Source organism: Castor canadensis, chromosome 17 (assembly GCF_047511655.1).
Source record: "Castor canadensis chromosome 17, mCasCan1.hap1v2, whole genome shotgun sequence".
Lineage (NCBI taxonomy): Eukaryota > Metazoa > Chordata > Mammalia > Rodentia > Castoridae > Castor > Castor canadensis.
Genome location: NC_133402.1, coordinates 14,343,252 through 14,477,745, shown reverse-complemented (window position 1 = coordinate 14,477,745; position 134,494 = coordinate 14,343,252). Strand labels below are relative to the sequence as shown.

Genomic DNA, 134,494 nt, shown 5'->3' with positions numbered 1-134,494 from the left:
ATGGATTTTGCACGGCCTGGGTGCCAAGGAAGGTGTCCCTAAAACCTGGAAAGCAGCACTCAGGAGGTCTGTTTCATGTGCCACCTTGGAGAGTTCTTACTGCCAGATACACCCCTTTCTTCTTGTTGTAACCATCTCAGAAGGCAGTACACTGGTGACTCACGCCTATAATCCTAGCTACTCAGGAGGTGTTGATCAGGAGGATCTTGGTTCAAAGCCAACCTGGGCAAGTAGTATTCCAGATCCTATCTTGAAAATACCCTACACAAAAACAGGACTGGTGGAGTGGCTCAAATGGTAGAGCATCTGCCTAGCAAGTGTGAGGCCCTGAGTTCAAATCCCAGGGCCAAAGGAGGCAGTACGAAGATCAGCCCGATTTTGACAGAGGAAGAAGCAGAGGCTCAGGGGATGAGGTCATGGGGCCTGAGGAAGAGAAAACAGGAATCTGAACTACATGTGCTCACTCTGAGGGAACACACAGGGCTCACTGCATTCCTAGCCTTTAAACGCTGCCAGGGAGGTTAGTCAGGCAGGAAGTGGCCCCTGAGAAGTCCCAGAAGGAAGGTCAGAATGAAAGTGGCAGGCTTGTTTGGGGTTTACAAGTTGCCTGGGAAAGTCACCCACCCTGGGGATGCAACACACCCGCTCCTCCCTACCCCCAGCCCTGCTGGCCTTAAAAGCGCCAAGTTCCCATTTCACTCTGACAGCATCCGCTCCCCACCCCCACCCCAGAGGGTGACTTCATGCCCTCCAGCAGAGGGGAAGGCACAGCAGCCCAGTCACCAGCCATGGCTTCCCTCCAAACTTAACCAGCTGCCAATGATGGGCGCACACCAGCTCCTTCTCCCGGAGCTGAGACGTCCCTTTCTCCCCGGAATAGAAGCAGGAAGTCTGGGATCATTGTGTTCAAATGTCGCCTGAATAAACTTGTGGCTTTGTCTTTAAAGAGGACCCAGCAGATCCCCACATGAACACATCAGCGGGCTTTCAGCCATGCTCACGTGGACACACATGTGTGCACATTGCACGTACTCACACACACTCGTGAGCTCATGGTATTCTAGTCTGCCTCTCATTTGGATAAAAGGAGTTTATTAGAATTCAGCCCCACTCATTCCTTTTTTTTTTTTTTGCAGTACTGGGGTTTGAACTCAGGGCCTACACCTTGAGCCACTCCACCAGCCCTTTTTTGTGATGGGTTTTTTTTGAGATAGGGCTTCAAACTGCGCTCTCCCTGGTTTCTGCCTCCTCAGTAGTCAGGATTACAGGCATGAGCCACTGGCGCCTGACTCAGCTCATTCCTTTATATGTTATCTGTGGCTAAGTAGTGTGACAGAGAAAAGCCTAAAATGTGGGCAGGGTGGTTGGTGCATGCCTGTAATTTCAGCTACATGGGAGGCAGAGGTAGGAGGATCAAGGTCCAAGACTAGCCCTGGGCAAGAGAACAAGACCCTAGCTGAAAAATAACTAAAGCAAAAGGGACTGGTGGAGGGGCTCGAACGATAGAGCACCTGCCTAGCAAGTGCAAGGCCCTGAGTTCAAACCCCAGTAATATACAAACAAACCTAAAATGTTTACTATTTGGCTCTTTCCAGGAAAAGCTACCCTGCCCTTGCTGACCCCTGTTCTAAGTGCCTTAACACCCCCGAGAGGTATTGTCACCACCAGCAGGATTTGTACTGTTCTGTGTGTCAACCAAGCTCGGCCAGGCAGTTCTGTGCCTCATGACAGTGAATTGAGATCCGGATCTTCCAGGTCCACTTGTTTATTGATGCTAGATGTGGAGGGAATCACCCTTGTGGTGGAGGTGCCACTGACCTCCCTGAATTCAGGGGCAGGCACTTGGGAGCTCGTGGTGCCCAGTAAACAGATGCATTGAAAGTGACCATTCATTATTATTATCTTACTGTGAGGGGGACAGTACTGGGGTTTGAACTCTGGTCCTCGCACTTGCTAAGCAAGCGCCCTACCACTTGCACCACACCCCCAGCTCTTTTGTTTCTAGTTTGTTTTTCAGATAGAGTCTCACTAATTTTACACAGCTACCCTTAAACCAAGATCCTCCTACCTCTGCCTCCCCAGTAGCTGGGACTACGGGCATGCACCACCACGTCCGGCTTCAATGTTAACTTTTATTAGTGGTTGTGGAAAGCAGGTAAAATAGAACTCTTCTCCAAAGCTCACAAGTCAATGCTTGGGATGTTAGGGAGGAGGCATCATGTTTTTTCTTTTATCTCCGGATCACCGATTGCAGCTGTTTTTAGCTCCAGCCGACATTACAATAGTGACCTGCTGTTACGGTTTGAATGTGTCTTCCAAAAGTTCATGTGCTGAAAACAGAATTCCCCAAAGTCATAGGTCAATGGTCTCTGAAGGTGGGGGTGTTGGAAGGTAACAAGCATTAAATAAAGTCATGAAGCTGGGGCCCATGAAGGCACTGGTGGCTTTATTAGAAAAAGAAGAGACAGAGCTGGTGTCTCATCACAGGATGCCTCCACCATGAAATGATGCAGCAAGAAGCCTCACGGATGCCGGAGTCACGCTCCTGGACTTCCAGCCTCCAGACCTGGGAACTGAGTAACCCCACACTCTTGATAAATTACCTGTCTTGGGTCATTTTGTTATAGCAGCAGAACACAGATTAAGACACTCAAAAGATTTCTTTCTTTCTTTAATTCATTCATTCACTTGCAGTGCTGAGGCTCGAACCTGGGGCCTGGCACATGTTAGGCAAGCTCTCTGCCACTGAACTACACCCTCGGCCCTAGGAAGATTTGTTTAAAACACTGATTCCTGGTCCCTGGAGCCAGAGACCAGGACCCAGTGGGTCTGGGCTAGACCTGAGCACCAGGACTTGTGGGTGTCTGGGTTTGAGACCTGCTGGTCTCAAACAGGCAGATGACTTCTGCAGCTGCAGAGTAGGAGGTGAAGGTCAGAGGTGGCTAGATGGCACGGCCCTCTTGTTTTATTTCAGCAGAATCAGAAGTCCCCTGGGCAAGACAGGCTCCAAGCACCCTCTTCTGTGAGCATCCCCTGGCAGCTCCACACGTCTAGTCACTGGCCCGGCACCTGCCCGAGGATGTCTGGTTTTGCTTCCAATGGCTTTGGTCAAGGTGCCCTACACGTCTCAGTCCACCAGGATGTCCCAAGTTTTAGCAGAGAGTCCCATATCCTCAGAAGTCCCTTAGCCCCAGGCAAGCTAGACACCTGACCACCTTACTTTCATTCTTCTTGTTGGAAAGTTAAGAGAGACACCTGTCCTCTGTCTTGACATTGACATCACCCTGGGGAGCATACATAAGTGCTGTTATTGAGCCCTGCCCCCATGTCTCTTGCACCCCCCCCACGGCCTCTGATGTGATCCACTGGGGGGGGGCACCTGGGACAAATGTGACACCTGGCGAAGAGCCCCCAACACAGGAAGAGAGCATGAGATAAAGGGGAGAGGGACAGGCAGGAGAAGCTGGTGACAGTAGACAGAATTCTGACTTGTGGAAATCAAAGTCAGAACGCTATGTGGTTTGACTTTGGAACCTCAGGGAAGTCCCTTTCCCTCTCTAAGCCTCGGTTTCCTCATCTGTAAAATGGGAACATCCCACTTGGGTCATTGTGTGGATGAAATAAAGGAAAGCCTGCAAGGTATCTGGCCGAGAACACAATTAACAATCATTAAGATTAACGAGCGGGTTATTCAAGCGTGTCTCCTTACCTGCTGGACCCTGTGCTAAGTACTTCCCATCTGTGACTGGTCTGGCCTAGGAAGGGCTGGGGTTATGAACTATTTCCTTCTTGGAGTCAGACAGTCTGCAGATAAAGGAACCACAGGGGGCTCTTAGTTCTGTTTGACAGTTTGCAGAGGTCAGGGGACCAGAGATGTGGCTCACAGTAGAGTGCCTGCTGTACCAGTACGAAGCCCTGAGTTCAAACCCCAGTCCCACTAAGAAATGGACCCGGGGATCTAGCAGGATATGAGTTAGCTCTGGAGAGGTTTTTCTCAATGGAAATAGCTTTCTTGTTTGCCTGTGATCACGGAAGTAAATGTGCTGGCTGTGACAAGCTCACGATATGCAGAAGTGTGTGGGACCCTCCCCACAACACCTCGGATCAGAGCTCCTGCATCGAGTGGGCAGGAGTCAGGGAGAAGGGGTGGGAGACAAGGGGTGCCCCATGAGGATCCTCCCTGCCACCCTCATCCACCCACTCCTGCAGGACAAAAACACTCTGTGACATCATGTCCCCACCTTGGGACGGTGGTGTGGGGACAATGGCTAGATGTGGCTTCCAGTTTAGGGATGTGACATCAGCGTTGTTGGAAGGACTTGGCATAGAGCTGGGATTGGTCCAGATTAGGACGTCAAGGGGGCGCCTCTCCGTTTGTCCAAAGGCGTCCTGAGTGACGAGTAACCAGACAGTAGCTGTGTGACTGAGTGACTCCAGCCACGTAGCTCTCAAAAGGTGAGGTGCCAGCACCCCTGTGATCGCTCTAGCACTCAGGCACCCAGGTAGTTTGAATCTGGAATGTCCCCCAAGGCCCATGTGTGAAAGGCCTGCTCCCCAGAGATGCACAATGGTGGGTGGTAGAACCTTTAGGAGGTGGGGCCTGTGGGAGGGGGCTGTGAAGGAAATCTTAGGATCCCAGCACCTTCCTTCACCTCTCTTTTCTGTTTCCTACCATGAATGGTTTTGCTCCAATTCACATCCCCACCATGGTGCCCTGCCTCTCCACAGGCTCAAAGAAAGCAATGGGGCCAACCGACCGTGGACAGAACCCCCTAAAATTGTGAGGCAAAAGAAACGTTTCCTATTAATAAGTTGATTGTCTCAGGTACTTGTTAGAGGAGTGGAAAATTGACCAACACAGGTATCATTCTTCTCTTCTTAGCAAGCTCAGAGTGGTCAAGTAACCTGCCCAAGTTCACACAGCAGCAGAACCAGGGTTGGAGCCTAAGTGGTTTGGGGCCACAGCTGATGAGAATTCACCATAGGGGTTGGTGAATCCAGGAGCCTAGGAAATGGGCTGTCAAGCAGTTAATGAGACTAAGAACTGGCAGAGAGGGAGCCTGGGGTGCCTGATTGCACGAGAGCATTGAGGATGGAGGCTCGTGACTAAGAGATGGTCTGCATGGACTGAGGACTCCTAGTGAACTTGACATTGGTGACATGATGTGTGGATGGAACAGTCTTTAGGATGCCACCTGCACTTGCTGGCCACGTTTTCCTGGCTGTCCCACCCCTCCTAGCCACCACACAGCAGGGGCCAGAGGTAGCAGGCCTCCAGCCCGGTAGGGAGCTGAGGCTATGGGTTTCAGCTTACTTGGGTCACATCCTGGCTTTCCTATTTGCAAGCTGTGTGATCATCAGCAAGTTGCTTAAGCCCTCTGAGTCTCAGCCTGGCAGTCCAACAACCAACGCACCCTGCGTGAGCCTGCCTGTGTGCAGCGCGCTGGGCAGTCGCTTCCTTGGGCGCATCTCTGGGGGCTGGATGAGCTGAAGTGTAGGATCTGCAGGGCCTCGGTATCATTCATGAGAGCCGAGGGCACTTCTGTGCTCCCGTGTGCCCTTCCAGACACAGACAGAATGGCTGTCACGTGCATTTCCACTTGCTTTCTGCCACTTACCATAGCTGCTGAAGATTTTCCATACGGCCCAGCCGTATCGTAACATGACTATAGAAAACTGCACGGAGTGAAAGTCACTTGAATCATCAGTACTCAACTCCAGGAACAGAGGACTGATGGGTGTGGCTCAAGTGGTAGAGTGCCTGGCAAGCGAGGGTGAGGCCCTGAGTTCAAATCCCAGTACTGCCAAAAAAGTTCAGGAACAGAACAAGATGTTCTTCCCAGAAGCTCTCTGCCTGTCCCTCTCTCCCTCAACCAAGATGACTTTTTAAATAATAAATGTGCTTGTGTCTGGCTTCTTTGGTTAAACACTATATCTGAGAGATTTACTCATATATATGTATATATATTTACTCATATATATGTATATATATATGAGAAAATATACATATTTTTTTCTTTTTTTATTTGCAGTACTGAGGTTTGAATGCAGGGCCTACATCTTGAGCCACTCCACCAGCCCTGTTTTTGTGATGGATTTTTTTTTTTGAGGTAGGGTCTCTAGAACTATTTGCCCAGGCTGGCTTTGAACCGCAATCCTCCTGATTGATCTCTGCCTCCCTCCCGAGTAGCTAGGATTACAGGCATGAGCCACTGGTGCCCGGCAGATTTACTCATATTGTTGCATGTAGTGACATTGCGGAATGGGAGCCTCTGTTGCCATCTAGTGAGCGGAAGCCAGGGTGACACGTGGCACCCTGAAATGCTTAGGACGGCCCCCAAAACAGAGGGCAGAGGCTGAGAAAGCTGCAGACCAGGTGAAGGAGTCTGGGCTGTATTTGAAGAGAGAGGAAAAACTCCAGCTGTGCACTGTGGTTCAACATGGTGGTCACAGCCAAAGTGGCCAAGTCCTCCCTCTGTTAACGCTGCATCCTTCCCCATCACGCGGATGTGTTCTGTACCAGTCCCCTTTGGGTCAAATATTTTCAATCGAAAGAGGCCAGGGACACCTTGGAATGGCTTATCAAATCAGAATCCTATCTGGACATAAACACACGCACACACTCCCACCTAGACCACAGGGTACGATGGAAATTTAATTTAAATGTAAATTTCCTTTGCTCCCCGCACATTTAGCCTGGAACTGGCTCACAGACCCTCTTCTTGTCATCTTTCTTCTGCCCCTACCCACAGCTTGTGCTTGTGGACACACGAGCTGGAAAGATAAACAGGAAATGCCTCCCGGCATGGGAAAATGGGGCTGGCCTCTGTCCCTTCCCTCAGAGAAGCCCAGTGTGGGGCTGGGAGGGGACAGAGCCGCCAGCTCTGGGGAGGAGTTGCAAAGGTTCCTTTTCCCTTAAAGGCTCCATGCGTGCTAATTCCACTGTCAGATGAATCCTGGGCGTGTCAGCTCCTCTTGAACTCAAGAGTTCAAGTTCAGCTAATGACTTGACCCCAAAGTACTACTTTAAATGGTAACTACAGGACACAACTTGATCAATTTCAAGCTGCCGGACTAAGAGTTTCTTTCAAGTTCACTCTGCATGTTGACGGAATAATAAACTCAATAGAACAGACGTTGCAAAATCCATAGACCATCAAGGAAGACGAAACCCAGATTCGGTGACTAGTCAGAGAATTAGATTTAGCTCTGAGCTGTGTGGCAAAGCAGGAAGGGGACACCATGCCTCTGCGATGTCTTGTTTTCTCAGGAAGGAAAACCGGGCATCTTTAACTGCGATGTCATTTCCTCAGTCCTGAGACGAACAGGACTGTGAGTCTCTCAACGGTTTCTTCTGGCCCGTTTCTCTCTCCACTCTCTTGGCTTGTACTGAACGGAGCGCAGGTGACACGTGGCTCTCGTAAAACAAGAGCAGCCTGGCTGACCACTTACGATGCACCAGGTACTAAGGTGTGTGCTAGATATGGACGGATACCATCACCATTCTACAGATGGGGGAACTGAGGCTCAGAGAGGCTTAAGTCATGACCCTCGGCTCACACTTGGCTGGGAGAGGGGTTGACAGGCTCACAGAGCAGCGTTACCGTTCTCTGAGAGGGAAAATAAGTTATCCACATTCACACAGCAGGGAGTGCAGAGCTGAGATAAAAGCTGGATGATGTAGAGACCCTAACTTGTTGGCAGAGTGGCTCAAGTGGTACAGCATCTGCCTAGCAAGCATGAGGCCCTGAGTTCAAACCCCAGTACCACCAAAAAAAAGAAAGAAAAGAATAAATGAATTTGAGACCCTAACTTCTTTGTACCTCAGTGTGTCAGGCATACTTTAGGACATTTTAGGGTCTGGGAGATGTAGTCAAGCTTAAGAGACTAGCTGGCAGGTTTGGGCTCCATTCTTTTTTTTTTTTTTTTTGGTGGTACTGGGGTTTGAACTCAGGGCCTCACACTTGCTAGGCAAGCGCTCTACCACAGGAGCCACTCCCCCAGCCCTTTTTGTTTATTTTTCAGATAGGGTCTCATACTTTTGCCCAGGTTGACTTCTTATACTGATCCTCCTTCCTCCACCTTTCATGTAGCTGGGATTATAGATATGAACCACTGTGCCTGGATTGTTCTTTGACACAGAATTTCACTAACATTTTTCCTGGCTGGCCTCAAACCTCAACCCTCCTGTTTCTGATTCCCAAGTAGTTGGGATTACAGGTGTGAACCCCATGCCTGGTCATCAGGCCCGATAATAGCCACTTGACCCCAGACAATTATTTAACTCCTATGAGCCTCAGTTTCTTCACCCCCCCAAAATGGGTACATAACAGCCCCAACTTCAGAAAGTGCTGTGGAAATTCAGTGAGTTGACGTCTAGAGAGGGTACATATCGATGTCAGTGTCAACTGCCCATCAGTGTAATTCCTGAGATATGAGCTCTGTGCCTTATGTAGGCTCTGTCTCCATCTCTGTATCCAAGCCTTTTTTTCTTCCAGCTCCTCAATCTCTCTTGGCCTAAAGAGGATCCCCAGAGCAGGGGTTAGAATTTCCTAAATAAGCTCCTTTTGTAGCCAGGCACCAGTGCTCACGCCTGTAATCCTAGCTCCTAGGGAGGCCAAGATCAGGAGGATCAAAGTTCAGGGCCAGCCCAGGCAAATAGTTCACCAGACCGTATCTTGAAAAAACCCAACAAAAAAAGAGCTCGGGGAGTGGCTCAAGTGGTAGAGCACTCACCTAGCAAGGGTGAGGCCCTGAGTTCAAACTCCAATGTCACAAAATAAATAAATAAATAAAAATAAGCTTCTTTTGTCACGGCCAGAAAGTCCCAGCCACTGCTCTCTGTGGTGGTTTTCACAGTGAGCTTCACCGTCTATCTTTATTTATTTTATATTAAGTCCTTCATCTGTCTGTCAATTTCCTCTCGGAGGTTCTCTGGCAGTGCTGTGAGGGGCAGAGATCCTCCCCACCCTTCATAGACAAAGACAACGACAGCTGCGGAGGTGGTGTCCCCATTGTCACCCGGGAGAGCAGACCCCAGGGCTTCTGGCTCCAAGTTCAGTGTTTTCTCTACTACATCCTGCTGCAGGCCCACAGTTAATAAAACCATTTCCGGAAGTAGTTAAGAGCCAGAGCTGGGGAAAACAGTTTGAATTGGCCAAAAGGGAATTGAAACTCTGCACATGTCAAATTCCTGGCTTTTCTCCTGGTGTGGCTGTTCCGTCCCCTGCTCCTCCAAGGCCTGTGTTTCTCTGACCCGCTCACTCTGTGGCCCAGAAGGAAGCAGCAGACTGATGGCGCATCCATCCATCCACCCACTCATCCACTCACCCACCCACCCACCCACTCATTCACTCACCCACTCACTCACTCACTCATTCACTCACCCACTCACTCACTCACTCACTCATTCACTCATTCACTCACTCACTCACTCACCCACTCACCCACTCATCCACTCACCCACCCACCCACCCACTCATTCACTCACCCACTCACTCACTCACTCATTCACTCACCCACTCACTCACTCACTCACTCATTCACTCATTCACTCACTCACTCATTCACCCACTCACTCACTCACTCATTCACTCATTCACTCATTCACTCACTCACTCACTCACTCATTCACTCATTCACTCACTCACTCACTCACTCATTCACCCACTCACTCACTCACTCATTCACTCATTCACTCACTCACTCACCCACTCACCCACCCACTCATTCACTCACTCACTCATTCACTCACTCACTCATTCACTCACTCACTCACTCACTCATTCACTCATTCACTCACTCACTCACTCACTCATTCACTCACTCACTCACCCACTCACTCACTCATTCACTCACTCACTCACTCACCCACTCACTCACTCATTCACTCACTCACTCACTCATTCACTCATTCACTCATTCACTCACTCACTCACTCACTGACTCATTCACTCACTCACTCATTCACTGACTCACTCATTCACTCACTCACTCATGCATCATTCATTCAGTCAGTCAGTCACTCACTCAGTCACTCACTCATTCAGTCAGTCACTCACTCACTGTTACTAAATAAATGATCCCCTTCCCCAAATTCATAGGTTGTGGCCCTAACCCCAGCATCTCAGATGTGACTGAATTTGGAAATAAGGCTTTGAAGAATTAATTACAGTAAAATGAGGTCACAGGGGTGGGCCCTGACCCAGTGTGACTGGTGTTTTCAAGAAGAGATTAAGACACAGAGCACACAGGAGGGCGGGGTGACCAAGCAGAGACATGGAAGGAAGAGAGTCATCTGCAAGTCCACAGAGAGGCCTCAGGGGGAATCAAAGCTGCAGAAACTCAGTCTTGGATTCCAGCTTCCAGAGCTCCCTCCCAAAAATGAACTCCTGCTGCCTGGTGTGGGCCATTTTGTTACTGCAGCTGGAGCAAACGTATACTCACTCATTCCCTCTTCACACGGTTGTATGCGGTCTTTGTTCAATGTCACCCACGAAGGCTTCTCTTTACAATTGCAACTCTCTGCCCCCTTGGCCGTACCGAGTCCCCTTCTCTGCTCCGTTGCTCTCTGTAGGCTGATCACATGGAGTGTGGGCTTATTTCTCTGTGGTGGCCGGCCCAGCACTCACACTGGCAGGGACATATGACCAGGGCAGGATTCAAGGTCTATTTTGTCCCTTGCTGCCTCTGCAGAGCCCCAAGCAGGGTCTGGCTCTCAGCAGGTGTTCACATGTGTCCAGGTGTCCATCAGCAAACAGACACCTAGCTGTGCCTTGGGCCAGGCCCTGTGATGTCCCTGGACAGAGGCTCAAGGGTTCTCTCTCATCCTGAACTGAACAGACCTGGATGCAGGGACCACAAGTATGCACACCTGTGGCCTCTGTGTCCATCCCAGGCTTGATCTGGAGGGGATGTCAGCCTGGCATGTGTTGGGAGATGGGACCTGAGACAGACTGACACTCTGGACACCTGGCTCCATGGCCTCACTGTGGGGTCATGGTGTGGAGGGTAATTGTCACTCTTGTCACTCATAACTGACCAAATAGCAAAGTCTTGCAATGTAAAGGGAGAGGAAGTTCTTTTGCCACATTTAAAAGATTTCTTTTAGCCAGGCACTGTGGCTTACATCTGTAATCCCAGCTACTCAGGAGGCAGAGATCAGGAGGATCAGGGTTCGAAGCCAGCTCCTGCAAACAGTTTGTAAAACCCTATCTCGAAAAAACCCATCACAAAAAGAAGGTGGGAGACTGGTGGAGTGGCTCAAAATGTAGGCCCTGAGTTCAAGCCCCAGTACCACCAAAAAAAAAATTTTTAACTGATATGTAAAAGGGTTAAGATTTATAAGGTAACATGCTGTTTGAACATATGAACCCACTCTGCAATGTTCAAGTTAGGATACAGAATTCTATCTCCTCCAACATCCTCCCTCCCTTCCTGCCTCCCTCCCTCCCTCCCTTCCTTCCGACGCATATACTCATTTACTCAGAGTATTTATTTCTGTATCAACCCACTTCTTCCTTCTTTGTGTCCCTCCTCCCTTCTTTTCTTCCTTTCACTATTTATTTCACGAACTCTGTGCACTGCTCCTTCACACACGCGGTGCCTCGTCGTCACTAGACAAACAAAATAAGCGTTAACATTTCCCGTCAATCGCACGTGTTTAGCTCTACAAATCTGTATGGGATCCTTTAAAATAGCAATGCTATATTTTCATTTATTTATTTGTCAATACTGTATCTGAATAGGACTGCCAGATATAACAAATTCAACACCAAACACCTAGGTACATTGGAATTCCAGATGAGCGATGAGGTGTTTCAGTAAAAGTAGATCCCGTGCAATATTTGGGGGTGTATCTACACTGAAAATTCGTTTTCATTGCCTGTCCACTCAGCACTCAGGAGGCTGACGCAGGAGGATTGTGAGTTCCAGGGCAGCCTGGGCTACAAAACAAAGTCCTATTTCCAAAAAGCAATTGTTTTTGTGACTTTCAGATTGAAGGAGGCTTCCTTCAGTTGTTCAGTTGTTTTTTTCTGGCAACTGTGCACAAGCTCGCCTTATTATGTCATGTGGAGTAGACACCAGCCAGCCATCAGCACTGGTTTTTTTCTTAGTTTTGTAGCACTGGGGATGGAAGCCAGGACTTGCACAATCTAAGCAAGCACACTACCGCTGATTTCTGAACAAATTTTTTTTTTGGCAGCACTGAGGTTTGAACTCAGGGCCTCATGCTTGCTAGGCAGGCATTCTTACCTCTTGAGCCCTTTTTTGTGATGGGTTTCTTTGAGATAGGGTCTCGCGGAACTATTTGCCTGGGCTGGCTTCGAACCTCCATCCTCCTGATCTCTGCTCTTGAGTAGTTAGGATTACAGGCGTGCACAACTTTTTGTTTGAAGATCTTTTTAGATTTATAGGGAAGGTGCAAACTAAGACAGAGTTCCCTGAACAACCCCTGCACCATGACGCATTTGTCACAACTAAGAAACTCGCGTTGCTACAATGCTAGTCATTCAACTCCAGGGCATTAAGAATTTTAATTTTTAAAATGTTTCAGTATTTTGGAAAATGAGTTTCTATATGTCTATAAATCTTTCCTTATAAAAAGACAACTGTTGGCTGGGCACTGGAGGTTCATGTCTGCAATCCTAGCTACTCAGGAGGCAGAGATCAGGAGGGTCACGGTTCAAAGCCAGCCCCAGAAAAAGTAGGTCTCAAGATCCTATCTTGGAAAAAACCAATCCCCAAAAAAGGGCTGGTGCAGTGGCTCAATAAGAGCACCTGCCTAGCAAGTGTGGGGACCTGAGTTCAAACCCCAGTGCTGCCAAAAAAATAAAGGCGCTGTGACTTATTTTATTTTACTTTTTTGGTGGTACTGGGGTTTGAATTCAGGCCCTCAGGCTTGCTAGGCAGGTGCTCTGCCACTTGAGCCACTCTCACAGCCCTTTTTGCTTTAGTTTGTTTTTCAGATGGGGTCTTATACTTTTGTCCAGGTGGGCCTTGGACCACGATCCTCCTTCCTCCACCTTCTGAGTAGCTGGAATTACAGACATCACACACCACGCCTGGCCCTAAACAACTGTTTTAAGTTTTCACATGCTGGCAAAATTTTGAAAGAAAGCCACAACAGAACATAGTCCAAGTCATTAGTTACTTCTAAGTTCTGGTTTTGTGACAGTCTGGGTGGGCTGACGGGAGCGTGTTGCAGTTACACTGTGATTAGAATAGCGTTCCTTATTGAGCAATTTCTGTGTGCAGGCTCTGTGTTGTTATTGCTACGAGGTCATGAACTCCACTTAGGACAGAGACGACACTCATTTCTGTGACCCCAGCACAGTGTCTGGTGTCCAGCGTGCGCTCTGCAAACACTTGCGAAATAAGCGAAGTACGTAATTGTTCTCCCAAATTCTGCCACTATCTGCTTTCCTGGTTTGAAGGCTAGGGTTTTAAAATCAGATGATGTTAAATTATGGCATGGTAATGCCATAATCCCTGAATCTCCGGTTTAAGAAAACAAGGTGTATTTCTGTTTTCTTTGGGGCTCACTGAGGGCAGTCAGGGTGAGGCAGAAGGGCTCTGCTCCACACAGTCGCTCAGAGACTCAGGCTGACAGTGGTTCACACACTTCAGCCTCTGCATTCCTGATGCCCAAAGTGGAGTAAGAGAGAGATAAAAGGTGAGCATGTGCATACCTGTAATCCCAGCACTCGAGAGGCAGGGCAGGAAGGTCAGAGTTCCAGGCCAGCCTGCACAATGAGACCCTATCTCAGAGAGAGACCGACAGAGACAGAGAGACAGAGACAGGGAGACAGGGACAGAGAGAGAAAGAGAGAGAGAGAGATGGCTATATTCTGGTTCTTAACTACACTGCTACATCCTTGCTGTTGGGGCTCCTTATGTGTCTTCACTGAGCTGCAGTGAGGTGTGAAACCTGGTCTTGCTTTGACCCCCCCCAAAGAGGCAAATGGAAGGGTCATTGGTGGCCTTAGTGCTGTGTGTCACATGTTTAGCGAGGCTCCTGTACGTGAACCCTACCTGCGACACGTGCTGACCTTCATCTCTCCCCACTTGCTTCACTCCCAGCACATGCTGGCACAAAAGGACACACTGCCAGGCCGTGGATGGAGCAGAGGGAGTCACAAATCAGCAAGCGATCCTCCTTTCGCCTGGCTTCGGGCCGCGCTCACCCTGAGTCATAGTCAATTCCCTCACTCCCAGGCTGAACCCTTGAAAAGATCCTAACTAGATTCCTAGAAGAAATAACATTTATGAGATGAGCAAATGACAGGGGTTGCCTGCGGAGCTGAACTCCAGGCCTGGGAAAAGCAATAAGAGGGCCTCTCCCTCCAGGGACAGACAGACATGGGGAAAAGGTCAGGCTGACTCAGAGCGGCCACAGTGCCCATAAACAGTGCCTTTTAAGAATCGCAGCCCTACCTGCCAAGAAGGGGATACTTTTGCACCACTAACCAGACCTACTTAGTTCTGGATGACATCAAGCTGACTGTTCCCTGAATTACAGGGAACATTTCACAACTGTTTCTAACTTACGCTCTGAAAGGCAACAGCAAGATGCCCTGGGAGGGCTCTTGGTTAATTCTTACTCTCCCGGGTGAAGAACGATGGTCCGTCAAGGATTCCACAGGAACACACAAGGGACTCAGAACAATTCTGGAACAAACAACTTAACTTTTCCATGAGGAAATCCAGGGGCATGAAGGTAAACTCTGTGCAAATTAGTTTGTGTGACCAAGCTCCAAGAGGCACTATTGCCACAGGTGACTATATAAATGCCTCTTGGGATTATACAACTGGCTGTCCTATATGCTTTAAGAAAGAATGGTCTCGCACTGTTACATAAAAGATTACCTCTTGTTACTTGAAATGAAAAATGTGTATAAATTTAGAGTGTCATCCATCTGAGATCATTTTGAGAACAATAAGAAGCTTTGCAGTTTCATTTTCAAATCCTTTTTTTTCTTTGAATGGTGTTGGGGATTGAACCCAGGGCCTTGCCCATGCTAGGCAAGAGCTCTACCTTTGAGCTACATCCCAGCCTCTCAAGTTCTCACAGCTCCATATTTTGGTTTTCTCTCTGAAAGCTGGCATTGCATTGCAGCTAAAAGCGCATGCCGGGATTAGGCAGAAATGTAATTTGTTGATTACTGTGACCACTGCTCTCTACTAGCAGACCATTTGTTAGTCACTTGAACATATTATCAGTGGGCTCCAAATTACCCATCCCCCTCACTTCTGTTTTTTTGCTCCAAATTTGTTCCAGGTAAGAGTGCGTTCACCTTTGCCTAAAGATCAAAGTTGATCACTCAGCCAATCAGTAGCATGGTTCTGGTCTGTACTTTCCCAGACTCCTTTGCAGCTAGGGGTGTCCACGTGCTCCTGTTTGCCCAATGAGGGTGTGGCTTTCATCCCCAGGTGATTCCATTACGCTTAGGTTAATTTCATTGTTTGGCAGCGTTGGCTATATCTTGAAGACTAGATCCAAGTGGTAAGAGAATCCCATCCACTAAGCTCCAAATCAGAAATCAGAAGCCTGGTTCTCACTCTAGCCGTGCCAGTGGTCCTCTTGTATGGTCCTGGGCTGGCCACTTACCTGTTGGGGAGCTTAGTTTGTCTTCTATAAACAGAGGAGAGGATGGGGCTGGGCATGATTGTTCACACCTATAATCCCAGCTATGTGAGAGGCAGAGGCAGGAGGCTTAAGGTCCAAGGACAGCTCTAGTTATTTTGGAGATGGGGTCTGAAGAACTATTTGCCTGGGTTAGTCTCAAACCACAGTTGTCCCCATCTCAGCCTCCCAAGTAGCTAGGATTACAGGTGTGAGCTATTGGTGCCTGGCTAAGAACGCTTTTCTTAATAGCAAACATGAGACTGGTCTAGTCCTGGTCTGGCTCCCAGCAGTTCTGGGGAGTTAGATCTGCAATTGGCACCATTCACCTTGGGGCATGGGGGACCCTGGGAGTTAGTGGAACACTTAGAAAATGGAGGACACAGGCCATATGCAATGCATGCGCCTTCTTTTCCCCAGGAAGGATTGAAAGGGAAAAGGAAGTGGCAAGTCCTCAGACAACCTTCCACAGTGGATGGGTGGATTGAAAAGGACCTGGAAACATGATCGACCCTGGCTTGTGACCGTGCCACACTCTGTAGCAGGTGGGCAGGAAGCAGAGAGGTGACACGTGCAGATCTTGCCCTGGAGGATTGGTGGCCTAGGAGTAAGTTGAACACATAGGCAAGTAACTAACCCCCAGGCTGGCCTCGGCCACCACCTCTCCTAACCCAATGTCCCCATGTGCCATCTGAGCTCTTGTTAAAATGCCAGCTGTGACTCAGCAGTCTTGGCACAGAGCTGAGGTTCTGCAGCTCACAAGTGTGCAGGTGATGTTGGTGCTGCTCGTCCGAGGTCTCTTGTGATTAAGAGTGGCCAGGCTTTAAAAGAGTGGGCCAGCCTGGTGAGATGGCACACATTTGGGTTGCAGAGGCAGGAGGATCGGGAGTTCAAGGCCAGCCTGGGCTACCTAGCAAGACCTTGTCTCAAACAAGAATAACAAAAGGAAGCATGGGTCCTGGAACCTGACAATCCTGGGTTCAAATTCTGACTCCTGTCTTTACTAGCTGAGCAAGCTTAGAGGAAACCTCTTCCCTCTCTGAGCCTCGGTTTACTCCTCTGCATAGTGAGGGCACTAATTAATTCCTCCTGCATGGTCTTCTTCACGAGGCACCAAGTGGTGTAATTCAGGCTAAGCCCTCAGCCCAGAGCCTGGCACAGAGGAAGTGCTCCACAAATGGTAGCTGTCTTGGGTTATAGGCTGTTAAGACTGTAGTAGAATTCTGGAGTTAATGCTAAGGTGTTCAAAGAAGGCTTCCAGGAGGTGGCAACATCTGAGCTGAGCCAGGCAGAATGGGAAGACGGCAGAACACAAGGACAGAGGGAGCAGATGTCTTACAACTGCAGCGTGCTGGGTATAATTGTTCTTGGGTCAAGCCTCGATGTCACATGGTGTTGACAGAAGCCCTGATCTTCCAGCTCCTTCTGTTTCTTACTCACACTGTGTGTCACCGTCATTCTGGAAGGGATGCGTGTGGGGATCTGTGTGGGGCTGCTCTGCCCAGTATGGTAGCCACAGGCAGCTTGTCAACCCTGGCAACCTACCAAGTGCCACATGTAGAAACGATATTTTGTATAGACTGGATTAACACACATATGTAATACAACAGAATATGCAATAAGATACAGTATTACAATTACTTTCACTGTTTCTTTCTACCCTGTCCAAAAATCAGCTACAGGAAAAATTTAGATGGAGCTGGTGGCTAACATTGTTTCCTTTGGCCAGGACTGGTTTGGCGCTCTTGTGCTCCTGCCTGATTCTCTTGCTGGAGGTGGCAGCAGGACCAGTGGGAAGGTCCCACCTGGGGCCAGGGTATTCTCCCAGCAGCTGGAACAGCCAGGAGAGCAGCTGTGGAACAGAACTGAAGGCCGAGTTTGAGGAAAGTAAGGATATTAATCATTGTGCCACTGAAGGTCATACAGATGGTATGTACCAGTTAGCTACTGCTGTGTAACAAATGACCCCATGGCTTAGTTGCCGTTTGTTATTGCTTACAGGGCAGCTGGACAGTTCTGGTGATTAGACCTGGTTGGGCTGGATTTGACAGGCTTCATGGGCCTCTTATTTCATTGGTTTGTGAGGGGGCTTAGAATTCAGGATTTTTTTTAAGTTCTGCAGGATAGAGAGTCATTGTTCAGACCCTACAGTGGTGATTCTCAAACTTGGGCGTGCAGCAGATCCCCTGCAGGGCTTATTAAAACACAGAGTGCTGGGCTCCACCAGCAGAGTTGTGATTCAGGCTGGGATCTTAGAATCTACCTTTTTTTAAATTTCTTGGGCAGCTGCCTGGGGACCACACTTTGAGAACCACTGCACAGGGGACTGGAGGTGTGGCTCAAGTGGTAGAGTGCCTGCTTTGCAAATGCAAAGCCCTGAGTTCAAACCCCAGTCCCACCGAAGAGGGGAAAAAGGCAGAGAACCACTGCACAGGGAGAAACTTACAGGAAGTTACAAGGCAGTGAAGACAGGGGATTAAACATATAAGGCAGAGTATGTGTTGGGCAGGGGGAGCACCTCCATCCAGACTGAGACAAAGGAAGATAGCAAACTACACTCAAGATACCTCCCTCCCAGACTCAAGAGCCCTCACTCTACTTCTTGGAGGAAGAGGCAAGGACAGGGGAGTTGCAGAAATCTCAGAGAGGGCTCCAGGGTCTCCACCAATTGGAGGTGGTGTCCAGGTTCCAGGACACAGCCTGGGGAGACCTGGGGAGGTCTCAGAGAAACCTGCCTTGGCATGGGAATGGTCAATCAATGAAGGCTGAGGAGACCCTGGGGGGAGGTGAACTTGAAGACATCTTTCCTAGGTCCTGGCTGGTACAAACAGAACAAGAAGCCACCAAGGTTTACAACACCCTCTGCCTGGGCACGAGGTTTCCTGTGGACACTTAGGCACCCGGGGCTGGGGAGAAACAACCATAGGGAGTTGAGGATGGAGACGGCAGCAAGAATGACTGTTGTTGGTAATGGATTCCCACACGAGATCCAGGAACCAAGCCAGTATAGACTAACACAGCCTTGCAACAGCTTGGTAGAAAGAATTCAGTAAGAACAACACCACCCGCAAACAAGGAGGGGTGCAGAGGTACCTCGGATGCAAAACTTAAGTCAGCCCTCATCCTTGTTCCAGTCCCAGTGCAAAGACAGGCAGAATGAGAAAACTAGGTCCCACCAGACTCTTTGATTTTCCCAGAATGCTGTTGGATTTCTGAAGTGTAACGCCACATCCATCTTGGGACAGGGACATCCTCTAAGCTGAAGAAAAGAGTTCTGTCAGGGTTGGGAATGGTGGTACCCTTCTATAATCCCAGCTACTCAGGAGGCAGTGGTAGGATGATTCAGTCCAAGGCTGGCCCAGATAAATGCTTGAGACCTTATTTAAAGTAAAAAGGAGTTGGGGGCGTTGCCCAAGTATAGAGTACCTGCACAAGTCAAATTAACTAACTAACTGTCAGCTTTGCTCCTGGAAGCAGACAGGTGTAAGCTAGAGGTGATTGAGAAATTGCTAATGGTCAAGTTTCCTGAGCCAGGAAGGGACCTTCAGACCTAGATGAGGAAAACCGTGGAACAAAGAACCTTGCCCGATTAGAAATGGAGTGGTCAGACCTGTGTCCGGCGCAGGAAGAAGAACACGCTGCTTGCTGTGAGACCCGGATTCAGGTCCTAGCTCTCTGCCTCTTGCTAGCTGTCTGAGTTTGGATGATTTAGTAAACATCCCTGCCCCAGATTTTCCTTGAAAATGGGAATTCTGAGTTGTTGTGAGGGTGGGAAGTCATCCACGTATAAAATGTTCAGGACAAACAGTAAGGGTCAGTAAATGGAAATAGTTACTGAAGTTTGAGCGGCAATGGTCCTGGTGATTGGCCCACACAAAGAATCAAGCCCACAAAGAATCTATAACAAGTTCTGCTTTTGCTAAAAAGCATGACTCCTCACCCTGACCCACAAGGTAACTAAAAGCAGGAGAAAAGCTTGGCCTCCCTTCCTCCATTTTGTCTCTGTTTCCTTTACTCTGAGCCTCTCTCTCCTGCAGTCACCTTGGCTTCCAGAGTGACAGGACTGACTGATAAACATCTTTATGACAAGGGATCCCAAACTGTCCTAAGCAACAGCAGAGCCTTGCAGGATGGACTACCCCAAATGAAGACAATTACCTGCGGTGATTAGGTTGTACCCTGGAGCAGGAGCGATCATCTTATAGGGACCAGATTGTTCCCTCCAGTGAGGACAGTGATGACAACTTCTCTGGAACCCCTTGCAGAACCAAGACTGAGAAAAATGACCAACCAGGCCACACAGTTCCCAGGGCTGCCCCATTCTGCACACCTCTCTCCCTCTGTTCCAGTTTTTCCTCTACTTAAGTCTAAGTCATCACTCCAAAGATGGTTGACATGCTTTCTTTGCCTTGTTCTATACAGAGTTAAATTAAGCTCCTTTCTCTGCCCCTCTCCAGTACTTATCTCTTTACGTGACGTATTATGGTGACTGACCTGACCTGACATGTGGAACCCCGAAGTTGGGCCTTTGGCCTAGGGACTCTGGATTCAGCTTCTGGAGCTGTCTCCAGGTAATGGTGACACTACCCACTCTCCAATGTGACACACCCTTGAGGATCAAACTCCTGTGTGAACTCCGTTCTCCTTGCACAGGGCTCCAGCTACAGACGTGTTTAGATTCGAACTTGCAGAGGAAGGTGGAGTGTTTGTTTTGTATTTTAATTGACAGTGCAGTAATGGAGGAGAGGGGGAGGAGGTACGGGGTTCCATGCTCTGAAGGACCTTGGGCTTGATGAATGCTCTGCTAGTATTATCTTAAATATTCCTATAATAGTGAATAAAGTGCCTATGTTTTTATTTTGCACTGAACCGTGCAAATTTCAGGTAGCTAGTCCTGCCTGAGCATAGGATGCCTGGATAATCCAGTGAACCTCACCTTTGGACCATCCCATCCCCGAACCCTCAGCTCTTGCAAATCCCTTTGGGTACAGAGAGGACCTAGATGTGTATAGACTGGCTTTAAGAAGGAATCTGAATAGGATGAGGGGGTGTTTTGTCATCAGAACCTGTCACACTGACGGTTGTGACACAAGCTACCCTGAGCCACAGGCCATCTGGACTCATGATTTTTCTGCACGTGGTAATAATATAAGCCACCTGGTGTTTCTATCTTCTTGTCATCTCATTTCCTGTGGGAACTGTCCTTGTCTTCTTCCATATGTTTCTAGTGGGGCTGCAAATCACGGCATACACTGCCCCCACCCCCAGCACAGGCATGAGCCAATCATCCAGCTCTGCTCCCCTCCACCCCTGCACCTGCAGTTGATCCAGGTGGCACTTTAGGGGCTACCAGAATTGATTGTCCTTCTTTGATTGCATTGAAGTGGAAATTGCAGGTCACCAAGAGGCAGGCTCATCAGAGTATTTCAGTCTTCCTCACTCCCCTGTAGTCACAGTGCAAGATTTCACTGGCTGTTCCTGCTCCTCTGTGAGTGTGGCATTTGTCAATTGCTGTGACAGGCAGTGATTCCCCGAGCTGGTGCAGTTTACTCCAGGACAAGGTCAGACAACAAAGGTTCTGTGAACACGACCAGAAAACCATCTCAAAAGGTCAGAACGTTCTGACCCTCGGCTGCCTTATTCGGGGCAAGAAGCAGGCGATTTCATGTATTAATTTATTTAGTATAAACTTATTTTTATTACTTGGGATACTGCTGGGTGATTTTCATTGACCTTTCACAGAAACGTATCTAAAGAGAGAGGAAGATGATTCTCAAACTGATTTTTGACAGGAAAGTCTCAGACATAGGACCAAAATATTTTTAGCCAAGGTCTTTTATTTTCATTTTTTGAAAACAGCTTCACTGACAGATAATTTACCTACTATGAAACGAACCCATCTGAAGTGTACCATCAGTGATTTCAAGTAACCCACAGTCATGACATTTTCACCACAACACGGTTTGAGGACAACATTTCCCATTATCCCCCCAAATCTTCTGTGTCTACCTGCATTTGCTTTCCAATCTTATTCCAGTCCAGGAAGCCACTCATCTACTTCCCATCTCTATAGTTTCTCAATTTCTGGATACTTCATTGAAACGGAGTCATTTATATGTGGTCTGTTGTCTGGTTTCTCTCACTTAGCATAACGTTTTTGAGATGACCTATGTTGGAGCATGGATCGACAGTTCCTTTCTTGGTTATACTGGAGAAAAGCATCCCATTGTATGGTCAGGTCACATTTTGCTTATCCTGCATACACTGATGGACATTGGATCTTTCCCACTTTTTGGGACCGATGATGACAAATACTCTGTCAACACTTGCAGACAAGTCTTCCTGGGGAGAGACGGCCTTTTAGAAAATGTGGAATTCTTCCTCAGCCAGGGAAGCCAGACCTTTTGTGGAACAGTACAAGGGCTTTGGTGAGTCTTGCTTGAAAACAATGGAGTTCTTTTACCAGGCTCCGCCAACATGGGCCATGTTTACCAAAACCATGAAGAAGGTAGCCCAGGCCACCATTGAGAAGTGCATTGCCTGGGCAATGACTTCCACACCAACAAGTGTGTGTGAGCAGATCGTCATCATCTCTAGCAAGAAGCTCTGCAACAAGATCACCAGCTATGTCACGCATCTCATGAAGCAGATCCGGAGAGGCCCCAAGAGACCTATCTCCATCAAGCTGCAGGAGGAGGAGAAAAGAGAGATATTTACGTTCCCCAGGTCTCAGCCCTGGATCAGGAGATCATTGAAGCTGACCCTGACACTAAGGAAATGTTGAAGTGTTTGGACTTTGGCAATCTCTCCAACCTGCAAGTCACTCAGCCCACAGTTGGGATGAATTTCAAAACACCACATGGAACCATTTAAATCTTTCTGCTGAGATGTAATATTTTCAATAAACCCAGGAACACCAAAAACAAAACCAAAAACACAACGGATAGCGTGTTGACGCTTGCCTTTTTGCCCTGAGAAGGCAAAGTTAGCACAGGGGGTGTCAGCTGGTCTCAGGCGCTGTACAGATTTCCTTCACAGAAACCCAAGTGGGGCCTATGGATCTGTCCTTGGATTGAACTATATGGATATCTAGAAACAGCTCTGGATAACTGTGCTGAAGAAATGTAAAGTTGCAGCCACTAGTGTCACTTGGCCACACAGGAGACTGTCAGAATTCATTCGTTCATTTAACAGTATTACTTTGTGCCTTCTACATTTGGAGCACTGAGATGCAGCTGAGAAAAAGACCAAACACTCCTATGTTCCTAGTTTGTTATTTTCAGGAGAAAGCACCAGAAGTGTTTCAAATTTCCTATGTTTTTCGATTTGGGAATATTTGCATGTACATAACAAGGTATCCTGGGGATGGGACAGAAGGGTAAACAGGAGGTTCATTTATGTTTTGCATGTGCTTATGCACGCAGCCCAAGGGTAATTGTACGTGATATTTTTAGTGCACTTGTGTTTTGCCTGGGACCTGTGGCAAGAGGTCAGGTGTGGAAGTTTCCAGTTGTAGGGTCATGGCAGCACTCGACAAGTTTGGGTTTTCAGAGCATTCCACATTTTGTAGTTTTTTGGATTTATGATGCAACGCTGTCTAACAAATCATTTATTCTTGGCTGCTTGAGACGCATGGCTTTATTCTCTCTCAGTTTCTGTGGGTCGGGGTCTGGGTGTGGCTCTTTCCTTGAGGATCTGTCCCGGGTCTTTAATCAAGATGTCAGCTGGGGTGAGGTCTTATTTGAAGGCTCCACAGGGTAAGGCTCTACTTCCTCACTCATGTCTGTTGGCAGAATCCCAGGTGCCCTAGGGCTATTGAAGTGGGGCTTCCAGCTCCCAGCAAGGCACCTCCATACCGTTGGTCTCTCCAACATGGCAGCCAAAGCCAGCAAGAAGAGTCTGCCAAGACAGAAATGACTGCCCATGGAGCATGATCTCAGCAGTGACACCCATCACCTGTGAGACTCACTGTGGGACTACATGAGGGTGTCAACACCAGGAGAGGAGGTGGTAATAGAGGAGTGAGGGGCAAGCCATGGGGGTTTTAGGGGGAGAGTTAGTCCACTATTGTGTCAGTCTACCAGAATGCCTGATGGTTGTTACTGGACTTATTTTTATTTGTTACAATTTGGGAGCCTGAAAGTCCAGGAACAGGCAGCCTGTCTGATTAGCACAGACATCAATGTACAGCATATATTTGATAATCAAAATAAATGAGTTATGGTTCATATAGTCACTATACTAGACATGATTTTAGAGTATATTCCTTCTATTTATAAAACAATTACTATAGGGGCTGGAGGTGTGGCTCAAGAGGTAGAATTCAGGACTCACAAGCGTGAAGCCCTCAGTTCACACCCCAGTAATGCCCCCAAAGAAGCTGACAATAAAATGATACAGCAGGTTACACTTGCTGTAGGTCCAACTCACATGTATCCTGGGTCTTGTTTGCATCAGGAGGCCATGGAGTGGATGGTCATGGTAGTCCATGCCTGTAATCCCAACACTTGGGAGGCTGAGACAGGAGGATCTTGAGTTCAAGGCCAGTCTGGGCTACATAGCAAGACTCTGTCAAGGAAAGGGTAGGGAAGGAAAAAGGAAAGGAAGAAGAAAGAAAAGGAAAGGAAAAGAAAAGAGAACCAAAGAGCCATGTGGCGATATTGACCTTTATGCCATACAGTGTGTGTGAGTTCATGCTAGGATAGTCACAAGACATAAACATCGCCTAATGACTCCTTCCTCAGATTTCTGTAGATGGACGGAAGAAAGGAGAAGCAGGAGAAGGGAGGCCGGCAGAATGTTTTTAGCCCCAGAATTCAGCTCTTTTGATGCTCAGGTGCATAAATCAATCATGGACATGCTAGCTGTTACAGCCATGGCAGCTGCACCTCAGTTTCCATAGAAAAGAGGTGGTTTGTGTGGGTCTGGGAGGGTCCCCTGCCTTTTATGCTACACAGGAAGCTCAGAAGCTGGTCACAGCGGAGGGAGGGAAGGAGGACGTCCTGCAGCCTGGGCATGCTTGATGAATGTCTGCAATCAATAAGGATCAAGCGCCTTCTTAGTGAAAGGCAGAACCTCCACATGGTGAGTGTGGATCACGTGCCTGACACTGCATCAGGAGCCCCCATCTTTCTTCTGCTCCCCTAACCTGGCACTCACATGCCAAGTTCCTGATGAAGAAGCTGAGACACAAAAACAGGCAGTGGAGAATGAGTTCCCAGGCTTCTGTGACTCCTTCTACTGTGCCCCTCTCCTTAGGTCAGGGCCTGCTGGTCCTTTCCATGCTTCCTACAGAAGTGGGCTATGGATGGAGGAGGACATCCATCCGTTCTAGATCCTCATTATTCAAACTGTGGTCTGCATTAGACGCTTTTTCATCACTGTAACAAAAGCCTTGAGGCAATTACTTATAAAGAGAAAAGGTTTATTTCATCTTTCAGTTTTATGGATTTTATTTTTTTATCTTTATTTTATTTTTTGGTGCTGTTGGGGATTGAACTCAGGGTCTCCCATTTGCAAGGTGAGTGCTTTACTAATTCAGCCACACCGCTCAGTTCTTTTCTTTTTTTAAAGTTTGTTTTTTCAGATAAGGTCTTCAACTTTTGCCCTCACCAGTTTCAAATCAAAATCGCCCTATCTCTGCCTCCTAAGATAGGTGTGCACTACCACACGGGTCCTAGTTTCAGAGGTCTTAGTCTGTAAGTCTATAACTGGTTTGGTCTTGGCGCTTTGGGCCTGTGGCATTTCCCCTTGGTGGGAGTATGTGGCAGGGAGGAAAATACTCACCTTGTGGTCAGGGAACAAGAAAGAGGAAGAGGAAGGGGTCCCGGTTCCACAATCCCTTCCAGAGCACACCCCCAGTGGCCTAAGGACCTCCCTCCAGGCTCCACCTCTCCCAGGTTCTGCCGCCCCCAATAGTGCCACGGTGAGAAACAAACCTTTTCCACGTGGGTCTTTGAGATACATTTAACAGGCAAACTATAACAGCATCACTTAGAGCTCGTTAGAAAGGAAGTCTCCATCCTGCTCCCAACCTGCTAAATCTGAAACTCACATTGAACAAGATCCCCAGGTGAGGAAGCCACGGATGAAGGAGGAGGGGGCATCAGGGGTTCCCACCCTTCAGCAGGCATCACAATCATCTGCGGGTTTGTTGAACGCAGTGTGCTGGTCCCTATTCCCCAGACCCTCTGATTCAGCCCACGTGGAGCCCAGGTAGGCCGGTGGTGGGCGTCCTCCTAGGTAGGAAGTGTTCGAACATAACAGAGACCATGCCTCAACCTACCAAGGTCAAGGTCAAAACCTGGGTGAGGCTCTGCATTTCCAGCCAGGTGTCGGGATGCTGCAGCAGGGACTGTGCTCCCAGAACTGCTGGCTGGCCATCACCGAATGCCAGGGAGCGGGACGGAGTAAGAGGAAAACCCTGCCTCAAAGTCACTCCCAGCTTCAAGTCCTCCCCATCTCTGGGGAAAACAATACATCCAAACAAAGCTTTTTTTCTTGTCATAAATCTGAGGAAAGCAGATTTTCTATGCTGCTCCTTGAAACCACCTTGGAGTTGTCATGTTTAAGCCTACCCTGGCGTGCTCTTCTACTTCTGCAGTTTAATCCCACCTCTGTCCCTGCTAGCCACAGCAAAGAGAGGGAACAGGTGGTCACCAAATAACTCTTCACACGTTTGCAGCCTGTTATTAAATCGGCCTCAGATTTTCCTTCTTGAAGAGTGAATAACTAGCTACCCTTTTCTGAATCACGGGGTGGAGAGGGCTTGGTTGACTCTAGCTACCAGCCTCACACCAGGGCACATGGATTGGGAATTCTTGAACCATGTGGGGGCTAGAGGGAGCACAGGAATGCGGGTTGCAGGGGGATTCAAAGGATAGACCGTCAGACTCCTTCATCTGAGCAAGATCCTAGGAGGGATGCGAGCAGACAAAATGGAGAGATGTCTGCTAGGAGGCAGGGACCAGCTGGACATCTGGCTGCACAGGTGAGTCAAATATCTTCATGGCTTGTAGGTGCCTTTATACCCTTCCCCTACCCTGCCCACCCCCAGTTGGATGGCCCATCACTCGTAGGACAGCATGGCTAGTGGTGAGCACCCTCCTACCCTCCTAGAAAGGAACTGTCTGAACATCACAGAGATCATGTCCCAGCCTGCCAAGGTCAAGGTCAAACTTTGGACCTCCTGCATGGGCATCTCCTGGGAAGCTTGTTAGCAACTGCAGACCGCCCCCCAGACTATGCCTTTGTGCTGCTGTAGAGAGAATCCCAGGGGAGGAGCTTGAGAATAGCGAGTTTAACAGGTCACCCCAACTTTTATACACAATCCAGTTTAAGAACCACTGTCCTGGGTCAACCTTGGCCATCAACAAAGGAAAAACACTGTGCAGGTAAATAAATCACACAGTGCACTTACACATATTAATAATAGGGGCTCATCTGTGTGATATGTGTCTATTTTGAAAATTGAAACTAATAATAACAGTAGCGATCAGCTTTTAGTGCCTCCTCAGTGAAAGCTATGGCATAAATACAGATTGCTTTTACAGTAAGCCTGCCTTACTCCAGGATGTATTGCATGTGGTTTTGACCAAGTGCTGTCAGAAACTAATTAAATAAAAATCAAAAGAAATTTCAAAAACAAAAACAAATTTAAGTTCTTGCACATGCATTCAGCAGTCAGTCCCACGCAGCTGTCAGTTGTGTTGAAATCCTTGTGAGATCTGCTGTTTCCCTGCCCTTCATTTTGTGACAGTCTGCCCCGCCCACCAAAAGCAAATGGTGCCCTTCCAAGCAAGGTAAAAGAGAATGTGCTTAATAAAAGTGACAAGGCGACAATTTGAGATTTGTTGAAAGGCAGCTTGTCTTTAGCAGAGGTTGGGCAGTGTCATGGGGAAAATGAGTCCAATGTCCACAGCACAGCACTGAATTCTGTGCACCCTGAGCAAGCACGGACTTTTTGGAGCCACAGACCTGTGGACACCAAGGGTCACTGTGTACATTTATTGGGTTGAATCCTGACTTCCACAAAACGGCCATCACCACCATCTCCTTCACTATGGTTGAAGCTGAGGGTCCTGGAGAAACACGTCCATGGTTTCACAGCTTGTGGGTGACAGGCAGCACCACTCAGACCCAGTTCAGGATTTCAGCCCCTTCCTTCCTTCCAACTATAAAATAAGAGACACCATGATCGCAGACTAAATGTATACTTTTGGGGAAAGAAACAGAGAACCACTCCTGGTGTGAACTATGTAACAGCCTTTCAAATTCATTTTTCCCAGCTGGAGCCCCCCACATCAGCCCTGTAGGGTGGCACAGTTTGCTTGAGGTAGGCAATGCTGGACCAGAAGTTGGATCTCTTGTCATCAAACCACACTGCCCCTGGTGAGGCTGGAGATGAAAGGGCGTGACTCCCCCCAAGTGGGGTAGCTTGGTCTCTGGGAATCACATTTAACAAGTGGCTACTATTCCTATTCTAAGTTAGCTATTTAATTAGCTCCTGGCTTTCTGACTTCCCCAACATGCAGAAACATAGCCCAGGGTTAGAGGGACAAACTAAAACAAGACCCAAATAGCACAATTAGGACACTGTATAATTAAAAGTGACCTAAGAGACAGGTCCCATCAGTTGGAATGGCAGAAATAGACAGTCACCTAACCAGAGTCTGTGTTGCCTGTATGGGTGCCAGCAAATGTTTTGGCTATTCTGGCACTTTTTAGTTATAATTGGTATTCTGAGGTTTAATTATACTTGGTATTCTGAGTTCCCTTGTCCACCTCAGAGTTCTGATGACATTATGTCTGCCACCTAGGATTGGGCTTTTGAGGGGAAAAGGGGAGATAGCCAGTTCCTTTTAAAAGCCAGAAGTGCCCACAGAGGAGATTGCAGCCTCATTCCCTGGTCATCCGCTCCCAGTGTGGTTCTGTGTTAGGAGGGACCCAATTCCAGAACCATCTATTCTGCCCACTGGACATCTCTGCCTGGGTGTCACACAGTCACCTCCTGTGGGCATGACGCTTTTGTCCTCAGCATCTTTTTCCTTCCCTTTCTGTGTGGACATGGTGGACAAGACCCACACGTCTGGTCACCTGTCCCAGGTTCACTCAAGCAGGGTCCTCTGGATAAAGGCAGGACCAGAGCTCTCTGTGACACTTCATATAAAGTCTATCTTTGGAGCACAGATTATGAATATATAAATGGAAGGCATTTTTCTATCAGGGGAAGCTACTCCAGGAGAAAAAAATTCAAATGTTCAGAGAACAGCTGTGAAGAGGGGAGATGGAGGTGGAGATCAGCTGTGCCCAGGTAACGAGCCCAGAAATTCTTTTACTTAAACTGGATTGCGGTTGGTTTCTTTCGGGAACCAGACTGGATGTGTTCAAACACAAACCCTTCCCCCTCCTCAACAAACCTGCCTTCTCTACCCTCCCTGCCTTCCCCACGCTCCTGTCACTTGCTCCATACTGCCCTTGGTCCACGGCCATTATCTGAGTTCACACCTGTATCAATTCTCACCTGGGTTGGTGCTGCAGCCTCCCAGCTGGCCTCCCTGCCTCCAGGCTTGTCTACTCCATGCAAAAAGACAGTGATCAACAGACAGACAGACAGATACACACGCATACACATACTCCTGCCAAAATCTTCTGATCTCTCTGTGCTTCCATGGGGAAGCAGGAGGCTGCCTGACATCTGGCGCCTCCTACCTGTTGACCTTCATCTGGCAACAATCCTGGCCTGAGAGCCACATGCAGGTCCTTCTGTCCCCACTAATCTGACACATGTGCTGCTTTTGGGGCTCCTTAGTCCTTTCTGTGCCATGGGACCCTAGGTAAGTTTGTTAAACCAGTAGACTGCATCTCACAAAATTGTTTTGAAAACTATAGATAGAACACATCAGATGATAATGAAATTAGAGTTACTCAGATATATAGTTATCAAAATATTTAAACAAATTTAAGTATGGTAATGTACATGCTTTTTGTCTTATTCTTTTTTATTATCATATAACAGTTGTGTAGGGGGATTCATTGGGGCATTTGCATATGTGCTTACACTTTGTCCCAATTAGATTCACATCCCCCCCATTCTCCTTCACTCCCGTTCCCCCTTTTTTTTGTGGGACTGGGTCTTGAACTCAGGACTTCATGCTTGGAAAGCAGCCACTCCTGCAGTCCCCTCTCCCCTTCTTAGAACAATATAAACAGGTCTCATTGTTCTGTTTTCACACATGAATACAAAAATTCATCCACCATGTTTGTCCTCCTTCACCCTCTCTGTTTACCCTTCCCCTCCCTTTAAAAAAATTTTTTTGGAGACAGGGTGTTGCCATGGAGTCAAGCCTGGCCCTGAATTCGAGATCCTCCTGCCTCAGACTCCTGAGTGCTGGGATTATAGGCGTGTGTCACCTTGCTTGGCTTATATGTGTGTCTTTATTAATACTTACATAGAAAGACCTAGCAATGGGCCTCATAACTATTGTAATTTTCAAACCACAAAGAGTATAAATGAAATTTCAAGTTATTTGCAACAGTAACGTGATAGTATATGTTATTTCTGTTGGAAGTGCTAATATTATTTTGGTTTGTTGCCTGCACTCCTAATGGAAGGAAATATTAGATTTCAGGTAGAGATTAGTGATGATGGAGATACAAATTTGTCTTTTCTAGGTTCACGGACTCCCAGTCATCTATCCAGGGAGCCTCCCCCCAACACACACACAGTAAGCACACTAGGCTCTAGAATATTGTCCCATCTTTGGTTCTTTGGGACTCAGCTTAATGACAGCCCCTGAAAGAAGACTTCTCTGGCTCTCATCACAGTAGTTCAGAGCCCCTCCTCCTCTGTTCAGTACCCCCAGATCCTCTTTATTACACCATAGGTCACATATAGTTCCATGAATTTGTCAGCCACTTGGACAAGGGGGCATCAGCAAGATCTACAAAGGTGCTTTGACCTTGTACAAACAGACATAGCTTTGCTGAGTCCAGGTGACCTCAAAGCCAGACTGCAGGTCCTTGTGAAGGGCAGGGGGTGCTCAAGAGCCACTGTACCCAGGAACCCAGGCTCAGAGCGACCTCTGTCAAGCCTGTGGTAAGGGGCCTAAGCTGATTTCTCCTTTCCCTCATCTGAGGATGGTGCGCCATGCGGAGCTGAGTCTTTATTGCTAAACATGGCTGCATTGTTCCCCGTTACCTGTTCACTGTGAGCAGCTCACTCTGCCTCCCAGTTAGACCATCAGCTTCCTCACCTGTACAGCAGGGAGGCCAACAGGACCCACCTTGCAGCGCTCCAGCAGAGATGAAAGGCCGGTGTGAAGCGCTCAGCACTCAAGCACAACAGCCACTTGACTCTGAGTTGGAACCAGCCACCTTAGCAGTCATTGGTGTTCATTTACTCATTCAACAAGCATTTATTAAGTATCCATTGCTCCAGGCACTTTGTGTACAGAGAAGGCATGTGATCACAGCAGGAGTGGGTTCTCTTATCCCCATGTTAAATAACCTCTTCCTTTAGAAGAGGAATGTTTAATATTCTCAGACAATTTCAGGCCTTAAGAGATTGAGAGGGAGCAAACAAACCTGAGTTCATCTCCCCACCCTGCCACATACCCCTGTCCTGGAGTCTGTATCCACCGTGAGCAATTTACTTCACTTCCTTATACCTCAGTTTTTCAAACCTAAAGAATGGGATAGCAATTGGGCTGAGCTCATGACCATTGGAGAATTAAGCTTGCCTTTGTGTAAAGAGCTGAAAACCGTGTCTGGCACACAGATCTCGAAGGTTAGCTGTTCTTCATGGAAGCACCTAGAAAATTCCTCCCTCTCCCTCAGGGCCTTACCAGGAACACCCATCACAGAAGGCACAATTCCTCTACCAAGGAAGCCCACTCCCCACCAAGAATGCTTTCCATCAGTGCTGGGGAAATACTTGGGATGAATAGGGTAAATGGTTGGGGATGCTGAGTCCAGAGGGAAAGGCCAGGGCCCTGGGAGCGTTGCTTTACCTTTGCACCTGTCTCCTCATGTATAAATTGGGGACAATCACAGCACACACACCCCTTAAGTGAAAAGTCCCCAGCAATGACAAAAACCTGTGCTGAGTGCCTACCCTTCTCAGGCTCCATGCTAGAGGTACAGGAGTGACACAGGTTCATGAGGACGAAATTGAACAACGCTTGAGAAATGTTCACTCATGCCTGTCCCAGGATCAGCGCTCAAAATGTCACATGCTGCGCTTCAAACTGAACCTACCATGCTCAAAAATGTACACGTCTGCTCCATACTTACACAAAAGAAATACACGTGTGTATATTACAATGCTTTATAACTTCCAAGGTCATGTTCTCATCCTCCCCCCACCCTGCACTGGCAGATAGGCAGGGCAAGATTTTGATCTCATTTTTTTTACGGATGAAAAGACAGAGGGAGGCGCTGGGAGGTGAAAAATCATAAGGGTGACAAGCTGGTGATCAGGAAAGGGGTGGGCACCTAGAGCCGAGAACCAGCGGAGGGCAATGTTCCCCCTTAAGTATCTCAGTGAAAAGTAACACCAAGCTCTGTGGCCTTGGGCTTGGGACATGGGGTGGTGGCGTTCGCGTGCAGGGCGTCCCAGCCACGCGGGCAGGCTGAGGACTCGCGGTGGACACGCCCCAGGGCGCACGCTGGCAGGCTAACTGCCGGCGGGCACAGGCGCGCACAGGGCCTGGCATGCCGCTGGGTGGCGCTGCCGCCCCGCCCCGCACTAGACCTGTTGCGCCTAGGGCGCAGGTCTGGCAGGTGCAGGGTAAAGGGACACTGGGGGGTGCGCGCCCCTGCAGCCCCTCGCAGTGATACCTCCCTCGGGACGCCCTAGACTCACCTTAACTTGGAGCCCCGACTCAATCAGCCTTGGCATACTTGGCCGCCACCGTTCTAGGCGCGCCGAGTGGCGCGGGAATAAAGTTTTTCCTGGGCGGCTTGGGGAGAGGGCAGTATGGCGAGGACACGCCCAGCTTTGGCCACCAAAGCGGGCTGGCCTGGGCCACCTCGGCTGCACGGGCGCCCCAGGGGCTCTGCTGTCGGTCGGTGTCAGTCTCTGTGCCTGCCAGCTGGGCTGACCTGTGCGCCGCCTCCGCCCACCCCTTCCTGGGTCCCCGTCCCCTCCCCCGCCTCCCGCGTGCTCTGGCCCCAGCGTCGCCGGCCCCGCCTGCGCCGGGGTCGCCGCAGTCCCCGCGGCTGCCCCGGGCTCTCTGCCCAGGCGCCCCGGCCTTATTGCAGCTTGGGGAACGTCCCTGGAGTGGGGGTGGAGCACAGTTTCGCTAGGGACACCGAGGCGGGGGACCCAGGGCGCCCAAGCCCTGCGATCCGGGGAGGTGGCCCCGACTCCCGGTGCCAGCGCGCAGGGAGAGGAAGGACGGGGCGGCCGGTGGAGGGGCGAGCGCAGCTCATCAGCCACGCCAGTCACGTCTGGGGCCACCCGGCGGTCTTTTGCTTCCTTTCCCCCATTGCTGTCTGCCCCCTCCTCGGTCGGCGAGGGCAAAGTGGCCGTGGCGGCGCCATGCCCGGGCCGGAGTGAGTGCGCGGGCGAAGATGGCGTACATCCAGGTAAGGGCTGGGGCTGGGGGCGAGGTCCCGGGGGAGGCGGGGGGGACGCGCCCCCTCCCGCCAAGAGCGCGCAAGGGAAGAGGGCGTCCGGCCCGGCTTCCACAAACTTGCCTGGAGGAAAAGGGTGCCAAGCGCAGGCACTGTGCAGCCGCGGCCGTGCGCCCCGGGAGGACAAGGCAGGGGGACCCCCAAACCCAGGCTGGAGGGCCGGAGTGGGCTCTGCACGCGTGCCCTCTCCTCCCGGGGAGGGGATGGGGGTGGGGCGGACTTTTGTCCCCCCTGCCCCCTCCTCTGTGCACCCCACCCGAAGGGAGGGGCCGCGGGAAAGGGAGGGCGGCTGGGGTGCGCCAGGCGCCCGGCCCGCCAGCTGCCGTTGCCGTGGTGACGGCTCCGGCTAATTGGCCGGTGGAGCGAGCTGGAGGCAGCTGTTCCGGCCAGGACGGACAAGGACGTCGTTTCTCCCGGGCACAGGGTGCGGAGGGGTGGGGGATACCCACAGGCCAAGAGCGCACTGAGTGGCAGAGCCGGTTACTTTAGTCCGTTGCGTTGGGGTCTGTGAGTTGGGGACACGCCACCCCCATCGCTCCCTCCAGCTCCCCCAAGAATCTGGGCTGAATTAATTTATAAGCACCTTTCTTTGGGGAGGGGGGTGGGGAGGCGGGGATGGGCTGGGCTGCTTAGCGAAGAGACCTTTTTCCTCTGCAAGGAGGGAAGTGGCGACAGGTCAGCGCCAAGGTCACAGTCAGCCCCGCAGTCAGACCCATGCGCTTGCTTCTGGAGATGTCTGCTTTGAGCCGGGCAGCGAAGCCAACAGGTTCCATGTCTAGGGACTCACAGCTTGTCCCCTCATCCTCAGCTGGGGGCTGCTGGTCCCCTAGCTCCCCTCTGGATCACACATCTCTTCATCTCCTCTTCCGACTTCCAGCAGTCAGGACCTGGCAGAGTGCCCCCTTCCCCCCCTTCTGGCTTAGATTCCCTGCTTGATTTTCTTTTCATGGAATCCCTAGGTCTTCATTTAAGGTTCAACGAAGGTCACATTCTCTGTGCATATACTGTGTTGAATGTTGTTGGAGGACTCTCAATAGTTGTTCAACAGACACCTGGGTGGCCACTAACTATGTGACATTATGGGGGATACAAAGGTGCAATCTCTACCCCTCTGAATGTGCAATCTGCGAGCACGGAACACTAAAACAAGCTTCTATTCTTCTCAGTGACCGCTTTCAGCACAGAGAAGTTAAGTAACTTGTCCAAGGCCACACAGTTGCTGAGATGTCAAGCGGATCTAAAATTCAGGGTAGGGGGAAATGTTTGGGGCATACAGTGTCTCATATATAGATAGCTCCATGATGCTGGCTTTCCTTCTAGAACAAGTTGTTGAACTTTTTCTGAAAAGTGCCAGGTAATAAATATATTTTTTTCTCCATATTTTTTTTCTCCAAAGTCCATGTGGTCCCTGTCACAACTCTGCAGGGCTAAAACACCTAGAGACCATTATAAATGAGTGGGCATGGCTGTGTGCCAATAAAACTTTATTTGTTGTGGACACTGAAATTGAATTTTATGCACTTTGCTGTAGGTTGCGTTTGGAGACATACTGCCCAGCCCTCACGACATTGTCAAGCTGTACTAATCTTTCGAGTTCATTTCAGCCGTCTCTCTTAGCTGGAGGGCTGTGCAGAAAGAGGCCCTGGGGCTGGGTTTGGTGTTCGAGCACTGTGTTCCTCCTCTTGCTTTTCAGCTGGAATCTGTGCTCTGGGGTGTCCAGCTTCCCCAGGTGTGAGGAAGGAGTTAGCGACCCCGGGGCCTCAGGGCATGTCCCCGTCCCCTTTGCTTGCTCCCAGACATGATTCTTGTACTTGGGCTTCTGGTGACCTCGTTTCTGGAGATGGCTGCTCTGAGCTGGCCTTTGTAAGTGGTGTTCTCTTTTTGCTACCCCATGTCCAGGGAGCGCTTCCCTGAAGGGGCCTGTATTATTGTGGAAAGCACCCTTTATATATTACAAAAAGGGTTTTGGTGGTAGTGGGATTTGAACTCAGGGCCTCACACTTGCTAGGCAAGCACTCTACCATTTGAGCCATGCCTACAGTCCTTTTGAGTTTAGTTTATTTTTTAGCTATGTTCTCTCACTTTTGCTGAGGTTCTTGGATGCAGATTTTCCTACCCCCGCCCTCTGAGTAGCTGGGACTACAGGTGTGTACCACTGTGCCCAGTGTATAGGAAATGCTTTAGATCACTTTTTCCTGCAAGCCCCAAGAGGACCCAGCTTTGTGCTAAGAACGTAGTAGGTTCCAGTGCATCTTGACAACCTTGGAGCACCCTCAGATCTTATTCTGTGTGTGCTCTGAGTTCTGATTTTGGAGGAATTTATGATTAGTGCCTTTGGCTATTTCCCAAGTTGCAATTACTCCCTTACCATTTTGAGGATTTTGCATCTTAGTTAATAATGGTATCAACTTGCACTATTATTAACTGATTGTTTTTCTATACATGGACTCATTAAAAAAACAACTTTAAAAAGTCCTATGAAAAAAGATGCTTTGTGGCTGGGGGCGTGGCTCAAGTGATAGAGTGCTTGCCTTAAAAGAAAAAAAGCATACTTCATGTCAGCACCGAAATAGGCAGCCAGGTTCACATGACAGGGCAGAAGGCAGCCAGGAAGAGAAACACAAGGGGGGTGATGCTGTGTCATTAAGTCCTGGCTGTATGGGGCAGGTGCTGGGCTGGGCTCTGCTTGCTTTGTTTAAAAGAAATGGTGAGAATGGACAGGGTCTGAAAGAGTGGACATGCCACGGGGCCACTCCTCTTTGCAAGAGAACTGAAAATGGCAATAACTTCTCCCTCTTGACTGCAAAATTCTGAGTTTGAACCCCACCTCGTCCATCTCTGGGACACACCCTCGGGTGGGATACAGGACTCCTAACCTGCCTACTTGAACAGCCATTTGTCTGTAAGAGAAGGAGGGAGAAAAAGATGGGGTAGGGGTGGGGCTAAAAAAGAGGAGGGAGGTCCCCCCCCCTCTGGAAGACCAGCTCATGGCTTCCTTTCCAGTCCCCCGTTAGTGGGTGGCCACATGAAACTCCCCCCATCACCATCAGTGCTGGATTGGAAGCAGGTCCTCCAGGAGGGCGGGGAGCTTGCCTGTGCACTAGCTAATTGTCTCCTTTTGGGTTGGCTTCATGGCTATTTCTGTATAGGAAGGTTTGCGATTCCCCCAAAGGCTGGCTGCGTTGGCTAGCATGACTATCCACCGGCTCTGATTCATAACAGCACACGGTGCAAATCAAATCGAAATGCTCCAGTTTCCCGTTCACTCCGTGTTAGTTAACCAAGAGGCGCCCCGCAGTCCTGAGACTAGCAATACCTGGTTAGCAAGTCAGCCTCCTGCCCAGGATGGTGAGTGCAAAGAGGCTTGGGGCTTTTGCTTGGTTTTGCAATTCAAGTTGCTGGGATATTGCTTAACTGCTCTCTCTCTCTCTCTCTCTCTTTTCCTTTCTCTCTCTCTCACCTCGTCACCCCCTTCCACCCCATGGCTTCACCGTGGCTATCTAAAAGCACAGTTGGAACCATTAAACGAGGTGGGTTAATTGGATGATGTGTTTTATTATCTAGTCTTTAATCAAAAACTGCTTGCCTTTCATTTGGGAGGCTGGGATTGATTCTGAATATTAAACCATAACCAGATGTTGTTAGACTGTTTTTCTCCTTTCTTCTGAGAGGAGGTCTTGATTAAAGGAACACTAAATGATTCCCCAGTTGTCCCTCCTCACCCTGACCCGTTCCATGTCACCATCCCTTTGCTTTCATGGCATTGGGATGATTGTTCTTGAAACATCTTTCTCTGCTTGCAAGAAGTCATATGTATGCACTGTGACTGGAGAACATATTGTCTAGCCTGTACCATGTTGTAGAAACTGGCCACCTGTCAAGGAAGGCATTCACGTAAACTCCACAAGGAATACCTGCAAATGTTTTGCTGGCTCTCACTGGCTCCAGCAGGGTGATCGCTGGCATCCCTGTACCTGTAGTGGGCGAACAGAGATGGCAAACATTTTGTCCTAAATGCCCAGCAGTGGACACAGAACTCAGAATGTCTGTTTGTCTTCAGGGATCAGCTGCTTGTAATTTTGGGTGTTGTTTCTCCTCTTCCTCTCCCCTCCTCCTCACCACCTCCCCCTGCCCCTTCCCCTTGCCCACCTCCCCCAATGGCCTCAGGGTTTTCTTTCTAGAGTCTCTGATCTGCTGCTGTGCGGGTGGTCCTGGCGGCACTGCTGTCACAAGTGCTATGAGTCCAGCTGTTGTCAGTCCAGTGAGGATGAAGTTGAAATTCTGGGGCCTTTCCCGGCCCAGACGCCTCCTTGGCTGTGAGTACTGGCTTTGACACCAACCTCTAAACCCTTCTTAGCTCTCTTTTCAGAATTGGGGATCCAGGCCACTATGGGAGGGAGGACTGGGGGAGGGAGAGAGGGGAGGCTGAGTTTCCAGAGCGTCTTGGCTATGGATAGGAATGTGTCTGGGCTCCTCGTTTTGTTTGGCAAGCTGGTGAGACCAGCTGGCTGTGAATAGTTCTGAGAATTTCCCACTAGACTTCTGAGATGTGAGTTGTGTGATACCTGTAGTCACCAGTGTCATTCCAAATGGCAAAAGAGACCCGTGGGTACCTATCTCCTCCCAAGGATGACCAAGGGTTTACCAGTTGTCCTAACACCCAGCCCTGGCCCTGTTGCATGGATGGGTGGATGGCACAGATGGACAGTGCCTTTCTGCCGGTTCGAGCAAGAGCTGCAGACAGAAAGAAGCAAGGAAGAATCCCCAGGCTCCATCCATCCATCCATCCGTCCATCCATCCATCCTCCAGCACTGCTTATAGTCTCGTTGGCATCTTGTCTTTGATTCCTAAGTCGCTCCCCTCCCGCGCCTGCACGCAAAGTCTCCATCTGCTAGTCCCTCGGATATTTTGGGAACACAGTTTTCAAGCTTCTTAACCACGTGTCCTGTCCCCCTCTCTGTGGCTGGGAGAGGGACGTGGTCAGATAGCAGGGAGAGGCAGAGAGGCCAGGGCCTCATTTTCAAGTGAAGTCAACAGAGGAGGCCCAGAGAGGAGATAGTGCAGGGCGCATGGCAACGCCCCAGGCTGGTGCCCGGGCTGTCTCAGCTAAATCCTTGGGGTGAGGGTACCGAAACCTCTGGCACCCATCTTTCCCACTCCGTCTTGGGTTCAGGCCACAGAACTCTCATTTTGGCTTCCAGGAAGCAAGAACCAATTCTTTGAGGGTCAAGAGGCTGTCCATCAGGCTATGAATTCAAGTCCTAGTTCTATTACAGTTGTCTACTTCTGTGAACCTGGGCAAGTTGGTGGATCTCTTTGTGCCTTGATTTCTTATCTGTACAATGGGATGATAAAAATAGGCTTTATCTCAGGGTCGCTGCAGGAATTAATTAAGCTTGTAGGTGGAAAGGATTTAAGAATGCTTGAGACCTGTGATCATACACATAAATTAGTCTTTCTACTCTATTTTAGTCTCAGTTTTCTCATGTGGAGACAGGAATAGCAAAAGAGCTTATAGGGCCATAGTTAACAATAACTGATGAACACTGGGTATGGCAGCACACGTCTGTAATCCCATCCCTCAGGAGGCAGAGGCAGGAGGATCATGAGTTTGAGGCCAACCTAGGCTGCATATTGAGACCCTGTCTCAAAAACTAAGATAAAACAAAATAAATGAAATATGCACGTAAGGCACTTGTCACAATAATTGCAAGAGCTCTGTAAGTCATTTCTGTCACAATTTGGTCTTCACCAGGAGCCCTTTTTTTTGCATTATTCACAAGTTGTAACCTGAATCCTGACAGGTGTGCATAAAGCTGAGACATTTGGGAACACCAACTCACTAATCAAGAGGTGGTTCCTACTTGAATTCTGAAAGTGCTACTTGTCCTGTTGAAAGGTTCATCTTGATTTCTTCCATAATTGTTGCTTGAAGACACACTGTGTGCCAGGCACAGTAGTCTGCACAAGGCTAGATGTGGTCTGTTACCATGCTCAGGGGCTCTTACATTTCGTACAGAACATAAGACAGGGATGGAAGTCTAGTTGTCTCCCACCTCCCCAGGATTCACACCCTGCACGCCATGTGTGACAAACCAGCATAGGGTCTTGTTACAGAAAAATAATGGCTCTTCCAGCATGGCTGATCCAGGGGCCAATGTTCATAGTCTCTCTCTGTCTCTCTCTCTCTCTCTCTCTCTCTCTCTCTCTCTCTCTCTCTCTCTATCTATCTATCTCCCCCCTGTTTTTTTCTGATTTGGCCTCATTCTTAAGCTTGCTCTTTCTAGATTTGTATTTGATAATCTTTGCAGAAAAACAACAACCAGGAAAGACTGTCATTGGCCTGGTTCCCATTCTGTGCTGGTCACTTGTCCCAACCACTTTCCCTGGGGAAATGGGGCAAGTGTCACTGTCATGCCGGGCTGCCCCTTCCCACCTGAACCACGGGGACTCAGCTTGCAGCCCGAGCACTGGCCAGCTTCTTTTGCACAGGGCCCAAGAGTAAATGCTTTAACCTCCTGGGCAGCCTGTCCTTGGTGACAGCTACTCACCCTGTTGCAGTGGTGTGACAGCAGCCATAGACAGAGGGAAATGAAGAGGCGTGGCTGAGTTCCAGGGACGAGCCATTTACAGAGCCAAAGCCGGGCAGTGGACATGGCTGTGTGATCTGCAGGCCCCAAAGCAGAAGACCAGACAGGAGGGAGGGAACCCCCATGGGGAGAGGTCAGGCGTGGGTACTACATTGGGGAAGATTGGGATTCGTAGGAAGTGAGCCTCAAGCTCACACCATGCAGGATCTTGAATGTCAGTGATGGAAGTTGGATTCTGACCCTGTGGAGAACCCCCCCAAGTTATAATCAGGTACCCATTTGCCCCAGAGCCCTGAAGTCGAGTGTCACAGACTCACAGCCTCTGTCTAACACTGAGCTGAGGACAGTCCTGTCTTGTCTTGACTGCTGACCCTTTGTGAAAATAGGGGATTCTTTTTGGGGAGGGGGGATGGGATTTGGCAGTCTGGAGAGATACTTCTTTTGGTTTTGCCACAAGCAGAGAAATGGATGACAACTTCCTACCTGGACCACCACAATACCCGTCTCCAAGTGGTACCATTCGCGCAGTGGTCACTATGAATGGCAGTAACAGAGTTGTGTATCTTTAACGTGAACAGCTGTGTGCATCTGGCCCCGCTGCCTCCCCGAGCCAGGTTTTATCCTGAGTGCTGAGCAGCGCGTAATTCATTTTTGGCACTCGACATAAGGCAGGAGAAGTCTGAAAAGGGAAGGCGGTTAAGCCATTCAAAAAGGCAAATTTGCAGCTCGTGTTTGCCGCAGACTCATTTCCCCGGGCGAATGCATGTTCTCTAACAGGCTGGGTTGGTGAGGGTGAATGTCAAGTGTGCGACTTCATGACCTGTTTCCACTGCGACTTCTGAACCAAGAACCACGGGGCACAGCGCTGTGGAGTGGCAGGTGCCCCAGTCCTTTGTGTGCAATCACAGGGGGCCACAGCACGTCACCCGTGCTGGCTTTCTAGGGACACCTGAGCTTCCCTTGGCTGGCTGGGGCAAGGGCAAGGGGTGTAGGGGGGTATTGAGTGACAGGGAAATTGTGCGATCTGATTGGCTGTCTTTGGGTGCTGCCAGTAGCACCTACTGTGCACACAGTTCTTAGGGCATGCCAGCTGGTGATGGCGCACCACTGGTCTCTATCCCTCCTCTGGTTCCCATCTGGGAGGGAGGGGAGCTCTTAGCCACCAACCCCTGGGTTTCTTGGAAGGTGAAGTGAGGTCGTGCACATGGGGCACAGTGCCTGGCTTATCGTGGGTGCTCAGTGCCTGGTACCTCAGATCACAGTAAACGCCACCACTCAGAAGTGTGTCCTGTCGTGAGGGCTCACAAGACGTGCACGCAGATAACTGTGACACGGAATGAATCCTATAAGCCCCACAAGAAGGACGCCTTCTTCCCTGCCTCCCTCCCTCCCTCCCTAAATTCCTTCATTCACTGGGGTCACAGGTGCCCCTCCACCATGCTGGGCAGGGACTGTCCCTGGTGCACTGAGTGAGACCCAGTGTCACATGCAGAAGGCCAGCCAGTGGGCCACAACTGAGGGTGAGCGTGTGCCTATTGAGGAGGGAGAGAAAGGCACAGGGACAGGAGGCTGGGCAGAGTGACCAGGACAGGACAGGCGTCTGAATGTGAGGAGCCAGATGGGAGCAGGGAGGGGCTGGAAGAGCATTATGGTGGAGGGAACAGAGTGGTGTGGCAGCCTGGGGCAGGGCACAGAGGCCTGGGGGCTGCAGATGTGGGATGGCCCTGGGCAGACACAGCGATTGTGTCTGAGAGGCTCTAGACAGAGATGGCATTGAGACTGTCCCTTGAAGGCTGGGGGGAGGGACCTCATGAGAGGAGGTGATTACACCTTTTCAGACTAGCAGCAGCAAGAGAGCAAATACTTCACTTCTGCCTTATGACAGCCGAGTCTGCCCTGCCTGTGACCCTTTGATCGCCTTGGAATCCCATCAGCTGTGACTCATTCCATGCATAAAATGAATCTGAAGACCTTATAGGATCAAAGCTTGCATTTTTCAAGCCGCATTACCCTGCAGGCTGAAATGTCAAGACGAGTGGATGCAGGCTAGGAAGGCAGAAATACGCAGCCATTATGGCAGAGGTGCACTTGCCTTCCCTCCTTCCCCGCCCACCTGATGAGTATCGGGGTTTTCTTGTCTTGTCTTTTTTTTTTTTTCCAGTTTTTTTTTTTTTGAGACAGGCCTCACTGTGTAGCCCAGGCTGCCCTCAAACTCAGGATCCTCCTGCCTCAGCTTCCCGAGTGCTGGGATTACAGAGTGTGCTGCCACGCTCGGCTTGTTGTTATAATATCAGCTAAAATATACTAAGCACCTACCTGCTTTGTGCCAAGTACGGTTCTGTGAGTTAACTCAGTCTGTGTGTACAGCAGCCACACAGGTGCACTGTGATTATCCCCACTTTACACAGAGAGGGTAAGGGACCCGCCCAAGGTCACCCAGCCAGGGTTCCAACCCAGAGATCGTGCTTTTAATTGCTGCCTTGTATCATCTTTGCCCTCCCAGTCTCTTAGCATTCCTCATCCTTTTTTTTTTTTTAATTATTATTTTGGTGGGACCAGGGTTTGAACTCAGGGCTTTGTGCTCACAAAGCGGACACTCTACTGCTCCAGTTCATTTTGCTCTGGTTATTTTGAAGATGGGGTCATGCAAACTATTTGACCTCAAACCACAATCCTCCCTATCTCCGCCTCCCAAGTAGCTAGGATTATAGGCGTGAGCCACAGGCACCAGCCACATCTTGTCTTCCCTGGGGGCTTCTGTTCTCAAAATCATTAAATTTTAGAGCAATTTTGTAGCTGTGGCCCTGTCACTCAGAAGCCCCCTGGAGTGACATTCTTACAGAATATATATATTTATAAAGGTGCTAAGTTACAGACACAGTGACTGTTGAAATAGCTGGACATTTGTCCCCCAAAGCCACCTGCAGGACTTTGGATGCATCTACACAAGGTGGCTCAGACTGAAGATCAACAGGGTTGTCTTCAGTTAGCCACAGCGGCGCCCCCATGTGGCAGTAGCCTGAATCTACACACCCCAACTCCAGCTTTGAAATAACAGCAATTCTTTTTTCTCTCCCTTGGCAGTACTGGCATTTGAACTTGGCCTCGCGCTTGCTAGGCAGACACTGTACCACTTGAGCCACGACCCAGCCTTCTCTGTTTCAGTTGTTTTCCAAGTAGGGTTGTGTGCTTTTGCCTGAGGTCAGCCTCATACCACAGTCCTCTAACTCTGCCTCCTGTGTAGCTGGGCTAACAGGCGTGTACCACCACACCTGGCTTGTCCTTTAAGATGGAGTCTTGTTAACATTTTGCCTGGGCTGGCTTTGAACTGTGATCCTCCTGATCTCTGCCTCCTGAGTAGCTAGGATTACAGGCGTGAGCCACCAGTGCCTGGCTCCTGGCTTGTTCTTTAAGAAAGGATCTTGCTAACTCTTTGCCTGAGTGGGCCTCAAATCTTGATTCTCCTATCTCTGCCTCCTGTGTAACTGGGATTACAGGTGTGGGACATCACAGCCAGCCTGAGGTTGTGTCAATTCTTGACAGAGAGTGTTCTAAGTTGGAGAACACCCTTTCTTAACATTGCATGTTTCGTGAGCAAAGCAAGGCATTGTGGAATTTCAGGACACCACGCCATCTCAAGTTCGCTTTATTCTACATTACATAAAAAGCACCTGACAGCGATGTCTTCGTGGGTCCCACGCCCCGAGGTCAGTCTCCATAGTCAGCCTGAGTCCTTGCTGGTCTCCTGACCTGGCCTTGAGAGGTGTAGCTTGCAGATAGCTGTGGGGATGTGGGGACACAAATGTGTCCCAGGTGGGGATTCCTTGACAGCCCTTGAGACCTCTTCCCCTCCTGTAGGGTGGCCAGCCGGAGCAGTGACAAGGATGGTGACTCTGTCCACACAGCCAGTGACATCCCGCTGACCCCACGGACCAACTCCCCGGATGGGAGGCGCTTGTCCTCAGACACATCCAAGTCCACGTACAGCCTGACTCGGAGGATTTCCAGTGAGTCATTCTGCTGGGGCCCTGCTGGTTGTCCCAGACACCAAGAAGCGTCCCCACCCAAAGACATGAAAGGCAGAGCAGTTGCTGGGGAGGAGGTGGAGTGGGGTGACAGTCTAGGGGACAGGGTGACCCAGGTGTAATGACAGCATGACAGAGGAGTGTGTCACACCTACCCGGATTTCTGCTGAGTTCGGCCAAAAGTGATCACTTTAATTTTTTGCTTTTGTTGATCACAAGTGGGATTGAATTGGCCGACTTGATTGACATGGTCGTGCTTATTGGTTCAGATCCTGAAGGGAGACTGTGACCTCAGTGTACAGCAGGCCTTGCTAATCAAGTGACCACAGGGTCCCTGGGGCTGTCACTGACTGGATAGAGCGAAAGGTCGTCCTCTTGCAGTGCAGAATTGCAGCTCTGTGTGCAGATACTAGGGCAGAGTGGGGTCTGGGGCCAACTGGAACCCCAATGTCCTGAAAGTTGTGGGATCAGGGCCCAGTGTGGCCTGAGCTTTCTAAACAGAAACTGAAACTGACAATCTTAGATTGCATACGATGAAACTCCCTCCCTTTTTTTTTTTTTGTTTTGTTTTGTTTTGTGGTACTGGGTATTTTGAACTCAGGCCCTTGCACTTGCTAAGGCAGGCACTGTACCACTAGAGCTATGCCCCCAGCCCTTTTTGCTTTAGTTATTCTTAGTTATTTTTGCAGGGACTGATCTGTTGTGATCCTCCTATATTCACCTCCTGAGTAGCTGGGATTACAGGTGTACACCACCACACCTGGTGGTGTATAAATAAAAAAGTAAAATGTATATATGGGTCAATTTGGCCACCCACTGTGTTGTGTGGCACATGTGATTGACCAAATGTCACAATATGGGTGAGCAGGAGAAAGCCCCAAGACTTCACTCTAATCACCCCATAAAAGTGTCACTGCTGTCTCATCCAGTTGACAGCTGAGATTCTCTTAATATAGAAAAAAGCTGAAAGTTCAGGAGGCAAGTCCACTCAGGTGGATGTCATTGGTGTCTGAGTTTCTGGGAGTAGACGAGGAAGAAAAGTTCACGGGCTTGAGCTAGGGAGGCCAAGGGGAGGGAGGCCTCAGTCTTTGCATCTGTGAAATGGACAGCTGCAGGCCTGTGCTGTCCAGTACAATGGTCACCAGCTTTGAGGACAGCATGAAAACAATGGGGTTTAAAGGGTCATATGAAATGTTTTATATTGTTTCACGTGGAAATGACAACAGTCTGATCCTCCCTTATCAAAGTGAGTGTTGGGGACAGAAGTGTTTCAGACTTGGGATTTTGGAATATTTGCCTCCACATTTTGGTTGTGGAATATTTGAATGCCTTGGAGATCGGACCCCAATCTTGAAAGGAAATTCATGTGTATTTCAGATGCATCTTGCACACGTAACCTGAAGGTCATTTTATACAAGACTTTCCGTGCAGCTGTGCTTTAACTGTGGCCGTCATGTGAGTGCAGGTGTGGGATTTCCTTCTTGTGGAATCTTGCCTGTGCCCAAACAATTTCAAAGAGTGGGGCATTTCAGGTTTTCGGATTAGGGGTCCTCAGCTGGTAGATCAAATAAAATAAATGACTCAAGTTCATGTCACCTGTTTCTTTGCACATTTGAAGAGTTGTGGCTGCCAGGACACTGTCACTTACCGATGTGGCTTGCATTGCTGGCTCGGGTGGGGCTGATCTCCATGCTTCTTAAGTTCTGTGTGCAGCTCAGAACACACATTTAGCACACAGTTTCCCGAGTACAGAAGTTTGGGTAATGAACGAGAATGCCCTGTGCTCATTGCTAGACTAGAGAGAGAAGCAGATATGAGCGAAGAGCCTGGGAGCCATGACCTTGCCTTTGATGGGAGAGGGGACGACACAGCCCCCGAGCGGTGAAGCTTGGATGTGACCATTGCTGGGGAGTGACGCCCACTGTCAGCTGAGTGCTTACTCTGTGCACATTTGGCTCAGTGACTCTTCACCCCCATCGTTGGGTGGGTGCCCTTACAGTCTCCATTTGACAGATGGGGAAACTGAGTCCCAAGAGTCTAAATCATGAACCCAGAATCACAGGGCTCACAGACAATTCGCTGAGTTGGATTTGACCCAGGATTGCGGGTCTCAGGTCCTCCCTGGTGAAGTGGAGGCTGCTCTGGGTAGGGTTGGAGCCAGGGATGGGTTCCATTTGCCAGTGGGTGACCATTGGAAGTTCCTTGCAGTTTGTTAGCTCATCTGTAAAGTGGGGACATATAATTATCTAATAATTGAGAGGGTTGTGACGATCATGTGACTTGGGACATGCAATCCATTAGAACAGCGTCTGACACTTAGCTATGAGGATGATGGTGACAGTGACTTGGATGCTTTGCCTCTCTCAGAATAAGTAAGAACACAGTCACCTCTGTGTCTGAGGGTCAACCAACCACAGATCAAAAATATTGGGGGAAAAATGCATCTGTACTGATCAAGTATAGACACTTTATTCCCTACACAATATGGTTTGACAACCATTTCCATAGCTTTGAGGATTGTAAGTAATCTTGGCTGGTTAAAGCCCAGGAAGGATGGTCCCAGGTTCTCTGCAAACACTATACAAGGGACATCCCTTATACACGACTTGGGTATCCGTGGGAAACTCTGGAGTGGTCCCCATGGATCAGGGGATGACTGTATTTCCAAGTCTAAGAGAAGAGCATTTTGGTGTGGATTACAACATGAGATTGCAATGAGACTGCGAACTGTGACAGAGGCCACCAGGTGGCCCAGGTGGCAGTCAGTACTCATGGTTATTTCTGGCCCCTGTTTAGGTCTCGATTCAAGACGCCCCAGTTCCCCCCTCATCGACATCAAACCCATTGAGTTTGGCATTCTGAGCGCCAGGAAGGAGCCCATCCAGCCCTCGGTGCCCCGACGGACCTATGTCCCCGACGATTACTTCAGAAAGTTTGAACCCCGCCTCTACTCCCTGGACTCCAGCAGCGACGATGTGGACTCCCTGACGGACGAGGAGATCTTGTCCAGGTACCAGCTGGGCATGCTGCATTTCAGCACGCAGTATGACCTGCTGCACAATCACCTCACCGTGAGGGTGATCGAGGCCCGGGACCTGCCGCCCCCCATCTCCCACGATGGCTCCCGCCAGGACCTGGCCCACTCCAATCCCTATGTCAAGATCTGCCTCCTGCCGGACCAGAAAAACTCCAAGCAGACCGGGGTCAAACGCAAGACCCAGAAACCCGTGTTCGAGGAGCGCTACACCTTTGACATCCCCTTCCTGGAAGCCCAGAGGAGGACACTGCTTCTGACCGTGGTGGACTTTGATAAGTTCTCACGCCACTGTGTCATTGGAAAGGTTTCCATGCCCTTGTGTGACGTGGACCTGGTGAAGGGCGGTCACTGGTGGAAAGCTCTGATTCCCAGTACTCAGGTAAGGACAGGTTTGCCATGTCACCTCCTGGGGTCTTCTCAAAATGGTTGTTTTCTTTCTTGGGGCTGTGGTGTAAGAGGTAGAGCACCTGCCTAGCCAGTGTGAAGCCCTGAGTTCAAAACCCAGTATTGAAAGGAATATTCTGAAGCAACCTTTTTATTTTGAAATACTTTTTGGACTCAGGAGAAGTTGCAAAATTTGCAGAGTTCCTGTTGTCTTCATCCCAAAGTGTGACATGTTACGCCCCAGAGAATGTGTGCCACATCAGACATTGGTCACTAGATTGTGGTTTTTCGCACGTGTGTGTATGTGTGTTGTGCAGTTTTGTGACCTCTTATCACACCTAACCACCACATTCTGGGAGGTTTTTTTTGCTGCTTGTGCCGAGAGTTACTTAATCAGGAGGACAATTGTCCAGGGTAGAAAGCCATCAGTCATTTTGACTTTCAGAAATTGATTTGGACAAAAAAAAAAAAAAAAAGGGCAAGAGAAGTGGATGATGCTTGGATGTTTCTTGGGCAAACTGTTCAATTGGATTCCTTCTACTGGCCAGCCTGAGGGACGCAACTGCCTACTGAAGAAGCCACTCCTGGGCCAGCTGGGGCCTCCAGTAGGCTTTTGGGGACCCTTGTCTGAGTGGGGGACCTCTGTGTGGAGGGAACTGCCAGCCAGTAGGAGGCCCTGTGGCCCTTTATACTGGCGACAGCAACCCACCGTGATGCAGACAGAATTATTTTACACAAACACCCCAGGTGCGCCCAAAGCGGTGCTCTCCTGGTGGAGGAGTTCATGGTCCACTGCGTATTTGGGGGTTTTTTGTTTGGTTTTGAGTGCTGGGGATGGAACCGAGGCCCTCATGCATACTGAGGACACTGTCTGCCCCTGAGCTACACACCCATCCTCAGGGTGCAGGTTTGAAACATGAGACCAGAGCAAATATTCCTCCGTCAGTGTGTGTGTTTAGATTTCGCAGATGTCACTTATTAGTGACACCCTGGCGGAAACCCGTGGAAGGGGCTGGAAGTTCACAAAGGATCATATTGACGCTAGCCACGGTGGTAGATGACTGGTCCTTACATCTGCGGGGGAAACTGGGAGCTCGTGCAAGTCACAGGCAGAGGTGAGGAGAGGCCAGGCCATTTGTTTACACACCACCTCTTGACAGCCCAGTGACGACCGACGGGAGTCGTGAGTGTAATTCCCTGGCACTTGAAGTTGTGGCTCTGATAGCCACAAGTGCACAATAGTACAGGAGGCGGCAACTGGCTGGCAGGCTCAAGCGTGCTGAGGTGGCCAGGATGAGGCTTAAGGGTGGGTCAGGTGCTGGCACCGTTTGCCGTAATCCCAGCCTCACACCATAGGCTTGTCCTATGGGTGGTTTTCCCTCAGGCCGTGCCATCAGCGTCTGCTGAGGCCTTTCTGTGTGTCTTCTGCAATGACTGATAGCACTGGGTTTTCAAAGAGTTATCAATTATGTCTCAGGCAGCTAGAAACTTACAGTTGAGAGTGGGAGATGGATTGGACAAGCTAAAGTCCATCTTGTCACCCTCCTTTGAAGACCCAGGTGACACAGGAACTCTGATGTCACACGATCACTTCCTTTAGGGCTTTGCTCAAATGCTGCCTTTTCAGTCACTTGCCCTCCCCTTTCTCTCTCTCTCTCTCTCTCTTCCTCATTCCCTCTCTTCCTTCCCTCCCTGTCCTTTGGGAGGGCCTGGTGCACACAGGGATGGGACACAGAGAACCGCAGAGGAAAGGAACTTGCCCACTATTGGGCTGGTCAGAATCGCCTTCCCGTGGGGAGCCATTGTGGTGATGAAGGAAGAGTTGCCTTGGGCCCAGCTCCCCTCCCCGCTCTTCCTAGCTGTGCTTTCTCACAGGTGAAGTGAAGGTAGTAAATGCCACCCTCCAGGTGTGAGGTCAGGCATTAGTGTGGTCACCTTGTTAGAGGGTCTGGTGGGTGGGAAATCCCCAGTAAGTGGCAACCCCAATTCTTAGGTGAGGATGTCATCTATCCGAGCCTGCATTTCGTCATTTCCCAGTGTTCAGTGCTTTCTGTCTCTGTGAATTTGACTGCTCTAAGGGACCTCACTCAAGTGGAGTCATCCAGCTTTTGTCCTGAGATTGGTTTAAGATACATTCACACTGTAGTGTCTATCAACACGTTCTTCCTTTTTAAAGACTGAATAATATTCCATTGTGTGTTTGCATTTTTGTCACATTGCTTACCCATTCATCTCTCCATCAATAGACATTTGACTTACCCCCACCTGTTGGCTACAGTGAATAATGCTGCTATGAACTTGGGTGTGGACGTATCTCTTTGATCAGCTCCCCCCCCCACCCTTTTTGTGAGCCATAAAAATATCCTGGATGTAGTCAGGTCATTGAGGTGATCACATGGCTTTGGAAGGAAGGATAAGGGTGGTGGCGAGCTTAGAGGTCCATGGTCCTGACGGAATCTCAGGGAGCATTAAGAAAGACACGTGTGCATTTGTCAGTGCTCAGCAAGTGACCTTAGGGTCTGTTCACTTCACTGTTTATAAATGTAATCTAAAAAAAAACACCACAAGCAGACACTCTGGCTAATGATTTGCATATTGAATGTTTAGGGGTGCTGTGGTCTTTGAATGCCCCCCACCCCCACTGCCCAGCAAATTAATATGTTGAAATCCCTCCCAAGCTGCTGGCATTGAGACTCAGGACCTCCTGCCGAGTGATAAGGTCGTGAGTCGGACCCATCCCTAGCGGAATCAGTGACCTTTTAAGAAGCCCCGAGAGCTGCCTGTGCCTTCCTCAGGTGCAGCAGAAGTAAGGAGGTGTCATCTGTGAGAGACAGGCTCGCACTGGGCACCAAATCTGCCAGCACCTTCACCTTTGGGCATCACAGCCTTCAGACTGTTGTTTATAAGTGCTTTAGTATATAGGATTTTTGTTAGCAGCCCAAATGGACCAAGACAAAGGGGTGTGTGCTAAAGTGTACAATTTACTTTGAAATGCATTCAAAAAAGTTACAGATGGATAGATAGGCAACCTAGCAAGCACAGCATATCTTAAAACTAATTATGGAATTCTTAATATCAGTAACTGTTCATGTAGAAGGCGAGTGAAGTGTCTAAGGTGTTGGCTGTACAATTCTTTCAGCTTTTTTGTATTTGAAAATGTTCGTTAAGAAAATGGGATCAAAAGACAAAGGGAGGGATGGCACCTGTTAGAGCATTGCTGTGTCTTTGGGCAGAGGTGGTGACGATTTGGGAGTGCTGTAAGGTAGAGGTGACAGTGGTCAGCTTTGAGGTACAGTGAAAGGCTGAGTCTTTGAGGCCCAGGAGCAGCCCATGGGCACTGAAGTCCAGCTTCAGGAAGAGGAGGGGAAGGACTGTAAACTGGCTGCCAAACAGAGTGGCATCTCTATTGCCACAGAGTTCCCTCTCTCAAGGGCCAGCTCACTGGGACCTGTGGCTGTGAGGTTCTCAGACCTCAGCCTGTCTGATTCTTATTTCCCAAGCCTCAGGCCAGAGAGGCCTGGGGATCTGCCTGTTAGCCAGTGTGCTAGGAGAGTCCAGCGCAGGTGAGCCCTGCCTTCCATTCTGAGGACGCGAGGGTGGTGGGGGGCTGAACAGACTCGGGTCTCACACTTGGCTCTGCCACTTACTGGTTGGATTGGCGATGGTTTCACAAGGACGCATGGCTGGTGCCACGCCCAGGTCACTTGAGGGCCTGGCGTGCTGGCTTTGTCCAATGCATGACCAACGATGTGTCATGGGGCCACGGACCCAAGTTTATGGGGGTCATTGTGAATCTTGTCTGGGTATTTTATCTTGGGTGACAATGCCAGCCTGCCTGCTGAGGAGGAGTATTTGATTTGGTGGAGGAAGAGAAAAATGCGTTTAGTCAGAAGTGACATTTGCACAGGGGAGTGCTGGATGTGTTTACGTTTCTGAAAACTGCTTCCAACTGAGACGGGCTGTCTCCAAAGGAAAACCTTTCAGACCTTTGGTGCTGGAACTCTGAGCCCTGCGCCTTGGGAAGTGGAGTCCAAGTGTGTCATCTCTGTCCCAGCCAGTCAGTGGCCACGGAAATGTCACCTGTTATCCCAGCTTGGGCTTCCCCAGAAACAGATGTTATGACAAAGATTGAGGGCATGTGTTTCATTGGGAAGGGAAGGAGGGCAATGGGACCATGTGAAGGGTGCATTGTCCAGCAGGTGACCACTGTGGGTGACAGAAGCTAAATCCTACTGGAAGGTCAGCGTAGCCTACAGAGGGAGAGGGAGCTCAGACAGGTGTTCACCAGTTCCCACCAGGTGTGGGTTCAGATGCTCCCAGGAGCTGGAATGTCCTGGGCACCCCGGCTTGCCCTGTGGACATGAGTGGAGAGGAACCTGGTGGCCATAGATCCGTGGGCAGAGATATGCTGAGTGGACGTTGGTGTGTCAGACAGAGGCAAAGCAGGCACCTTTGGCCTCATGTCCATGTGCCACCTGGAGGGCTCAGAATGCAGAGTCCCCACGTTCCTTCTCTCTGCATGCCACCTCTGCATTTCTTCTCTGATTGGAAAACTAGAAAGCAGACGCACAAGTCCCCTGGCTAAGCCAATGTCAGAAAGAAAATGGTGCCAGTCTCCCTTTCAGGGGAGGTGCCCATCTTTGCGAGTGAGGCGAGGGGAAGCCACCCTTGTCAGCTTTCGAGCTGGGGAACAGAGGGACAGGGAGGGCAGGAAAAGCCCACAGCTCCCCCCACCCCGGCAGTGCCTCCCCTTCCCCACTGTTTACTTTTGGAGCCTGGAACAGGGAGGGCATGAATACCGTACAGCCAGGTCTGTCTCTTATGACTCCCAGGACAGGCCTTGGGGCCCACTTGTGGCTGGCTTCATGGTAGCCCTCCCTAGTGCTCAGATCGGCCCTGCTCCCCAGTTCTAGGGTCGACAGAAGAGGTTCCCTTTCACCCACTCAACACCTTGTCATTGCACATGCACCTCTCACTGTGTTGTCATTTAGTCTCAGGATCTTTGTTTCATTTTTTGATGGTACCAGGGTTTTGAACTCAGGGCTAGGCAGGCGCTCTTACTGCTTGAGCCACTCTGCTAGCTCTGTTCTTGGGATCTTTAGCACTTTGGAGAGACTCAGTAAATGCTTTTAGAATTGGATAAATATCGTTGTGTATAGAACCTTTTTTTTTTTTGTGGAGCCAGGAATCGAACCCAGGACCTTGCACATACTAGGCAAGCTTGGATACCACTGAGCCACACTCCAGCCCTTAGGCATGAGCTTTGGAGCTGGACTGACCTGCTTAAAGTTGCAGCAGTTGGGGAAGGCTGGTGAAGATGGCGCTCACGACGTGTGCCAGGCGCTGTGCTGAGGGCTTGCATGATAAGTCGTGCATGTTCCCTATATGCTTTATAGGGCTGGGGGTGCGTAGCTTGGGGTAGAGCACTTTCCCAGCTCACGTGCGACGCTGGCTTCCCTCCTCAGCTCTGCCAAACAGCAGCGGTGACAAATCTCTTCCATCTACACCATCTACACAGAGCCCGACGATGCTTTCTACAACAGTTGTAGTGCTGTGGGTTTGAGTGCAATGCATCGTGAGGCCAGGTGTGGAATTTCTCATTTGTAGTGTCATGTCTGCACTCAAAAAGCTTGGATTTTGGGGTGTGGGGATGTAGTCAGTGGTACAGTGTTGCTAGCATGTGCACGACTCTGATTTCCAACACCACAGGAAAAGAAAAAACAAACAACAAAGACAAGTGAAAAAAACCCTTGCTGGGCATGGTAGTGAATGCTTGTAAGTCCAGCACTAAGGAGGCTGAGGCCGGAAGCTCAGGAGTTCAAGGCCAGCCTGGGTTATGTAGTGAGACCCTGTGTCAAACACAAAACCAACAACAATTTTTGGCTCTTATATTTTCAGATGGACAGTCACCATCATTCCATTCTGTAGATGAGGGAACTGAGGCCTGACTAAATAAATGCCTAAGACTGCTGTGTCGGGGCTTGAACCCAGATGGTCCAGCTGCAGAGGTGGCTTTCGGCCCCTCCACTTCCTGTGTCACCTCTCGAAAGGTGACACAGCAGGTGGGCAGAGCCCCTGGCTCACCCCGTACACTGAATAAACCGCAGGTGATCGGAGACCAGCACAGGGAGGCTGCAGAGGGTGGAGGCCAAGAAAAGCAGAGGACGGTGGGGAGAAGTGAAGTCAAGGCCAGGAGCGGCTGACCTCAGAACCCAAGGTGGAGCTCAGTCAGTGCAGCCATCTCCGTCACACCCCAGGCAGGCGGTTGATAGGATTTATTTTTAAAGACTGGATTATTTTTAAGGCTCACAGAAGAACCAACAGGAGGGGCTCAGAGATTTCCCAAACACCCCCTGTCTCCATGCACACAGACCCCGCTTGTCAGTGTCCGTGGCCAGAGCCACACGCTGGTAAACTGGCCAGCCCAGGCTGTCACATCAGTATTGTCCAACAGCCACCATTTGCATTGGGGTGCACTGCGAGTGGCATATGCTCTGTAGGTCTGGGCAAATGTTTGGTGACATGTGTCCACAGCAAAACTGTCACATGTGGTAGTTTCACCAGGCCTTGTTTTAAAAGCAGAAATGACTGGAGAGGGCCAGCGAGCTGATTGCTGATTGGCCCAGCTACCTGGAGATCGCCTGGAGGGACAGACGCCCCCGCCCTGCCTTCTCCCTGCTAAAAACAGCCTGGTAAACAGGGACTCCTAACTGTGTTTTGTATTTCGAGATCGCTCACCAACTGTCACTGTCATGGCCAGGCCCTCAGCAAGGCACATTGCAGTTTCTAATGAATATTCCTCTGTAACTTGCCTGGAGCTGCTGTCACCCCCACTCTCTCTGCAGAACCTAGGCCTCTGTTTGTGTCCAAACTATTTCCTGCCCAGGTTCTGATGGGTGGAAGTGTTTTTAAGGACACATAAGCAGCCTTGCGGCCAGGCCACAGCCTTACAAAGCAGCCATGAGCTAGAAGTTTCTTGTCACAAGGTCCTTCTTGTTCCCCTCTTTCACTGTAACGTGAACTAGAAGGGGAATCAGCAAAAACTTGGATCAACTTCCCTATTGTATAGACGAGAAAAGGGCAGCACAGAGAGGTTGAGTGACTTATCCAGAGTCACACAGCTTTCAGTACCAGAATCAGCACTAGGGTAAGGTTGCCCAACTTCCAGGCAGGTCTTGCCACCGTGCCACAGCTTTACCCCACAAAAGACATGGTCTAACGGGGGCTGAGAGCATCGGTCCTAGAGTCCTACAGACTTGGGTTCAAGTCCTGGCTCTGCCATCCATGAGAGGTGTAGGCTCAGGGAGCCACTGCTCATCTCTGGGCCTCAGTTTCCTGGTCTGTGAAAGGAGGACTGGGGGTAGGTCAGTGCCAGCTTTCCCTGGCTCACAGTGCAAGGAATTTTGTTGGCAGCTTGAAATCAACTATTGGGTATAAAATTGACAAATGCCCCAAATCAGAGCTCCCCTCCCCTAAAAAGGATAAACACTTGTCATCATAGCACTTGTCACAATAGCACTCGCTCAGATGGCTGGGGCAGGGTGAGTTCTGATCCACGTGAGGGCTGAGAACAGAGAGATGGCGTGCGTATGCAGTGGTGTCATATCATCGTCAGAGCACAGACAACAGCCCCCGAATCCTCAGGTCAGAGCCAGCCCGCCCTCTTCTAGTGGTGTGACCTTGGCTTATCACTCAGTGTCATCAGTGATAGCGATGACTGCTCTTCCCGAAAGCTTTGCATGGACCAATTTCTGAAAACTTCCCTTCAAGTTTGAAAACCACTTAGGAGCTCTGAGGCCCAGAAAGCAGGGTAACTTTCCCAGGGTCTTAAAGCCAGTGAACAAAGAAGGCCGAGTTCAAATCCTGACGTCAGTCAACTCTTTACTTCCACCCTTGCTCACCAAGGCTCAACTTCCTTCTTTGGAAAACGTCAGAAAGGACAGCCTGGGCTTCGAGGGTGTCAGCTGACAGCTCCTGTGATGTTCCCCTGAGTCTGTTCTGGACCGAGGCCTCAATTAACGTGAGCTCACTATGGGTAGCTCGAAGTTAACGACTGTCGCGGTCAGTCATTACAGTCGTGATTGCACTTACATCTTCACTCGGTTGGTTAAAGCAACATTTGTGACCAAACCCTTCACCAACTCCACCCAGCACCGAGAGGACGGGGCTCTGAGCTCGGAGTGGCTGGCAGGGCGGGTGGCCCAGGTCTGTGGTGTTTAGAAAGAGATGTGGACATTTCCCATGGGCTGTGGACACTTCGTTGAGCATATGTGTGCAGCAGCTCCTGGAGCTACAGAGATAAATGAGTGAGGGTTGAGCCCTTGAGACCTATCATCCTGCAATAAATAGCAAGTGTTTGTTGAGTGCTCCCTGTTTCCCATGGAATACTCACACAAGACACCATGTTGGACACAGTGATCACCTTATATTACACAGGAGGAAACCAAGGTCCTGGTTCGTGAGTGACTTGTTGAGGTTCTTCAGGGAACAGACGGCAGTTCTGGGGCCTAACTTAGGCAGCCCAACTCTGGAGCTTAGTACTTTCTCATTGGCCGGAGTCACCCGTGAGACAGGTCATGGCCATCGATGTCTATGGTAGAAGGAGGAAATGAGGGGGGCGTGAGAGAAAGGGTTTTCTGATTTGTAGCCACAGTGAAACTGACTCAGGCCAGCCTAAGGAAAATGATTACTAAAATGATAATAAATTGACTTATTCAATGCTGGGCTCTGGGCGCTTTGCTGTTACTGCTCCCAATGTACAGATAAGAAAACTGAGGCCAGAGAGTTAGGAAATTTGCCCAGAGCCACCCGGTCAGTAAGTGGGTTCATGTCAGGCTCTCAGGGAGCCAAGGAGGGCGGAACGGAAAGGAGGAGTGGGGCTGGGGCCGTAGCTCAGTGGGAGAGCTCTTGCCTTGGGTTCCACCTGCAGCACCTTGAAGAAACAGGATTGAACCTCGAAGGCTGATCCACCCATGACAGAGTCTCTGTGAACTTCTCTCTAGGTCAGCACCGTTCAACAGAAATTCAAATCTCCTAGAGTCCTCATTAAAAATAATCTGAAAACAAACAGGGAATTTGTTCAAACACTGTTTTATTGAATCTGTCTAAAATGTGACCGTTTCCATGTGTGCTCTATAAAAATATTAGCTTGAAAATTTGCATTCTTTCGTCATGCTAAATTGTGGGACCATTGTGTATTTTACCCCTCCTGCATCCTGGTTTGCGGGAGCCACGAGAGGCCAGTCCTGTGTCGATGCTGTGGTTCTGGAAGAGGCCACTCGGAAGTCCCTGTTCCCACCTGCACCCCGACTGGCCAGCCCGTCCCCTGCTCGGGTTCAGCAGTTTGCTAGGAATACTTAGGAGGTCGCTGTACTTAACTGTTGGCATTTCATTTTGAGTGACATGCGTCCAGAAAGCCACATTGCTCCTACATGGGTGTCTGGTACCCACTGGTGCTTCCACCATTGCCCCAAACCTAGGACTCATGTCCCACATCATCAGCAAGTCAGGTCAGCTGCCCGCCTCTGCAAATCCCTTCCCTCTCAAGACAGCTCCATGCCTGCACTAACACGCTCCGCTGTATCTCCTCTCCCCCAGCTTCCAACCTTCTCCTGCCTCATTATAAAATATAAACAGACTCAGCCCTTCCTTCTCCCACCAGCCTCATTTCCCTCGTCAGTGGCCTCCTCCTCACTCTGCTCCAGCCACACTGACTTCGCTGGGTTCCTAACGCACACTGGGCATGGCCCTGCCTCAGGACCTTTGCATGTGCTCTTTCTCTCCCAGGAATGCTGTCTTCCCAGATACCTGCCTGGCTCCCTGCTTTCTTCACTCAGGTCACCATCTCAGAGAGGCCTCCCTTGACTCCCCTCTGAAGAGCCCCCATCAGTTTCTATCCACTTAACTGGCTTCGTTTTTCCTCGTAGCACTTACTGCAATCAGACATTGCACACCAATTTCCTTAGTACCTGTTTCCTGCACTGCACATGTGAACTTTGTGTTGTTACTTGGTATGTCTGCCTCTTTTCCCCAGGAAGAAGAGCAGTGAGGCACAGAGAGGTTCAGTACCTGCCTGAGGTCACACAGTATGGGGCAGAGTTCCTTCCATTCATTTCCTGGGGCTGTGTGACAAGTGACCACTCGCTGGGTGACTTACAAGGATAGGAATGTCACAGCTCTGAAGGCTCAAAGTCAAGGCCTGGTGGGGTTGGTACCATGAGACTTGGAGGTCCCCCCCCTCGTTGTCCTTATCTCTCCTTTACAAGGGTGCAATCCTCAGTGCACCTTGGCTTGTGGCCTCATTGCTCCAGCCTCCTCCCTCCCCCCCCAGTCCCAATCTTCCTCTTCTTCTTTTCTGTCATCCAGTCACATTGGATTGGGGGCCTCCTGCTGCAGTGTGACCTCATCTTAACACAACCACATCCCCCAAATCCTCCTTTCCAAATACTGTCACATATCCACAGGGACCCGAGATTAGGACTTCCATCTGTCTTTTCAGGGGACACAAATTCAACACACCAAACCCACTCCCCCCAAACACCAGGGAAGTTAAGAGCAGTGGGTGAGGTTGTAGGAGATACAGTCCATTCTTTTACATCAGAGAATGTAAAAATAGCCACACCAAAAAGTGAATAGCTATGGTGCAAAGGGAGGAGAGTGTTGAAAGGAGAGACAGTGAGAACCATCAGAAAAGGAAGGAGGTTCTAAAAAAAAAATGCAAGTCCTGCCAGGCGCCAGTGGCTCACACCTGTAATCCCGGCTACTCAGGAGGCAGACATTAGGAGAATCTGCAGTTCAACACCAGCCTGGGAAAATAGTCTGCGAGACCCTATCTCAAAAAAAACCTTCACAAAAAAGGGCTGGTGAGTGGCTCAAGCTGTAGGCTCTGAGTTCAAATCCCAATACCACACACATGAAAAAAAAATGCAAGTCTGTTAGGTGACTCTGCCTAGAACCATCTGTGGCTCCCTCTTCCTCAGGAGCCTAAGCTCCTTACCTGGCAGCCTGTTACCTGGTCTTCTTTCCCTTCTCTGTGGCCTCCCAGGCCTTCTCATCACCTCTCCATTTCTGGTCCACATGGGACTTTATCGCTCATGTGCTCTGCCCCTTGTTTCTTGTGCTGGTCAGCTTTCAGGGACTGTAACAAAAAGCTTGAGGTCATTAATTCAGAAAGATTTATTTTGGCTCCCAGGTCTGAAGGTTTCTGTCTATGGCCTGTTGTTTTGGGGCTATGATGGCAAAAGTGAGTTTTGGAGCCCAGCTGCTCCCCTGGTAGCCAAAGAACAAGAGAGAGAAAGCGGAAAAGACAGGGTCCCACAGTGCCCTTCCAGGGCACGCCCAGTGACTGAAGACCTCTCACTGGGTCCCTCCTCTTAAAGGTTCCACTGTCTCCTAACATGTCAAACTGGGCACCAAGCCTTTGCCACACAGGCCCTCGGGGAACATTCCAGATCCAGCTGTCCCAGCTCTGGAACCCCTGCCCTCTATGGCTCATCTCCATGCCTCTTTCAGAGGGAGACTTAGCAGAGTCAGTTCCGATAGCATCCCTGGTTTGTCACACCACTACCACCATGCTAATTAAATAATGGCCTCATTAATTAATTTGGCATGCTAGCCAATCACGAAGGAGTTGTTTACCACCGGGATCCTCATTACAGGGAACCTCATTACAGGGATCCTGCCTGTCTCTGTGTCCTTCGTCCCGGCTAAGCTTCCCGTGTGCCTGACGTGTGGGGGTTTCTCTGTGACTGCTGACTGAGTGGCTAGGCTGGAGTTGAACTTGGGTTGACGAGATACAGAGTGGAAGTGGAAGAAGGCAGAAAAGCCTGAAGCAGGTGCTGGGGGCTCGAATCCCTCCTCTTCACTTCACCCAGCCACTTCCCTGGAAGGCCCCTGGGCCATCCTGATTGGTGTCACTTCTACTTGAGGGGTGACACTGTCTAACCATGATGGTGCCTGCTGGGGGCCCTTCATTGCTGAGGTAAGACTGCAGGCCTAGCATGGTTTCAGGTTTGGGCAGCAACTTCCAGAACAATCTCTGCAAAAGACACTCACTAGAAACCCAGACATCAAAAGATGGAGCTCTACTCACCAAGCTTTCCTGGGAAGTCTGGCTTCAGAGGGAGGACATCAGCGAACAGCCCATGGCACCAACATTCGCTGAAGGTCCTTTATGTCCCAGAGGCACTGGAAGATGGAGGGAAGTCATGTGAGGCTGGGATTGTGGTCGGAGTTTGCTCTTTTAGAAACATCAGCCTCTGTCCTAAGGTTGTTCGTGCAGTAAATGAAGAGACACAGGCTTGTCGCGGCCGGTGTGAGGACAGAGGCAGCGGGGAGCTCGGAACAGCTGTGTTTGGAAACCTTGTGTGCACACATCTGAAACCCTCTGCTAGGTGAGCGCAGGCAAGAGCACCATTTAGAGGCACTTCAGAGGAAGCCAGTCAGCAGGAGAGCCAGGCTCTTGTTTTCCCCAGAAATTGTCTTTTGTCCCAGATGGTGTGGTCTTTGATTTTCTTTTTATTGATGAGAATTTAACTGTACTCAAAGGCCACAGGGAGTGAGGAGCTTTGCCTGGGTAGAGTCGCGAGCCAGCTGCACGGTGGCTTCAATTGACAGATGGTCTATTTTGGTTCTCCCTCGCCCAGCCCACGTAGCTCCTCCAAATTAACCTCATCAGGCTCTTACAGAAGAGGAAACAAGCCTTGTTTATTTGTGACATCGCCTCTGAAAGGGACAAGGTAGCCGAGCCACCCGCCTCCTCCCACCGCCCCCTCCCCCGTTCTTTCTCTCATCTCAGCTTTGATTTTCTTGAGGTTGGACAGGGCTGGTGACAGGCTGGTGTAGCAGCAGCTCAGCCTCCTTGTTTGGGACCACTTAGCTCCCTCTAAGGGTCATCTGGACTGGAGTGGTTCCAGGTACAAGGATTACAGGTCCTGCTTAGCTTATAATGGAGTTATCTCCCATAAACCCATCGAAAATGGAAAATGTCCTAAATTGAAAGTGTACATAATCTACCTGCTGCACTTTGGACCTTCATTGTCTCCCAGAGGTCCTGGTTGTAAAGGTGTGGTCCCCAAAATAGCACTGTTGGCGGGTGGTGGAGACTTTAAGAGGCGAGGCCTAGTGGGAGGTCTTCAGGCCATTGGGAGCATGCCCTTAAAGAGACCTTGGCCTCCTCCTCTTCCTCTCATTCACATCCCAGCTGTGAGGTGAGTGGTTTGGCTCCACCAGGCACTCCTGTCATGAAGTCCTGCCTCGCCACAGGCCCAAAGTGAAGGAACCCACCAATTGTGGACTGAAACCTCCACAAGTGTGAGCCAAAATAAACATTTTCTCTTTATGAGTTGATTAGCATAGGTATTTTGCTATGGTCACAGAAAGCTGACTGATAGCATCTAACTTACCAAACATCACAGCTTACCAAGCCGGCACACTGTGGAGCACTGGTGTATCCCCTTGTGGTTGCATGGGCACCTGGGAGCTAAGATCAGTGCCACCCAGCATGCAAGAGAGGACTGGGCCACAGCTCACGAGCCCAGGAAAAGAGCAAAATTCTAAACATAAAGAATGCTTCTACCAAACACAGATTGCTGTTGTGCTGCTGTAAAGTTGAGAACAATCCTAAATTGAGCCATCTTAACTCAGGGAATGTCCTCATAGTGGTGGACACATGGACACTGTCCTGGCCCTTATGAAGAGCAAGACAGTATCCGGTGTGCACAACATGCCACAGGCAGTTGACGGAGGATGGAGCACTTGTGGTCATGGGAAGCTTAGGTGACAAGGTGACATTTGAGTTGAGATTCCCCAGAAATGGCAGTGCCCTGCAGAGTCCAAGTCTGAAAACTGTAGAGCCTCGGTCCCATGTCACTCAAAATACTAACAATTCTCAACTGCCAGTCTCAGCAAGGTTCTTCTTTTCTTTTTAAAAAGTTTTTATGTTAAAATTTTTTTCTTTGATTAAAATTTGATATCATATTATTGTTTTACTGGGGGTACATTGTGAAATTTACAGAAGTTCTTACAGTATATCATAGTTGAATTCACCCCTCCATCCTTCTCCTTTATTCCCCCTCCCCATTCTTAAAATAGTTTCAACAGGTCTCAGTTTTCCATTTCATACATGAGTGCATAATATTCCACCATATTCACCCTCCTACACCCTTTCCTGTACCAATCCCCAGACAGGACCTGTTTTACCTTCCTGTCCTCTGTTTTTGAAAAAAGACATTTGTTTGTTTAAGATATCTATACAGAGAGTTTCGTCGTGACATTTCCATGAATATATGTATTAGATCCTGAACTGGTTCATCCCCTCCATTTTTCTCCTTTCTACCTTAGTCCCTTCTTATGGTGATTTCAACAGGCTTACATTTGTAGGTACTGAGATTTGAACTCAGGGTCTTCTGCTGAATAGGCAGGTTCTCTACCACTTGAGCCACACCCCAGTCCTTTTGTTTTTTCACACAGGATCTTTCACTTTTTTTTTTCTTTCCTTTTTTTTTGTGTGTGTGTGTGTGTGTTACTGGGGCTTGAACTCAGGGCCTAGACCTTGAGCCACTCCATCAGCCCTTTTTTTGTGTGTTAGGTATTTTCGAGATAGAGTCTCATGAACTATTTACACATGCTGGCTTTTAACTTTGATCCTCCTGATCTCTGCCTCCTGAGTACCTGAGATTATAGGTGTGTACCACCACACCTGGCCCATCAAGGTTCGGATATTTCAAAAATTCCTTCTGTGCTAGTTCGCAAATATCTAATTCTTGCCCCAAAATATATTGCAATAGAGGTGGCGAGATCTCCCCTGCCAGAGGACCCCAAGCACACACTTGTTTTGCCTGAGGGGGAGGTCAGATTCTCTTTCCCAGTTACCAACACAGTAAACCAGGAATGCAATGGATTAAAGATGACGGCATTTCTAAAAAGAATCCTAATTTATTTTTGAAATCTAAGATATTAGCCGTCTTTGTCTACTTTATTATTAATTACAAGTTACTTATGACTTCGTGCTATGAAAGTGGGAGCTCTAGATAATTGAAGGGACGAAACAAGATCCTGCCAACAGTCTACACTTGGCCAATGGTGATTTCCCAGCAAGGGTCTACTGTACTGATCACAACTGTGACATCTCCAGGGCCGTGAGTCTGGCAACTGTCGAATGAGCGTTTATTAAATTAATCAGTGAACTCTTCAATATCGCTCAGTTAGCCTTGTCTTTATTATTTACCAACTGTTCCCCTGACTCCAGCCAAAGGTCTTGCAAATTGGTCACTCCCATGATGGGGCAGAGTGGGCTGATCAATGCAGATACTTCCCTGGGAAAATAGGTCAGGAAAGTCATGATGTGTGTGAAGGGAATAGGATGGTGCAGGGAACAGCGGGTTTGGATCTTACAAAGGGAAGAGGAATATAATAGCTTTGCTTCATTTGAGCTGAGAGGCACTCCCAGACACTTAGAAAGGGGATAAGTCCAGGTCACTACCTTGCTGAAGGTGGCATTGGTGGCCCTAGAGAAGGGAAAAAGCAGCCTTATCCACTCTTGAAGGTGGCAGGAAGGGCTCGAGGGTGCCTTTGGTGCCGAGGGCCCAGCAATGGTTTTGCGTCCTCTCTCAGAAGACAGTTCCCGCAGGGACAGCTTCCAGGCAGCTTGCTCTGGTTCCTCTGGGTGTCTCTAGAAGCCAGATCTTGCCACATCCCAGCCACAGTCGCCTGCCCTCTGGTCCTAAACTCACCTCATTTATTACTCCCTCCACCACCATGCCCTGCCACTTGCTGCTCTTGGGCCTGGTGAGTCCTCTCCCAGCTCCAAAGCTCAGCCCTTCACTTCATTCAGGCAGCCCTCCAACGTTCCCTCTCAGGGAGGCCTTGTCCCCGGCCAAAATGACGGCCCCCACCTCTGCCCCGTCACTCCCCATTGTTCTCTCCTGCCAAATTAAACTTGCTTTCTTTTTTTCTAATGCTTATTTTATATTTTTAATGGAAATACTTCCAACATGAGACAAAACAAGCATCCTGAATCTATTTTCCAGATCTGATATGCTGCTATTATTTTGTCATATCTGCTACTTCAGATCTCTTGCTTCTAATCAACTTTTCTGAGGTAGAACTTCCCTGAAAAAAAAAAAATCCCATCATTCTGAGTGTAAAGTTTGTTGGGTTTTGGCAAATGTAGTCACCACTAGAATCCAGATGTAGACAATTTCCATCACCCAAGAGGGCTCCTTCATCTCTCACCTCCTATTTTCCTCCTTGATACCTGTCATTTTCCAGAATCACCTTAGTGAAGTGGGGTTTTTAGTCCATTGTCTCCTTCCCCACTGTCGAATGCGAGTGCGTTTTGCAAAGACAGGGGCCATGTCTCATTCACAGATATAATGGGCCCACAGCAAATTTAACAAAGTCACAATATTGTACTTCTCATTCTGTGTGCACAACTTGACATACATGTCTGGGTGTGTCTCTGCAGTAATTTCCTGCAAATGGAGCTAGTGGGTCAAAGGAGATTGACTTGTTTTGTTATTTAGAAAAGCATCTGTTCCCTTTCTCTTCTCCTGCCCTGTGACAGTGCATTCCAGGGTTTTTTCAACCTCAACACCCTTGCCTCTCTGAGCTGGATTATTGTAGGGCCACCCTGTGCATTGTGGGAGATCCAGCAGCATCCCAGGCCTCTACCCACTGGATCCCAGTAATAACTTCACCCCAGTTATGACAACCCACATGTCTTCAGACTTTCCCAAATGTCTCCTGGGGGTGGGAAAATCACACTTATTTAAGGACCACTGGTCTATATAAGTTATTTCCTTCCTTCCTTCTTTCTCCTTCCTTCCTCCCTCCCTCACTCCCTTCCTCCCTCCCTCCCTTCCTTCCTTCCTTCCTTCCTCTCTCTCTTTCTTTCTTTCAATACTAGGGTCTGAACTCAGGGCCTACACTTTGAATCACTCCCCCAGCCCTTTTCTTGTGAAGTGTTTTTTGAGATAGGGTCTTGCAAATTATTTGCCTAAGGCTGGCTTCGAACTGCTGATCCTCCTGATTTCTGCCTCCAGAGTAGCCAGGATTACAGGTGAGAGCCACGGAGCCCGACTGTAAGCTAATTTCTTGCTAACCTCAACTCTGTTCTCCAAACGGCCCATCTCTAAATAAAACACCTTCGATGGTGCTGGGATCCATGTTTGTGCCCTGTGTTTGCAGTAGATTGGCTGCATGACAACTCCCCATCCCCACCATGCTGCAGCAGGAGATGAGAAGCAGCGGGGAGGGAGGTGACCTTCTGATTTATAAGCCTGGGAGGAGCAGGGCGTATATGGCTCATTCCCTGCCTGGGTTCCTCAGGCTCACCTGAGGTCCTGACATAGCTACAAGCCAGACCCTAAGGTTCCTGACAGGGTTTTACTATGTAGCCCCCAAGAGCTGAGATTACAGGCATGCACCATCATGCCTAACTCTCAATGACACTTTTTAAAGCACAGCAAGTCAGTCTTTAGCCAGTCATTATAAAGTTTTAGAGACCATAGCAATGAGATTTTTGCAGAGGGAGAGAGAGGTGGGCTCCACTCCAAATGCTGCCTGGGAAGTAGGATTCTATACCCAAGGAGCAGGTGGGGCTCGGTGGTGGAAAAATATTAGGAAGAGACATCAGGAGGATGAAACACCTGGGTCAGGATTCTGGCTAAATTGACCTAGTAAGACTCTTGTTGGAGTCAGGCCAGGGTGAGCAGACGTCACAGGGTAACCAGATATTAAGGGTGGGGGTTCTTGCTAAAATGACCAAGTGGGGCTCTGCAGAAAGTGCACAGGTGGGCCTAGCAGAAGGTGCAGCAGCCTGACTAAAGTTTGGCCAAGCAAAGACTGTCTACTGTCCATGGAAACATGGGCCCCATGTTGCTAGACCTCCCTGTTTTTCAAGCAAGGCAAGAAATCCAGAGTTTTTTAAAATGTGAAATATCTTGACTCCTATTATGTAATAATTAACAAATAATTACCTGCTTAAGTGCGATGTAGGACAACACAATTCCCCTATAGGCCGCCAGTCTGCAACGTTCACTTAATGAGGTTGGTTCTTGCTTGTTTGGGGACTAGCTTGCTCATTACAGGAATCTTTTAATTTGACTGTTCACACTATAACAAATCTTTATTGAGTATCTACTATGTGCCAGTCACATTTCTGGAGCAGCCATTTGGCATTGATTTGCTGATATGAATGACACCAAAAGAGAGGGGCCAGGCGCCAATGGCTCATGCCTATAATCCTAGCTACTTGGGGGGCTGAGATTGAAAAGATCATAGTTCAAAGCCAGCCTGGAAAAATAGTTCTTGGGACCCCCATCTCCAAAATACCCAGAACAAAATGGACTAGAGGCGTGGCTCAAGCAGTAGAGTATCTGCTTTGCAAGCACAAAGCCCTGAGTTCAAATTCCAGTCATACCAAAAGAGAGAGAGAGAAGATGGATGGATGGATGGATGGATGGGTGGATGGATGAGGACAGATGGGTGCTTGGATGGTGGATGAACGGGTAAATGCATAGGTAAGTGAATGGTAGGTAAGTGGAAGGGTCGTAGATGGATGGATGGGTAGTTTATAACTCTTACCCCTTAGAGATACACGCTGATGTATTGCAGATAAAATAACATGACATCCAGGGGTCACTTCAGAATAATTTATGGGATTGAATTAAGGTGTAGATGGATCACATGGACCATGAAGTAATCTTGCAAGTTGAGTGATGGAGGCATGTGACAGTCCTGCCTTCTAATGTGACTGGAAGTCCCCATACTAAGAATGTTTGTGGTAATGTCTTGATCAGCTTGAGGGGCATTCTGAAGGAGGTGGCACTTAGTTTGTAACGTGCTGCTAAACTTTTTTTTTTTTACAAGTAGGGGTGTACACAAAGCATCATTTGGTGAAATAGTGATAATTAGTACAATTGGGTGATGGATGTGTGGAGACTGGTTATGCTAGTCTGTTCATTCAAAATGGTTGGGGTTCCTGCAATAATTTGCTTTAAGAAGAGAGAGACAGAAAAGTGAGGATTCCTGTTTTCCAGGCCCTTTGGCAGTATGGAGTTGTGTACTTGGGTACATAGTGGCTCTTCCCCAAGTGTGACAGTGCTGACATCGGGGAATGGAGACTCTCTGGCAAGGAAGGTCACACGCTGAGCTTTGCCACATGAGGCTAGAAACATGGACCTTGGACCCTGGGCCAGCTTCTCACCCAAATGGCTTCTCTGCGGGGTTCCTGGGAAGAGTTCCTGGAATCAGCTTCCCTGGGTCTCAGGACCAGTTCTACCACTTTGTAGCTGTGTAGCTTTGGATGTGTTGTTTAACCCTTCGAGCCTCAGTTTCCTCATCTGTTATGAGGTTAAAACTAATGCCTCATGGACCCATTAAGGAGATTAAATTTGTTATCACGTGGTAATTGATTAGTATGGTATGTAGCATGTCACATTTTTCATTATCAGTGCTTTTGCTGTTATTGTCACTGCTGTTCAGCATTCTGAGAGTGGGAAAGACTTTCTGAGATAGACGCATGAGCACAATTGGAGACAGAAGCCAAAAGGTGTCACAGGAAGAGGCACACACTGTCCCCTGATCCACCCACAGCACCTCGCTTCTGAGCTGCTGGCATCAGTGTTCCTGCACGGTGTGTGCGAAAGGAATAAAAGAACACAGCCCCTCCTGACCATGTTCACTCTGCAGAATGAAGTGGAGCTGGGCGAGCTGCTTCTGTCTCTGAATTACCTTCCGAGCGCTGGGAGACTGAATGTGGACGTCATTCGAGCCAAGCAACTTCTTCAGACAGATGTGAGCCAAGGTTCAGGTACCGTGTGGTCCCCAACTTCCCCTGTGTCTTAAGGGGGCAGCTGTGTTTGTTTGGGGGAGTCAGTTTTTCTGCATGCTGAGTTCTATCCTTTTAGGAAGTAGGTCACTGAGGTGGGGGACTGTATCCAGAACTAGGGTCCAGTTCAAGAAATATCGGGTATCTCTTAAGATGAAGAAGGCAACTGGTGCCATCTCGAGAATCCAATTTGAATTCAAATCTGGATCTTCTCTGAATGCATGAAATGTCAAGAAAATGACTTGCCTTTGTAAGCACTATGCCTGCAATAGAGACACCAGACCCTAGGTGGCAATAGTGAGCAATGGTTATGCATTCTAATGGGTGAGCATGGTGGACCAGGTTAGGGGGGTTTTCTTAGCTCATTTCACTTATACACGCTGTTGCATTAAGTGTTTACCTTACAGCAAAACCAATTCAAATATGACATTGAATGAGCTGGAACAGATTCCATCACCTTTATGTTGCTTCTCCCATGACAGCAAGGATGCTAGTGTGAAAGTGGCCGTGGCCACTGTGCTGTCTTCAGCTCAGTGGTAGAAATACTGTCTTCTCCACATGTAATAGCCAAAATAAATTACTTTTGTGATAAGACGACAGGTGGATCTGGAATCCCCCTTGCATTCTCAAAAACCACATTTCAAAGGGTTGGGTGGAAGGAATGGTGTGATGGCTGGAGCCATTCAGACTCACCACACAGGGAGAATGAAGAGGATAAAATGATTAGGGGAGTCAAGCTGTCTGGAACCAAATCTCAGTTCTGCTGCTTGCAAATGATGTAGCTTTGTCTTATTATACCTCTCTATACCTCAATTTCTCCATCTCAAAAATTGACATAATAACAGTATTCATCTCATCTTGTTCAGACAAACATTAAATTAGATCATGTACATGAATCCCTTCCTAAACTGTAAAATGATCTAGGGATGACAGATAGAATTCTTCCATCTCTGCTCTCCTGTGTACAGGCTGATCTCACTGAATAAGAAGGGGTTTCCACAGACAGAAAGGCAGGAGAGACCTAAGTCTGGTTCTGCCTCCTCCAGCCAGATCTTAAACAAATCATTTCTCATCTTGAGTCCTCAGTTTTCTCACCTATAAAATGAACTCTGTGCCTGAAACACAGGTGGAATAAGTTCCATAAATATTAGAGAACTGGAGGAAGAGAGAAAAGAGTAAGCAGATAAGGAGATGGATGGAACAATGCATGGGTACCAAATAGATGGCTACACTGGGAGAATGAATAAATGAGAAGAGGGGTGGACACCTGGATTGATGAGTGAGTGGGTAGACGGATGGATGATGGGTGAATAGATCAATGGATGGATTGGGAGGAAAAAATAGAAAGAGAAGAGCTAAAGGTGCAGCTCAGTGATAGAGGGCTTGTTTAGTGTGTATGAGGCCCTGGCTTCAATCCCTAGCACCTCCAAAAGAAAAATAAAGAGATAAAAGGATGGATAGACTGTTAAGCTGTCAGATAGATGGGAACTTGGATGGGTGGATGGATGGATGGATAGAATGGATAGATTGAAGAATGGTGAATGACGAGTAGAGCAGTGTCTTGACAGATGGATGAGTGGATGGATGGATGGATGGATGGACTGACTGAGAGATAGATGTGAAGTTGACTGCTGGATGGCAGGTTAAGGGGTGGAAGTATGGGTGGCTGAGAAGCTGAAGAAATGAATGGCCAGGTGGATTGGGTCATGATCTCTAACATTCTGCCACGTTGTGCCCCATTCTCAGACCCATTTGTGAAAGTCCAGCTGGTGCATGGACTCAAGCTTGTGAAAACAAAGAAGACTTCCTTCTTAAGAGGCACAATCGATCCTTTCTACAATGAATCCTTCAGCTTCAAGGTGCCCCAAGAAGAACTGGAAAATGCCAGCCTCGTGTTCACAGGTAGGTAGCATTCTAGACCCTGATCGACCCCAGGTGAGGCAATGTTTGACCTACTATCCTAAGGACTGAAGCCATCTAAAGAGTTATGTTTAAGAACTTTATGTCTGGTGTTCAGCTACTGGATTTGAATTACTTACCATCTGGGAACTGGGGCAAGACTCATACAGCCACAGAACAAAATTGTTATATAATTGCTAAAAATCAGACCAAGAGCTGGAATGGTCACAGAATAACTGAAGTGGTTTGCAAGTTGCTTAATTCTCCTCAGCCTCAATTTCCTCCTCTATAGAATGTGGACAATGATAGTTCTTGTGTCATGGGTTTATTGTGAAGAGTAAATGACACGTGACTATGAAATAGTGCCTGGTACATAAATGCTCACTAGATGTCATCTTCGAGGATGGTGACGATGACAATCCAAGTTGCTTAGCATATGAGAACATAGGGTCACCTAATCCAGGAAGGAGAATTGTGAAAAGCTTCCCCGAGGATATGTATTTAAATAGAGACATCATGTGCCACTGTTGGGTAGAATTCAGTCTACTTTTCCAAGGTGTGATTTAGTCCCTTATTTCCAGGATGTATTAGTTATCTATTGCTGCTTAACAAATAACCTTAAAATGTAGTAGTTTAAATCAACACACTTAGTATCTCACCGTTCCTGTGGGTGATGAATACAGTCATAGCTTTGCCGGGTGATTCTGGATGAGCACCTCATCCAGAATGAGGCTGCAGTTGAGGCTTGGGCTGCAACCTCATCTGAAGGCTCACATTGGGAGGATCTGTCTTCAAGCTCTCTCATGTACTTGTTGGTAGGAGTCTGTTCCCAGCAGGCTGTGGACTGGGGGCCTCAGTTGTTGGCTAATTGATGGCTAATGACCTTTCTAGATTCCTTGTTCCCTGACTTCTCCATGGGGGCAACTCACATCATGGCAGATGGCTTCTGTCAAAGTGGAGGAAGCAAGAGGTGGCAAGAAAGAATTTTTGTAATCTACTATCAGAAATGACACATTATGACTTTTGCCTTATTCTGTTCAGTAGAAACAGTTCATTAGGTGATATGGTTTGGATATGAAGTGTCTTCCCAAAAGGTTCATGTGCTGTACACTCGGTCCCCAGCTGGCGACACTATTTTGGGAGATTGTGCCAATCTCCCAAAACTTTAGGAAGTGGGGCTTAGCTGAAGGAAGTAGCTCACTGGGGGTGTGTCCTCAGGGGTGTCTTGTCCCTGGTGCCTTTCTGTCTCTCTCTGCTTCCTGTCCACCATGAGATGACTGGTTTCCTCTCTGCCACACACTCCTGCCACTATCATACTCTGCCCAAGTGCACCGTGCTGAACTATAATGGACGGAGCCCTCTGGAACCAGGAGCCAAAATAAATCTTAACTCTTTGAAGTTGTTTCTATCAGGTATTTTGTCACATCAACAAGAGAAGCTAGCCCATATTCAGGATCTCACAAGGATGCAGGTAGCAGGTGGGGCTCAGTGGGTGCCATCTTGGAAGCCATCACAATGGGGTTGAACCTGGTAGAAGCAATGGTTATTCCTCTGGTATCTTAAACCTGGTGGGCACTTCCTTCCTGTATCATTACTAATGTTTACCATCACTCACCCACTTGGTAAGTCACTTGCCATCCTCAAGCTAAGGTCTAGGAACTGAGGCTGGAAGTATAAGCAGCTCAATGTGGGTCTCGGGGCCAGGATTCATGCTCTGGTTTTGCCAGCTCCAACCGTGAGCACCAGGCAGCACAGGCCCTGGGGACCTGGAACTCCCCTCTGTGTAGACAGGACCTAGAACCCTTGTCCCCAGTCCTGCCATGAGCTCAGGCCATGGCCTCCCAGCAGGATTTTAGAGCTTCTTATCACCATGATTTACAGGCCCATCGTCTAAGGCTCCTCCAAGGCAGGTTGCTTCTGGACTCTTTCAGGGCCTGTTGCCTGAAGAGTCTGCCTCCCATCAAGGGACGCTGGCTCTGTGAGGATACAGTGATCCTGACGAGTGCAGCTGTGACCGCTTCTGTCCATATGGAGTTACAAATGGCATAGGGTCCACACTCTCCATGGTTTCAGGCCATACCACAAGCCAGTGATTTTGTGAAATGCTTAAATGGCAGACGGGCAGGCAGTAGAACCATATTGAACCAAGATAGAGCAAAGTCCCGTCCCTACTGACAATAAAGGACTTCCTGTAGTGTGCCCTAGAAGAGGAAGGGACCTAAGAAGGCACTGGGAGCCCCTGTGGAAAGCCCTGACACTTGCCTGTGTTCCCTAAAACTTTGTGATGAAAGGAACTCATGGCTGTCACAATAACTGACATAGCAAGGTGTGTAGGGACTGAGGGGCAGAAGAGCAGGAAGGGCAAGTACATTGGGTCCCCTCCCTGCCACTCACCTGCCATGGTGACCTTGGGCAAGGTCTGGGGGCTTAGATTTTCTCAGCTGTGAAATGTGAATAAGGAAACAGGAGCCTTGATGAATGGTAGATGGCCACACGCTAAGCACTGAGTCTCCTGTCTGGCACAGAGCAAGCACTAAGTAAGAGCAGTTTTTCCAGGAAATGTTACGCCCTTCCTCATCCTCCCATCAACTTCTTTCTCCCAAAAGTGGTGACTTTAACATGTTTTTTTTTTTTTTCTGGTAACACAAACATTATCCACATATACAGAGTTTGGTCTTTTAGCAAGTTACTTATGAGCCTGGTATGGTGGTACACATCTGTAATCCCATGCAGGAGATGAAGGCAGATAGGAGGATCTCAGTCCAATGCTGGCTTAGTCAAAAATGTGAGACTGAAAAACACACTAAAATCAAAAGGACTGGGGAAGTGGCTCAAATGGTAAAGTAGTTGCCCGGCAAGCAGGAGGCCCTGAGTTCAAACCGCAGTACAGCAAAAAAAAAAAAAAAAAGTTCTGCCAAAAAAATGTATTCATGAATTCAATAACTGTTCATTAAACTCCTTCTCTGTACCAGATACTGTTTCCAAGTGCTGGGCACAGCAGAGAAACGGGCACCGTCCGTGCCCTCAGGGAGGTGACAGGGACCTCTCCATAGCCATCAGGCTGACATTTACCATTGTCAGTTGCGAGCACTGAATGTGTTCAGTTCCTCCAGGCTCTACAGATGCACGGGTTTCACTCTTCAGTGGCAGTGACTGTTAAATGCTGTTGCCTGGAGCACTATGAGAGAAACAGACCTTATTCACCCTGGGGATAAGTGGGGAATAATCGCCGCACAAAGTCAGTACACTTCCTCAGGTTCAGTAACAACCCTGGAGGCCCTCCCCAGAAAACCGCACAGAGCTGCAGAAAGTTCACATACAGTCAGAGTGTATCTAACCCCTGAACCCCATGTAGTCACCCCACCACAAGGCAGAAGTTTCAAACTGAATGGGCTCTCTCCTTCCCTCCCTCTCTCCCCTCCCCACCCCCACATAGCCCTGTCCTTTTTTTTTTTTTTTTTTTGGTGGGACTGGAGTTTGAACTCAGGGCCTCATGCTTGCTAGACAGGTGCTCTACCACTTGAGCCACTCCACCAGCCTTTTTTTGTGATGGTTTTTTTTTCGAGATAGGGTCTCACAAACTGTTTACCTTGGGCTGGCTTTGACCCTCCTGATCTCTGTCTCCTGAGTACCTAGGATTACAGGGAAAGCCACCAATGCCCAGCTCTTAGTTGACTGGCAGCACCTCAGGTGGCTGATGTCACCTGGGCCCTTGTCATCATCCCCACCACTCAAGCCTGCGCTCTTAATGCACAGAAGACATTTCTCCCATGCAAATCCTGGGGTGCGTGCTCCTGGGGTTCAAAGCCCACTGTAAATATTCTTTTGCCTCCCTGCCCATTAAGCCTGGGTTTCTCAACACTGGGCTGATGTTGACCATCAGCTAGGAGCTTGACCAGGCCCCATGATCAGAGACTCAAATTCACCTGGACCCTGTTGGGAACTGGCCATCCACAGAAGTCCTCCCCCTTCTCCCCCCACACCCTGCCACGCAACACACACACACACACTCCATGCATGGTTTTGCTTTCTGTCGTCTTAATTACCCATGGTTTGAAAATATTAAATGGAAAATTCCAGAAAGGCCATATTCAGAAAGACCATATTCACATAACTTTTACTACAGTATATTGGTATAAGTGTCCTATTTTATTACTTATTGTTGTTAACCTCTTACCACGTGTAATGTAGGAATGAAACTTTAGAGAGATAGATGATAGAGAGAGATTTAGATAGATACACGAGTAGATAGGTAGATAGATACAAAGATAGGTGATAGACATATAGATATATAGAAAGATGATAGATGTTGATAGACACATAGATGATAGAGAGATGACAGATAGACAGTGATATTTTTTAGGCACCCCAGATATTTCTAAGGCTTGGCCAAGAAATATCTTGGCCCAGCTGTGATAACGGCCCCAGCCAGCTGCCATTTTCCAGAAAGGGCACCCACCAGCTGGAACAACAGAAGAACCTGGACTGAGCCGGTGTCAATCCACAACAAGAGGCTTCTCTGAATGCAAGTTCCTCAGGTTCTAGTTTGCTTTATTAGTCAGCAGAGGGAAAGAGCTGTCACCCCCAAGCTGAGGATGTGAAACCCAGCCCGCCCCTGTGTTTCCAAACACTTCCTAACAAAAGTCAGGTTGATCTGCCGCTGAGGGAGAGTCCCTAGGGAAAGCCATACTCAGCCTGTGGGCTGGGCTTCCAGACACTCCCTCCGGGTGGAAGGAGGAGGGGAGGCCTCGCCTGCAACTCGCAGTCAGGTGCTTTCCAGAGCTCAATTACAAAAAGAAAGAAAAGGGGAAAGTTGATTTTGCATTTCATTTCCACAGCTTGCTGAGGCCTTCTGGAAAATTCAGGCAGAGTGAAGAGGAGGTGGCCACTAGAGAGAGAAGGAGGGGGGGAGGAAGGGAGGAAGGAAGGAAGGAAGGGAGGGAGGAAGGAAGTTTGAGTTGCACAAAACCAGAGCAATTCAAGGAGGTACCCAGACACTGCAGTGTGCCTTGGGAGCCAGTCCTCCTCCCTGAGGAGAGGTTCTGCTCCTTCATTTTTATGGAGAGAGAGTGTAGTATGGTGGTTAGGGACAGACCCTGGGCTCAGGTTCATATCCTCACGTGCCCTGTGATCTTGGCACTTTGCCTGGCTTCTCTGCCTCAACTTCTCCGTCTGTAAGATGGGGATGGTGGTATTTACCGCCATCTGGTTGTGGTAACACCCAGATGGGTTAATTACGTGTAAAGGCTTAGGACAGCACTTGGGTCACAAGAAGTGCTCTGCAAGTGTTGGCCGTCGTCATTACCTGAAGGGCACATTGCTCTTTGTGCAGGCAGGTGCCTGTCTGAAGGCCAGTTCACCATCCTGTCCTCTTCCCTCCCTCCCAGAGTTAGAAGAGACCCTCCGTCTTCTTGGAGATGTACTCTGGGGGAAAGCCCTAAATTAGAAAGGACCAAATGTCATGTAATTTACCTCTAGCCTGCTGCCTCCCTCAGTTTCCCCCAAGTGTCCCGGGCTTCCTGGCATTCGGGAAGGTACTCAGAACTCACTGCACTGGCAAACTCGATCATAAGACACTTGACTTAGTGACAGACCCGAACACCTGGGAAGGCCTCACACAGCAGAGTTGCTTGTTGGGAGCCTAGGATGACAGGAGTGGGTCACTGGAACAGGAGTTGACCAGGGATCAGGTCCCATGACTGAATTCTCTTGAGCCCCTGCGTTGTATACCTGGCTCTGTACAAAAGAGGCCCAGACAGTCATGCCCTGCATTCTCGTGGAGTTTACTTTGAGTAAGGGGACAGAAGGCCAGGACTCAAATGCCACACCAATAATAATTGAACTGTGACTTGAGCTGAGGGCTATGAAGAAGTGATGCAGGTCTGTTGCAGGGTGTCTCATCTGGACTGGAGAGTGACAGGGGATGTGTGCTAGGGGCTACGGGGGGAGGAGGAGCTAACCAGCAGAGAGGTCACAGGGTGTAAGAAAGACCAGGCAGGACTCTTGCCCCAGCAGAGAACCCAAGGCCAACTTCCTCCTTCTGCCTGGGAGTGGACAGGCTGCCAAGGGTCAGCATGTTAGAACCAGGCCCCTCTGCCCACCTGCCCTGTTCATTTCTCCAGGCAGCTGATGCAACACTTGACCTAGGCACAGACCTCCGGGAGCCCATCAGTAGTCACCCAGTGTCTGACAGCTTTGGAAACCAGGCAGCGTCTGGCCCACTTTGCCAACCGCTGTGTCCCTAGGTGGGACAAGGGTACATAGCCTCTCATGAATTCACATGCACAGTCAGCTCCCAAGGCCTTGTTAAAATGCAGATTAGAGCCAGGCATGGTAGTATACACCTGTAATCCCAGCACTTGGGAGGCTGAGGCAGGAGGATCAAGAGTTTGAGCCCAGCCTGGGCTACATAGCAAGACCCTGTGGGACCTGGAATTCTGCACAGTTTCCAGGCGATATCCTTGCTGGAGGTTTACAGACCACACTTTGGGGAACAAACTATATGGAAGACCCAGGGAGTACATCGGGGTGAGAGGTGACCTTTCCAGGTGTGTTAAAGACAGTAGAATTCTCTAGCATCAGCCCTGACGTCACTCAGCTCCTATGCCTGTCTGCATGGCAGCATTGCCTGGGGCTGCTGTGGTTTGAATGTGTCTCCTAAAAGCTCATGTGTTGAAAACATAATCCTAAATTCATATGTCATGGTGGTACCATTTGGAGGTGGGACCAGATGAGATCATGAGGGTGAGGCCATGTGATGTTGCTGGTGGCTTTATTAGAAAAGGCAGAGGGAGCCTCACAGCAAGAGGCCTCACAGAGGCCAGCACTGGGCTCCTGGACTTCACAGCCTCCAGAACTGGGAACCAAATGGGCCTCCATCCTTTTCTTTTTAGTTTATGTTAAGTCTTTGTAATGGTTCTATACATGCACACAATGTACTGTGATCATGGTTACCCCTGAAGTTCTATTCCTAATCAATTCTCCAGCCTCAGGTAATCTGTCATAGCAATGGAAATACACTAAAACGCAGACTTTTTTGTTGGTATTTTGGAGGATAGGGTGGGAGGGTTTTTTTTTTTTTTTAGACAGGGTCTTGTATGTAGCCCAGGTTACCCTGGAACTCGTGATCCTCCTGCCTCAGCCTCCTGAGTGCTGGGATCACAGGCGTGGGCCACCACACACAGCCTGACAAGAAACTTTTAAAATCCTGGTGCCCAGGTCCCAGCCCGCAGTAACTGCTCAAGCCCGGGCTCCATGCTTTCTAAAGCTTCCAGGAGGCTCCATGGTACAGCCTGGGTTGGCCAACTCTTGCCTAGACATTTCTGGCTCCCTCCCCACCGCTGTCTGCTTGGAGGCCTCCCAGGTCCTGCTGTGAGTTCCAAGGCACCTGGTCTGTTCTACGGCTGGAGCATCGAATCCTTTAATTGAATCTGCCGGACGATGAGAAGGGGGTGCAGAGGGAACAATGAGAGGCCTGGAGGGTGAGGACTGCCAGCTCTAGCCTGGACAGACCCAGGTCCAATGGATGCACTTGGGCTTGGGACACAGTGCAGGGGGATGCTGAGCGCATCCAGCAGAGGGAAGAAAGGCAGCCAGCGTGAGGGGCAAAGCCATTTTCAGGTGGAGAGATGCTGGGGGTTGTTGTGGACACAGGTGTCACCCTGAAGCCAAACTGTGGCCACCTGCCGCAGCCCACTGCCACGCCTTCTCTCTGCAGCCTCCCAGAAGCCTCTGCTTCTCCCCTTCTGGCCTGGCCTAGTGGGCACCAGCCTAGCTCTGCCTCCTACAGAGATGGTCGCAGGCTAATCAGAGTGTGGGTTGGAGCGAGTTACAATCTGGCTCAGGTTTCACCTTTGTCATCTATTGAACCTCTATTTCTCTATTTCTGTTATAAGCTTCCACTCTGTACTGTAGACTGGCCTTGTGACAGTGCTCAGTAAATTCTGGGTATAATGATGCCATGCCAGTGGTGATGATGGATGGACCCTGCCATAAGGAGCAGACCCTGGAATTACACAGACTTGTGTTCGAATCTTGGCCCCACCATTATAGCTGTGTGACTTTAAGCAAATGACCCCATCTCTCTGAGTTCCAGCTTCCTCCTGTATAAAATGTAGCAAATTATTCCTGTCATGGGAATTAAAGGCAAAGCAGACATGGACCCAGCCAGCCAGAAGTGGACAGGTGACAGTGTGTGAGAGGTACCCGTGCTGGCACCTTGGAGGTTATCTCTGCAGCATCTCCCTCACCTAATCGCCCTCCTAATGCCAAAGCTGTCAGCTGGGACAGTGTCCAGGAACCTATGCCAACTGAGCTGCAGATCCAGACCTGTTGAGCTCCTGCAGTCTCCTGAGCTGGTAGTGTGTGACACGGGTCACAACCACAGCTGGTGTAGGCACGGGGCTGTAGCCCAGACCTGGTCATGGGGAGTCAGTGGCCGAGTAAGGCGACCAAAGTCTCCCATTGTCCAGCCAGAGGACCTGCACCCCTGGGAGCTGGAATGTAGGGAATCTCACAAGGTGAGACTCTGGAGAAGGGACGCTGTCAACCTGTGTGTGGACCCCTGAGCCCATCTTTGAGCTGCACACAAGCAGATGTGACTACACACTGTGTCACGAGAACTGAGCTGCAGGGTAGAGATGGCACCCAGCCCCTGAACTCCTCCCTGGGGACACGCCACATGGGCACACTGAGTTGCACTGTGTAGGCATTGAACACCGAGCTGACACCTGGTCAATTGCTGTGACACTGATGTATTCAATAGCACTTAAATAAGACCCAGAGGCTCATAACGCAATATTCCAAAAGTCTGTTGTACAATCCAGCTGCTGAGCAGTTCAGCCGAGTTTCCAACTAAAGCTGGTTGCTTCCGAAGTCGTCCTCGCTCAACCCCCACCACCCCGACACTGGATGTGAGTACCAGTCACCTGGGAGCTGCTAAAATGCAGCGGGTTTTATTCTTTCTTTTTTTTTTGGCTGCACTAGGACTTGAACTCAGGCTCTCTGCCACGTCCTCAGCCCTTTATTTTTTGGTTGAACTTCCATAGTTTTGCCCTGGGCCTGCCTCAGACTGTGATCTTCCTACCTCGGTCTCTGCATAGCTAGGATTACAGTCATGAACCACGACACCCGGCTTAAAACACAAGTTCTGGCTCAGTTAAGTATAATAATCTCCAGGTGACACTGAGGCTGGTCGAGAACTGTGCATCAAGTAGCAAGAAGACTGTCCCTCTGTTCTCCCATGTGAGCCCTGTACGGCCAGAGCAGGAAAGCCATGTCGGCAGTAAGTCACAGAGCTGTAAGATGAGAAGTTTGTAGGGTTTTTTCTAAGCACTCTGGGAAGCCTCTGGAGGGCTTTGATGGAGGAAGTGACAGGGTCTATGTAATGTCACGCCAGCTGTTGGCTTTCAGAAGAGCAAGAGAATCATTTAGAAGGTTATTGTGTTGGCCCCGGAGAAAGGCAGGGTGGCTTAGAGTGGCAAGGTGGTAGAAACGATTCAGACAAACAGCACAGTAGAACACAGCTTTGGAGGTGAAACCCCAAGATCTTGTTACTGAATTCCGGTGAGTCAGGATTTCCTGGCTGGATCCCGGTCTCTGCCTCACAGGCTGACATGGGCACAGCAGAGAACAGTGTCTGTGATGTGGTTGGCACAGGCTCGGCATCCAGTGAAAACCCAGTGGATGTGGCATTGAACCTGGAGGAGGACAGAGGCCAGAACTCCCGCCAAGTGGTCAGCAGATGGAAACACAGACCTGTCACACTGGGGCTGTCCTGGCCAAGCCCAGAGTCTGCAGTGGGACAGCCACCTCAGCTCCTCCCCAGAGCTCCTTGGAGGCCGCCAAAGTCCACCCAGGCAGGAAAAGTTGGTTAGATCTTGAATATCCATTCTGGGTCCAGTGGCAGCCTTTGGGGATCAGGCCAGCTGCAGGGTCCAGGGAACTTTGATTGCATTCAAATGGCTGCTTGATGATTTTGGTGCCTTTCCATGGTGTCTCTTTCCAGGCACATCCCCAGGTTGGGGGGCGGGGGATGAGGGAGCTGGGGATGTACACAGCCACATGTGTCCCTGCAGAGCCTGTGGCATGGGAAAGACAGGCATCTGTCCTGTCCCATGCCTCACAGCTTGGCAGCCAAGGCCAGAACCTGGGTAAGGCTCATACATGGAATGACATTAGTAACCAAAGCATCCCTCCCGCACATCGCTCCATCCATCACCTTAGCTACCCCAGCAGCAGGCCCAGCCCTTCCAGCTTCAGGGCCTGTGGGGCGCACCAATGGCGTCACCTGTCTGCTGGCATTTGCAGGAGTGCGTTGGCTGCTGTGAAGTGAACTTCGGCTTAGAAGTCAGAAAGCAAGGCTCCCAGAGCTTAGCTTAGAGCAGAACCTTTCCATCACTTGAAGCCCCAGTCTTTTATCTATAAGAAACAAATAAAATCTGTCTCAGGGCCGGCCAAATAAAAGCTGGCTCAAGTCTATAATCCTAGCTACTTGGGAGGCTAAGATCAAAGGGATCCCAGTTCAAGGCCAGCCTGGGGAAAAAGTTAGCAAGACCCCCATCTCAATGGAAAAAAGCTGGGCATGGTGGTGCATGCCTATCACCCCAGCTAGGTGAGAAGAATAAAATAGGATGATAGTGGTACAGACCAACCTGGGCGAAAAACGAGACCCTATCTCCAAAATAACCAGAGCAGAAAGGGCTGGAAGTGTGGCTTAAGGGGTAGAGCACCTGCCTAGCAAGTGCAAAGCTCTGAGTTCAAACCCCAGTACTGCCTCCCCCCACCCGCCCCCCCTGCTGAAAAAATCTGACTTGGGGCGTTCTGCAGTGTCTGCCTAGAATAAGAATAGCAAAACTTATCGTGCCAGGTTCTGCTTCAGTGTTTCACATGAATTTAACTCATTTTATCTGCTTAGCGATGCTGTGACACAGCAGTCATTACTGGAGCCATTTTATAGATGAGGATACTGGAGCTTTTCCAAGGTCCGGGAGCCAGGATTCGAACCCCAGGTCACCTGGACCAGAATCTGGACACTCAATCACCAGGTTATACTGTCTATACTATCTAGCCCCTACGATGTGGAGCTGCTGTGTTAGTGGCCAAAGAGTGAGCAGAAAGACAGAAATAATCCATCCTTTCATGATGTTCACATTCAGGTAGGAGTGAGATAAATAATTAATAAATAAACACATAAATGTTAATATGGTGAGGCATAGAGAGAACATGGAAAGGGACTTTAGATCAAGTGATCTAAGGGGAGAAAGAACCTCCTGAGCAAAACAAAAAAACAAAAAACGGGGGTGGGATGGGGTGGATGAACATTCTTCCAAGAAGAAATGGCAAGTGCAAAGGCCCTGGGGCAGGAATGAGCTTGTTTTGTTCAAAGAAGAGAAAGAATGCAAGAGTGTTCAGAACACAGTTAACACTGGGTGTGAATTATGCAATGAGGTCAGGGCAAGATGTGTGGGTGATCAGCATTCATCAGACACCTACTGTGTGCCTGAGGCTGTTAAGCACAGGGGAACTGATGTGACTCCTGGCGCCGTGAAGGACTGGGAGAGATGGGTTGAGTGGTGTGCAAGGGCTTCTCACCCAGCAGATGCTGCGTGGGTGCCATTTTCTCTCTTTTCCAGTTTGTAAGTTGGCATGAAAACTGCTTTTCTGGGTTTCTGTCTCCCTGGGTTCCCTGCTTGAGAGCAGGACAAAATGTCGTGAGAGATTTAGACAAAGGCATCATTGACCAGATAAAACAAGGTAGACAGGTGGGTGAAGAATAAACGGGTCTGTGGGTGGAGGGCAGGGCTTCTCCTGGCTCTCGGTCAGCAGATGTCCATGCAGGCCAGGAGTGGTCGCTGTGGGGCTGGTCACCCCAATCAGGATCCTGAGGTACACAACAGGCCCAGGACCCAGAACACCACCCACAGGCCTGGCTACCAAGGGGCCCCATGCTGTGTGAGCTGCGGGACCGTCTTTGGCTGGAGAAGCAGAAGAGGGCAGGCTGTGGGGGATTCGTGGGTGGGTTCCTCTCCTAACCCTGGGAAAGTCTACAGTTGCCTCTAGGTGGCCTCTTTGGTAAGGAGGAGCTGGACTCTTAACACATGCCTGGACAGCCTTGCAATAAATGAGAGCCCCAGTGTCATTGTATAAAGGATCTCTAAAACCACTGAGCCCCCAAGGCATTGGAAAAGCCCGGGCAAATCATTCTTTTCCACGTTACCAAGTGTGGCTTGCACAACAAGGCAAAAAACGTGCCCCTAACCTGGGAGACGGGAGATCAGTAGGAAAGCTATGTCGCCATGAACAGTGACTGCCAGCCTCTATTGGAGGTTCAGTGTGGGCTGGGCCTGTCTCACCTGATCTTCACAACAACCAGGGGAAGTATGTGCAGGCTGGGCATCCCTTATCCGAAATGCTTGGGACCAGAATCGTTTCTGACTTCAGATTTGGGAATGTTTGCGTGTGTACTATGAACTGTCTTGCAGCTGAGACCCAAGTCTAAACGTGCAAGTTATTTCTGTTTCATGTGTACCTTGTACACATAGCCTGAAAGTAATTTGATACAACATTTTAAGTAATTTTTCTACATAAGACAAAGTTTCACAGTGTGGAATTTTCCACTCGTGGCATCTTATCCGTGTTTCGTTAGCAGGTAAAATAGGAATATTTTCTGCGTCTTGTTCTTTCTCCTTAATGATTTTGCACATTCTTCTGTATGAGCCTGTATTCATTCATTATAAATTCCTCTTGGGAGTAGGCACTGTGGCTACAACAGTGAACAAATCAGACACCAAAACCAAGGTCAAACCCCAGCTGCACCGCTGTGCCACCGGCTGGGACCCAGCCCAGCCCCCACCTGTCTCTAGGGTTTGGCACCACATCTTCCTCTAGCATTTCAGACAAATGCCACCATGACCACACGCTAGGTTAGGGAGTAGACTCTACTTTTGGATAAGAAATAATTACATAGGACAAGCACTGGCAGGAGGGGGAGACCAGGACTCCTTCCTCCAGAGACCACCCCCTAAAGATGTGCACCCCGGCCAGGCACTGCACCCCTACAGAGTGTGTCTGAGTTCCAGGGCAGGACCTTGTGACCGACCTGCCAGCCTTGTTCGTGGTGTATCCCAGGTGGTACAGCACCAACAGCCTGGTTTAGAGAACTTCTATTATGAAGAGGAGTCTGGGACCAGAGATCTCCTAGCCAGAGGGGGAAACTACTCTCCTCTCCCAAGGGGAGGAAGTCCCTGGGTGTAGGGAAGATGGTCCTGGCAGCGCACGGTCCAGCAGTCCTTGCCTAGCTCTTGGGGTTATTGTCAGACGTCTTTATTCATTGCAGTTACACCCTGAGCCTCAGTCTCCTTATCTGGGAAATGGGAGAACCCAACCCCTCCCAGGTTGCTGTGTGGGCAGAATGGTTGTTTGCGTGTGCAGGGCCCCAGGGCCTTGCAAACAGGTCCCTCAGTAATGCTATTTTTTATTAAGACCACATCTGAGAATTCACTCTTGAAGTTAAATTTAACTTAAATTAAATACCATTTATATATTATTTAAAAGTGTATAAAGTACACACATATATGTATATTGATGTGGCACACTGCTGTATAATCTCACATGTTTAAATACTTCCTCTGGGATGATGTGCTTCGCACCCAGGTCTGAAAGGGGTTCTTCATCCCACGTGTCACCTTAATAAACTTGGATTCCACGTGGCTCAGTCAGTCACCACGCAGAGGAATGGAGAAGTGCTCCAGAAGTCCCAAAGGGGTTTTCAAAGAGATTTAAATCTTAGTTCCACTTTGAAATCACCCCGAGTGCCCACACCACATTCAGAGAAAGAAAAAGCAAGTAACTATGGAGGAATTTGTCATCCTTCGAAGTGAGACATATATTTTGTGACAGCTTGTGTCATGGAAAACAAAGTAATTCTATAGCTCAAACTCAGCAATGCTATTTTTGGGGTGGGGGAGCAGGACTGGGGTTTGAACTCAGGGCCTTGAACTTGCTAGGCAGGTGCTCTACCACTTGAGCCACTCCACCAGTCGCTCTTTGTAATGGGTTTTTTTGAGGTAGGGTCTTGCAAACTATTTGCCTGAGCTGGCTTTGAACTGTGATCCTCCTGATCTCAGCCTCCTGAGCAGCTAGGATTACAGGCGTGAGCCACAGGCACCCAACTAGCAATGCTATTAAAAAAACAAATCAGAAATGCATCATTGTAAAGAAATGAGGTGAGCGTCTTTGGTAAGTGCACGGCCCTGAGTTGAAACCCCAGTGCCATTCCTCTCCCCACCCAACCCCCGCCCCAAGAAAACCCTTAAGAAAGGAGGCTGAGTTCTTTGAGGGCTTTTATGAGATTCTATTCCCAGACTTAATATTTACTTGGGAGAACTTAATGTAAACTAGCAAATCTCAAACCTGGCTGCCTGTTAGGATCCCCTGGGGAAAGTTTTTTAAAAGACAGAAGCCTGGGTGCCTGTATTACTCAGATTTCTATCCCAGAGACAGAGCACCTGAGATAGATGAACTTATAGAAGGAAACATGGTCAGTTGGCCCAGTTGCTTTGGGGCCTGTAGTGAGGCAGAACATCATGGTGGAGGGGTGTGGTAGAGCAGAGCTGCTCACCTCATGGTGGCCAGGAAGCAGAGAGAGAGGGAGGGGTCATGGCCCCAACATCCATTCAAGAGCAACCCCGCACACACCTGTGATCCCAGCACTCGGGAGGCTGAGGCAGGAGGATAGTGAGTTCAAGGCTAGCCCAGGCTACAGAGTGAGACCCTGTCTCAGCCCCCCAGCACACACACACAAAGGGCAGAGCCCCAGTGACCTACTTTCACGAGGCCGGACCACCTCCCCAATGACTCCACAAGCTGGCAACCCAGACTTCAGCTCAGGCCGTTGGGAGACATTTCAGATGCAAACCGTAACAGTGCCACCTCGGAGGTCAGAGCAGTTGGCTACACATCTCCTTTCCTTCATTATGAGAGTTTGTAATTATCACGGGCAGGAAGACTGAGAGCTGATGCTGGAGGTTCACTGGAATGGACCACTGGGTCCCCTCCCCCACAACCCTGAGAATTTGCATTTCTCACAGGTGCCCAGGCGATGCTGGTGCTGCAGGTGCGGGGACCTCACTTTGAGAACCACGGCTGTAGCAAACTAAAGCCCCTATGTCAGATCCAACCCACGCCCTGATTTGCCAATAAAGTTTTATTGGAACCTAGCCATGCCGATTCGTGGACATACTGTCTATGACTGCTCCAACAGCAAAGTTGAGTTCTTGCCATAGAGACCTCATAGCCTAAAATATTTAGTGTCTGGCACTTTTATTCGCTCCTCCCAGGGGAGCACAGACTTGTCTGATTGGGAAAATGGCGAGTGTATGGTGTTCAAGGCCCCCTGTCCACCTCCTCTCTCTGGGGCGTGCATGCCCACTACAGGCAGTGTTCTCTACAACTCCCCCGCTGAGGCACTGGGCAGATTCTCCTACTTCGCTACAGCAACAAGCCCTGCATAGCTGTGGTCAGAGAAGTTCCAGCCAATGAGAGCAAACAGTAGGTCAGGCCCCTGTGACAGTCCAGCGAAGCCACCAGTCCAACTGAGATTTTGGTCTGCATGGAATCTGGGGAGTACTTGAAAACCACCTGTAAAACTTCCCAGCTCCAAATCAATCAACAGAGTCTCTCGGAGTGAAGCCAGGCACAGGGAGTGAAGCTTCAACAGGGGTCTTCTAACGAGCCCTGAAGATGGATTCATTTGTACGGAACATTTTCCCCAAAGCCATGCCAACAGCACTGTAACAAATGTGCAAAGATGATTCCCATTCAGATATATAAATTGTGGTGGTTCGGGTAAAAACAAGCACATTACTTTATAGTCACACCTTTAAATGCTTCCTCTGAAATGGTGTGATTCACACCCAGATCTGACAGGGATTCTTCAACCCATATGTCGTCTTAGTAAGCGCTGGCTCACGTGACTCAGTCTCCATGCAGAAGTGTGAACCTGTGACCTGGCAGCCCCAAGAGGATTTTAAAAGAGCTTTTAATGTTGCCTTCCACCTCCTAAGGAAGGAGAAAGAGGTCTAATTAATTCAGAAGTCACATCCAGTTCATAATGGATACTAAGCCACTTCTTGGGAGCCCTTCTTCACACCCTAGTTTTCACTCCCAAACCTACCCAGGCTCACTTGAGGTGACTGCTCTCCCCCTCTCGCTCCCTTCTGGGGCATCCCAGCTGCTTTCCCCTATATCTGCGCAGATACCAGATAGCCATGGCTGCCCTTTGGTGGGTGATGTGGTGGGGATTTGGTATTGATGAAAAGAAATGTCGCGTTTCATGCTTTTCCCTTAACACAGGAGTTTTTTCACCTTGGCACGAGTTCATGTTTTGGGCTAGATAATCTTTTATTAAAGGCTGTCCTGCTTGCATCATAGGATATCAGCAGTATCCCTGCCCTCACCCCTAGATGCAAGCAGCACCCTCTTTTCTAATAAGAATGTGACCATAAGAAAGAGCTGCAGACATTGTGAGATTTGGGAGGTGGCAGTTTGGCTCCAGTTGAGAACCACTGTATATAGCATTCACTCTTAAGTCAGTATTGTCTGCAGATCTGGGCAAAGGGGACCTCAGCCTAGGGCCTGTGGTTTACATGGGGTGAGGGATCTCTGCCATTAGGAGCCCACGTCTTCCTTTCTAGGTCACCTTTGTGTACTGAACTCCCGGAATTTCTCATCCAAAAGCCCAAGTCTGTTTGTAGGGCCTGCCTCAGGAGTCTTCAGCTCCGTCCTTGGGAAGATGAGTCTGAGGTCATTGTGTGCCTTATAGACCCACGATGGCAGTAAAATATGCAGGTGATCAAACACTTATGGCCAGGGCTGGTGTGTATCCTACATAGCATATCAAAAGTCCCTAGAATGGGCTGGCACCTCATGAACACCAGCAAATGTTAGCAGCTGTTCTGTGGTGTCTAAACACCGCAGTTCCTTTCTCTGTCAGCTGCTCACCTGCAGAATGAGGCATCCATTCAAATGTGGAAGCAAAAGTGTCTGTGCCATCCCTGGAGAGGTGGTAGGAAGGTCCCCAGCATGAGGAGTGTTCATGGACTTTTCCCAGCCTGTTGTGATGGCTGGCACTCTTCACTTTATGTGCTGGATTAAAGACCTGACTCTTCACAGACACACCTACACTACAGATGGCCCCTGGTTTCCAATGGTTTGACTTTACAGTTTTTCAACTTCACCATGATGTGAAAGCAAATGTACACAACCAACCACTCTGTTTTCACTTTTAACACAGTATGGAGCCCATGACACGGGACACTCAATACTTTCTATAAAACAGACTTTTTTACAGCACTAGGTGATTTTGCCCAGTGTGTGTTGGCTCTGGCGTGTGGCCTGAGCTACAGTGTGCACAGAGGAAGTGGACCTATGATGTTTTCAATTCACGATGGCATTGATGGAATGTGACCCCGTCATAAATTGGGGAGCATCTGTTTATCTTTATTCCTGATCTTAGCCTTCTCACGTGGGAAGGGGACAAGGGTGAGACTTTTCTTTTTGAGATAAGAAAAGGAAAAGTGTTAAACAGTCTGAGCCTCCAAATCCCCATCTGCAAGATGGGGATATGAACAGTCCCTTCTCTAACAGGGTTGTGGCATGGATTAAGTTTAAAAAAAAAAAATTGCAAGCACTTTTCTCAGTGCCCAGAAGTGCACAAACTCAAGTTTCACTACTGCTGATTTTAATTATTCTAATATGGTTATCTAAATTGTCAGAAAGAAAAGCTATGGAGAAAAATAGTTCTCACTGAGCAGCTGCCATGAATCACAAAATAAGCCAAGAAAGCTTAAAAAATATCACTTTTAAGTCATGGATGAAATTTCTTAGAACCAATGCAATAGCATGACTGTGAGGGGATGCAGCACTTTAGAAGCCCACTTATACAAATGGAGAAACTGAGGGCAGGAAGGGCTAACATTTACTTTGTTATAAAGAAAAAACCTGAAACAGCATATAAATTTCAGAATGGGGGGAGAGAATGTGATAGTTTTAGGGAGTTTTGCAAAAGAGAGTGGGGACCACCTGGATTGGGGTGTGCAGCCCTGGCTGGGGGAATGAGAGGGAGGGAGGCCTCCATCATTTAAGGCTTGAACATCCTCAGGAAGTGTGAGGACATTTTCATAGTGAGGGGTCAGGAAGGGTGTGAAATGTCCCATTTTGGCTTTTTCTTGAAATGGAGCCACTTACCCAAGCACCCTACAGTTGGGTCGGAGGATGCAGCGTTGAAGTGTTGGGGTCTTTGGCATGACCTGGGGGTGTCTGCATGCCATGTTGTCAGGGTCAAAGTTACACCTAGAGGTGGGGGAGGGTCAGTGAGAGCCTGGAGCACAGATCAGAGTCATCATTACCTTGTAACCCAAACATGCAACAGAGGAGCTGTTAAGCCTGCTCCCTTTGGTTAAAAGAAAAAAATCTATCCTTTTAATAAAAAGTTTATGATGTTTATCACACCCACATTTTGAAGTCATCCAGCTTCCCTTCCAGAGCCGTCTGCCTTGGCAAACGAAATTAGCAACTGAAAGAGTTTTGCTCCTACAAGGAAGAACAAATTCCTTTTTACAGCAAATATCAACATGTGAAACTCTCAGCGTATGGGGACTCATTCAGGGTGCCTAGATTTTGGCTGGAACAGTGAGTGGTGTCCATTTGCCTCTGTGGACCTTGGTCTTCCCAGCTGTAAAATGGGCCAGTCATAGTAACTGCCTCAGAGCAGTGGCTGTCAACCCAATTGGCAATGTCAAGTTTTCACAGCATGGGGTGTGTGTGTGTGTGTGTGTGTGTGTACATGTGTATACACATGCATGCACACATATGCACCAGAAGTGAGGGCAGCCCCTCACATCACAGAATGAACTGTTCACAATGTCTACAGTGCTGAGTACGAGAACACCTGCTAGTGTGAAGACTCAGTGTGTTGATCCATGGGACCAACAGACACAGTAGGTGCCTCATAAATCAGTGGCACTCCCACTGCTGCTTCAGAGTCTGATGCTGGGTGACTCTCATTGAGTTTTTCTCCAGACAGTTTTGTTTCCCTTACCTGAGTTGTCATGGTGATTGGGACCACAGAGGTGGACCACAGAGGATTGTTTCAATCCTCTTTAGAGATAAATTCAATCTAAAGATCCCAGACAGTAGAATGGAGATATGGCTCAAGGGCAAGAGCACTTGCCTAGCAAGTGCAAGGCCCTGAGTTCAAATTCCACCATCACCAAATAAATAAAGATCTCAGAAAGAAGAACAGGTGGGGTATGTCTACACACTATCTAAGGAAGGGAACTGGATTCTGGTGTACTTGTCTGTCCACCAACAGTGAATCTTTGAAACTGTAGCCTTCAGGGTTGCATCCAGATTTGGAAGAGAATGCAGTGTGACCAGGTGACAGAGCAAGGTCCTATGGAAGGGGATTATTTGACAGTCACCAGAGGAGAAGGCACTAAAAGGGCACTGTGTAAATAAATTTCCACTTACTGAACACTTTATCCTTAAACTTTATAAAAGGATTAAAAATGTTAACTGCATTTGCTACAAAATCTTTCATATTTTCTTTTTTTTTCTTTTATTATTCATATGTGCATACAAGGCTTGGGTCATTTCTCCCCCCTGCCCCCACCCCCTCCCTTACCACCCACTCTGCCCCCTCCTTCTCCCCCCACTCCCTCAATACCCAGCAAAAGCTATTTTGCCCTTATTTCTAATTTTGTTGTAGAGAGAGTATAAAATATAATAGGAAGGAACAAGGGTTTTTGCTGGTTGAGATAAGGATAGCTATACAGGGCATTGACTCACATTAATTTCCTCTGTGTGTGTGTTACCTTCTAGGTTAATTCTTTTTGATCTAACCTTTTCTCTAGTTCCTGGTCCCCTTTTCCTATTGTCCTCAGTTGCTTTTAAGGTATCTGCTTTAGTTTCTCTGTGTTAAGGGCAACAAATGCTAGCTAGTTTTTTAGGTGTCTTACCTATCCTCACCCCTCCCTTGTGTGCTCTCGCTTTTATCATGTGCTCAAAGTCCAATCCCCTTGTTGTGTTTGCCCTTGATCTAATGTCCACATATGAGGGAGAACATACGATTTTTGGTCTTTTGGGCCAGGCTAACCTCACTCAGAATGATGTTCTCCAATTCCATCCATTTACCAGCGAATGATAACATTTCATTCTTCTTCATGGCTGCATAAAATTCCATTGTGTATAGATACCACATTTTCTTAATGACTCACTCAAAGAACCACTGAGGTTTCTTGTGGACTGAGTCATTATTATCAGTATAAATTGTCATTCAGTGACTATCTTTCAGGTCCATGGAGAAGTTAAGTGTTGTTTTGTAACTCTTCTCATCTGGCCCCATTCTCTGCATTAATTTAAGTTACTCCAAATGGGGAAACCAAATAACCAAGTATGTTAGTCCATTTTTGTTGCTGTAACAAAATACCTCAGGATGGATGCATTATAAAGAAAAGAAGCTTATTTAGTTCACCATTCTGGAGGCTGGAAGCCCAGGATCAGGTAGCCCCATTTGTTTGGTGTCTGGTGAGGGACTCAGGACAGATGGTGACATGGTGGGAGGGCATGTGAGAGGGATCACATGGAGAAACAGGAAGTCAGAGATCAGGGCTTACTCTTCTATGACAACCCGCTTTTGCAGGAAGTTATGCAGATTGCTTAAGAACTACCTTAATCCCTTCAGCAAGCAGCGCCTCCAGTGACCTAAACACTTTGCATTAGACTCTGCTTTTTAAAGGTCCACCTCTTAACATGGCCACACTGAGGACCATGCCCCCAACACGTGAACACGGGGACAAACCACATCCAAACCATAGCACCAAGTGTATTCAAATTGTATCTAAATCCACAAAAAGTAATCAGTTCCTGGAGAAAACCTGAGGGTTCTTCTACACAGAGGTTGCATGTGGATTTTGTGACATCTATTTTGAATGTTTAGGTGTTATTTTTCCATGCTCTAGGTTTTATGCAGGTTGTTTGGAAGTTGATTCCAGATGACGAGGGTAGAAGTGGAGTGTATATAGTATCTAGTCATATATTAATGTCTACTTTCAAATGAGTCACCTAAGGGCTGGCAGACTGGCTCAAGTGGTAGAGCGTCTGCCTAGCAAATGTGAGGTCATGAGTTCAAATCCCAGTATTGCCAAGATGAGTCCCCTATAGCCATTAGCAGAAATATTTAAGGGTAGTGCTTTACAACAAAATTTTTAGCTGTAAATATTTCCAAAGAGAAGGCATTTAGGGATCCAATCACAGGGAATCAGCTTCCTTTACAGAATATTTGCTTCAAATACTATGAATGTTATCCACTAGCCTTGTGACTTGGTTTTTTTAATCCAGAAACAGAGAGGCAGGAATATCTCACCCACTGTCCCAAGGCCCCTTTCTATGTTCTGTGCATCTAATCTTGACTCTCTCCAACAACATACACCTTAGAATTCACAGGGATGGCAAATCTTGATACTCTCCTAGGCAACTTTTATAATAGAAGTCACTAGTTTTATTCAACTTTGGTTTATAATTTTTACTGAAAAAATTTTTTTCAAAGACTTAAGAGTGCCATAGCTTTACCAAGTGATTTGCAAGTGCTGGTGCCTGCCAATTAACTCAGATGGCCAGAGCAACGGGCACTTCCCACCAGAAAGCATGAGTCACTTAAGAACTCCCGCCTCTCCAGGGCAAAGTGACTCACCAGCCAAGTTACTTTGCAAACTGGGATAAGGAGCGTAGGATATTAGACTTCCTTTTCATTTTCTTCCCTTCTGGCAATTTAGCTGTGATTCTCTAATAGCAACTTATTTTTTTTTGTTTTCTTTCCAAAAGAATATGTACTTGTTATAAGAAGTTCAAACTTATGTAATACAGAAAGAGGAATTTTCCCTCTAGAGAAAGCCACTGTTGACAGTTTGCTGAGCTCATATTTCTCCAGATATTGTTTTCTTTGCCTAGGTTAGCAGTTCTTTTGACAAAAAATATTGTGTTTACATACCCTACATTACAACTTGTTTTTGTCTCCTAGCAATATGTCAGAGAGATTTTCCCATTTCATTTATGCAAGTTTGTCTCATTTCTAACAGTGATGTGGATTCCCAAGGTATCATTACATCAGAAATTTTAATTAGTCCTCTCCAATCTTATGTAGGTGTCTCCCAAAGTAGATCCTAAGATGATGATATGGGTGCATGTAAGCTACTAGGGAGGTGACCCCAGCAAGTGGCAATAAGGATGGGGAGGGAGAAAAGGAAGGAGAGCAAACCAAGCAAGGACATCTGACAAGTGGGGTCTGCAATGTGGGAGGCCCTCCAATCCATCCTCAGATTCAATGCTTCACTAGCAGAACTCACAGAACTCAGCAGAGCTCTTGTGGTCACAGTGACAATTTAGTATAGTAGAAGGACTCACACCAAAATCAACCAAATGAAAGATTGGCACTATGGTGTGTGTGTTTCTCTCTAAAATCCCCAATGTGAGGGTATTTAGAGCTGGGGGACGTTGAGTGGTGATTAGGTCATGAGGGTGCCACTGTCTTGGATGGGGTTAATATCCTTGTAAGAGAGACCCCAGAGAGCTGCCTTGCCCTTTCTCCCATGTAATAGCACAGTAAGACACCTTCTGCCATCTTTGATGCAGAGAGTGAGCCCTCACCAGGCATGGACTATGTTGGCCCTTTGATCTTGGACTACTCAGCCTCTGAACTTGCTGCTTATAAGCTGCCTGGTTGATGACCGTTTGTCACAGGGCCTGAATAGACTGACAGGCACACAGGGCAAAGTCCAGGAGAGACCAGGCACCAGCATCTAGTTGTCCTCCCATTGGAGTCAAATGAACAATGTGTAACTGTCCTAGCATTGATGTACAGTGACACACTCAGCGTGCTGTCAACCATGGAAGCTTAGCACTAGAGCTTTGGTGTCGGTCATAAATTTATGGGTCAGTCACATAGTCATGGCTGACCATCCAAGTGGCCAACCCCAGTCCCCAGTCCCCTCTGTGGTCAAGCTAATGTCGAATGGCTCAAGGCACCCACCACAAAGCACACTGTTTGCATAGACAAGCTGGCATGGCCCCGGGCAGAGAGGCACGGGTGCTGGAGCAACCTCAAGGTGGGCAGAGGCAGTGGGCAGGGTGCTAGCCACCTCGGTCACACTTCCTCAGTGGGACTTTTATTCTTACAATCAATGTCTTAACAGTTTTCTGTAAAGGAGCAGATAGCAAATGTTTGAGGGATTAAGGACCATATCATCTCTCTTGAAATTATTCTATAATCTCAATGTTTGCCTTGTCCCCAGATTGAGATGTTGGAGTCCCAACTCCTAACGTGATAGTATTAGGAGGTGGAGTCTTTTGGGAGGAGACCCCAAAGCCCTCATGATTGGGATTAGTGCATATATATATATATTTTTTTCTTTTACTTGCCCCATTCAATAGTCTTTTTTGGTTTAGAGACATTGGACAAGGACCTTGGTTTTATTTTCCCACTTCTCTTTCTTTTTTCCATTTTTATCATTTGGAATTCTTGGTGTGAAGCCACAGGGGAGAGCAGAGGCTCGTTATCGTTCAAGCTGTTTTGGGCTGCATATTTTAGCTGGTTTTTTGATAATGGCGTCCCTCCTGGGATCCAGGCTGCCCTTGCTTGGCTCACGCTGGGTGCATCTGTGATATTTCCCTTTCTATTACCCTTCATTTACAACACAGCCACAGCCTGCTTTCCCATTAGCAGGATGGCGCGCTTAGACTACCCACACGCAGATGAAGAATGAGGCAGAACTTGGCCAGGGAGATAAATCAAGCTAACCATCTCATTAGGCTTGAAAGACACAAACTAAGCTTGCATTGGAATTAACAGAGAAGCCTTCCAAGGAGACACACAACACAGCCAGTGGGTGAAGAAATCGCCCTAGCCATTTCCTTCTGCGAGCTTGCCTCTGTTGTGTGGAAGAGGAAGCATGAAGTCTCTTTTAGAAAAAGATCAACAGGCAGAAATTGAGGATCAAAAATGGCAGTATAGCATTTGTGAAGCACTCACACCACTTGCTAGCTACTGTGTGCTGTGAGTTTCACACATACTATTTCATCTAAAGCCTGCCTTGGATTGTGAGATGAAGTACTGCTAAGAATCCTCTTCAATCAGTGAGGAAACTGAGTCTCAGAGTCTCAAGTTTTGCATCAGGATATCTGGTCCCATAGCTTAACTCTGGTGGTCCTCCTCTGGGATGGATTTGCTCCCAGGTGGCAGTTGGCTATGTCAGAAGACACTTTGGTTTGTCACAACCTGGTTGGTGGGACTGCTATTGGCATCTAATGGATAGAGCCCAGAGATGCTGCTGTACATCCTACAATGCACAGAACAACCCTCTCCAGCAAAGAACCATCCAGGCCATGGTGTCAACAGTTCTGCCATTAAGAGCCTCTGGTTCATCCAGTCAACTGGACCACAGTGACAACCCACTGCTCCACTGAACTGTCCATCCAGAGAGCTCTGTAGGCTGTGTGTGAGCAGCTCGGGCGAAGCTTACAGCTACAAGTGCAAGTGGCCTGGCCATCTGGCAGTAGGAACAGCCAGTGCAAAGGCTGGAAGGGGAACAGGGCCGGCATGGTAAGGGGCAGCAGGAGCTCTGTTGTAGAGAGAGTCATGAAAGGTTGAGATGAGGGAATCTGGGAAGTCTCACCATGAAAAGAAACAATGTCCCCAAAGCAGTGACCCTGTGTTTGCAGCTGAGCAGTGTGTGAACTAACAGCCTCTGTCTTGCCCCTGCCTCCCTGCTCCTATCCTTTCTTCCCCCTCCCCCACCCCTGTCCTGGCCCTCTGGCTCCCTAGTGTTTGGTCACAACGTGAAAAGCAGTAACGACTTCATCGGGAGGATTGTCATCGGCCAGTACTCCTCGGGCCCCTCTGAATCCAACCACTGGCGCCGGATGCTCAATACTCACCGCACAGCTGTGGAGCAGTGGCACAGCCTGAGGTCCCGAGCCGACTGTGACCGCGTGTCTCCTGCCTCCCTGGAGGTGACCTGAGGGCCGCAGGGAAGGCAGCTTTTCTTCATTGAGAAAAAGTGTCACGTACCTATGACATCCACACCCGCATATACTCTTACACACATGCACACAGTGCTTGCACACCCCAGATCCTCTCAGAACTGAAAGGAGGCTGACTGTTGATCGCAAAATGGCCACCCTCATTGACGGAGGCCTAAGAACTTTCTGGAATGAGTTGAGTGGGTTTTGCTGTGGGTCTCATTGGCAGTGCCTACTCGTGTTGATACTCCATATCCTAAAATGCACTTTCACCCCTCAGACCAGAGGGTTTGGTCTCCCAAATGGAGCCAGCCTAATGGAGCCAGCCTCTATAAGACTAAATGAACCAAGAGTTTGGCTGGTGTGTGGGAAGTCTGATCCCATGCCCAAAACACACCCATTGGGCAATTTCTGTTCCCTGGGGTTCTTCAGATTTGACACTTTTCTCCAAAGGTGTAACTATCTTTGTCTTCTTAGTAAATGTGATAAATAGATTAGACTATTTGGAGGAACCAAATGGCAACAAAACACAATCCGGTGTAAGAAACCTCCTGGCTTCACTGAATTTGTTCTTGTATTAGCTTATTCCAGGGTTGTATGTGTGTGTCCTCATGCGTGTGACCTCACAGGTGAACACATGTGTGCCTATGTGCCCTCCACCTTGAGCGCTCCCTTCTCTCTGCCTCTCTCATCCAGTGACAGTTGACCCATGTCCTCCCATCTGTCAAAGACCCCACCTTGGGTAGCGATAAGTGTGTGTGTGTGTTGCATACATAGACTATGATAGACCAAAAGTAACGTTTCTTGACAGAATCATGGTGATGATGACCCAGCAAGGACCTGCACATGATTAAAACGACCGCCCTCCTTGACAATCTCCTGCTTAATCATACTCTGAGGATCTTTCTGTATTTGTGTGTGAGTCAAAGTCATGTCTCACGTGCTAAGGCATCAGTGTAATTAGCGTAGGCCTTTCCCTTCCCCCACTGGACACTTCTGTATCTTTCTCTGTTGCATATTGTCTGGTGTGGCGGGGAGCTATTTATTGAAATTAAAGATTATTTATTTGTGCCATGCATTCGAGGTCTCTTTTTCTTCCTGACTGCTACCGTTTCGTAACGTACCATCCCAGCAACTCAAAGCAAAGGTGTTTATTATGCTTTTGGATTTTGCCAGTCAAGAATTTAGACCAGACCCAGCTGGGGTGGCTTGTCTCAGCTCCATGACACTTAAGACCTCACCTGGGACACTTGAAGGATGGGACATGGAACCCTTTGAAGACTTGTTCCCTCCCACGTTGGGTGGGTGATGGTGGCTGACAGCTGGGGACCTTGGTGTCTCCATGGGGCCCTCTGCATGCCGTCTCCCCACATGGATTAGTCTGGACTTCCTCACCCCATAGTGGCAGGGTTCCAAGAATAAGCATGCCTAGAGCAAGAGAGCCTGGTGGAAGCTGTATCCGTTCTATGCTCTGTCTTTAGAAGTCACATAGAACCATTTCTGTCATGTCCACTTCTGTCACAATCCCCCGCTCAGATTAAGTGTGTGGGGGTATGGGGAACATAAACACATTTTAGGAATGTTTGTGGGGCGTGTGGAATATAGTGCAGCCATCTTTGGAAAATCAGTCCACCGTGGTGGTGCAATTAGACAGTCAGTCTTGCTGGTCATTGTTGGTAACATTCATGTGTGGTCCTGGAAGGAAGAATCATTGAAACATTAAAGTATATTGCTCAGAGGACTGAGAGGGAGCCCAGAGAAAGAGAAGACAAGGATTTATGTTAGCTCTCTTCAGTCGCAACAGACAGAAAATTGATGCAATTGATGCAGCCAGCAGGAGAAGTCTGGCTTCAGGCGTAGCTGGATCTAGGAACTCAATGAGGTCATCAGGGCTTTGTTTCTCACTCCATGTCTTGGACGGACTCTTCCCACTCAGTCAGCATCATCATGCCCAATAGTCCCAACTCAACTCAACTCAACTCATGTCTTTTTTCTTTTTTTTAATTGAAACAGCTCAGGCTTAGGCTGGCCTGAAACTCTCCATGAAGCCTAGGCTGGCCTCAAACTTAAAATCCTCCTGTCTCAGCTTCCTGAGTGTTGGGATAACAAACATGTGCCACCACACCTGGCAAGAAGCTTGTGTTTCTATTTAGCTCTTGTAATCATAGCTACATTTACTAAAGTATCACTGTGTGCCATGCACTCTCATTGTACCCGCACAGACACTTTTTTTTTTTTTGGTGGTGCTGGGGCTTGAACTCAGGGCTTCAGGCTTGCTCGGCAGGCACTCTACCACTTGAGCCACACACCCAGTCCTTTTGCATTTAGTTTCTTTTCAGGTAGGATCTTGTGCTAACTTTGTCTGGGCTGCCCTAGGATTGAGATTCTCCTATCTCCTCCTCCTGATAATCTGTGACTGCAGATAGGCATCACTACATCCAACACAACCACCTTTGGATATAGGAGCTATTATTATTCCCATAATCCAGACAGGAAAATTAAAGCTTCAAGAGATTAAGTTGAATGCTTCAAGTCACACAGAAGCTGGCAGATAAGAATATTAAGTATTTGCCACATCTGCCTGACTTCAGAAGTGTGCTATCATCAATTATTCCAGTTTTGCTATTTTCCATAAAACTGTACACTTGTCCAGGGCAAGATTCAGAGCTTATTTAGCTTTTCACTGGCCATGCTCTGGTTAGAACTTGACCCAGCCAAGCTGTGTGGATTGAGATGATGTCTCCTCTTCTGCCACATTGGTTATTGCAGGGAGGACTCGGGTCCCTCGGTGGCTACCTCTATAGAGTGGAGGCAAAGGGGAGAAGCAGGAAGGCTGGGTCAGCTAAGTTCTCAGGAGAGAAGAGGGAGAAGGTGCTTTCCTTTTGTTGGGGCTTCCTTCCTGAGGTTGAATAAAAGAGAAGCATGAGAAGTCAGCAGAATGAGAGGGGACAGGTGTAGGATGGGCATTGGGACTGGAGACGGGTGGCTGGTGATTAGCCCAAGGGCTTGAAGAGCCAAAGAACCCATAGTTCAAATCCTGGGCCTAACGCTCCTTAACCTCGTACCCATGTACAAGCCATGCAGCAACTCTGAGCCTCTGTTGGGTGTTTGAAAAACAGACCCTGAGAAAAGGTCTTGGGTGCAGAAAGCTAATTGGGGAGATGACCCAATAAAAAGCACAGCTAGAAGAAGTTAGAGAAAAGCAGATGAAGCCTGCCTTTATTAGCGCTGAGGACGGCTGGAGTTCAATCCTGCGGGGCCCATGTAGAATTCACTTGAGAATTATTTTTAGAGGAAAGCTGGAGTGTTTAATGACTGACCCTTGTCCTTCATGGTTTCGAGGTTGTTCTTGGAGGCACAAAATGCTTGGCACTGCAGGACTGTGCTGTGTGGGCTGAGCAAGCTCCCACAGCACAAATTCCAGGGCTGAGAAAGAGGTGTGTGGTCTCGATGGGGTGAGCTGTGCACATGCACGGCCCAGCCCCCTTTCACTCCAGGCAGGCTCGGGTGGACTGAGCCAAATGAGGGAGGACAGCCCCAGTTCTGCAACTCTCTCTAGTAGTAACAAGGGGGCTGTGTGACGTCACGGTGCGACATGCCAAGCACCTCATATAAGCCCCACACAGTAACTACAGGGGCGATGGTGTTATAAATGGGGAAGTCAAGGGTTGATAGAGTAGTAAGAAGTAGAGACTAGACCCTAATAAAAAATTAATGGGGGGAGGGAAAGAAGTAGAGCTAGAAAGCCAGCCCAGAGTCATGCTGTTCCTGCACCAGGTGGCCACTGCCACCACTTCCGACAGCAAAGAGCCTTGCTTCAGCATTGTGTGTCTCCCAGTCCGTAAGCCTGCACTCTCCTGAGATCTGCAAAATGGCTGATAATTTGGATGAATTTATCAAACAGCAAAAAGCCAAATTGGCCAAAGACAAAGCAGAATTAGAAAGTGATTGACCTGCCATGGAAACAAAGGGAGAAGCATTAAAGAAACTTTCTGAAAATAGTAAAATACTAATTTCTGTGGGTAAGGAAGACATCGACAAAATTGTCAACAGACCAAGAGTTCTTCAGTGATCAGACTGAACCCAGAGACTTGTGCGTACTGGGCAAGCGCTCTTCCACAGAGTTACACGCACAGCGCTGGAGCAGGTATTTTATTCCCCCAAAGCCCTTCTGTAATATACTTCCAGACAACACTGTGCATAATGGGCTATGACTGTAAGCTTTCTTCCTGGGAGCAAGAAGAGGACAAGAATGTCTGCCTTCACCATTCTTTTCAGCATCGAATTGACACTTCTAGCTAGAGTAATGAGGGAAGAAAAAGAAAAGTCATCACACTGGAAAGAGGTAAGAAAGCTATATTTGCAGATGACATGATTCTGCTGGTAGAAAATCGTAAGCAATCCACAAAAAAACTTACTGGAACAATAAAAAAATTCAAGGAAGGGAAGGAGGGAGGGGTAAAAAAGAAGGAAGGAAAGAAGGAGGGAGGGAAGAAGGGAGGGAGGGAGGAAGGGGAAAAAAAAGAAGGCCCAGGCATTCTAACTAGAGCCTGGTATGGGCTGAATTGTGTCCCCCTCCCCCAAAAAAGATTTGCTGGGGTCCTAGACCCAGTACCTCATAATGTAACCTTATTTGGAGACAAGGTCTTTATAAAAGTAAATTTTATAAAGTGGAAATGAGACCATTAGAATGGGCCCTAATCCAATATGACTGGCGCCCTTATTCAAAGGGGAATTTGGGGATTTGAGGGCGATCTGGCTTTGACATCTGTCACCCCATTGATCACCAGTGCTTATTTGGCTGATCTGTTTGCCTGGGCAGGTGTCTGACCCGAAGCTGTGCACTCATACTCAGTCAAACAGAACAACCATCCTCAATAGAGGACACACTTTGGTCAAGGGTATATGGGTAACTGTGATCCCGTGCTAGAACCCCCAAGTAAGCTCTCAAAGGGGACTTTGGATACAGAGACAGAAACATATAGAGGGAAGAAGAGGGGACGAGCAAGAAGAAGACACTGTCTCCAAGCCAAGGAGAGAGGCCTGGAATACATTCTCATTCACAGCCCTTGGGGACCATGCTGGGTGACACCCTGATCTCAGGCCTTCAGCCTCCAGATCTGTAAGGCGGTGACTTTCTGTTGTTTAGGTACAGTCTGTGGTACTTTGTTAAGTCCTCCAGAGCAAAGGATAGTTGGCCTCCATAGCCTCAGATTCAGCCCACTGAGGATCAATTTTTTTTTAATTGCGTCAAAACTAAACACGCACAGATTTCTTTTCTTGTCATTATTCCCTACATATTGCACTAGAACAGCTATTTACATAACATGGACATTGCATTGGGTGTTACAAGTCATGAACTGAAATATACAGAACGTGGTTAGGTATATGCAAATGCTACACTATATAAAATAGACTATGAAAATTGAGGATTTGGGTATCTGTGGGCGTTCTGGAACCAGTTCTCCAGACACCTATAATTCAGAGTGGACATGACCACTGCTCTACTGAGCTGCCTCACTGAAAATCAGTGACAACTCTTTAGAAGATTTGCCAGCATAAAGACTTCACATAAGTATTGGCACAGCAACGATGGCTATTATTAACTGCACACATCAGGCCGTGTTTGCTGGGTGACTGAGGGGACATGGGAGCACAGATCAGAGCCAACCACGTCTCCAGGAATAGAGTTTGTCGGGATACAGAGAGATGTGTTGAAAGGTGAAAGAAGGGCTGGGTTTCTATAGAAACCGGGACTCAAGGTATCCTGTTGTGGGCTACCCACTTGCTTTAATTAGCATCCTCCCCTCCTCAGGGAGGAGGTGGGAAAGAGATGCACAAGCCACTTAAAACCCTTTGTGGGGTGGGGTCTGAGTTCAAGGGGGAAAGGTAGGTGGACGGAACCGGGGAGTGAGTTTTACACCCTCTCCCTCTTTCCCAGGATCACCTCGAGTCCATTTGTTTCTTCAGCTGCAGCTCCAAGCTCAGCTTGAACCCACGGCACTTCAGGACTCCAGCCACAGAAGAAATGGACACCTACCCTGCCCCACAGGGACAGGACAGTTCCCAAGGCACCAGGAGCAGCGATGTGGGGCACTGGCATTTCTGCCCCAGCAAGCTGGGAATCGCAACAAGAAAGAAGCATTCCTTTCCTTTCTGGGTGGCCTGTCTTCCACTGCTAATGGGATAGCTTCTTGTTTTTATGTTCAGAAATACCAGGGAGAAGTGACTCCAGAATGACTAGTGGGTAAAAAGTAACAACTTATGCCTAAAAAACACTGGGAGACAGTGCCCTAAAGGTTGAAACTTTGAGTAGTATATCAGCCAGCTTTCTGTCACTGTAACAAAATACCTGATGCAGCCTACTTAGGAAGAAAAGAGGGTCAGTTAGCCCACAGTTTTAGAGGATCAGAACTCAAGATCAGATGACCCATGGGTGTGACCTCTGCTGAGGCCAGCAGATGATGTCACATCGTGGTGGGAATGTTTGCAGCAGCAAGCAGGGCACAGGGGGGTTGGGGGAGTAGGCTTGGTCCTTTCTTTTTGGTGGTCCTAGGGTTTGGACTCAGGTCTTCACACTTGCAAACTCCATTTTGTTTTGGTTAATTTGGAGATGGGGTCTTGTGAACTAATTGCTCCAGCAGGCCTCAAACTGCAATCAGCCTCCCAAGTAGCAAGAATTACAGGCATGAGCCACCCAGCATCCAGTAGGCTTGATCCTTTCCTAAGTCCCAAATAGTCACATGCAAACTGCTGTAATCCCTTCTGAGGGCAGTGTCCCCAGTAATCCAAGGACCTCCTACTAGACCCTGCCTTTTAAAGGTGCCATCACCTCCTAATGCTACCACTCTGAGAACCAAATACGGACTCTTGGGGACACTCAAACCACATCCTGATCATAGCAGATGGCTATTTTACTACCAAAGTATATATCATCCTATCCAGTATTTTTGAAGACTCCAGGCAGTCCTGGGGATTGAACTCAGGGCCGTGCGCTTGCTAGGAAGACACTCTACCCTTTGAGCCATGCCCCAGCCCTTTTTCCTTAGCTATTATTTTTAGGTAGTGTCACGCATTTCTGCCCAGGGCTGACCTCAGACCTTGATCCTGCTACCTCCACCTCCCTAGGACCTGGGATTACAGCATGCACTTCCACACTCAGTTAATGACATAGATTGAAAGCTTATTATGTGCCCAGTCTTTTGCTAAGTACTGTGTCAGGGGTGTGTCAATTTCTTCCCACTTTGCAGATAAAAAAAGAGAGGCTTAGCGGGATTAAATAATCCACATGTAATCACACAGCAGCAGGTCTGGAATTTGAGCATGGATGCACCTGACCAGAAAGCCCTCAGATGAATTAGCATCTACCGCCTCTGTCACCACAGTGGTTAAGGAGCAGGGGACTTTTAGTTGGTAAATAAGTAACATTTGTAAAAACCTAAGAAGTTAATGGAGGGAAAAATAGATTATACATATGATGGATGGATGTATGGATAGAGAAAGAGAAAGAGAGAGAGAGAGAGAGATTTAGACAAAGAGATACTGAATTCTCAGGCAGTCATGAACACTCTGAGTGGTGTGCATTATAATATCATTAAATACAATTTTAAGAAGCCATAAAATATATATTGTGTTACAAAGAGATCCCTACAGTCTCCAGGTGACAGCAAAGATCATACTTGTTAAGTGAAGGAAGTGCCCATTGTCTGGCCAGTAAGCTCGAGATTTTGAGCAGGAGTTGGCAAACTATGGCCCTTTGGGTAAACTGGGCCCACTGCCTGTTTCTGTAAATAAAGTTTTATTGAAACACTGCCAGGTCCATTTGAGTGAGTCCCATAATGATAGAGATTACGTGGTCCACAGAATCTAAAATGTTTACCGTCTGACACCTTACAGAAAAATGTTCCCTGCCCCTGCCTAGAGCAATGTTTCATAAACTGTGATACACACACAGTCAGTGGGGATGAATCAAAATGCAGTATCTGACTCAGCAGCTGTGGGCTGGGGCTGAGACGCTACAAACTCCAAGACAGGCTGATGCTGCTGGCCCACGGACCACACTTGGGCCTGAGCAAGTAAGAAACATTTTGTGAGCTCCCATGCAGAGGGGACAGGAACTGTCCCATAGAAGCCTCCAGACATCACAGTGCAGCACAGGTAATTTAGGTTTATCTAAATTCTGTCCTCAAAAGGATTTCCAGGGGCCTCCTTTGGACAATCTTCCATCTCTAGGATATTCACACCCAGTGGTTGGATGTTCATGTTGAACTTGAATTCTCATTGTGATTGTATTGGGAGGCAGAACCTTTAACAGGTGTTTAGGCTTTGCTTTCCACCAGTTGATGATACAGCAAGAAGATGCAATACCTTGATATTGAACTTTCCAACCTGCAGAGCTGTGAGCCAATAAATTCTGTTCATAATAAATTAGCCATTCAAGTGTTCTGTCACAACAGCCAAAAATGACTAAGGCAGATGTGTTTGATTTTCAGGCAGCCCCAGGAACATGACATCAGGGGCCTCCACTGCTCATCGCACACAAAGATAGGCAGTAAATAGAGTAGCCAAACTTCCTTCTATGCAGTCTTTATATTTTGTATCAACATTTAACAATGTCAACTTTGGGATGTGTGTCTATAGCAGACATTTTAGTACAGTCAGCAATGCCTACATATCACCTATATAATAATATAATAAATGTCTTTCATTTATGAATAAACAAATATACACACTTGGAGTGTGTGCCAGTAGAATAGTTTTTGAGACAACTGGTATACCTGAAGCATGCAGCAGGATGAAGTTGGGTCTGCACGCTGAGTCAGGCCTTGGCAGACTTTCGACTCTGTGCATGAGGCAAAGGATGTTGTGTGGGCACAAGTGAAGTTATTCCTCACCAGCACAGCAGTGGGGGATCCAGAGAGAAAATGAGTGACTTGGAAACCAAACTGACAAGTTCCTGTCATCCACATGAATGCCATCTACACAGGGTGTCAGGGTACCTGGCTGAGTGTTTTTGGAAAGGAAAGGGGGTGAGCAGAGCAGAGAGGATGTGGGTGATGCCAAGAAAAATTGCAATGACAATAATAACGAAATGTGCTGTCATTTATTGAACACCTACTGACTCCAAGTATCTATGCTAAATAGTGTAAGCAAATTATTTCATTCAATACCTGTGAGGTAGGTATTCTTTTATTCTTTGTTTTATAGGGAATAAACTCAGGTTCAGAGAAGCAAAGTGTCTTTCCTAAGGACACACAAAATGAACGAGAGAAAGATTCTGGTTTTCAGAAATATTAATTCTCCATAAATGTGATGAGGTCCCAACAGAAACACAGTGGATTATAAAACACTTAAATATAAATGAACCACACCATGGAGCAAGTCACAAACGATGACGCTCATGATGACATTTGGAACTTGCTGGCTGAACTTCTGCAGACCCCTCCTTTAACCCTGAAGGAACCTGGCCAGACACTGAAGTATCAGGTTCAGTCCAGTGAACCCCAGATCATATGCCCTGCCTGATGGGGACAACTTTCTCAGCTCTGCACAATTATCCCACTGCAGAAATGAAATTTAAGTCTTATCCAATCTTCAGATCCCTAATAGAAGGTAGAAATCACGACTTATACCTAATGTTTCCTGATTTTATATCCTGACAACAATTTTTGTTCAAGTTTTAGGTTTACTGTGTAGACCAAATGACTGCTATTCATGGTTAGGAGATGCCTGCACTCAACACTGATTTGAATTTTTACCCTTTGATATATATTTGCTCTGAGGGGACTGAGATGCTCTATGGGGTGGGTTGGGCTCAGAATCTGAGGCCAGCCTGGGCTGTAAATGAAACTCTGTCTCACAAACAAAAACAAAAAAGATAAAATATCTAATAACATCAATAAACACAGTTGAGACTCACCAGCCTGGTACTGGTGCCAGGCTGTACCAGGCACAGTTCTAAGCACTTAAGCACTCTTCATGTTTAGATTTATTTAATCTGCACAATAACATTATATCATTACTAAAAAACTACCTTTTTATCCCCACTTGAGTGAAAGTCATAATCAAATCCCTGCATACACATTCTCATAAGTCCAGTTACTGCACTACTAGAGTGTGGGGGTGTGAGGGCTGCTAGACAAAATGCCAGTAAATAAATAAATACCAGTAAGTCCTTTCTTAATATAAGTATATCCCAGACATTGCATGGAATATACTCTTACCAGAGTATTTGTCATTTATCCAAAATTCAAATTTAACTAAGCACAGCCACCTTCTCGCTGTGCACTCACATGGCAGAGAACAAGCACTCTTTTCTTTTTCTCCTTCCCTTCTTCCTCCTTCTTTTCTCCCCCTCCTCTTCCTCTTCCTCGCCTCTCCCTCCTTCTTTTGTGCTGGGCTCAGTGCCTTGTGTAGGCTAGGCAAGCACTCTATTCCTGAGCTCCAGCCCTGGCTCCTCTAACTTTTCCTATAAGGACACTAATTCTGTCATGAGGCTCCACCCTTGTGACCTCACCTCCCAAAGGACTCACCTCCTAATACTGTCCCATTGGGGGTTAGACTTTAACATGTGGATGGAGGGCACAAACACTTAATCTGTAACAGTGTGTTTGCATTTCCTCACTTGTGCAATGGACAAGCAGGATAGAAGTCTCCTTGTATAACTTGCCTTTCTGCCCATTGGAACTGGGAAGAAACTGAGACTAAGTCTGAAAGTGGGATCTTGTAGACTATAAGTGTGGGCGCACACCCCAACGCTCTCCTTAGGGGGATGGAGGACCTGGTTTTCCTTTCTCTTCTGGATTCCCCAGCCATTCAGTGCAAGCAGAACCAGACACTGGCTTCTGATCTTTTGTTACCCCTGAGGATGCAAATATAGGCACACAGCCCAACTCAGCCACACTCCTGGGATTTCTTTGGATAGAACCCTTCAGACATATGTAAGAGACTTGGGTGGATTTTGGTTTTAGGGATTTTTTTTGGTTTTGGGGGGGTTTTTTGGTAGTACTGGCGTGGGAACTCAGGCTTCACACTTGTAAGGCAGATGCTGTATTGCTTAAACCATGCCTCCAGCCCTTTTTGCTCTGGTTTTGTTGGAGATAGGGTCTTACTTTTTGCCCAGGCCAGCCTGGACCACCATCTTCCTATTTCTGTGTCCAGCATCACTGGGATGACAGGCATGTGCCTCCATGCCTAGCTTTTTGTCCATTGAGATGGGGTCTTAAAAACTTTTTTGCCTGGGCTGACTAGAACTGTGATCCTCCTGATCTTAGCCTCTCAAGTAGCTAGGATTGCAGATGTGAACCACCAGCACCTGAATGCACCCTGGGCAGATTTAACAAACTAGGCCCCTGTCCCAAACCTTCCCTCTGAACTTGCCTTTGATACTATGGTTTAAGTGCAGCTTATGAGCAGAAAGGGCTTAGCCCTGGCACCTAAGAAGAGCTATATAAATATTTGCTATTATGATTTTTCAGCCATCAGAAAGTTTCCTTACTAGGCTCCTGAGCCTGGAAACTCTCCACAGCACAGGACATTATAAAAAGCACTTTGAAATTCAGGACTTACTTCTGCAAGGTGTGGGGGCACAGATGAGGAATTAGTTCTGCAGCCTCTTCCTTTCCTCTACAGAAACCTGGTGTCCTACTCTGGGATCCAGGGTCCAGACTGTTTCTGCTGTAATAATACATAACATCTACTGGAATGCCTTCTATGTGTCAGACGCTCTGCTGGCACTATCACCACACCCATTTTACAGACCAAGAAACCGATGCACAAAATGCAGAGTTTCCAACTGGGGCAATCCAACTCCACAGTCCAAGCTCTTAGATTGGAACACAGAAGTTTGGGCCACTGGCTGTCCCTACCTCCTAGAGTAGGATCCTCCTGATCCTAGAGTGTGCCTGGGACACTCTGGCCCATTTCTGCCCCTCCTCCATGGTCACAGGACACTCTGTGCCTACTTAAGAGTTTTCATAGTATGTGATAACTATTGTCATGTGTGTGTTCCTTCCTGTGTGCAACTTGAGGGCACACGCTTCCAAACCAGACAGGCACCCAGGAAATGATGCATTGCTTAATTAGATAGGTGTGAAATTTGGTGTTTAATATGCTCCATCCATTAGTATCTGCAGGTTTTGGTTCCAGCCCACGGTGGATACAAAATCCTTACATGCTGGAGTCCCTTATATAAAATGATGTCAGAGCCCCACCCACCCTCCTGTATACTTTAAATCACCTCTACTTTCTTTGTGACACCCACACAATGCAAATGCTATGTAAATCATACTGTATTGTTTAGGGAACAATGACAAGGAAAAAATCAACATGCTTAATACAGATGACATTTTTGCCAAATATTTTCTATCCATGATTGGCTAAATCTGAGGATTTGGAGCCCACAGATATGGAAATTTATTTGTAAAGTAAATGCAGGGCCTTGGAAAACTGAGGCCAGGAAAGCTATCTTCCAGGGGCACTACAGAGTTTAGAAGTTTCTGAGACTGTCAGACCCAAGTCCCAGGGAGCAAGTGACTTCACCCGTGGGCCTCGATTTCCTCATCTGCACAATGGGAACAGTACTAATAAGGCAGGCTACAGTGAGGGAAAGTCTGGGACTCATAGGAACTTAGTATTACACTTCAGACTGACCACGCTGTGGCTCAGGGACCACCCGTGCCCCTCCCCCTCATTGATTATTGGTTGGGAATCTCCTGGTTCTTCCCTTCCCATAGGTTAGCATAGGTTTTAAAGCACCTGGAAAAGAGAAGCAGCTCTCTTTGCCTCCAGCTTCTACCTGGCCCCCCATGCTCCCTTTTGTAATTCCCTTCCTTAACTTTTCATAAACTCCATTCACACCCTCGTGTCCTGCCCTGGATTCTCCCACATGGACACGAAGACTTTGGAAGTCTTCTGATCACAGACTCCACCATTGCTGTTAACATGTGACCAAGCCAGCCAGGAGAAAAGGTGAGTCCCCAGATCCTATATTTTAACACTAACACCCTGCTAGACAGCTCTCAAGGACTCACATACCAAGAACCCAGTGAGCAGTTACCGTTAGGAGAGTGTAAGCAATGGGCCAGGGCTTTCCCTCTGTGTCTGTGTCGTGGGGCCTCCAGAGGGAGACTCAGGCTCCAAAGAGGGCCAGGCTCACTGTGAAGGAGGACCAGCTGGCAGTGGGAACTGTCAGGCAGGATGGGCTGACCAAGCCCTCCCATCAGCCACCACCTTCTACCATGCTCCTGGGAGTGTCAGGGATGCACTAAGGCACTGAGCAGGCAAGGTTGTCCCCAGAACCTCCCCCTTCTTTCCTGGCTGGGTCCCAGTACTGATCCAGGTAGGAGGCAGCAGAGCGGTGTACCCGTGGGTGGCTGGATGGGAGCCCGGGAGCCAGCAGCCAGATTGAGTAGGAAGGTGATAATTTCTCCTTTTAAAAAGAGGCAGGGAGAGCCCTGAATTGCACTGCCATGGTTTTTAAAATCCAGAACAAGCTCAGAGCTCCCAAAGGCTTTGACTCCCACCCCAGGTGGGAGACCCTGGGGACTTGGATGCAGCTAAGTGAAGGAAAAGACCCTGTAGTTTGACCTCTTGGTTTCCAGGGCAACAAGCCTCTTTGTGCAACCCTTCCCCCACCCTCTCTCCCTCTCCTCCCCCCACCTGCCCCTCTTCCTTCCTCATCTTTGACCTCCCCTCCTTCTCAAATTCCCAGCCATGTCCCCACTCCATCCTCTCTCACACTTCCAGAGCTTTGCACGTGCTGTGTCCTCCACCTTGAACACTCCTTCTCTGACTCTTGTCCTTCAGGTCTCCATAGAGACAGCGCCTCCTGTAGGAAGCCTCCCAGATCTGCACATCTGGCTTCTATGCCACTTTTCAGTATTTCTGCAGCAGTACCCTGTGTTCTCCCATCCAGGAAGGGGACTTGTGGAGCCCTGCCCTACTCACCTATGGTCTTCTTAATAACACAGACAGAGCAGCCATCAGTTTTGACCAGGAAAGGGGCAAAGAACCAGTTTTCAAGATAATTTAGGGATTGCTTCCTCAAGTTTTTACTGGTGTGACAGACATCTACAAATTAAATATTAATAATATCATTATTTCTGTAAGACCTGTGAAGTCAGAAGCCACATCTGTGACTTCAGCATCTCTCAGGTAGCCAGCTGACTGGGACGAAGCAGGTGTTCTAATGGTACTTGTGGAGTGAATTGTTTGAACTGTTTGAAGGACCCGATGATTGAGATTGAAGCAAAAGAAAATAGTTGTAAATGCAACAGGAGTCTCTAGGTTTGAAACCAGATATCCTGGCTTTAAATCCTAGCTCCTCCAATTAGGAACTGTGTGCCTTTGAGCAAGATAGTCACCCTCTCTGTGCTTTGGTTTCTTTGTAAAGTGAGAGTGGAATTCCTACCTACCTGGTGGGATGTGTGAGACATTTAAATGAACCACGATGTGAAAAGCAATTAACACAATGCCTGGCACAGGGTGAATGCTCTGGCACTTGATGGGACTGGGATTTGAACTCAAGGCTTCGCACTTGCAAAGCAGGAGCTCTACCACTTGAGTCATGCCTCCAGTTTGGCCATTGTTACCAGTGCTACCTGAAAGTCACCCTGTAAAGCTGTGAATGTCCCTACACAAGATACAGACTAGCAAAGTCTGATTCAAAACCTTTCTCTCCCCACTTCCTAAAATCCAGAGATAAAGGCAGAGGAGTAAAACCAGGCAGATGGAAGTGAATTCATCCCAGGCCCAGCCAGTGGTCACTTTTGCCTGCCATGCCCTCTCAATTAAAGCCCTGCCCCGGTGGAAAGAGAAGTAATGGAGCCATGACTGTCATAGCCCCGTTTTCTGTGACGAGCATCCACAACCACTGTTTGCTCAGTAGAGAAAATCCAAGAAAACAAGCAAAGGATTGCAGATTTGAGGACAGTCCCAGTAAAAAGTTAGAGGCCCAATTTCAAAAACAAGTATCGTGGGGCACACCTGACACCCCTGCTGGAGACGGAGGTAAGAGGATCATGGTCCAAGGCACAAAGGACAAGACCCAACCTGAAAAACAGCCAAAGCAAAAAGGACCAGGGCAAGGCTCTGGGGAGGCCCTGAGTTCAAAACCCCAGTGCCACTACTACAGTGGCTTGAAGGCCAAGACTCCATGCCACTGGGTGGCCAGAGAAGGGACCCCAGTTTAGAAGGAAAGGAATGCACTGGTGTTTCACAGCAGGTCAGACAAAGAGCACGGTGAGGATTTAGACATCCCAACGCCAGCCTAACGAATGTCACCAGTGCCCACTGTCCTTGCATGCCCTGGGGACGAGCCTCCCAACCTGACCTGAGGAAGCCCATGACTCCTGCCTCCCAGGCGATCACTCTAAGTCGTGGTTCCCGAGAGAATCATCGCCTAAGAAGCTTCCAGAAGGGCTGAGACTTGAGAGAACTTCAGGATCTCAAACATAGGCTTTTTAATGTGTTCCTTTTCAGTCTTGACAACAAATCCTGAACCCTTGTAGTGTGAACAGCACAAGATATAAATAGTCCCTGTTCTAACTTGTCAATAATCACATGGGAAAAGGTGCACCCTTGCCAAATAGCCCAGAATTACAAATCAAAACAAGACTCCATTTCTTTTTCCTTATAAAATTTACAAAAATTGCCACAAAAGCGAGGACACTCAGGGCTGGCAGGGGCAGAGTGAGATGGGACCTCGCAGACCTGACTGTGGGAACATCAATTGCTTTCAGGAGGTAATTTAGCAAATTGTATCAAAGCCTTCGAAATCTCTCCTCAGAAAATCATCAGAAACACCAAACCGCAAAAAAAAAAAAAAAAAAAAAGCTTCACGCACAAAACTATTCATGTTGGTATTATCTGTAATAGCTTTTAAAAAGAGAAGTAATCTAATTATCCAAAAATAAGGGAATGATTAAATAAACCAAGGAGGGCCACTCAAGACAGTGTTCAAGAGTTATTTAAAACAATGTTTACAAAATTGTCCCATGATATGGGGAAATGCTAATACTCTTTAATCTCCAGGAACAAAAATACAATCAGGTGTGTAGAGCACAACAGAATCACAATTTTGTTAAAAACCATCACTGCACATAAACAGGACTTGAGGGAAAGTATTACCGATTTCCAAATAGGTCAAGCATATATTACTTTTATTAGTTTGAAAACTTCAGAGGCGTGTGTGTGCTTTTTGGACCTCAGGTGTAGAATTGCATTAATCATAATAGACTTGTTTTGCTTTCGTTCTTAAAAACATGTAATAAGCTAAGTTGATGAATGGATTAAGAAAATGTGGTATATTTACACAATGGAGTATTATTCAGCCATAAAGAAGAATGAAATTATGTTGTTTGCAGGAAAATGGATGGAACCAGAGAACTTCATTTTAAGCAGAGTAAGCCAGATTCAAAAAGTCAAAGGTCACATGTTTCCTCTCACATGTGGAATCTAGACCTATAAGTTCAATGTGTACACAGATACATATATGATATATATATATATATATATACACACATACATATAAATAGTGAGAGAGAACAAAACTGTATTAGTGAGTCTGTCTGACTTACTATAGGTAGGAAAGAGAAAAAAATGTCAGAGAATGAAAAATATTGGAACAACCCATCTATATATGAATATAATGTAATGCACTGTACAGTAAAGTGCTGACCACTAGGGAGCATGGTGATGGAGAAAGGGTAAGTAACAGGGGGAGAAGGTTAATCTGATTAAAGCATGATATATACAGGCCTGAAGTACCAAGGTGAACCCTCCTTGGACTATTGATATACACTTAAAAAAATGAAATGAAGGCCAGCAGGGCACCAGTGGCTCACACCTTGTAATCCTAGCTACTCAAGAGGCAGAAATCAGGAGGATCACGATTTGCAACCAGCCTGGGCAAGTTTGTGAGACCCTATCTAAACCCTTCACAAAAAAAGGGATAGTGGAGTGGCTCAAGTTATAGGCCCTGAGTTCAAGCCGCAGCATCACAAAAAAAAAAAAAAAATTGAAGGCCAGAGGGAAAAGCAAGCCTTTTCCAGGGATGTCTTGCTGCCTCTGCAAGCTCATCCTAGAAACCTAACTGGGAGTGACAGGAGATTAAGAAAGGACAGAAGGCAAACATGCCGAAAGCTGGGGTCAGGTGGTCTGGGCGCTCAGATGGAGATACACAACAGCTTCATCCACCTCCAGCGAGTTTATTATATACAATGCCAAACAAGGAGGTGGAGCAACAGTTCTGGGGGACGGGGTGGGGGCATGACATTGTGGTTATCAGGAACAGGAGGAACCTGCAATCACTACTCTCTGCACATCAACATCTTAGGAAAAGCAGCTGTGCTGCATTCTGCCCTCGCCCTCTTCTGCAGCTGGGGCTGTGCCCATCCCAGCCTGCAGATTATCGGGCATAGCTGTGCTTATGTCAAGGTCTCATAGGCTTCTCATACACTGCTCTCCACAGAGAGGGGAGTGGGCAGGGGGGTGGGCTCAAGGGTAAATGAGGGTAAATATGGTGGATGTATTTTGTAACTATATGTGAAAATAGAAGAATGAAATCTGTTGAAATTGTTCTAAGAAGGGGGGAGGGAGGAAGAGGGAGAAGGATGGAAGGGGTAAATCTAGCTAAGATACATTGCAAGCACATATGTAAATATCACAGTGTATCCCCCATACAACTGTTATACGCTAATAACATAATTTTTAAAAAATAAGCACCAACAGCCTTCCATTTGGTCTGTTGTCTCTCTGCCCCCAGCCCTGCCAGAGTCATTCCCCCACCCCCAACTGGTGTCCCTGTGTCCTCTGTCCTGGATGGGTTCAAAGCCCACTGCTACAGATTCTTCCCTCCCAACAAGACCTGGGCAGAGGCCAACCTCCAGTACCCCAAGTTCTCTATCCACAGGAAGTCCACCAAGCTGGCCTCCATCTGCAGAAGATGGCTCCTTGGTCCTCCGTGGCCCAACCAAGCACCCTGGGGAAGGGCCTGGAGAATGGCGCCTCCCTCTGCATCTGGCTTTTCAGTCATTGAACCTGCTTTTCATCCAGCCCAGTTTCTCACTGGCAGCAGAGGGCAGAACATTTAGCACCAGTAGCAAAGATCATGGCTGGAGATCCATCTTCAAAGTGCCAACCTTGGGCTGTGCTCTGCTGTGCACCAGAGTGCTGGACCTGGGGATACAGCAGGCATGATGTGCATATGAGCTATGACCTAAGGAATGACATCATCACGTGACTGCTCACCCAACCCGTGCTAAGTAGACATCCTCATTTTATAGATAAAGAACTCAAAGTTCTGAAAAAGGTAAGCACCTTGCTCACAGTTACTCAACTATTACGTTGAGACACTGGATTTTTGGGGGGGGGTTGTTGGTTGGTTTGGGTGCTGGGGATTGAGTTGGGCATTGTGTATGCTAAGCTTGCGATCTACCACTCTGGCCAGGAACTGAGCTTTGAAACTGAGAGTCAAATTCCAACCCCTCCCTGCACCATATACACACAAGCCTCTTTCCACAATCCCCCCATCTTTTTCCTAAGGCCAGCAACACTGACCATTTCATCATTCTCCAGTCTGGTCCAGCCATTTCATTCCTCTGGAATTTTGCACATTCTGTTCCCTAATTCCCATCCCCACTACTCCAGGCAAGATACCTACTCATCCTACAAGGCAGCTCTGACTGCCTCTTTTCCTGGTGAGCTCTGACTTCCTGTGAGCCCTTCCCCCATGGCTACTTAATGACCTGTTTGCACCTCGGACTTCCTGCTGACTTGTGGGTCCTTCAGAGCACGTGCATACATCCCGTTGGCTCTCAAACTACCAATTCATAATCTCACCTCTGTTCTTCAACAGTCTCAGAGACTTTAAGCTAGAAAAGGGTTGGCTCTGCATATTTTAGACTCCCTGTGTGTTGTTAAGAATAAAGAAAGAGCCCTTTAACATTGTTTCAAAATAAATCTCAAACCAACCCTCCTAGTCCACAGGGTGTCACAGAATACCTGAGACTGGATGATTAATAAGGAACATTTCACTCAGTTCCAGAGGCTGAGAAGTCCAAGAGCATCTGGAAAGGGCTCCTGTGCTGTGTCATCCCATGGTGGGAGTCAGAGTCCATGAGAAGGAGAGAGGAAATGAGGCTGAACTCATCCTTTTTATCAGGACCCACTCCCATGACAACTGCATTAATCCAGTCATGAAGCAGAGCCTTCATGACCTAATCACCTCTTAAAAGTCCCACCTGTTAACACTGTTACCATGGCAATTAAATCTCAACATGAGTGGAAGGGATACTCAAATCTCAGCATCCACCAATGGGTTCCAACAGATTGTCTTGAACACCCACTGTGCTCTCCATGGGGAAGAATACACTGAGATAGGCATGGTCCAACTGGGAAGACAGAGACTGCTACAAGCATTTAAAATGAAGAATTTAATACAGGGATTTAATACATGCACAACTGATGGAGCTCAGAACCTAAAGAGGAGGTGATGATGTTACAGGAATCTCGAACAGAGACATGGGACACCAAGGCGTTTGGGGAAGCAATATTTATTAGTGGATTCACATCCAAAGGCTGAGCCATGAGAACAAAGGGGTCTCACCTTAGATACCCTTGCAAGCACGTTCCAGAAACAAAAGGCAAGTGTTAACCCATATATGGTTACATGTAACTCTGTTGGCTACTTCACCCCCCAGTGCTATGTGACCTTCTTCATGTTTAGATTTTTAAGTTTTATCTCTCTACTGTGCCATCTCCTCTCCCCTGCTCCATTATCAGAACACAGACTTGTTTGTTTCTTTTTTTTGTTTTGATCCTCCTCCCTGCTACATCATTCTCCCCTTTGATGCTTGGCCTCACCTGGGGTCAAAGAGCATCATCTTGATCTAGTGGTTTGTATTTTCATGGCATCATTACATGGGCAGATGTTTTTCTCTATAGTGGCCTCCATAATGGTCCTGATGGACCACAATACCAGGGAACCAGGCAGGGTAACATCAGACATGCTCCCAAGACAAGAAGCGTCACCCCACTTTCCATGACGAATGCAGTCTGCACTGTTTTCTTTACTCTGGGACTTTCAGTGTCGCTTACGAGCAACCTCACAAACCTGGGGAGTGTATGAGCCGATGTAACACCTGACCTGTTGATGAGTGTGTGATACCAGTATGGCTGCCCAGAGGTCCCAGCAACGGCTCTCTTATTACATTTGATACATGGGGGAATCCTGACAAGGGCCAACCCAAAAGGTAAGAGTCCAAGTGTGTAGAGGCGAGCGGGGGTGCGTCCCATGTTCGAGCTTCCTCTGAGCATAGACTAGTCAGCTTCCAGCATGACTAGAGCAGGGCTGGTGTCCCGTTGTTCACGGTCTGCCGTTGTTTCCTGGGAAGCGGGGTCCTGCCGAGGAAGGGTGCAGGTGTTCTGGAAGGTAATTGTGCATTCTGAGCCGAGTCAGGGACGCACTCCCACTCTCAAGAAGCTGGCTTTACTCAGCTGTGGTGGATCCAGGGAGCAATTTCTGCTACTTTAACTGTAGTGGGGACAGACAAGACAACAACAAAAGGGCCCCTTTAATGGGGTTTTAATGGTTGGACATTTTATTCTTTTACCCAGACAGTGTGTTCTTTTTTTTTTTAAACTGAGTAGAATTACCATGGCAGCAATATATTATCAGTATATATGTCCAAGAAAACGTGTTGTTTAAAAAATGTTAAAACCGCCATCTTTAAGTATCTAAGGACATGTTTAGAGCCAGTAAAAATAGTCATCTGACTGTATTTTAGTAGAAAACCCTGTCTAAAAATATGAGTTTGTGTCTGGAAGGGCTTTAATGCCAGATAGGCACACATGTATAAGAACCATTTTCTCAATCCTCTCGGCCTTGGTTATTTTGAGAGGTCTGGCACCAGTGACTCCATTGGAACTTTGATGGCATTCCCCCCTTGTCTCCATACTGTTTGTCTCTGAGCAGAAGAGTCTGAAAATTTGTCTCCTATCCAAGTACTAACCAGGCTCAACCCTGTTTAGCTTTTGAGACCAGATGAGATTGGGCGTGTTCAGGGTGGTATGGCTTGTAGACTGAAGATCTTTTTTGATTGGTCGTTTTCTTCTCTCATCATGAGGATTTTCTCTTTCCTGGATTTTTGTTTGGTTGGTTTTGGTCCCACATCGGGGGGAAATAAAGAGCAGATCAGGTGGGAGTCAGTGCCAACTAGACCCTTTTGACCAAATTTAAGCAACAAAGAGGCTTAGAAGGAGTGGCTCTTAGGCAGCAGGCTTCTAGAGAAGGACAATACAAAACAAAATCCAACAAAAACAGACATCTAAAAAACTAACCTGGTTGACACATAAGTACTCATTAGAGTCATTTTTTATGGACTTGATTGTAAATGCCCCAGAAGGATCAGAACTATAATGACAAAAACTTTAATGAGCCATAGTTAAAATTTTGATGAACAATTTAGCAACTAATAGAACAGTATATCAGTACCACTAACTTTTTGTTACTGTGTTTATCTAAATTTTGTATTTTAGAAGGCTTGATATACTCGAAAAACAAATACATTTAATACACAGGAACCAGCAATAGCATCACAGCTCTGTAGAGGTTATATATACATATTAATTTAGTTGTCTTTGAAGTAAAACCTTAGATTTTTATCAGTTGTAAGGGGAAGAACAGTTTTAGTAAACTCAAATAGCCCAGTCACAAACACATATAGGATATCAACTGTATTAGAACCACCCAAGACAACAGTAGTTTAACCATAAGGTCATCTAGAAAATTTTACATAAACCAACTCTTAAATGAACATGACTCAGTTACCTTAGTGGTCAAAACCCCAACAAAAATCACCAGAGAACACAAGTAAATATTTATGGGGACTAAGTGTGGAGATAAGAGACACAGTGGCCAAGAATCATGGCTCAGATGTTGATAAGGGATCACATCCCAGATTGTTGAGATTAACAAATGGCTCATGACATACAGCAGGATCTCATCAACCTGTAGTCAATGGATGCCCTCTAAAATAACAGGCCCAATCTGGCATCCCAGGCTAAAAATTTCCCTCCACCTGCCATGTGGAAGGAATAGGACTAATACCCCACTCTGTAGATTCCAATAAAAACTGGAGGTCATGACATCCAGTGTAGTGCTCCTTTTTGAGTTTTTATTTCTTTATCCTATCTGTAGAGTGTACTTTGGCTTTGTTTTTTGTTTTTACTTTGCTTTACATAAGTAAATTTGTCTCAACCCTCTTATCAGTGCAGCAGCACTCCCTGTGCTCAGCTGCCTCTTGCCTCTCTGTGTTTTAATAAACTCTTGTTGTCTTGAAAATTTGTGGATTAACCTGTAGCACCAAAAATTCCTGACAGTTATCTTGACAAAACAAAAACCATTTTAAGACAGTTTTTTTGTAAATGTTATCAAGAACAATATAATATTTTTAAGATAGGCTTATTATCATGAGCTTAGAGAATTAAGTTTTAGTTTAACACCTGTACATTAAATTTTGACCTTACAAAACCTTTAATGTAACTGAATTTTAGTCAACTCACTTACATAAGCATTTATAAGCTCCATCTTTTTATAACAACTTACTTTGTACCTCTGTGACAAATTATTTTGTATCTTCTGAGGGAGCTTGTCTTTATCTTTTTTTTATTTAGAAGTATTTTTTAACCTTTTACTTTTAAAAACCATTATCTTTAATACCTTATATATCTTTGTTACTTGTTGAAAATAACTCATAAACCCTTTTAACTTAGAGCCTTATATTTGTATGAAAAAACCAGAAAGAAAGCAACCTTAAAATTATTTTTTATATAAAAACAATTTATAGAAAGCCCATTTGTTAATAGACCCAAGTATTGTAAGAGCCAGTTAAATCCCAGATTTTATTTATGACAGAATGAAACAGGCTAAGGTCATTTTTTAACTACCCAAATTTTAAGATTCCTGCTAGAGGCTGTGGACCCCCTTTCCTTTTTTTTCCCCTCTGGTCTGCATCAGTGTTAACTCCTGAATGCCTGCATCCTAGTGAGACCTGACTGAAATAAGTTTGCAAAGCAGTTTTCTTAAAAGTAGCATAGAGTAATAAGTTTTTGCATTGACTCTATAATAAGAACCATCTGTAAACCAGATGTTTACAAATTCGTATGTAAAAAGCTTAAACAGTTTATAACAGAGATCTTTAGAACAAATGCCCTGTTTTTTTGTTACATTGAATACCACATTAACCTTTAGCAGTAGTTGAAGAACCATTTTGAAGATGCTTACACACACACACACACACACACACACACACACACACACACAAAGTTTTATAAATTAAGCATGCCAGAAAAAAAGTGTCACCTTAAGCACACATAGGATGAGCTGGAATTTCAGGAGCAAATTAAATTTTGCTCAATGCTTTAAACAAATTGACACACTCTCACACACACACACACACACACACACACACACAATTAGAGTGCATTCTCAAAAAAAAAAAAAGAAAAAACTTTAAAATTATACCCAGAGGGCTATCTGGTGGAATGGTGGATGATGCATCTGTTCTCTTGTGAGTCTCCCTCTTTGGAACTTAATTTTTTGTTATCTGTCCCTTAACCTTGGTTGTGGCTGTTTCCCAGGAAAAGCTTAACCTCCAGGAGGTGTCTCACACACTTTCACCTTACTCCCTAAACCTGAGAGACCTGGTTTCGACCCAGATAGGATTACTAGGGGGCCCTGGAAAGTGATCAGTCTCCTCTCTGCCTCTTAAAGACAGGCCTATTATTTGAACCCAGGTTCTTACCAGTCTAATGGGTGGGGCTCCCAGTTGGTTCCCCAGCCTTCTCGGGATTCCTTTGTGCAACCGAGACTTGCTCTCCAGGACACTGGGAGTGTTCCTCTGTCAGATCAACAGGTCCACTAGTGCCTGGTGGGACTCTCTCCTGACAAGCCGGGGACAAGGAGGTGAAAATACCTCTGAATCCGGGATGAGCCCCATAAATGTTACAGGAATCTTGAACAGAGACACAGGACACCAAGGCTTTTCGGGAAGCAATGTTTATTAGCATACCAGCAGTGGCTCATCAGATTCACATTTCAAAGGCTGAGACCTGAGAACAAAGGGGTCTCACCTATACCCTTGCAAGCAGGGTACAGAAGCAAAAAGCAAGGTTTAACCCATATATGGCTACATGTAACTCTGTTGGCTACTTCACTCCCAGTGCTATGTGACATTTTTCATGCTTAAATTTTTAAGTTTTATCTCTCTGCTATGCCATCCCCTCCCCCATGCTGGCAGTGAGGCAAACCAGAGATGCACAAAGCAGAAAGTCAAATCCAGCCCTAAGCTGAGGCAGGGCTGACTGCACCTGTGGGTGCTGGGGCAAATGAGGAAAGGCCACCTGCCATTGCTCCCAAGCAAAGAGGGAAAGAAATCTCCTGGCTTCTCCCTCCATCCAGCCTTCAGGGTTCTCCAGTGCCTCCCATTCACTGGAAGCCAGCAGACATGGAAACCTGGGAGAGGACACTCTTCAGGGATGAACTCTGACATAGAGCAGAGCACAGCACAGGACTGGCACTTATGAAGATGGAGGAAAGAAGTTAAAGAATCCTCAGCCTAAGCCAGGCACGGCGGCTCACGCCTGTAATCCTAGCTACTTGGGAGGCTGAGAGGTGGAGGATCAAGGTTCAAAAAAAATTAGTTCTCAGGCTGGGGATATAGCTCAGTGCTTGCATGTTTGCCTAGCATGCACAAGGCTCTGGGTTCCATCCCCAGTACCACACACACACAAAAAAATTGTTCTCAAGACCCATCTCAATGGAAAAAAGCTGGGTGTGGTGGTGCACGCCTGTCATCCCAGCTATGAGGAGAAACATAAAATAGGAGGATAAGGGTCCAGACTGGCCTATGCAAAAGGCAAGACTATCTCTACAAAATAACCAGAGCAAAAAGGGCTAGAGGTGTGGCTTAAGTAGTTGAGCGCCTGCCTTGCAAGCACAAAGCCCTGAGTTCAAATCCTATGTACTGCCAAAACAAAAGAATTTCCAGCATGTAGAAAAAAGTGAGAAATAATCCCGTAGAATCAAGTGATTCTAAATCAAGATTTTACTTTAGCCAATCCACAGGGAAGACAGCTCTGCCTACCTCATTGTACCTTGGTTACTGGGCATTAAGAGAACTCCAGGCAAATGCAAAGGGTTCCAGCGATTCCTCACCCACCTCCTATTCTTTCCTGCCATGACTTTACTTTCTTCCTCTTTTCTCCGCTCCTGGCATCCCTCTTTCCTCATTCTCTCCTTCCCTCTCTTACACAGATCACCACACACACTTTGTCATATAATCCTTTCCTGAAAACACATAGAGATGTGGAATGTGAACAACACACACACCTGTTACAAATAGGGTTCAGTTCTCACAAAGCTAAGTAGCAAAACCCCTGACTTCATCTGGTCATTGAGACCCACCCAGTTCTGTGTGGTGTTTTCTTCATGCTTTCTCATTCTGTTCTTCTTCATGATAAAAAACAAACCACATTCTGTTCCTATGCATAGGACATCTGAGTGAGGTTGAGGATTTTTACACTTTCATCTTCCCTAACAATCCTTATCTTGTTTGAATAAAGTTCATTTTATCTCTGCTTCATATTCCTCGCAATGGTACCTTGGCTCTTTCCATTCTCCAGTTATTTTGATCAGATATGGGAGAAATGCAATCAAATAGCAAATGGTGGCCCACACAGATGCTGTTGAAGAAAGATGGTGATAGTGTTAAAATAACTAGACGGCTTAGCCAAGTGATTGCTGAAAATGCACACTTAACAGCTGAAATGGGAGAGCCCAAACTATGTGTGAGGGAGGAGCTTGGGGGTGTCATTGCTTACTCAGGGCCAAAGTCAAACACCACTTGTCTGGAAAATGCTTTGTCTCTGAAAATCTTGAACAAACACATGGGCTCAGAGTACCAAGATGGAATGGGCCTGGTCCAATGGCAAGAGAGATGTCAAATAAAAATGAGGTGTGATGTCTATTGGTGTGGTCCTTGGGGTCCATTTGGGGAGACCAGACTTTGAGAAATGGAGACACTAAGCCAACTAGCCAGCCTGTGGGGGAGCATAGATAATGAAGAAATTGAGTAGAGGCTATTCTTTGAGAGTTTCCCAGGACCAGTCCTGGATCAGGAGCTTGAAGGATTGGGAAGCTTAGAAAAATGAGGATTCAGGTGTTCCCAATGAAGAACATCGTGCAGATCTTGTGAGCATTGACTGAAGGCATTAGAGTTGGCAGTCCCAGCTCTGTCACTTCTTTCCTGTGCGACCTTGACCAAGTCGCACAAATTCTCGAAGCCAAATTGCCCTCAACTGGAAAGTGACAATGGTCATGCTGGCATTTAAAAAGTGTGTGCTTCCAAGGTAAATATAGCTGAAGTTCTCACACGGTGCTTGGTAACCCAGTGCTGCACAGTGAGAGCTGTGGTCCTATTCATTCCTTATAATTGAAGAGCCTGGAGGAGATCTGTTTTTCTTGGCATTCCCAAGTCAGGTCATCTTTCTAGGACAAACAAGCTTGCCTCACTTTCTCTCCTTCCTCTCCATTCCAATAGTATCTGTTAGGAAACTCTGCAGGCAACTTCCCAGAGCTCTGCGTTGAGAAGGATTCGATGCCAGATTCCTTGAATGGGTTAGCACAGTCTTCTACAAACACAATACTAAGCAGTGTAGATAAGTGTGCTTCGATTTGTTGTCAAGGAAAAAGGAGATAGTCCGATGGTGGGTGTTTTAGACAAGGTGGCCGCCTCTAGAGTTGTCATTTGGAAGAAGGTAATGGGAGTCTGTAGACTGTTGTGACATGAAAGGTGCTTCTGCATAATTCTGTTTAAAAGTGAGTCATTGGTTAGGTGTTAGGTCTAGGGCTGATTTGTTATTTTATAATGACTTCTTTGACATACTGAAGTTTACTTCTTAATGCTATGTGGAAGGCAGTAACGAGAATCACTTTCCTGTGGATCTATCTGGGTCTGTGAACAGCTGGGGACATGTGTTACCACCATTCATCTACTTGCTGTCACATCCTTTGTCCACCCTTCTTACCTCTGCAATTGACCTTTTTCAGGATCACTGATATCAGGGCACTGGGTAAGTGCTTACCTTGACCTCCCTCCAGGGACTCCCAAACAGAAGTTCCAAGTTTCATGCCCACATATTGGCTACACCCAAGGAAGAAGGACAGTGGTGGAAACTGAGGCCCTCTCCATTCACCTCCTTCCTTTCATCAGGGGAGAAATGCTTTCAGGATGCCCTATGCAACTTTCCTTCTACGTAAGTGGCCAAGCTTGGTACTATGGCCAATGTTAGCTACAAAGGGAGCTAGGGGAATGAAGTCTGGTTTCTTAGGTAAGCAATGGGTAAAGGCATTAGGAATGGCTGTGGAGTGGACAACCAGTAATGTCTGTCCCAGTTCCTGCTTGGTGCAAGGATGAAATGAGTTCATGCATTTATAACACTAAGCACAGCATCTGGCATGACTCACATGTCTGTTTAACTATCCACCAATCTGTTTGTCCGTTCATCCATCTGCCCTTCCAACCACCCATCCATTCATCCACCTCCATCTCTCCATCCATCTGTCATCTGTCAGTCCATCCATCCATCTATCCATCACTATTTCTTCATGGGTTGTTTTGGCAGTGGATTGTTGTCAAGGTCCTGCACTTATGTTATTTCATTGAGTGAATTATGTGATAAGCTCTTTAAAATAAAGGATTAAAATCACTCCCCCACACACAAGAAGACAGCAATGCCTTCTAAGGAAAGTGGGCTGTTAACTGTGGGGCTTTGTTTTGCCAAGTGGATCTATGCAAGTTCAAGCCTATAGCTGCATTTCCCAGGAAAGCAGAAAAGACTTTGGAGATGGGAGAGTGGGATAAGCAAGGACTGGCAGGGTAGGGAGGGCCTTTGAGAGAGAACAAAAGTGGCAAGTGGAGACTTTCAGTTATTTGGTGTGTACAGTGCAATGTGTTCCTGTATGTCTTTCTTCATAATATCTTCAATGTACTCCACCTTGTTTACTAGCGTTTTTGTGATGGGTTTGAATTTTAGGGAACAGTAGCAGTGCTGAAGTCCTTCTTTAAGTTGGCATGGTTCAAATCCAGAGATATCTATGTGGGGATGATCGCATACAGGTGACCCAATCAAGAAAGAAAACAGAAAAAGAAAGCAGGGTTGCACCATATTCCCTATTTACTTGGTTCCAGAAAGGTTCACAGGGATTGCTTCCAATTTTCAACTCCATCCTACGAAAGAGAGAATGAGTGACGTGCTACTATGCTTCTTACATTCCCAGCTGGGAGGAGAATGCCTTCACATGTGTCCTCATGAACAACTGTGCTCCTGGTTTCCCAGGTAACATCTGGACAGGCCTTCACAATCATAAACAGGTGAGGAAGCCATAGCCAGGTGCTTCCCTTGGAAGCTTCAACCAAAATTCCATTTTTATTTAACAAACTTTTCACATGTGTATCAGGTCACTGCTATCCATCCAGCATACAGAGGAAATCACAGGCCAAGATGTCACAGTTAGCGTGTAAGAAATATCATGAAAGGGAAAATGATAGGAACACATAGTAGGGTTAGAGGAGGCCTCTATTTTGACTTGACTTCCCCAAAAACCAGATATCAAAACATGATTAAATGTGCAAGAGACTTTGAGGGGAAACAGGAGGACTACAAAGAAGGGGGTTATGGAGACAGGGAAGGCCTTCAGACATGTGTCTGAGACCTGTGAAAGAAGATGGAGGACAAAGGACCTTCAGATCCTTCAGTAGGAAGAGCGTCAGATCACAGTATGGTTGTGTGCATCTTGGCTAGGGTAATGGGGAGATCCCCAGCAAAGGAAGCCTGTCCAGGAATCCTGCACTGGGCAGGACTGGGCCAGTCCTGACATGCTGATCCCTGACTGGACACAGCCTGGAGGAGGCATGGCCTCTCTGGAATGCAGTGGTGGTGAGTCCAAGGGGAAGAAGTGTGTCCTGACAAACTACATGGTGATATCACAGAGGCAGGAGAGTGGAGCCATCCATCAACTGAGCTCCTTGCAGCTGGTCCTTCTGAAGGTGATCTGAGCAGTACTCCTCACATCCATGACCACAATTTCTCTCTGAAGTCACGCACTGCCATATAAACTGAAGTCCATAATCATTAGTGCTTTGGAGGGTACTTTCCTAAAACCCATAAAAATGGAGAAATGACATTTGTTCCTGGGCATTGCAAAGATGTAGCTCTTTCCACAGTTAATTTGCACATTTATTGTAACAGCAATCAAATTCTCACCTGGGCTCTCCTTGCAGTTGGACACAGTAGTTCCATACAGAAAAGAAAAATGGACAATTTGGACCCAAGAAAAAAAAGGTGGCGAGTGGCTCCCACTCACAGTTATGGTATGGCAGTGATGGTGGTGGGTACTGGAGTGAGGGGCACCTGGGTTTGAATCCCAGCACTAATGCATTTGCACGGACCCATAGGAGTGCATGCTCCAGAATGATGATATCTGCTTTGCAGGATGATGGAGTAAAACAAGTAAAGTGCACATAACAAGCGATGGAGGCATGGCTCGAGTAGTAGAGCACCTGCCTAGTGAGTGCAAGGCCCTGAGTTCAAACTCCAGTCCTGCCAATAATAACAACAGTAATAATAGTAAACTGCACATCAGAAGCTCTCAAGAAGGAGTTGTATTAATTAGAAGTGAGGACCTCTATGCAGAAGTGGTGGACATGGAGGTGCCAGGATGTTATCCATGTGCTGGAGGGCATCAGCTAACCCAGAAGTACCACCTTTGACTAGTCTCTGTGCAAGTTTTTTTTTTTCATTCTTCTACCTCTAATGTCTTTTCAGCTAAATCAGGGTGAACAATGAACCATTCAACATTTAAGACCTGTCTACTGTAGATAATGGCTATGCCCCCAACACTCCCCTCAACAAACTCTGATCCCTCTCCAAGGTGCTGAAAAGTTTCCAGCTTCTCTGTCCCCATGGTGTCTCCCCAGCACCCTGTAAAAGCCCTGCTCCAGAAGTACCCACTGATGAGTCAGTACCGCATATGCACACAGACCTCCTCTTCTGGGTCCATGTGGACACCACTGTTGGGGTGGTAGTCCCAAGCTGAGCTATCCATCCACTCAAACTGCCCTTCCTGGGTCTACCCTGAGGCAAGGCAGCAGGCCAAGGAGAGGAGAGTCAGTCATTCAAGACCCAACCCAGGATGGCACTTCTGACTATCAGAGCAAGGCTATGCCTGGAGAAACACAGAAGTGCAGACAGTGAAAGGAGTCTAGACCTGGGTTTGAATTCAGATCCTGTTGCTTTCTAGTTCTGTGTCCTTTCAGGAAATGCCTTAGCCTCTCTGAGATTCCATTTCCTCTTTCCTAACATGGCCTTAATCATTCCTACTTCCAGGACTGATCCAGCAGTGGCGACAGCAGGAACTCTGGGCTTGACAGCCCTTGTCTGAACCTCAGTTCCACCCCCTTATGGATTGTGCAGCCAGGGTGAAACCAAGACTCCGAAAAGTTGAACAATTCTTCAAGGTCACACAGCAAGTAAGTAACGGAGCTAGGTTTCAAACCCAGGTCCACAGAGCTCCTGGCCCAAGCATTGTACTGCCACTCCCCTTGGCTCCTTCTTGTTCAGATTAGTGGAGGGAGGTATGGATCAGTGACTTATTATCCTAAGAGCACCCAGTAAGAACTGGGCCGACTCTCAGGGTAACGTTCATTCTGCCCATCCTGAAGACCAGCCTTAGAGAAGGAAACTCGCCAGCGGTCTGTGAAGCACTAGCCAGAAAGGGGTACCAGAGTGAATGCTAGGCCTGGTGGAGAGGACTTTTCTCCAGGGCAGGGTGGGGTGCCTTCTACTGCAGAACAGAGATCCTCCCCCAGACTCTCTGCTTCTTGCCATCATAGCTCTGAGGTTGTGGACCCAGAACATCTGCAGCCAGAAGTTGCCCTTGGTCTGGGAGATCCCATCCCTGGGCATTCATGGATCCCCTCTTGCCCTCCTGAAGTGAGCTTGGCCCAGCGTCATCTAGAAGTTCTCTCTGGCGTAGAGGTGATACCGAATACATGTAAAACACATGTAGGAGGTAAATCTTCCAGGCAAAGAGTTTAAACAAGAACATTTTCATACTGGTGCCAGTGACTCACGTCTGTAATCCTAGCTACTCAGGAGGATCACTGTTTGAGGTCAACCCTGGGCAAATAGTTTGCAAGACCCTATCTCGAAAAAACCTATTGCAGAAAAGGGCTGGTGGAGTGGCTCAAGTGATAGAGTGCCTGCTTAGCAAGCGTGAGACCCTAAGTTCAAACCCCAGTATCCCTCCCCCCAAAAAAGAAAATCTTCATTATTCTGGGTGGTCACTTGGCCCAGTGACAAAGACCCAACTCAAACTGGCTTACTAAATAAAAAGGGGTGGTGGGTCTATTGGTCCAAGTGACAAAAGTGCGGAGGTTGTTCTGGATTCAGAGTTAAATCACACTGCCTGGCTCAGGTCCCCTGCCATCCCTGAAGAGGTCACTTTGGCATGGGATGACTGGCTGTGCCCTACTGAGAGGAGCATTACTGGGGCACACTAGGGTGGAAGTCAATATCACCTAAGGGGCTGAGGGTAGCGAGAATAAGGAGACATTGGTCAAGGGTACAAACTCTCAGCAATAAGATGAATAAGTTCTGGAGGCCCAATTTACAACATGGTGACTGTGGTTAATAACACCACGTATGTACTTGAAATTTACCGAAAGAGTAGATCCCCAAGGTGTTCTCACATAAAAAGGTCAATGTGTGAGATGATTGATAAGTTAAATAGTTTGGGTGTGGCAATCACTTCACAATGTTTATGTGTATCAAAATACAACATTAAGCCAGGCACTGTAACACATTCCTGTAATCCGAGCAATAGAGAAGCTGAGATCAGAGGATTGAGAGTCTGAGGACAGCCTTGACTACATAGTGAGGCCCTATCTCAAAAAAGCAACCAACCAGCCAACTCTCTCTCTTTCTCTCTCTCTCTGTATCTCTCTCTCTATATATATACATATATATATACACACATATATACATACATACTTACTTGCATACATACATAACACACTATACATTTTGATGGCTCCAGAACTCTCTGCAGATACTAAAATTCACAGGTGCTCAAGTTCCTTATATAAAATGCAGTAGTGTTTGCACATAACCTAAACATGACTACTCCCGTGAGGGTCCCAGCTTTTGTGTTAGAAGCTCATCCCTTCATCTGTGCTCCCAGGCGATGATTGAGCAAGACCAGGTGCTCAGGCAGACTTGGTCCTGGTGGACTGTGGCTCAAGGATGCCCCAGGGGCCTTGCTGAACTTGACTTAGACTGCGGGACACTCAAGGCCACCTCCTCCCTCTCTCATTGGGGACCAGACTTGTTTGTAATCTGGCCTTCCCTGACGTCTTCCTATTTTCTTTCACACTGGTGTTGCCTCTAAGAAAATCCTTGCACGTTTCATCCTCAGCGGACCCAGATCTTCCCTAACAGCGTCCAGAGTTGTTCTATAAGCAAATGCCTCATCGAGATGGTGTGATTGCTGGTGACAGAACCCAGACACACTCCTCTGCTGTGACCTGGCATCAAGGCAGCTGTCTGCTCACGCACTGGACAGGCACTACAATGAATGAGGTTGAGGCCAGGGACACTTTGCCTACAGGGGCTCTGCTCAGTTGGGCACTCTTCTCCCAGGACCTCAGCCATAGTGGCATGGAACTCAGCTCCATGCACACATGCCAGGAGGGTTGGGCTTAGAGCAGTTCCCCAGTGTTGGTCACACCCTGTGCCTAGAACACCCACCTCTCCTCTGGACACCAAGAGCAGAATGTCCTCACTTTTCCAGACCTAAGACTCACTCACATCCATTTCCAAAAGCCAGGATGGGCTGCTTGGAACACTTTTTTTTCCCTATATATAAGTTTAAAATCAAGAGGGTCAAATGGCTTATTTGTTAAGGAAGCTCTCAGTTTCATGATTGGAAGAGAGATTTTTCTTTCTCTCCAACTAGACAGGAATAAAGAAACATGTGATTTGAGCCATGTCCCAAGATTTGTAATAGTAACAATAATTAAACTAGAAAGTCTGATAGTGATTTACTTAATTCAAAATTGCTCCAATAATAGCAGCAGTTCCTTTTCATTTACACACCATATGCTTTCCCAAAAGGAAAAGGAAAGGATAGAGTGAGGGCAGAGACTCCAGGGTGTTACGTGTCACTCTCATCTCCAGAGCAATGTGTTATAAAAGTTGTATTAGTCCATTTTCTGTTCTCATGACAAAACACCTGAGGCAGAGCATGTTATAATGAAAAAGAGTTTATTTAGCTCACAATTTGGGAGGCTGAAAGTCCAAAATTTGGTAGGACCATCTGCTCAGCCTCTAGTGAGGATCACTGTGGCCAGGTCACAACATGACAGACTACATCATGGTGGGAGCACCTGGGAGATGGAGAGATCACATGGTGAGACAGGAAGCCAGAAGATTCAAAGAGCAGTCTTGCTCTTTTCACTAACTCACTTTGCAAGACCAGCATTAATCCCTTCCAAGGGTGATTCCCCCAATTACCTGATTGCCTCCCACTAGGCCCCACCTCTTTAAGGTTCCATCCACCACCTGCCAATAGTGCCAGACTGGGGACCAAGCCTCCAACACATGAACCCTTGCTGGATAAACCACATCCAACCTAGAGCAAATGCCCGCCTCTTCCATCACTTATGGCACAAGGGGGAGGGGCATAAAAAAGGTTGAGAACCATTGTGCTAAAATAAACATCTACTTCAAGAAACGACAGCACGTTCAGTCAGTGGAAACCTACATAGTCTATGTACAGATTCAAAGCAAATCCAAGACCTTCAATTGAACTATGGAAAGCAGTATGGAGGCTCCTCAGAAAGCTAAGAATAGATCTGCCTTATGATCCGGTGATAGCACTCCTAGGGATATACCCAAAGGAATGTGCGTCAGGTTACAACAAAGGCACCTGCACACCCATGTTTATCGCAGCACTGTTCACAATAGCCAAGTTATGGAAACAGCCAAGATGCCCCACCACTGACGAATAGATTAAGAAATGTGGTATCTATACACAATGGAATTTTATTCGGCCACAAAGAGGAATGAAATTTTGTCATTCGCAAGTAAATAGGTGGAACTGGAACTGGAGAACATCATCTTAAGTGAAGTTAGCCAGGTTCAGAAGGCCAAAGGCTGCATGTTTTCGCTCATATGTGGAATATAGACCTAATCTAAACACAGCGATATTATAAAAAGCAGGTCATGCTAAAGGGAGACCACATACAAGAGAGGGAGGGTAAAAGAAGGAAGTTAAGAAAGTGAATATAGTTGATGTTCTTCCTACACAAGAATCAATATAGAATTTTTAAACCTGTTGAAATCACCATAAGAAGGAGACTGAGGTAGAAAGGAGAAAAATGGAGGGGATGAATCAGCTAGAGTGATTATACATATATACATGTATAAATGCATACAAATATCACAAGGAAACTCCCTGTGTAGCTCTTTTAAACAAACAAAAATGACTTTTAAACAAAAATATGACTATTTTTTTTCCTTTTACAAAATCAGAGAACAAGAAGGCAGAACAGGTCCTGTCTGTGGGGGGAAGGTAGGGGAGGAGTTGGTACCAGTGGGAGGAGAAAGGGTGCAGGAGGGTGAAGATGGTGCGAATACCGTGTACATGTGCATGTAAATGGAAAAATGAGACCTGTTGAAACTAGTCCAGGAATGTGGGGGGGGGGGTCAGGTAAAGGAGAATGATGGAGGAGGTGAATTCAACTATGATATATTTGATATATTTACATTTGATATGTAAATGTCACAATGTACCCCCACCCAGCACAACAATTAAAAAAAACAAAGAGAAGGAAAAAAAAGACCTTTAGTTGAGCCACCCCCCCCACTACCCCCCCACACCTGCCATAGATTCTTGGCTGTCTTGCTGAATTGGTGGGGGAAAGGAATAAAGATTTTCCACTTGCTTTGAGGCTGGGAAATGCCCACCGCCCACAGCCTAGGGACCATTTAATTAACACTTGCCCCCCATGGAGTCAAACAACAACCAGGCATCAGGGAACTTCCCTCTGCAGGAACCTATACTTTGCCTTCCACCCACTGGAGTCACTGCTACTTGCTTTACAATAGAAAGACCGTGGACCTGTCAAAGCCAAGCCTTCTGGAGGACACTGGCCTGTGTTAATGATACCATGCACCCACAGGGGCGAGTCCCCAGCTGTGCTATAAGCCCACATGCCAGGAAAAGATGGGAGAAACCCTGCAGGAGCCCTCAAATCCTCCATGTCCTCTGCTCTCTTCCATGGAGCCCTTGGCAGCTCGGTGTCCCTGGTTCCTCCTTGAGCCCCTCTGTGCCTCACCCACTTTTAGCATCATTAGCTCATTACCTCTCAACCATGCCATCCAGCACACTGTCAGCACCATACCAGGCATGGGCTCTCAACCCAGCTGGAGACTCATGGAGGCAGGCATTGCAAAAGGGACCTCACAGTAATAACAGAATGGGGAGGGGGGGTTAGGCATAAGAATTTCTCCTGAGGACAGACCTACCTTAATTTAGGAAAACATCTCAATAAAGTGTAAAAGAAGCTGCTTTTGCTGAGAAGCACTGGCTCCTTACATGGGCCCAGGAGTTAACTAAAAGCAGGAGGAAAGCCTGGCCTCCCTGCCTCCAGGTTACACCTGTCTCTGTCGTTCTGAGTCTCTCTCGCCTTCAGTCACCTTGAGTTCCAGGATGGAAAGGCTGATCACTAAATGTCTTTAGGATAAGGGACAGAAACTACCCCCAAGGAAAGGATCAACAGAGCCTCAAAGGCAGAAACACCCTCCCGCCTCCAAAAAATGAGACCAATCATCACCTGTAATGATGAGGCTGCACCCAGGAGCAGGAGTAAGAATCTCATGAGAACCAAATCACTCCCCTCAAGTGATGACAGTGACAACAAGCTCTCCAGAACCCCTCACAGAACCATAACTGAGGTAAGGATCAACCAGGCTACACTTTGCCTGGGACTAAGGCAGGACAGCTAGGGTAAGGTGACAGGGAAATTTTAAAATATACCAAAAATTAAGCTGGGTCCAGGAGCTGAAACAGAACCAGGAACTAAGACTGATCAATCACTATAGCAATAAAGAATTGAATCAACTGCTCAAGAATGAACAGACCACGCTGGTGGAGTGGCTCAAGTGGTAGAATGCCTGCCTAGCAATCATGAGGCCCTGAGTTCAAACCCCAGTACTGGAAAAAAAAAAAAAAAAAAAAAAAGAACAGACCTAGCTGGGAGCTGGTGGCTCATGCCTGGGAGGCTGAGATCTGGAGGACCACAGTTCGAGGCCAGCCAAGGCAAATTGTTCACCACTACTCATTGCTTTATGTGGCATGTTGGGACAAGTGTACAGATCTGATTTGTTGGGAGCCCCAAAAGTTGGGCCTGTGATCTAGAACTCCAGTTATAGAACAGTATGGGGTAATTTGTGGGGATCAGAATTTCTCTTAGGGACAGATCTGCCTTTATTTAGGAAAGCACCTTGATGTGGGGGAGGAAAAGCCAAGGTAACAAAAGAGGTATTCAAACTACTGCACATTCAAAATGGATCAGAATCAAATGAACTTGGGACGGATATGAAGGAAGACTCACAAGAATGTCTGTTACATGTGTCAAGGTGTAAATTTCAAAAAATGTTTTCAGGTTAAAAATTTAACTATCATACAAATATATGGTGTTACAGAATTTATTTAACTCATCAGTGAAAGATTTTGTGGTAAATTAAAACAATATGAGTTTCATGTTTTGTGGTATATAAAAATGATATGAAATTTATACTTCAATATCCATAAATAAAAGTTTTATTAGGCACAGCTGTTATCCACTAGGCAAGTCAGGAACCTTTAGGGGTGAACTCTTATGGGGGAGAAAGATGCTGCCCCTTTAAAATACTGTTAACTTAGCTTCAAAGTCACTTTTTACTTTTGTTTCAGCTAAAATTCTTTAGAGAATTCTTAAGAGGAACCAGTGAAGGTCATTAAGTCACTCTGATTTGTTCTTTTAGGCCACCTAGGGTAAACTTAGTACCTTATAACACTGAACTGAGCATGCCCAGAAGTGTCCATGTCCACCATCTTCTGAGCGTTGCTCTGTGACCTTGAACTGAGCATGCCCAGATAGGCACACACCTCCACGTGTGCCTTCCCATAGGATAACATATAGGTTCTCTGAATAAAATCTCAGGAATCTCTTGTTAGGTAGAACCTTGCTTTGGAAGTAACTCCAGTGTCCTCCTTACTCACTTTGAGTCCCAAATCTTTCTCCATTCTTTATCTTTTGGTCATGCTTTGGTTACACAGTCACTTTCATCCATTCATATATTGTGTGTGCTGCTTTTACACCACACTGGCTAAAATATATACAACATCTGGCCCTTTCCAGGACAAGTTCTAGAATAATCATTCTAGATCATAACATACCAATCACCTTTAAGGTTTTCTTCTCTAACTGGACAGAATTCAGTTTCATCTTCACAAGATGAAAATTATTTGCAACTTACCAATGTTCTACAAGTTAACATCTAATTTTATGAAGTCAAAGCCACATCCCTTAGAGAATCAGAGAACCCTTAAGCAGTGTTCTCATTTGATTTAAAAAAACAAACACTGTAATCTTTTTACTTTATTCTAAACTTTTGAGTAATTGTTTTTAACATTTGAAATAAAAATATTATTAAGTAATACAGGCTCAATGCTCTCCAACTCCCAATCTAGAAGGTCACTTCCTCCCCTTGAGGCCTTTAGGAAATTTAAGAAATGATGAAATTTATGTCAGCCACACATAAATTCCTTAAACAACAAAGTTGTCTTTCAGGAAAGCCTCCAGTCCTTCTGCTAGTGATTCTCATGGTTTGGAACTGGCATATCCACAATAAACACAAACAGAAGAGGCCAGGTCATTCAGTAAATGATGTCACAGACTCAAAAATCCCCAGCACAGAACTTCACTCCCCGAGCAAGGATGCATGTGACCAGTGGAGAGGCATGCCTTAAAATAAAAATGTTAAGTATTTATTATTGATTTATTTCAAGTACATACTGTTGGGTCTATTTTCTCTGGAGAAGCTTAACTAACACAGCATTCAGTGAACCTTGGCTCTGCTCCAAACTCATCAATGTCCTTTGATTCCTTCATCAACCAGCAGGGCTCAAGAGCACCCTGCCCAGTGGGCCTTTCTGAACTTTGTTTCTCTAAATCTGACACCCTGTAAGGCCATTGTCACATAGGACACAGAATTGCAGGAAGAAGTAGATAGAGGAGTTTCCTTAGCCTCTTTGGGGACTGTTGACCTGTCAAGGTAAGAGAAAGTGACAGAACATAGCAGCCGGTAGGCAGGTATAGAATTTGAAAGCCCCTGTCCTCACTGGGGTTCCAATGCTTACTAGTTTTATAAATTGGGCTCATCTTCCAGCTTACATCTGGACAAATATTAAATGAGCTAATCTGTCTGAGAGCCTGTATGTCAGGAAACACATGCACAGTGATTTGACCCTCCACAGTGGTGGGAGCTGTGTTCACAGTCTACATGGGGCCATTGTTTCTGAATCATGTGCTAGAAGCCCAGGGAAGGAAGACAGGAAAGGAAGAAGGATGAGAAGCTGGAAAGAGCAAGGAAAAATGGGCACCTGATGGCAGTGTAACCAGGACAACCTAGAACTCAGGTAAGTCTCTCCCTGCCTCCAAGTCACCAGTGTCAGTGACGGGAGCATCCTGTGGGGAGCAACTGGTGCTCCCATCCCCACAGGATGGAAGCCAGGAGTACAGAAAACTGAATGAGAGACCTGAATTGCAGCTTGCCTGCTGCTTCAACCAACCAAGAGAGCCAGCAGACAAGGGACAGCACAAATGAGCTGTGACAGGCTCTGCGGGGTCTGACATCCTAGACACAGAAAGCAAGATGGAGGCTCCCCACTTCCACTCTCCAGAAAGCAAGATGGCGGCTCTCCACTTCCACCCTCCAGATATAGCAAAAATATCTGTGGCTCAGGCCAATCTGGAAATCCCGCATAAATGAGTACTGGAGAGTCACAGCTCCATTTTAGCTAAGTTGACACAATACAAGTCCACCACAGTTTGTCAGCTCTAAATTACTGGCCTAAGGAAAGGGGAAGGAAACCCAAAGAAACTCCAGACCAACAGAGTTAATCTAACTGGAAGTATATTAGCATAACAATGGCGACTCCTTTGGGAATCCTATCATTCTAAATTCTAAAGAAAATCAGCACCTAAATGATTAGGATGTTATCTGCTAAGTAAACTTTCTTTAGATTTGCAAAATCCAGCCCACTTGGGGACCTTCAGCTAACATCAGAATGTGTAACAACCCTCCTTACTCCTAATCCTGTGCGCCAACTAACACAAATCATGTAAATTACTGTGATGCTTAGCTTGCTGAAAAGTAATATGTCTGTAGCTAACCCCAGGAAGTCAAGGTGCATTTTAATGCTTCGTCCAGAGGGAGAACAAGGAGACACAACCTTGTATGATGAAGACCCCATTAGTATAGTCATCTTGTCTATTGTCCCTTGCACCTGTTTTTCCTCCCTATAAAAGCCTTTTTGTGTACTGAGTGACCCAAAAATGGAGCTTTGAGGAAAATAGCCCATTCATATCCATCTTCTCAAGACTTTCACTCTTAAATAATGCTGATTTCCTTCCCACCAACTCTTGTCTCCCAAGTATTGGCTTTTGAGTGGTAGCAGTCAGACCTGAATTTGGTAAAATTAGGGCCTTTAAACAGTTCAGTTTAAGAATTCTTTTGGCGTTGGGGATGTAGCTCAGTAGCCAGGTACTCACCTAGCACATGCAAATCCCTGAGTTTGGTTCCTAGCATTGAGAGAGGGGAGAGAGAGAAAGAGAGAGAGAGAGAGAGAGAGAGAGAGAGAGAGAGTTCTTTGTATGGTGAAAGGGATGTTGCCATGATGAAAACTATACACAAGTCCCTTTGCAGTTGAAGCACTTTGGAAAAAACCTGTACTTACTCCTTCTTTCATTGCTTCTAGTAAAATAATTGGGGCTGGGCATGGTGGTACATGTCTGTAATCATAGCTACTATGGAGGCAGAGATTGGGGGAATTGTAATTTGAGGCCAACCTGGGTAAAAAGTTAGCAAGATCCCATCTTAACAAATAAACTAAGTGGTAGTGGTGGTTCATGTTTATAATCCCATCTAAGCAGGAGGCATAGGCAGAAGAATTGCAATCCAAGGTCAGTCCCAGGCAAAAACATGAAACCTTATCTGAAAAA

The 134,494-nt window shown here is 47.6% G+C and overlaps 2 protein-coding genes and 1 pseudogene across 5 annotated transcripts; all 3 read left to right on the top strand.

The window, feature by feature from the left end:
* Positions 1–15,133: 15,133 nt before the first annotated feature.
* On the top strand, positions 15,134–25,057 carry LOC141418499 (small ribosomal subunit protein eS17-like; annotated as a pseudogene).
* A 7,756-nt stretch (positions 25,058–32,813) lies between these two features.
* On the top strand, positions 32,814–102,745 carry Syt17 (synaptotagmin 17). Of its 4 annotated transcripts, XM_074060451.1 has the most exons (9): positions 32,814–33,214; positions 36,412–36,610; positions 36,775–36,792; positions 37,430–37,578; positions 43,712–43,860; positions 46,675–47,294; positions 66,992–67,112; positions 68,877–69,032; positions 100,045–102,745. In XM_074060451.1, the coding sequence occupies exons 2-9, from the start codon at positions 36,608–36,610 to the stop codon at positions 100,341–100,343; spliced, it is 1,515 nt and encodes a 504-aa protein (XP_073916552.1). In that variant the 5' UTR covers positions 32,814–33,214; positions 36,412–36,607; the 3' UTR covers positions 100,344–102,745. The 4 variants fall into 4 exon arrangements, with proteins under 4 accessions (XP_073916552.1, XP_073916551.1, XP_020016019.2 ...); XM_074060450.1 differs by lacking the exon at positions 36,412–36,610; XM_020160430.2 differs by lacking the exons at positions 36,412–36,610; positions 100,045–102,745 and adding an exon at positions 93,907–96,565.
* Positions 102,746–111,235: 8,490 nt separating this feature from the next.
* Clec19a (C-type lectin domain containing 19A) lies at positions 111,236–122,844 on the top strand. Its single transcript, XM_074060261.1, is given in 4 exon segments — positions 111,236–111,250; positions 111,825–111,924; positions 111,927–112,036; positions 122,435–122,844. Coding segments are annotated over 4 exon segments (342 nt in total). The 3' UTR covers positions 122,552–122,844.
* The last annotated feature ends 11,650 nt before the right edge of the window (positions 122,845–134,494 follow it).

Bases quoted from the DNA above. Each gene is read 5' to 3' on its own strand.
- Syt17 (XM_074060450.1), top strand. The intron at 37,579-43,711 runs GTGAGTACTGGC...CCCCTCCTGTAG, and splicing joins GCCCAGACGCCTCCTTGGCT to GGTGGCCAGCCGGAGCAGTG. The intron at 67,113-68,876 runs GTACCGTGTGGT...CCCCATTCTCAG, and splicing joins AGATGTGAGCCAAGGTTCAG to ACCCATTTGTGAAAGTCCAG.